General features: G+C 41.3%; 1 protein-coding gene and 1 long non-coding RNA gene across 5 annotated transcripts; one reads left to right on the top strand and one right to left on the bottom strand.

The window, feature by feature from the left end:
* The first annotated feature begins 24,107 nt into the window (after positions 1-24,107).
* On the top strand, positions 24,108-57,032 carry MANEA (mannosidase endo-alpha). Of its 4 annotated transcripts, none has more exons than XM_039529511.1 (6): positions 24,108-24,153; positions 27,635-27,675; positions 30,553-31,139; positions 37,078-37,187; positions 44,800-44,876; positions 49,543-57,032. In XM_039529511.1, the coding sequence occupies exons 3-6, from the start codon at positions 30,590-30,592 to the stop codon at positions 50,177-50,179; spliced, it is 1,374 nt and encodes a 457-aa protein (XP_039385445.1). In that variant the 5' UTR covers positions 24,108-24,153; positions 27,635-27,675; positions 30,553-30,589; the 3' UTR covers positions 50,180-57,032. The 4 variants fall into 4 exon arrangements, with proteins under 4 accessions (XP_039385445.1, XP_039385446.1, XP_039385444.1 ...); XM_039529510.1 differs by lacking the exon at positions 24,108-24,153 and adding an exon at positions 26,179-26,450; XM_039529512.1 differs by lacking the exons at positions 24,108-24,153; positions 27,635-27,675 and adding an exon at positions 24,235-24,279.
* A 120-nt stretch (positions 57,033-57,152) lies between these two features.
* Positions 57,153-85,000, bottom strand: LOC120400652. Its single transcript, XR_005595945.1, has 2 exons — positions 84,909-85,000; positions 57,153-57,607 (listed from the first exon to the last, which is right to left on the bottom strand). It is a non-coding gene; the product is annotated as an uncharacterized LOC120400652 (long non-coding RNA).
* Between the last annotated feature and the right edge of the window lie 59,179 nt (positions 85,001-144,179).

Here is a 144,179-nt window from a genome sequence, read left to right as displayed (position 1 = left end):
AGAAACTGGCAACCGCAAGATGAGGAGCATCAGCATCAGTGTTATGGACATCAACAATGGTCCTTGTGTACTCCATAGCCAACTACTATGCACCGGTATGGACAAGAAGTAATCACACTCGACTTGTTGATGTCCAACTGAACACTGCAATGAGGGGTACAACTGGTGATTAGCAACTTTAATGAGAGCCTTAACCCCAGGTGCCCTCTCTCCCCCAGTGCTGGAAAGGACCCAGGTCCCAGGCTGGCGACACTGCTCTGCCAGGGCTCAGCCCTGCACACAGGTTAGGGAGCATGAACAGTCCCAATGATGCATGGCCAGACAGCAGGTCTGGGGAAGGCAACAACGCCATCCTGTGCTAACTGCCCACACATTCCCTTATGGCACAGATCTGTACAGAGTCTACTAGCACATTTCATGTATGCTCCATCACATAGCACCCTTGTGTACCCCTAACCTCCTAGCACTTATGCTGATGCTAATGTATCCTCTTCTCGCCTAACCCCTGCACTCCCTTTCTGCATCCCTTCTCCTCTCACCTCTTCTGTGCTCTTTTCCACTAACCCCCTGAACTCCTTCACCCCTAATGCCTGCACTCCCTTGTGGCCCTAGCCCCGTGCACCCCCTCCCCATGCCTCCTAGGTACTTGGCCAGTCTTATACCTCCAGCAGCTGCAAGTAACTTGTCAGGAACCAGCTGTGCAGCCTATCCTCCTTCTGCCCTTTTCATCAGCCACTGTCCAGCACCATGATCAGCTCCCCCACCAGGAAGCTGGAGAAGGGATATAGCATCTGGCAGGATGAGCCCAGTATGCTGTACCAATGAGCTAGCCTGCAGGGCGACCATTTAGGGAGGGTGAGGTGCCTACCAGAATCTGAAATGACACCCCTGCTCCACTGTGGTATGAAATTGGGGGGGGGGACAGGTGCCCCCTTGCCCTCCCTAAATGGCACCCCTCACTGCAAACACCTTGAAAAGGTCCAGTTTTAAGAGGATGAGCACTCTATGTTTTCTAAAAATCGGGCCCCTTTCAGGTATCTCAAGTTGAATGCCTAGAACCACTTGTCACTCTGAAAACCTTCGTTTATAAGAGTAAGCAGGAAACAACCATATGCCTGAATTTTACATCTGGTTTGTTTGTGTGTACAGTAAAATTGGCTGATATGTTTAACTAGCCACAAAATAAATATTTCAGATTTGCAATCTGATGCCACTGACACCAGCTTCAATAGGCCATGAATTCTTTTCTCCCACAACCATCTGTCCTTCTACCCTATCCCCTATATATGCAATATCCTTCTGACCTGGTCTGCAAAGCTACTACCCTTTCCTTTTCCGCATTCAAGTCCCTCTGTAAGACCCACTTCTTCTGGAAAGCATACAAGAAGTTACCCAATTAAAAAATATGATTCTTTTTATTAAACTGCATCCCAACATGCTATTCATTAAGTAATGGAAGTATCTTATTGGTATTACCCATTTCCTCCCCCTACCTCTCTCCTTACTCTCTTGTGATCCCTTGTTACATCATAGCTAATTAGTCTGTAAGCTCCTCAGGGCAGGAAATATATGTTTATCTGTTCTGTGCAGCACTTCACACAATTAGATGTTTTAAGAAATGGTTATTGCTATTATGGATACACTGGACAAAGATAAATCACGCTCTGCCAATAATCTAATGACAACAAAAAGTGTTAGTGACTGTTATAATGAAGTGCTTGTCCATTTGCTAGCTCAGTTGAAGACTTCCTCTTCTGTTGGCAATAAATCAGTTGCCAAGTTTGCCCATAGGCTTGAGCATGGAGTTCATCCCCATTTCATCACATAAAACTGTCTGCATCATGAAGGCAGATCTAATTAATTTGAAGTTGTTATTGTTTTAACTGCATAATTAAGGAAATTACTGTGCTCAGCTGGCATTTTCCCAACTACTAATGCTGCTCAGTGGACTATATAATGCATACAGATATTTGAAGAAACCGCTGCACCCTGATACTGTACCTTCCTCTCAGTGATCTTGCTTTGCAGCTGCAAATTCCAATTTAAGATCCCAAAACAAGACCCTAGTTTTAGGGAAAGCATTCTGTAGGTAGAACACCTCTTCAACAACTTCATGTGTTGAAGAGTGGCTAATATAATAGTCTTTTGAACATATAAAGCAAACACTAGATAATGCTCTCTTACATCTACAAATATACATAGAAGGAGACAGTGTAATAAAACAGTGTTTCTCAAACTGGGGTCACCACTTGTGTAGGGAAAGCCCCTGGCGGGCTGGGCCAGTTTGTTTACCTGCCCCATCTGCAGGTCCGGACGATCGCAGCTCCCACTGGCCGTGGTTTGCCGCTGCAGGCCAATGGGAGCTGCTGGAAGTGGCAGCCAGTACATCCCTTGGCCCGTGCCACTTCCAGAAGCTCCCATTTGCCCAGAGCAGCAAACCGCAGCCAGTGGAAGCTGCGATCGGCTGGACCTGCGGCCAGGGCAGGTAAACAAACTGGCCCAGCCCGCCAGGGGCTTTCCCTACACAAGTGGCAACCCCAGTTTGAGAAACACTGGTCTATATGATTATACACATGTGCTTACTCAGAGCTAAGCTTAGGCACAAACAAAGCAAGTAGCCCCTTGGAACCTTATACTGTACCTCTGGTCTTCAGAAGGGTAACTCTGCAATTAGTAGTTCTATTTCCATTTCTGATCTTATTGACAGAATAGAAGAATACCTTCTATCCTACCTATATGACTCTGAAACAAGATCAGGAACACTGTGATGTTTGGTGTTGGGAGCCTTGTGCTATCTTATGGCCCCCCAAACCGGTCAGACTTGCCCTTCTCTGACATATAGTGAGGAAGTTCTATAGATGTCTGTTTGCTTTTTAAAGTTGTGTTACCCTGTATTGTCAATAAAAAATATTACGTATTGCAAAAGTTTGTGTATGTTGGTTGAGTGGTAACTGAAAATGGTTGATGACTTAGAAATGTGATGAAACAACATTTAGCTAATTTAATTCTCTCTGAATGTTAATACTAAATCAATTAGAAAATGATTACCCAGTATTGGAACACTTTAAAACCAAATTGATATGTCTTAAAAATGTGCACATAGACTAAATGCCTCTAGGCAAATCTTAGAAAGACAAGGTGGGTGGGTGGGTAATATCTTTTAGCTGACCAACTTCTGTAAGGAGCACGTGACAACCTTTTGTTTGAGGTGGTTCCTGTTGGAATGACGTACAGTAAGTGGTTTTTCAGTTTTTTGAAGTCCTTCTGCAGAGCTATGCTATATAGAGTGGTCAGAGACTTATGGATGGTTAGACCTCTGGGGATGAGGTTTAGTTTCTTTTGCTTCCCTTTTTCTCCATGGAGTTTCCATTTCAGATGGCAACGTTCAATATCTTCCATTGTTGTCGTCGCAATCCGATACATAGTTATGGCTCTGTATGGCCAATTGTCGGTCCACGGCCATCTTGTCCTGTTAAAAGGACAAGGCAGCCTCCATTTTGGACCAAGTTCATGTTCCACAGGAGAGGGCAGAGACCTAATCCTGCCCAGCAACACTAAAGTGCTGTGTGTACTTTCCTGTTTTTTTTTCTGCTGGGCCATCTAAAGGTCAGGCTAGTTCTGTGTATGAAGGCCTGATTCTGCCCGGCAACCTGTTTTTTTGGGGTCGGTCATCTGGAGGTCAGGCTAGTTCTGCCCAGCAACTCCAGAGTACTGTATACAGAGACCTAATTCTGCCCAGATACTCCAGTGTGCCGTGTGCAAATCCTTCTGACGTGGGGCGGCAACAGCTCGAAGCCTGAAGGGAGGAGGGACCAGGGAGCCAATCAGATGCTGACACGAGTGAGTGAGACCCTTCGAATAAAACTAGGTTTCCCCCCAAAATCTTTGTGGAGCATCCACGTATTAGCTGAAGGACCTGATCACTCGTTCGGCCAGGGTTTCCTCCCGGTAAAGTGCACTCGTGTCGTATCGTTTGGATTCGTTGTCGTTTGGACCCGATCCCTGTCAGCTTGTCATGCTTCTGGTGTCTGTTCTGCTAGTCAGCTGCGCCTGGAGTGCGGTATTTGCTTTTTGATATCTGACAGTTAGCTTATTTAGCCTCTTACTTTTCCCCTCCCTAACTTGGTACCAAATATTTACTCAGGATATCAGGATTGTATTAGTGAGCTCAGAATTGCACAATTGTTTAGCTAGCTTGTATTATTGTTCTATTAGTTATTGAATTGTTAAATGCAAAATTGTTTTTGTGAATGAATCACTGCTCTGTCTTTGTCTAGTGTGTGTTTAAACTTGGGAGCTGCCTCTACTTAGAGAGTAGCTGACCAAGGGGGTCCAGTCCCCGCGGTCTGAGTGAGTGGAATCTGCCCAGCTGCAGCCGCACCACACTCTGGGTTTACCCTCTGTGTGAACGCAAGGGTGGCTGAGGCAGTGGCCCGTGGGTCTCTTCTTCTGTGTTGCACCGGGCATCGCTCTTACGAACCCGATTCCCATCTGTGTGATTGGTGTGTCTGCCTATTTGGTGTGGTGTGGTGAGCAGTATACAGTGTATTGTTACTGTGTTTTGGGGTGTGTTTGTACTTTTGATACCATCCCAGCCAAAGTTGCCTACTCCCCCAGCCCACGTTATAATTATCCCCTAAATAAACGCAGCCAATTGGCTTTTCAGTGTTACCATGGTCCTGCCTGTCTTTTCCTCACTCAATACCAAGCTTGAACGAACCCCAGCTAATTCAGACAGCTGTATGCAGTGTTGCATCTGTGTTGGTCCATGGAGCACAATGTTTTGGTCCTGGGATCAACATGGCTACAATGTCTGGTCAAATCTGTTTTTTGTTTCTTTAAAACCTTTTGGCTGCTTTGGCTCTTCTTCTTGTCAGCACAATCTATCACAAATATTTCTAAGGCATCTATCACCCTGGCATATAAACTCTCAAGCCTTTGCATCATCACACATTTCTTCCCTTGAATTGTCTAGGAACTGTTCCTTCATCTGTCAATATGGAGGAATTTTCAGTTCATGAGGCTACCTATACTGAATTATCTACACTGCCAGTAGATGAAAACATTATTGTCCCATCACAGTTCATTTAATCTGCAAAATAGCACACTTGAGGTTCTTAAAATCTAAAGGATATGGGACTCAAATCAGATACTAAATTATATTCATAGCTTGAAAAATACTCCTGGGGAAAATTCTGTCTTGAAAACAAAATGTAATTTTTCTCTTTAATCTTCTCACTGCCAGCAAAGACTGAAATGCTTTTGTTCCAGAGTATTATATATTATTACTACTAACAGACAACTGTTAAAAATAATTACGGTTGCTTAATAATTAAGGGCAATACCTCTCCACAAATCCTTGAAAGTAAGAACATGTCCAGTCATGGTATCCTTTATTAACATGTTTTAACTCACATATAGTGCATTTCCTGCTTTCATTGCCCTTCTGTGAATAAGCTCCATACACATCCAGCATGCATAGTAACACACCATATTCCTCAGAATCACACAATAATGCAAAACCTTAACTCCAAACTCAGCAACATAAACATACATCTATTATGCATCCAAGCCCAAGCAAAGTGTATAATGTATTATTTTTACATTAGATAGATATTAATAGTACTAGTGATATTCCCCAGTGTCAGTGTAGGGAATATCTGTTCGTACCAATAAATGTATTCCTTAACCATTACAAATTTAAAAGGAAACTTTTAAAGTGAACCCACTGTACTTATTATGGCTATAACACCCACTTTTATTAGACTATGCTCTTTTTGAGGCTTTCGCAACATGTTCAGACAATAGGCAAGACATGAAAGGTATTCTTTTCTAAGAAAAGCATCACCCACGCTTGCTGGACTTTGGTTCAAAATCTGATATCTGGCCATTATATAGGGATATACTGGCAGATTTTGGAAATCCACAATGTAGATCAGTCAGTTTCATACTGACTTTACTATCACTTGTATATATGTACAGTAGTTACACTGCTGTACAGTTGGAACAAATCCATAACAAATACATCTATTTAGTGAGCCACTCAATAAATACCAGGATTAGTTACATAATAAAAAAGGGACTATGGCCCTGCAATAGCATTGGGTTGTATTCAGAGCTTTAAAAATCCAGTCATCCATGGAGTGAAGCAAGATTAATTTGCTGAGTCCCATTCAACTTCTTCATGACCTAAGCTTTCAATTTTTAAATAATGGATATGTAGTCTTTACCACTGCACAACAATCTATCAAACATGTACCAATTGAAAAACCAAAGCAGTGCTGTCTTCCAAAGTCTACAGATGGTTCCAGGACTTCTATTGTGCCCCCAAAGCTTTCCCAAGTTGCAGCAGAATGAAAACTAATCAAACTTGGTAGTTTTCACTGCTGTTGTGTAAATCCATGGTCAATTATCTTCAGCTGCTACATAGGAAAGATATGGGTAGCAGCAGAAGCAGGCCCTGGAGGTAGCCACTGGGAAGGAAGCCTCAAAAGTAGCAGTCAGGGGAGAAGTAGAATCGCAGATGCTCTGGGGTGGAAGCAAGGACCAGACAGGAAATGCTGCTTCTCCTTCTCTGCAGTCAGAAGGATTTTTTAAATTTACCAGACAACTACCAGGCAGAGGCTAGTATGAAAGCTGGAGCATCAGGGCCAGCCCCCTGAAAGGAATCCTGAATCATAGAACCAAAGGACTGGAAGAGACTTTGAAAGGTAATCTAGTCCAGAACCCTTTGCTGAGGCAGGACCAAGTAAACACAAAATATTCCTGACAGGTGTTTGTCTAGCCTGTTCTTAAAACCAGGGATTCCACAACATCCTTTGGAAGACTATTCCAATATTAACTATTCTTATAGTTAGAAAGTTTTTCCTAATAACTAACCTAAACCTTTCTTGCTGCAGCTTAAGCCAATTACTTCTTGTCCTGTCTTCAGTGGACAAGAAAAACAGTTGATCACCGTCCTTAACATATTTGAAGACTGTTATCAGATCCCCTCTCAGTCTTTCATGTTCAGGACTAAATTTGCCCAGTTTTTTTTAACCTTTTCTCATAGATCAGGTTTTCTAAACCTTCCATCAGGTTTGTTGGTCTCCTCTGGACTCTCTCCAGTTTGTCCTCTTCTTTCCTAAAGTGTGGCACCCAGAACTGGTCACAGTACTTCAGCTGAGGCCTCACCAGTGCTGAGTAGAGCAGGACAATTATGTCCCATGTTTTACATATGCTGGTTTCATTAATACGCCCCAGAATATTAGCCTTGTTCGCAACTGCCTTTTAACAAATCCCTCCCTTTTAGCACCCGGAAGCAGGGCCATCCTTATCCATAGTATGCAAAGTACACAGCTGTGTAGGGAACCTGGAAATTTGGCGCACCAAATTGCCCCTAATTTCCAGGTGCCCTACGCAGCTGTGTGCTGCTCCAGCGGCCAGCCCAATCCCCTGGCCAGCTGAGCCACCCAGGAAAACTGCCCCTGCCCCAGCTCCACCTCTTCCCCATTGCCCCCGCCCCTGCTCCACCCCAGCCCCGCCTCTTTCTGCCCCTGCTCTACCCCAGCTCCGCCCTCACTCTACCCCTTCTTAGGGTGCCCAGATGTCCCGATTTTATAGGGACAGTCCTGATTTTTGGTCTTACATAGACTCCTATTACTCTCCCATCCCTGTCCTGATTTTCCACATTTGCTGTCTGGTCACCCTCCCCCTTCCCCATAGCTCCTGCCCCTGCTTCACCCTCACCCTGCCTCTTCCCGCTCCTGCTCCGCCCCAGACCCGCCCCCCACTCCACCCCTTTCCCTGAGCAACATCCCAGGGGCCTGCAGAGGGGTCAGGTGCGCCCTGCACTCATGGGGCGGCGAGAAGTGGAGCAACACGGCTCCAGCCCACTCCGTGCTGCCGGTGAGTGCTGGGAGGCAGTTCCTCCCTGCCCCCCAAGACCCAAGGCTGGGAGCCAGGGGAGCAGAGTGGAGCGGGCTGGGGCCAGGTCACTCCACTTCTCATCGCCCTATGAGTGTGGGGTCGAGCCTACCCTGCACTCATCGGGTGGCAGGAAGTGAATCGACCCGGCCCCAACCTGCTCTGCCGGTTTGTGTTGGGGAGCGGTTTTCCCCTGCCTCCCCAAGTGTGCTCCTGCTCCCCCACCCCCATGGGGGGGGCTGCGTTGGCCACCAAAAAGTCAGGGACGGCCCTGACAGGATGGGTGAAAAGGCATTGGCTTCTCACTGGATTGTTGACCGGGGGACCACACATCTTTCTTCATGGTCTCTGGTCATTAGCTGTCTGGTAAAATTTCCAGGCCTTATGTGTGAAATGTGGTAGAGAAGTGTAGGAAAGAGAAAGGAGGAGCTGATAGGCTTGAATGCAAAAAAGATGTACTGGATGTCCCTAAACCTCTGACTGCCAGAAGCTGAGACTGGACAACAAGGGATGGCTCACTTGTTATTTGCCCTGTTCTGTTCATTCTCTCCGAAGTATCTGGCACTAACCACTGTCGGAGGCAGGAGGACACCGGGCTAGATGGACCATTGGTTTCATCCAGTATGGCTGTTCTTAGTACTGAGGAGTATGCGGGGGGGTGGGGGGAGATGAAAAGAAAGAAGAGGTATTTTTATACCGTCATTTCTTCAGGGTATGGACAGTTTTCTTTTGTTTGTTACTGTAGTTAACACATTCTGGGTGCTATTACAATCATAATAAAGAAAAGAGGAGGGAGGCAGAGGACACAATGCAGACAAAGAGAGAGATATAAGGGGATGGATGGAGGGAGAAGAAAAAGGCAACACAGAGACACTGAAGATAATTTAGGAAAAAACACACTGTGAGAGGAAAGAGGGAGTGAAACCCTGCAGGGAAAGAAGGTATAACAAATGAGAGACAAAGGAAGTTATGCTTTTCAAACAAAATTGACAAAGTTGCAATCATTCCTTTAAACTGTAGAGAGTTTGGTTTTAGGGGGTTAGGTATAGCACAGGTATTGTTTACCCTGGCTTAAAAGTTTAATCTTTTTAGCAATTTTTTCACAACCTCGTTATACTTACTGTGCTTACACTGCTAATATATTTTTCTGGTTAGAGGCAATCATTTTATGTACCTGATTATTTACTTTTGTTTCAACTTCTACTTTTCTGTTGCTCCTAAAGTCACATGTTTAAGGATGTATAGCCTCCCACTCCCCGGCATGCCCTCTGTCTCTGACTTGCAGCCAAGGTGAAGATCCTGTAAACATGTATATGCACGATTAAAGTTAAGCATATGAATAGTCCTATTGACTTCACCTGAACGATCCAAACGCTTAAAATGAAGCATGTTAAGTGGCTGCAGATTTGGGAAGTCAGGTTTTCTTTCCCCACTAAGAAGCTTTCTGTGTGGGAAGAATATATTTTCATATAAACTGCATGAGTCTGAGTCGCAGGTTTCCCATGCTGTATAAAGCCTGAGAAAATTGAAGCTATGCATTCTATAGGTTACAAGAAAATAGGATCATAATATACTTTTACTTTTAATGTAAAATCTTACGACTATGAAGAAATCATGGATCTCAAGTTTTAAGTTTTTGTCTCCAGCCCATTCCCATGCAAACTCATTTATTATTAAAGCCTTACATCCCTGAATCACTTGCTATACATTCCCATTAATGAAAACATTCACACATTCAGCAGGAAATAGCATTGAATACCAGGCATTGTTGTGAATTTTGTTCCCATCAGAGCTCTGAGATGCCGAAGAAAACATCCTGCAACAATTTTGCCTATCAATTTTCTCAGAATTCAAAGAGAACCACAAATGCTGTTGAATTTACTTGTTTATCTTGCTTATGACTGCACAGTTAGATGCTCAGATATGTATGTTATTCTTAGTCTTAAACTACTGAGTGAAATCTTGGCTCCACTGAAGTCAATGGGAGTTTTGATATTGATTTCAATAAAGCTAGGATTTCAGCCACTGTATGTAACACATCTCTTCAGTGTCTCTGAGGCTACTGAAAGGCTCTTACAAAATGCAAACTGCACCATAGGAATCCAACACATTATAGTTACCATTTTATGATAGAAATAGGAAGAAAAAGTTTTGTTCTATTAGAAAGTCATGTTATGCAACTAAAGGACAATTAATATCAGGCTAAATGTGTTGTACATCAACCACTGTTTGTTCTCAGCTTTCAATTTTATTATAAAAGTATTTATGTAATTTTTTCTCTGATTCTGTAAGTAATCTCATTATGACAAAGTGTCAGTTGTCTGCTACACCAATAGCACCTTTTCTCCACTTTGAACAAGAGATACAGTAGAGTACACCTGAAATATTGGTGAATGAGAGATATATGAACCTGAACTTACTCATTGCATTTCTCTTACTTTGTAGGTACAAAATTCCTTTCTTCCAAGGAGTGTCACTGTGGGGCGTACTGCCACTGAGGAGTTACAATGTTACTTAAAAATATTGAGTCCTGACTTAAACTAGCACTCATTTTTCAGTAATAGCCTGTAAAAAAAACAAGTATTTGACTTCTACTCTGTTAATATTTAATAATCCACATTAAGGATGTAACATTTACATTTTGGCTGCCCATCAAACCTTCAAATGTATGTATATAATGTCATTCTAATCCTGAATTGATTCTGCATTCCACAGAACATTGTGTGAGTGCATAGTAGTTAAGATGGGTATTTACCTACTCCCCACTGCATTTATTTTGGAATATGTGACACATTTCCAGGTAGCTCAAGTGATCTAGATAAGAAAGAGTAAAGATAATTTCTTTCATCATAAAATATTTCTCAAATTTCTTGGAAAAAAATAAAGAAAAAACCAACCTTGGAATATGGAACTGCAGTGTAGAATGTATTGCACAACCCCACAGATGCCACATTCTTCTTTGTAGCATATTAAATTGTTCATAGATTTAAGTCACAGGTTCTATTCCACCACGGGATAGATTCTTTTCTGAGTGAATGACATTCAGGAAGGTATTTAAAGGAATATGCAGCCTCTGGATAACAGCTGTTATGAATAAGGGAAGACCCCATTTGAGAATGAATAACCTACTTTGCTGATCAAAGAGGGCCCCCCCCCCATAAAACAGAAGTTGCAGAAGAGGCCTCTGTGACCTGTTGGATCACAGAAATCCCCTTGGGGCTGCCAACTGATGCACTAAGACTACTTTTGTTCCTGCTTTCCTGCCCTGGCAGCTTGGGACTTCAGTGCCCTGCCTGATTTGAGCTAGACCCGCTATCCTGCTGCAAACCCAGACCCAGGTCTGAACCACGTCCCCTAACAGCTGTAGGCTTAATTCAAAGCACCTTAAGAAGTGTTCCTGTCTTTAACACTCAGCTGCCCAACTCCCAATAGGGTCCAAACCCCAAATAAATCGATTTTACCCTGCATAAAGCTTATACAGGGTAAACTCATAAATTGTTCGCCCACTATAACATTGATAGCGAGATATGCACAGCTGTTTGCGCCTCCTCCGATATTAATATATAATCTGGGTGTAACAGGGCGGTACTCACCCCTGCGGCGCCTCCTACTGGTTACTCCGGGAATTAGCTCTTCTTCCAGTCCGGAGCGCCCCCTGCAGGCTGGTGATCCACCTGTTTTGCTCTCGGCCCCGTGTCCCCCCTGGACCCGGTGCCCTTTAACTGTAACTGGGTCTCCTCCCCCCAGGGGAGCCCCCACCCTACTATCCCCGCTTTGCCTCAGTAGTGACCACTGACAGTCATGGTCTAGCTCCACACCCTGGGGCAGACTGCAGCATCAGCCCACTCATCACAGGCAAAAGGGGTTTGGACCTGCTGCTTTACCTACTCCTGGGTTGTCCCTTGCAACCCCCAGTACCTCTTGCCCTTTCCTAGGCCGGAGCTTCCCTAGATCCTCAGCCCTTCCCCAGCCCTGCTTCACCATAGGTACCTTTTCAACCTCTAAGCAGCCAGGCCCCTCTCCCTCTGGAAGCAGAGAGAGACTGACTGCTCCTGGCTTCCCTGCCTTCTTATAAGCCCTGTTCAGTTTGGGGCGTGGCCTCCAGCTGCAGCCACTTCCCCAATCAGCCCAGCCAAAAAGCCCCTTCCCAGGGCTGTTTTAAAGCCCCGAAGGGCAGGAGCAGGTAGCCACCCCGCTACACAGGGTTAATAAGTAAAAAGTGATTTTATGAAATACAGAAAGTAGGATTTAAGTGGTTCCAAGTAGTAACCGACAGAACAAAGTGAATTACCAAGCAAAATAAAATAAAACATTCAAGTCTATGCCTAATACAGTAAGAAAACTGAATACAGATAAAACCTCACCCTCAGAGATGTTCCAATAAGCTTCCTTTTACAGACTAGTCTCCTTCTAGTCTGGGTCCAGCAATCACTCACACTCCCCGTGGTTACTGTCCTTTGTTCCAGTTTCTTTCAGGTATCCTTTGGGGGGTGGAGAGGCTTGAGCCAGCTGAAAACAAAATGGAGGGGTCTCTCAGGGAGTTAAATAGACTTTCCCTTGTGGATGGAGACCCCCTCCTCTCTCCTATGCAAAGTCCAGCTCCAAGATGGAGTTTTGGAGTCACATGGGTAAGTCACATGTCCATGCATGACTCAGTTTTTACAGGCAGAAGCCATTGTCCACATGCTATCTTGAATGTCTCCAGGAATACTTCTTATGTGGACCGAAGCCTTCCAAGATCCATGGTTCATTAAGTGTTTCTTGATTGGGCACTTAATTTGCACATTCCTTTCTCAAGAAGCTGACCAAATGCTTTACTAAGGCTACTTAAAATCAAGCAAGTACACAGCCAACAGTCATAACTTCAAATACAAAAAATGATACATGCATACAAATAGGATGAATAGATTCAGTAGATCATAACCTTTACAGAGATATGTTACACGACATATGTAGCATAAAACATATTCCAGTTATGTCATATTTACATTAATAAGCATATTTCCATAAAGCCTTAGGGGATGCACCATCACAGCCTCATCACCAGTTCTTGAAGGCTGAAGCTCACCCCAATCACCCCTTTCCAGTGGGTGAGAAAGACCCAAACAAATTGCATTAGTTTAAGGACAATAGGCCTACCACCCTTCCAATTCTCCTGTTGACTTGGCAGGAAGGGAGTAAGGGAAGGAGAGAGGTACTCCAGAAGTAGCACTATAGTAAACCCATGGACTGTACAGTATTGTGGGGAGCAGGAGGATGAACAGCAGAGAATTACAGATTTAATTGTCTTCTCACAAGCTTTTTATATGGGGTAACTATCAGCTTCAATGGTATCAGCTCCTGATCTACACTAGGGTAAATGAAAGGAGAAACAAGCCCATAGTGCATAGACAGCTCATGGTGAATAGCCCTAAATATCTTGGCTAATATTAGCAAAGGGATTATTTCTTATTGAAGGCTCTTCAAGCAAACGTGGGACACACGCAGAAAGTGCAATAGGGATATTGGTAATATAAAGACTGGGCCAGGAGTTATGGTGTAGTGTTACAAATGTCACCAGGCACAATTTGCTGGCAGTAGCAGTTACTGATATCTTGGTATTTTTGCTGCCCTGACACAATTTGCTACCAAATTGTGCAAGAATCTCCATCCATCACAATTTGTTACCATTGTGAAATCTCTATTTTAAATTTGGACACACACACAAAAAAAAGATATTATATTATTGTAACAAGGTGTAAAACCAAGAATATCTTAATTTACATTTAAATACTCAACAACAAGTATTCAATGCAAACATTATACTTCTGTATTTTGGCACACATATATGATCACATTGTCCTCTGATCTTGTTTCAGAGACATTTTTCTCAGGCCTTTTCCTTACTGCTAAAACTAAAATACATTGTCCTTGCTGTGTTCTTACCTCAGATTAACTCACACACCTTAATTACCCTGAGGTTAAAAAAAAAACACTTTTTTTTACAGGGAGGAAAAAGATATAATGTGGCAATACACCTCTACCCCGATATAACACGGTCCTCGGGAGCCAAAAAATCTCACCACCTTACAGATGAGACTGCATTATATCGGGTTCAGTCTTGTCCGGTGTACCAGCAAAAGCCAGTACGCCATGCCCGACTGGACCAGTTTCCCCGGTGGTGATTTAAAGGGCCCGGTGCTCCAGCCACTGTGGGCAGCCCTGGGCCCTTTAAATCACCACCGGAGATCCAGCAGCGGGGCTCAGGTGGGGATTTAAAGGGCCTGGGGCTCCCCAAAGTGTCTGGAGCTTCTGGCCCTTTAAATCACCAAGATATAACACGGAAAAGCAGCGGGCTCAGGTGGCACTTTAAAGGGATATCCAAATTTGTGTTATATTGGGTCACGTTCTATCGGGGTAGAGGTGTAATATGTAGTATATATCACTGGGATTCTTTAAATCTTCATATAAATGTCAGCGCTCTCCTTTTCAAAACACTTCTCAGTGTTGTCAGTAAACCCAGTCCTCATAGCAGACACATCTTTCTCTTGCTTTGATCATCCACTGATTTCACAGGGCTATCTTAAGAAGATATAACATTTTCCCCCTTCAAATCTGATTCACTCAGCTTCTTCTTCTTTGATTCACATCCGTCAGCATAGCAGCAACAATGGGGCCAAATGAAATCTTTCCACCATTTTCTATCTTGTACCTGCTTCACGGATTCATTCATCTTTAAAGCTTTATGTTCTATGTCATTCTTCACTGTGTCTATACAATGCATCCTTGGTATTCCTCTGTATCTAGCTCCTTGCACTTTGCATCACCATGCATGGTATCCTTTCTTGGATCTTCTGTAACAGTTATTTCTTGACCAATCTGTTTTCTTATCACTTTTTTTTGTTTGTTTTTATGTCTTACAGTCTTGAAATTCTCAGTATTCCCCTCAGCCAGTTCATTTTTGCAGACAATCATTTATTCATCGGCTTTCCTCATACACCAACATTCTGACCTGTACAGTAATATCAGCTTGCTCAGTTTCTTTGGGATGCCATACAGTCTCAAGAATTGCCATAACCCTTTCTGTCAAGTGCTATTAAAAGCCTGTTTAAAGTCTATAAAGTTGTTATGACAGATTAAGTTGAGTTCTAGACAGTTTTTCAATATCTCTTATCTCAAATAACTGTTCTATTGTACTTCGTCCTGGTCTAAATACGGCCACTTCCTCTGCAAGCACTGATTCCACATACCTTTTAATTTTCCTTTGAAATTTCTTGGTGAATGTTCTTTCCAGCATGGTCAATAAGCTGATTCCTTGCACTCGCTCTTATCCCCTTTTTAATAGATTAATACTATTCGCATTTTTTCCCATTCGTTCAGCACTTGCTCATTTGTAAACCTTGTTGAATAGCTTGTGCATCACCTTTACTGTGCATTCTTCTGCTGCTTGCAGCAGCTCTGCAGTTACATTATCACTTCCCAACTACTTTTCTTTTTCAATCTTTGTATCAAGATCTTTAGAGGGACAAGGTAGGGGTAATATTGATTTTTTATTGGACCAACTTCTGTTGGTGGAAGGTGTGACATTGCACCCCATAATGCTTTATAGAAATATGCTTATGAGTGTAAATATGACATAACTGAAATATGTTTTATGCTAGATATGACATGTAACATATCTTTGCAAAGGTTATGTTCTACTGAACGTATTCATCCTATTCGTATGCATGTATCATTTTTATATCTGAAGTTATGAGCATTGGCTCTATACTTGTATTTAAAGTGTCTGCTGTAGGGAGCACATAAGGCAGATTTGGTCAACATAGTGTGAAGGGGTTATTCAAGTAATTGGGAGTACTTACCTAACAATGGACCTTGATAGACGCCAATCCATATCTGAGCTTTCCTGGAACTGTTCGGGCTAACACGTGGGAAATGGCGTCGGTCTGTAAATAACTAAGTCGTGTATGGTCATGTGACTTGCCCATGTGACTCCAAAACTCCATCTTGTAGCTGTGATTCTGCATAGGAAAACATAAGGGTTTTCCACCCACAAGACAGACTACAGAAGGCCCTGGGAAACCCCTCCATTTTGTCTTCAGTTGGCTCAGAAGATAGCCTCTCCACCCCAAAGAGATGCCTGAAAGAATCTGGAACAAAGGACAATAACTACAGGGGGTGTGAGTGACTGCTGGACCCAGACTAGGAGGAAGACTAGTCTGTAAAAGAAGCTTATTGGAACATCTCTGAGGGTGAGATTTACCTGCATTTAGTTTCTTACTGTATTAGGCTTAGACTTGCATGTTTTATTTTATTTTGCTTAGTAATTTACTTTGTTCTGTCTGTTATTGTTTCAAACCACTTAAATCCTACTTTTTATATTTAATAAAATCACTTTTTACTTATTAATTAACCCAGAGCAAGTATTAATATCTGGGGGAGCAAACAACTGTGCATATCTCTCTATCGGTGTTATAGAGGGCAAACAATTTATGAGTTTACCCTGTACAAGCTTTATACTGAGTAAAATGGATTTATTTGGGGTTTGGATCCCATTGGGAACTGGATATCTGGGTGTTGGAGACAGAAGCATCTCTCAAACTGTTTTCAGTTAAGCCTGCAGCTTTTGGAGGACATGGTTCAGACCTGGGTCTGTGTTTGTAGCAGGCTTGCATGTCTGGCACAAACAGGCAAGATACTGAAGTCCCAAGGTGCCAGGGGAAACCAGCTCAGAGGTAGTCCCAGCACATCAAGTGTCAGTTACCAAGGAGGTTTCTGTGACCCAACCCATCACAGAAAGGACAAACTTTTGAGCTTCACAGAGCTCTTCTTCAGCTCTGGGGAAGGTAATCAGAGTGGGTGAGTTAAATACAAGTTGGGACAGATTGTTATGGATAAGAGGTTCACACATGCTGTAGGGAACCACTTAAAATGAAGTAGGCAATTTAGAGTTAACAGGCAGTAAGGTATGTAACAATTTTTGTAATGAGCCATAAATCCAGGGTCTCTGTTTAGTTCACATTTTTAAAGTCTAGCAGAGTTATGAATTTAAGTTCCCAAGCTGATTTTTGGAAGGCGTTGTGTAGGTTTCCTTTGAAGATTAGGACTGGGAGGTCAGCTGTGGAGTTATTGCTTTGTGAAAAGTGTTTGCCCAGGGGTGATACATTGTCTTTGTCTTATCATTTTTCTGTGTGAGTTCTTTTGAGAGCATAATGATTGTCTGGTTTCACTCACATAGTTATTGTTGAGGCACTTGATACACTGTATGAGGTGTACCATGTGTTGTGATAGGCATGTGTAGGACTTGTGGATCTTCAACTTGTGGGTTGTACTGATCATCATAGAACTGGAGATATATCTGTGTTGTTCTGGCAGGGTCTGGTGCCACTTTGAGATGGTGTGTCCTGGTCTGTGAGGAGCTTGCTTCTGATGATAAGCTTAACAAGGTTGAGGGGTTGTTTGGGAGCCAGAAGAGGGAGTTCAGGAAAGATTTATTCCAGGATGGGGTCCCCATCGAGTATGGATTGTAATTGTTTGATGATACCCCACAGGTCAATGGGTTTCTTTTCTGTATTGAAGCAGGTCTTTCTGAAGTATATGGGTGGCCAGTTCCTAGATGCAATCTCCTCTTGCGTAGTGTCCTTGTTTAGTGAAGATGGTTTTAAGTGTGTTTAGGTGTATAACCTGTTTTTCTCTTTAGAGAAAAATCTTCCTGGCTGTAGATAACAGACTTCTTGATGTGTCTGGGGTGGTTGTTGGATCTGTGTAGGTAAGTGTGGTAATGTATGAGTTTCTTGTATATAGTTGTTTGTAGGATTCCATTGCTGAAGCTGATTGTGGTGTCCAGGAACTTGATGATGGTGTTTGAGTACTCTAGAGAATTTTGATGGATGAATGATTGTTGTTGAAGTTGTGGTAGAAATCTGAGGGAGTTTAGGTTGTGTGTCCAAATGATAAAAATATCATCAATGTATCTCAGTTATATAGTTGGTTCCATAGGTCACTTTTCCAGAAATTCTTCCTCAAGGTGCCTGATGAGGAGGTTGGTATATTGGGGCACCATCCTAGTACCCATAGCTGTTCCCAAGCTTGGACAAAGTGTTTGTTGTTAAATATGAAGTTGTGGGTGAGAATGAAACAGATGAGTTTGGCAGTGTTTTTAGAGTGGATTTCCAAGCAGTGTACATTATCTTGTAGGTATTTGGCAGCAATGCTTTCACAGTGAGGGATGTTAATGTATAAGGACCAGAGGTGCTGGAACAATTTGTATAGTGAGGGGTGCTGAGAGCCATTGAACCAAACTGTAAACTCTGTATATGATGGAAACCACTTCAAGCCAGAGGGTGTGGCAGCAGTCCCAGCACCCCTAATTCAAGCACGTATCATAACGTGACATCCATGGTGACAAGGATGGTGTCCTGGGGGAGACTGTTGACATTGTGGAGTTTCTGGAGGAAGTCAGTAGCATCTTGGGGGGGAGCTGGCCATTTGTGCAGTGAGTGCTTTGAGGATGGTTTCTATGAGTCCTGATATTCCTACAATAAGAGTCCCATGGCCAGATATGACAGTTCTGCCTAGGTTCCCTTTTTTGTGTATCTTGGGAAGCATGCAGAAGGTCCCTGGGGTGGGTTCATAGAGTTTTTCTTGGAGTTGTCAGGGGAAGGATTTGATTGCATCTTTAAGTTCCTGTGAGAATTGTAGTGTTTGATTTTATTTGAGTTTTTAATAGTAGGTGGTGTCAGAGTTGTCTGTTGGCCTTGTTGAAGCAGTCGTCATCATTAAGGACTAAGATGGCACCTCCTATGTCTGTTGATTTGCTCACTAGCTGATGCTTGGATTTCAGGAACTGTATAGCTATCCTCTCAGCAATGTGTATTGGGGATTTCAGTCTTTGACTGCTTCAGGAAAAGAAAGAAGTAATGATCTAGTGTGTTTTATCTAGTGTGTCCAGTCAGATGATTTTTTCTTATGACTGTTGGTGAGGATGTGTAGTTGTGGGTGGTGTTATCTTTGTTGTGAAAGAATTCCTGGAGGTGGAGTTGATGGAAAAATTATTTTAGTTCTCCACATATTAGTATGGCATCAGGTTCTCTGTCTATGCCATCAAGTGTTTTTGTTATTTTTACAGTTGTTTTGGATTTCCTACATGATCTCCAGGTAGGTTTCCTGATATTTTTTCTTCTATTGTGTGGGACCATGTAATGATATCTTGTCTGAGGTGGTCCCTTCTGGAATATGTAAGGTGCAGAAGATGGTTTCTCAGTTTTTCTGAAGGCCTTCTACAGAACTGTTCAGCATATCTGGAGTTATACGTAATGGTCAGAATGTTTATAAATGGTGAGTCCTCAGTGGAAGGGGGAAAAAGAACCACTTGGTGCAGGGCCAGCCTTAGGGAAAATGGTGCCCTGGGCAAACTTGCATTTAAGTGCCCCAGCCCCCATGCTCACACCCCATTACCCCTGGCCCCCCTCCCATCAACTCTGGTTCCAGCTGCCTCCTCCCAGTGCTTAATTTGTATTGAAAGAGGTGCTGGGGCTGGAGAGCACTGCCTGGGCAGCTGGAGGGCAGTGGCTGCGGCCGGGCACCAACTCGGAAGGCAACACCACTGCTAGCAGTGGCGCAGAAGTAAGGGTGACATGATATATAGTGTATTGCCACCCTTACTTCTGCGCTGCTGCTGCAGCCCACGGTGCAGGGCACTCAGCCTGTGGATGAAGGAGGTTTCGCACTGTCACCTGGGGGCTGCATCTTGGCAGAGTCCATGGACATCCTGCAGCCCTCTGGTCATTCCTGGCTTATCAGGGGCACCATTTCAGATTTGTGACATAGCCTGTGTGTGCGCATTTGTGAGAGAGTGTGTTGGGGAGAGACAGAGTGTGTATGTGAAAGACAGTGTGTTGAGGGGAGTGTGTGTGCCTGAGTGATTGTGTCTGCATGCTGTCTCTTTAAGCAAGCACTCAGGATCAGGAACCTAACGGCTTGTTCAGACACCAGCAGCCTCTGCCAGCTCCCACTCCTGACCCAGAGGCAGCAGCACAGACAGGTTCCCCCCGTCCTACCACCTCAGCTGGCCAGCTCAGCAAAGAACTGGTATACAGGAGGGGAGAAGAAGACACCCTCACATGAAGCCACCACCAGTGGTTTCCCCAGGAATTGAAATTAGGGGGGGTGTTCGAATTTACAGGGGGGGTGTCAGGACCAATGAGATATATAAAAGAGATATGAATAAAGTAAATGTTTTGTTAGGATTATGCAAATTTAACATAAGAATAATGCAAGTTACACCAAAACACATAACAGGTCTAGATTTCTAAAAAAATATACATTTAAAAAAATATATTTAATTTAAATTGACTTTTGAAAAGTAAGCCATCATGGGGTAAGAGGAAAGTCCTCTCATGGATCAGTAACTGGTTAAAATGTGGGAAACAAAGGGTAGGAATAAATTATCAGTTTTCAGAATGGAGAGAGATAAATAGTGGTATGGACCAGCACTGTTCAACATATTCATAAATGATCTGGAAAAATGGGTAAACAGTGAGGTGGCAAAATATGCAGATAGTTAAGTCCCAGGCAGACTGCGAAGTATTACAAAGGGATCTCATAAAACTGAGCAACAAAAATGGCAGATGAAATTTAATGTTGATAAATGCAAAGTAATGTACATTGGAAAACAATCTCAACTATACATACAAAATGAAGGAGTCTGAATTAGCTGTTAACACTCAAGAAAGATCTTGCAGTCATTGTGGATAGTTCTCTGAAAACACCCACTCAGTGTGCAGCGGCAGTCAGTGATTCCCAACATTCTGTTTGCTTTTTTAAAAAGAACAGGAGCACTTGTGGCACCTTAGAGACTAACAAATTTATTTGGCTACAGTCCACTTCATCGGATGATGTTCTTTGCAATATAGACTAACACGGCTGCTACTCTGAAACCTTTGCTTTTTTAAGAAGGGGATAGATAATAAGACAGAAAATATCATATTGCCTCTATATAAATCCATGGCATACCTTGAATACTGTGTGCAGAGCTGGTTACCCCATCCCAAAAAAGACATACTGGAAATGCAAAAGGTACAGAGATGGGCAACTAAAATGATTAGGGGTATGAAACAGGAGAAGAAATTAAAATGACTGGGAATTTTCAGCTTAGAAAAGAGACGACTAAGGGGGGATATGCTAGAGGTCTGTAAAATCTTGACTGGTGTGAAGAAAGTGAATAAAGTAAATGTTTTGTTAGGATAATGCAAATTTAACATAAGGAAAATGCAAGTTACACCAAAACACAAAACAGATCTAGATTTCTAAAAAAATATATAATTTAAAAAAAAACGTATTTAAATTAAATTGACTTTTGAAAAGTAAGCCATCATGGGGTAAGAGGGAAGATCCTCTCATGGATCAGTAACTGGTTAAAAGATGGGAAACAAAGGGTAGAAATAAATTATCAGTTTTCAGAATGGAGAGAGATAAATAGTGGTATCCTTGAGGGGTCAGTACTGGGACCAGTCCTATTCAACATATTCATCTGGAAAAATGGGTAAACAGTGAGGTGGCAAAATTTGCAGATGATACAAAACTATTCAAGATAGTTAAGTCCCAGGCAGACTGCGAAGAGCTACAAAGGGATCTCACAAAACTGGGTGACTGGGCAACAAAATGGCAAATTAAATTCAATGTTGATAAATGCAAAGTAATGCACATTGGAAAGCAATCTCAACTATACATACAAAATGATGGCATCTGAATTAGCTGTTAACACTCAAGGAAGCAATCTTGGAGTCATTGTGGATAGATCTCTGAAAACATCCACTCCATGTGCAGCAACAGTCACAAAAGCAAACAATGTTGGGAATCATTAAGAAAGGGATAGCTAATAAGACAGAAAATATCATATTGCTTCTATATAAATCCATGGTACATGCACACCTTGAATACTGTGTGTAGATCTGGTCACCCATCCTAAAAAATATATATTGGAATTGGAAAAGGTACAGAGATGGGCAACTAAAATGATGAGGGGTATGAAACAGGAGGAGAGATTAAAGTGACTGGGAATTTTCAGCTTAGAAAAGAGATGACTAATGGGGATATGATAGAGGTCTACAAAATCTTGACTGGTGCGAAGAAAGTGAATAAGGAAATTTTATTTAATCCTGCATATAACACAAGAACTAGCAGTCACCCAATGAAATTAATAGGCAGCAGGTTTTAAAAAACCAAAAGGAAGTATTTCTTCACACAATATAAAGTCAACCCAGGGAACTCTTTGCCAGGGGATGCTGTGAAGACCAAAACTATAACAGGATTTTAAAAAGAACTAGATAAATTCCTGGAGAACAGGTCCATCTGTGGCTATTAGCCAGGATGAGAGGGATGCAACACCATGCTCTGAGTGTCCCTAACCTGTTTGCCAGAAGCTGGGAATGGGCAACAGGGGATGGATCACTTGATGATTACCTGTTCTGTTCATTCCCTCTGAAGCACCTGGCCTTGACCACTGTTGTAAGACAAGGTACTGGCTATATGGACCATTGGTCATACTGGGTCAGACCATTCTTATGTAAAAATTAATTATAATAAAAATGTTTAGTACAGAAACTCCCCAACATAATGACCTCCCAAGATAGCAACAATGTGAGATAACAACCTTGGCAAATACTGCATTTTAAAAATCTTGGCCTACTGGGAAACATATTTATAGAAGTTTCCATTCCCAGTCACAAATCTAGCATTCTGGAGCAAAGTGACTAAAATATAGTCCAACAAACAAATGTTTAACATGCCCCACACTTTTCCCTCCACTGCACTCCACTTACTGGTGTTGTCCTTGGTCAGTGGAGACTCAGAGTTCAGAGGTGCTTTCACATGAGTACACCTTCCAGGTGGGGGACAAAAAGGCACAGTTCTCTGTTGCCAATGGCCCTGCACAGTCACCTTCTGCTGTCACCTACCACTGTGACCTCTGTTAGTTGGTCTCTTGAGGTTCCACCAGCTCTCAGTGATTTCAGCTGAGCTCTCAGTGCGGGAACCTCGCTGCTAGTGAAGTCTGGGCTGTCTCTTACACAAAAACACTGTACCCACAGGAACACTGTCCCCACAACAGGACTAAGCACTTAGACCTGATTGTCAGTGATTTCAGCTGCAGTGGTCACTTAACAGAACAAAAGACTATCTATGGAGCCTAATCAGCTCTGTCTTTAAACAGTGGAGAGGGACAGGTCCCCACCCTCTCTCTTGATGCCTTCAAATCATCACAGGCTAAGTACAGTTCTACTGCCCTTTACTAATACAATAAGAACAACATTTCATCCCCCCTTCCCCCAACATTCAAGTGGTTTGTAACCCAACCCCAGCCAAAATCTATCACTTGGGCGCTGGGAGCCATGCTCCCAGCACTGGGGCTTTGACCACACTGGCGCTTTGCAGCGCCGCAATTTGCAGCGCTGGAGAGGGTGTGTTTTCAGACCCTGCTGCAGCGCTGCAAATTTGCAAGTGTAGCCATGGCCTTGGACAACACAGCTCTGTTTGCTGGATACCTAGGTAGATTAGGTCTGAATGTAAATATAATCTGGCCCTGAAGCCTTAGCCCCCAGCTCATCACTAGCTGTCAGGGAGAACTCATTTAGACTTTGCTTACAAATCATCATTTGAAATTATTAGGTTGGCCAACATCACCGAAATGAATGCACTGACATCATAAAAAACAGCTGTATAAGGAAGCAAGGAAGCTAGTCTATGTTCATACTTCTCAAATCTATTATACTTTTTCAGATACACATATTTTATCATACACTGTATAAGCTTTTAAAGTGTGTATTAATGTTTCAGTTTAAATTCAGATTTCCAAACAGTTACTAAATTGGTATGTAACTAGCTCACAAAACTGGGGTGTTGGGAAAAAAAAGGGTGTACAAATCACTGGCCACCACCCCGCACTGTGCAGCAGACAGGACTCTCCTGGTCCAGAGCAGACGGGCTGATCCAATTCACTGTGGAACACCCTTGGCAGACACTCTTTCATTTTCTTCACAAATCCAAATCTGCCTATTGCTTCAGTCTATGAATTCCAGTCAGATCCTGCCTCAGCTATTAGGTGAGTAAACAGGGAGTGACCTGCTAGGTCGTTTGGTCACAATGAAAACATCCTATGTAGTTCAGAAACAAATACAGAAATTGCTGCAGTCTACTTCTGGATGTTTCTGAGCCACGTGATCAGCCCTGAACTCTATAAGAGTGCAGAGACACAACAATGCAGTGTTTTAAGTGAGTTTTAAACATTTTCGTTGAAGCCTATTGGACTGCCATGACACTTTTGAGGACATCGCAATCATGAACTAATTAATATTGCCATCATATCATAAGAAAGGTGTAAGAGAAAAGGTGGTGCTAGTAAGTTAAAAGCTTCCTGGGAGCACATATTTAGTAAAAGATAAGGTTTACATCACGTGTGGCTACCAAGCTGATAGAGGCTGTGATCACAGAGGAAATCTTTACAGTTAAAGATTTATCACCAGACAAGAGTGTTGGCAGTTTTTCAAAGAGACATTATTAAGGGCACAAGAGCAAACTATCCCACTGCATAGAAAAGATAGGAAGTAAGGCAAGAGACTACCCGGGTTAACCAGGATCTTTCATGATGTGAAACTCAAAAAAGAGTCCTAAAAATGTGGAAACTAGACAAAATTACAAAGGATTAATATAAACAAATAACAGAAGTATGCAGGGACAAAATTAGAAAGGCCAAGGCACAAAACAAGATTAAACCAGCTAGAGACATAAAGGGTAACAAGAAAACATTCTACAAATACATTAGAAGCAAGAGGAAGACCCAGGACAGGATATGCTTATTCCTCAATGGAGGGAGGCGGGTGGAACGATAACAGAAAATGTGGAAATGGCAGAAGTGCTAAATGACTTTTTTGTTTCGGGTTTCACCAAAAAGGTTAGTAGAGATTAGATGTTTAACATCGTGAATATCAGTGAAAACAAGGTAGGATCCGAGGCTAAAATAGAGAAAGAACAAGTTAAAAATTACTTAGACCATTAGATGTCTTCAAGTCACCAGGGCTGATGAAATACATCCTAGAATACTCAAGGAGCTGACTGAGGAGATATCTGAGCCATTAGCGATTATCTTTGAAAAGTCATGGAAGACGGAAGAGATTCCAGAGGACTGGAAAAGGGCAAATATAGTGCCAAAATACACAAAGGAAAATAAGGACTACCTGGGGAATTACAGCCCAGTCATCTTAACTTCAGTACCCAGAAAGATAATGGAGCAAATAACTAAGCAATCAATTTGCAAACACCTAGAAGAGGGATAGGCAACCTTTGGCCCGCAGCCCGCCAGGGTAAGCACCTTGGCGGGCTGGGCCGGTTTGTTTACCTGCCACGTCCACAGGTTTGGCCAATTGCGGCTCCCACTGGCCGCGGTTCGCTGTTCCAGGCCAATGGGGGCTGCGGGAAGAGACGGCCAGCACATCCCTCAGCCCACACCACTTTCTGCACCCCTGTGCACCCCAATCCCCTTCCCTGAGCCCCCTTATAGACCCCACATCCCTCCTCTGCCCCAATCCCTTGCCCTGAGCCCCTTCATGCACACCACACCCTCCCACACCCTGCACTCCCTTCTGCACCCCAACCCCCTGCCCCAGTCCTGCATACAATTTCCCCACCCAGATGTGGCCCTCAGTCCAAAAAGTTTGCCCACCCCAATCTAGTCTGACCTCCTGTTTAAAATTAAGAATTTTTGAGGATTATAGGGGTTTATAAAATATTTCATGAATCAAGTCTCCTTTACTAGCTTAATACATCATATCAGATCTGCCTTGTTTAGGCATTAGACTATACGGTGCCTTTCCAAACCCAGCCCTGAAAAGCCGCTGCTCAGGCCTAACTGTCCTGCTGGTAGGGAAGAAGCCCCGCTTCCAGCCACACCCTATTTTTGCAAACAGGGCAGCTGGCTCACCCAATTTGGGGTAACTCTTATCCCCTCTGCCCCTGCCTGCTTGCCACTGCCTCTTTACCCCCTCTTTCATCCAGGCTGCAACCCTGTCCCTGATTTTGTCCATTGGCATGAACCTCTCCCCTTCCCCGGGCCGCACGTGTTTGAACAGCCCCTGCATGCAGCTCACCGCCCACTGCACAACTCCGGCAGTTCCCCCCTCCACCCTTCGCAGCAGGGAGCACGTTCGGAATCCCTAGTGAGGGCATAGTGAGGGCAGAGGATTCAGCAGGTATTACCACGCATGCTCAGCAGCTAACTGTGACGCTGCCGGACTCCCTCGTCTCTTCGGGGAACGGGCTTATTTCAAGGCAGAGGTGTCTCCGGTAGCTACTGCGCATGCTGAGAAGTCTGCGCATGCTCAGTAACAGTTTAGGGCGCAAGATCCGAACTGACTTGACTCAGGCCATGGTAACCCCGCACCCGCCAGTGCCCCAGCAGGCCCCGGTGCGGACACCAGCTGCCTCGCGCCCGCGAGTAGCCGCTAGGCGGAGCGCGGCGGCTGCTTCCCCCTCCCCGAGCTGTAGGGCCGCGGCCCCGCCTTCGCCTCCGACGGGTGAGTAAGCGGGGAGCCGCCAAAGCACCCCGGGGCCCCTGCTCGCAGCGCCGCTCCGGCCCGGGGGGAGGGATGGTGCCGCCTGCCGCGGGGCGGCTGCTCCGACCCGGCCCTTGCGCGGGACCTGGCTGGCCTGCGAGTGAGGATGGTGCGCAGCGCCCACACCCACCCACCCACACACACACCACTTTTGGGGCAGACCCGCGCCTGGACATGCCGTGCTGGGACCCGGGGCCTGCCTGTGTGTCTGTAGCGCCCGTCGCCCAGGAGCTCAGTTTTAAGGGGGGTAATGGAGTGGCTGCTCCATCACTGGCAGTTTTTAAAGGAAGGTCGGGTTTTGGACGTCCTGGTTCAAAGAGGCTTTACCGTGGGCCTACCTGGTCCCTTCTGCTGTATAATGGATGAATGTATTGAAGCCTTTGCAGGCCTGGGACACTACCATGTCTAAATACAATAAAATATTTCCCTTGCATCTGAAGAAGTGGGTATTCACCCACGAAAGCTCATGCTGCAAAACGTCTGTTAGTCTATAAGGTGCCACAGGATTCTTTGTTGCTAATAAAATATTTCACATTGATGGATCCTTGGCGTTTCTGCCACAATTTGCTCTGAGAATTCAGGGCAGGTTAATCAAAAATAATGTTTGCATTCTGTCTACAGTATAAAAATACATAACTTTGCTTAATTATGTTTGAACCCAACTATGGTATAGCCTTTTGGCAGGGAAGGGGGGAGGAGAGAGGAACTGGGTGGAAGAGAAAGAACCGTGTTATAATTATAATTATATTATGAATTGTTTTAATTTTTTTGACAGAAATGAAAATGTGGCGCTCTCCTACTCAAACAAACTTCTGTTATTTTTACTCTTTGTGTCATCTAAACCTACTCAGAGGAGCACAAAGATAAAATTGTCAATGGCTGATTTCAGCTGAGGTGCTGAAGTTCAAGTAATCCCAGATACCATGCAAATGAAAATTGGTCTCATGATACTACTAGTTTCACAATCATAGACTTTTCCAGGAAGAACAAATTAGGCAATACCTAAATGAATAAAACAAGCTGAAAAAACTCAGAATTTTCAGGTCTTATTTTTAATGCATTTTTTACCCACATATTTATGAGACAACAAAAAATATTGTGCTTGAGAGTTATTAAAAAGGGGTAAAGTTACATTAACCTTGCAGGAACAAGAACCATGGATTTCCTCTCATGATGAGAAGCAAGAGTGAGTAATATGAAAGCCATATGGAAATTATTATTGCAGGACACAAATGGTGGTAGAGAAAAAAGTGGCTTTTATGTCTGCAGTCTCTGAAAAATTGGTAAAATAGCTTTTTCATATATAGGAGTTTAGAAAGCTGTGAGAAAAGTAGGTATGTAAAAGTTTTGGAGAAAGAAAGACTAGTGAAATATGGATTACACAATCATGCACGTGGAAAATGTCAGATTTTGCCGAGTCCTTACGGAATGTCAGTATCTTTGTCTATAGCAGGAGTAGCTAAAGGAGATTAACTTCGGTAGATTTCAAATATTTTGAGTCCCATATCTAAGCCCTACTCCCCAGACCAGGAGGAAGAAACTGGAACAACTCTCACAAATGTTTGAGACTTCAGGAGTTGAGCCACCAATTTTGTTTCTAGTGAAACTCAGTCACCTACATTAACTTATTTTTTACCTGTTGTCAGTAAAAAATACTGTTGCAGCTGCATTCCAAGGCAAAATGCATTATAATTAGGCTTGGTAGAATTCTATTTTTATTTTATAACTTCAACAGATAATATCAATTGCTTCCTTTTTAAGTATTTTTTAATTTTTTATTTCACATTCTTCAATTGCGCATGTTGGGATGGGTTTTAAGCATTTTTTTGTCAATTTTTAGAGATTTAAAATTTCACAGTTGAGAAATTATGGGCAGGTCAAAAAGTAGGGAGGGCCTGACAATTATTTAATAACAGTGGATGTTGAAATTAAAAAAGTTAAAGCTTTATGACCATTAAAATACAAATTGTCAACATCACGTGTCAGTACACAAAGTAAATATGATTACAACAAACTCAATAACTTAAATGAACTTCAATAAATTGCAAAAGCAGTTTAAATCCCGGGGGTTTACCAATGATGAAGTATCCTCTTGAAACAGTGCAGAAAGGTTCATTTACAAGTTGAACAGCCATTTTCACTGATAAAGTCCTGTGATGGAGTTGTCCATATAACAGTTAATGGTCAGTTGCCAAGTTTATGATATTGCCAAGTTCCAGTTAGGATCCGGGGGCCATTGAGCAAAGTACTGTAAAAATCCATACAATAAGAGGGTCAGTGTCCCAAGTTTACAATGTTTAAAAGGGAACTGGATAAATTTATGGTGGCTAAGTCCATAAATGGCTATTAGCCAGGATGGGTAAGAATGGTGTCCCTAGCCTCTGTTCGTCAGAGGATGGAGATGGATGGCAGGAGGAAGATCACTTGATCATTGCCTGTTAGGTTCACTCCCTCTGGGGCACCTGGCATTGGCCACTGTCGGTAGACAGATACTGGGCTAGATGGACGTTTGGTCTGACCCGGTACGGCCGTTCTTATTAATCCAGAGTCTGAAATTTGTATGTTTACTTCTGTGGGAATTCTGTGCCAAAACCTAAATTCTGTGCACAATGTTTTAAAATTCTGTATATCTTATCTGTCGAAATAATGCAATATAATCATACTGGTTTCAGTTATTTTGGTTTATTTCAAAATACCTGTTAACAAGTATCTCTGTTACAATACAGACAACAAACAAGATTCAGGAAATTTTTTTTGACAAATAGATTTCTTACCAGGCTTATTAATACATAACTTTGCATAATAATTCATCTAAACTACAATACAGAAACTTATTTTCCACACCCTTTATCTGCACCCCTCAGAAGAAGTGCGAAGGCCTTTGCTTGGGGGAGTCAGGGGTAATGGAGGAACTGAGCGAGAGGGAAGTAATTACTGGAAAGGAGCCTGGGAGTGAATCTGGAGGATTGTTGGGTGTGAGTAGGAGAAGTCTGGAACATTTTTTGGGAGGAGGGAAGATTGTTAGGGAGTTGTGGCACCTCCCCCATGCAGACCTTGGCTGACCCCTAGTCTCTCCCATTCAGTCAGGCACATCTGCCCCTGTCCCATGTGTACCTGCGCCTTCCACTCAGCCACCTCCTTATTCCTGTCCCCATGTGTCACTGCACCCTTCTCCCCCCATCCCTATGTGTCCCTGCACTGCCACTCAGCTACCCCCTTGATCCCATGTGACCCTCCACCTCCCACTCCCATTAAGCTCCTGGCTCAGTGCTGTCACCCCAGTAGTTCCTGTGCCCCTGCCCCAGTCTGTCTCCCCAACCCTTATGAGCCCCAGTCAATGTGACCCCCAGCATCTCCAGGTGCCTTGCAGTCTGTGACCCCCCCCAATATCCCATGCCTCTTCCCCTGCCTGTGGGGACAGGTGACTGTGAGTAAAGCATCCTCTCCGGGGCTGACTGCTCTGGCCCTGAGCCCGCTGCTCCCTCTTTTGGTGCTACAGCGGCCACTGGTGGGTGTAGTTGCAGGGCCTCTTCAGCAGAATAGTATTTTGCAAGGGGGAAAAAATCTACAGGAGACATGAATTCTGTGCAGGCACAGTGACATAGAATTCCCCCAGGAGTATCAAGTGCACAAAATAAAAAATCACAGCTCTATTATGGTGTTTCTGTCAGTGACACAGGGTAAGCACAGAGCAGTGGCTTGGAAATAGTGTAATCGGAATTCCCATTTCATAGGGTTTAGTGCCAGTTTAGGAAAACCAGGAAGCCAGTTGAAAAGTAGGATGTTCCTTAAAATGTGTAATCCTTGGATGGTGTGAAGCTTCACCTCATGATTCACTAAAACATGTCTGCATGCTCTTTGAGAATGTATGTGTTGATTTTGTCTTATTTTTCCCAGCAAAGGCAATATGTACAAGAGTATGTAAACATAGTGTATTTTTAGAAATTAGTTATGTTTATTCCTAAATCTCTTATTTAGAAATTTTATGAAGTGTTTAATATCATTGAATTGATAAGTGACAAGAAATCTGATTTTAAAATATTTTTTTCTTGACCAATTGTAGCTGGAAACCTGTTGTTTGGACGCTGAACTATGACATCATGGCAAGATTTCACAGAAGAACGTGCATTATTTTGTTGCTTTTTATTTTATTCATTTGCTCCATGATGATGGCTTTGAAGACTCTGAGACCTGACAGAGCTGGTTTTGGGGATCCATTTGGCCTTGGTCTCCTACCGGAACTTCAGCAACAGACAACACTCTTAGAAAATAAACACAGTCCCCTAACTGCTGCCAAGGGGGATAGTGTAACACACACCAATAATTTGTACAGCATTGCATTGAATAGCATTAAAACATCTATGGCCTCTGTAAGAAAGTTGGAAGAGGAATTGCCTTCCCCTAATTATAACTTTCATGTGTTCTACTACAGCTGGTTTGGGAATCCACAGTATGATGGTAAATATATTCACTGGAACCATCCACTGGTGCCACATTGGGATTCCAAAATTGCAAACAATTACCCGAAGGGAAGACACAATCCTCCAGATGATATTGCGTCCAGTTTTTACCCTGAACTTGGAACTTACAGCTCTAAAGACCCTTCTGTCATAGAAGCCCACATGCAACAAATGCGTTCAGCCTCTGTTGGTAATAAATGTTTGTTTATTTTTGGCATAGTAGTCATTTGTTTGACCTCAGATACTTGAGTAAACAGAACTGTTCACCTCCTTTGTTTTCTCTAGATATTGAAATGTCAGGGAACTTTGGTATTTTCTTTTTCTGTGCACAGATTTGTGTCAATGATAACTTCATGGGAACTTCTGTTTTTAACAAGTGACTTTGTACTTTATGTTCAATACCTAACTTAATCTCTGGTCTTCCAAGCTGCTTCATACAGATACACCTGCTCAGAGCAGATGCAGGATTGGGGGCTATATCTATAGCTGTTTAGATGAAGGAATTTTATATTATTTGTTTACTTGTGTAACAGTACTCTGTGTAGTGTATAAAATAGAAAAATACAGATATAGGCATTTTTATAGTGGATATGATGTTTATCAAGTAGAGAAGATCAGTCCTAGATGTTTCTGTAATGGTTCTCAGGCAATCTAGGATCAAGTGTCACCTTATTACCCCCTACCTCATGAGAGGAAGACTTGCTTGTGTTTACCTGGGTGTCAGCTCCCTCACATCTCCAGCCTATTAGCCACTCAAACAGTCTCTCCAGACTTGGCCTTACTTTTCCTAGTTTAACAAGAGGTGCACCCCAGTCCACCCCTTTGAAGCAGCCCCTTATCCACTGAATACTTACAGAAATCCTAGGTTTGCTGCCTACAAGGGAATAGTGTACACACCAGCTTGTGTGATCCTATTTAGGATTAGTACTTTGGTTAATATCACAGCACTGAGCTACATTTATAATGAAAACAACATAAGTTTATTATCAAATGTTCAAGCGATAATGACTAAAGATAATGGAAACATAAGGTTACATATAAAACAACTATAACCCACTTTCTAAAGACTAAATTTAACATACTAACTTCCAGTCTAAATATGTTTCTCACACCCATAGTCTCTTGCAGAGTCTTTCACCAAGATAGGAAGAGATCCTGGTTTCATAAATGTAACTGTGTTGTTTGTTTACTTCCTACGCGCGAGGTAAAGTGGTGTCTTTTTGCCTTTTCCTTCTGTACCCCAAAGTTCATTGTCTGTCCCCTGACAGACAGTGTACTGCCTCCCTGTTGATTTTTAGATCCCCCATTGCCTTTGTAAATGACTGTCCATTGCGTTAACTTACAGTGCTTAATTTACATGCCAGAGGAACTGGTGAATAGATTTTAAAACATATATATACTCACACACACACTCCTTATATAGAATCTGTCTAGAAGTTTCACAACAATATTATTGACCAACATGATTGATCCTGGCTTTCATTTATGATTTCACACGATGTTCTTTGGTGAACCAGAATTTATGTACCAGGATCAGTGTATTCTTATAATCGCATTGCCAGTTGGCATCGAAGCGTTTCTGAGTCTCAGATCCAGAGGCTGGTTCAAGAAATCTCTTAATAGACAATTATGGAATAATCTGTCCACAGACGAACATTCTAGCCAACCACTATCACCTAATAATTGTTTTATGCCCTGATTTGTGAGGGATTATATCCCTTGTACAATTTTCCTCCTGTACTTTGTAACTATGGATATTCTTACTATCCATATACATGTCCAATGCTCCTTTGAAACTTGTTAAGCTCTTGACAACATTAATGCCTGGTAGAATGGGTTGTACTGTAGATTAATTTTTTTTAACTTATAGACCAGTATTTCCTTTTATCTCTTAAATTTAAAATTTATTAATGAGTTTCATTGTTTGTCCCCAGTTTTTATATTAAATGAGAGGGAGAACATAACTAGGAGCACTCAGCTTAACTTTTCTATGCCATTCTTCATTTTATATACCTCTATTATAGTCCTCCTTATTTATTTTGTCTGTAAACTAGGCAGTCATAATCTTTTCTGTTTTTCCTCTTTTGGATTTCTTTTTATGCTTCTGATTATTTTATCATTTGCATCTGAACCCCCTTCTGTTTCTACAGATATATTATTTGACCAGACCTGACCACAGTATTCAAGGTGAAGACTTACTGTCAATTGGTATAATGCCATTATAATGTTTTCATTAATATTTTCTATCCGAATATCTTCATACTTCCTAATATTGTTAGCTTTTTTGACCACAGCTGCATATTGAACAAAGATTGCTATTTTCATACCAGTGATGTTTTTGTTTTTTAAGAAACTTAAATTTGCTGTTTTTACTAACACTGGGACAGCTCCATTGGTGTTAGCAACAGTGGGAGCACTAGTGTGGGCAGGCTGCTGCTGACATTGTAAGCACAGTGATGTTTTCTCTCACTCTGTCAAAGTGATTAAAACACTGGCAACAATTATCACCTTGTCTACAATTTTATAAGGTATAATCCTTTAAGCTTCAGGCCATAATCTTTACCTCCAGTAAAGCTGAATTGGTGGAGAACATTAGGAAGAAATTTCTGGTGTAGACAAGACGTGGTGCATTCTTCTTTTTGCTGAGTAATTACAGTTGATTTAGGACTCAGCAGTGTGTGTGAATAGTTTAAATTATTTCTTTCAGTGTACATTGCTGATACACCTATATAAGCTTCCTCTGAATTTTCTCTTGGTTCTGTCTAGTCTTGACTATCTCTAATAATTTCATTTTATTTCATTTGCTTTTGTGGATCATTAATTGCTACGATAAACATCAGTCCTAGTATGGATGTTTGGGGTACTGTTCACCTTTTCCTGTGCTGCAGAATTGACCATTATTCCCATTATTTGTCTCTTAGTTTCTAATCCATCACAGTACTTTTCATCTGGCCTTAGTTTTCTTACTAGCCTTTTATGTGAGCCTTTATGCTTTCAAACAGACTTAGTTAAATAAATTGGCTTTAACCAGTTCTGTTATCCGCTATTGTGGTGGTGTGGTAAAGGAATTCCAGAAGATTGGAGAGGCAGAATTTTCCTTTACAGGGTTCATCCTTATCACATGGTTCTGCTAGATATTTTATAACTCTTTATTTCAATTAATTTACATGGTTCTGAAATGTATCTCACTAGTTTATAATTCATGGATATGCCTAATAGGTGCAACTTTTGCTATCCTCTATCAGTGTCTGATTTTAGTGAGATTGAGCTGCTAACAAAAATATTCAATCACTTGAACCTTAAATTCTTTCAGATCTCTGGAATGAGTACCAGGTTCAAGTGGCTTGCTGCGATTTACTTTTTTAGTTTGTTCCTCCCTTTGCCACTTCAGTCTCTAAGAGTGCTTCTCTTTTTTTTACCTGGGAAGAGAAGATCTGTAGTAAGTATCTTCTTAACAACCTCGGGGGTGAAGACTGATACAAAAATATAAATCAGAGCAGCGCAGAGAAGCTGTCTTTTTCCTCAGTTGTTCCCTATGTACCTTAACGTCCAGTGTACCCATTGATTTTTTCCTGTTCCAGGTGTATTTTGAGAATTTATTATTCTTATATGCTTATCTATGTGCTCTCCTCATGTCCTTTTACTTTCCATCTTAAATTTTTCTTTTCATATTTATCCTTTTCTGTTGGCTTCATTTAAGCTGGATTGCTTTTATTTCTGTAACATGGCCATTGAAACATACTGGATTTATTTTGTTTTCCATTTCTTCCTTTCTTTTTTCTTTTTTTTTATTTAGTAGCATGCAAATGTCTTATGACGGAATTACTGTATACTCATTATCCTCCATGATTTTTTCAACATGTCCCAACTTGATATCTGATATGTGCACGTTGTATTATTCCTGTTCTATTAGATTTTGTTGCTGGTTTAATCTCCTAAACGTCATGCACTCAAATATCATTTTCTGAGTTTGGAAGTTGGTAGTATGTTCCTACTGTACTTGTATTTTTATGTTTGGGGGTTAGTTTCCATACACATTCTTCTGTAAAGTCCTCTTCACTCAAAATTTTATCTCATTAGAGTGTATGGAATCTTTTAGGTATGGTACCCACTCTCCCACTTCTGTGAACTAATGTCATTCATGTATAATAACTTTAATCATGGCTGTAAATCCCAACAGTTGTTGTCCCACTGCATTTCAGAAACACAGATTATTTCAAAGTTCTGTTCCAGTGCAAGTCATCTTTAGTTAATGTATTCTGTCTCAGCGTCTCTGACACTTTTTTTTTTTACTTTTGACTATCCATATCAGATGTACTTTTTTTAAGTAACATGGTGGTATTTTTCTCAAATGTACAAATAAGTTTGGGGACAGTATATTTCCGTCCTTTGACTTATTTTCATATTCAGCAGCAACTAGTGTCATATTTCTCTGTTAATTAAAAATTTAGGGCATTTTTCCTGAGCCTTATAACTGAGGAATAATTTCATGAACATTTTTTTTTTTAAAGGATTCTGTGTCATGACTGTTGGTTTTTCACTGAGGAAGCAAGAGCTAGAAAAACCTGAAAGTGTAGTCTTTTAAGTATTTAGTACAGTTGGATGGACAAGACAGGAAAAGGAGATTGCTGTTGCATTGGGGTCTGAGATTGAATTGTTTCAAGATAGTGCTTGCAGTCCTGTTTGTGGACTTGTACAGTGTGCATATGCTATGATTTCCTCCTGGTGAAATCCTGGACTACTGGCAATCTTATTATACTGTCCGCTTCAATTTTACTTATTTCTTAAGGAATCTGTCTAAAGTCTCAAAAAGAACAGGAGTACTTGTGGCACCTTAGAGACTAACACATATATTTGAGCATAAGCTTTTGTGGGCTACAGCCCACTTCTTTGGATGCATAGCTATGCTGTAGCCCATGAAAGTTTATGCTCAAATAAATGTGTTAGTCTCTAAGGTGCCACAAGTACTCCTGTTCTTTTTGCAGATACAGATTAACACCGCTGCTACTCTGAAACCTGTCTAAAGTCTAAATGTTGTTTTTGTTATTGGACCAGAAAACACTCCTGTGCTAGATTCTTGTGGGAATTTTCTAGGTAATTATCTGGTAATTTCTTGATTAACTCATCATAGATTTTCATTTAAACTTTAGCCTGGATACCAGTAGTCAGTGATTTATAAAGAACTATGCATAACCCATGCATTAACTGAGTCTTATAGTAGTGACATAACTTGTCATGAGATAGTGGGTCTGATCTAATCCAGTTAAACTCCGGAAACTTTGCTATTGTCTTTAATGGGAACAGAATGAAATAATCTAGTGATTTTTATGTTAGTGTTAGCGTTTCCAGTGGAATTAAAAATTTACTTGTATTTCCATAAAATATACAATGCTATTCAAAATGTTTTTAAAACATTAAGTACAAGAATAAATGTTATTGAAAAGACTCTTGTGCCAGATCAATTTATGGCTGGTTTTCTGTAAGTAATTATTGTTATTTTCAGATCTTTGTTGTCTATGGACCATATGATGTATGGTCCATTGGCTGTGTCTACAAAGTTAGGCCCATGTGCCATCCTTTACCTTGATTTAAAGGCAACCTGTGACAGTCCATCAATAAGAATATTGTGCAGAGATCATGGGTAGTGTAACCTTTATGTAATAACTAAGGCTTTTAGTTAGTAAATATACTGTTGCATTTAACATCACTCAGAGGAATGGGAGGGAATTGTACAAGGCACTTAAAATTCCACCATGGCTATTTCTGTACCTTGCTTATTTGACTAATGTTTGTGTGCTCATCTGCAGTAATTGCATAGTCAAATTAGGTGTGTAGCTGCATATATCTAAGTTATTTGAAAGCCTTGCCCTTCACTGGTTTCATAAAAAAAAATATATTTTTCAAACCATACTTTTATATTGTTCCTGGTTGTAAGAAGTATTTACATATATTTTGTATCAAATGCCAGTCTTACTTAGAAATGACAGTTACTCAGCTATATAAACTGTTATACATGAACATGATATTTATACCTTTCATGTACACACTTCTGGGTTTTTTTTTTAAACTTTTAGAAGGCATAATGTTGTTTTTGGTGGCATAATTCAAGCTCTTGTTTTATATCTTAGGTGTCATAGCCCTTTCTTGGTACCCACCTGGTATGGCTGACGAAAATGGGGAACCTAGTGAAGATTTGGTGCCTGTTATTTTGGATAATGCACACAAATACAATCTAAAGGTATAGTACTTTTAAAGTGTTCACATTCAGTACATCTGTAGATCAAATGTACAGATATATGTTTGTTCATGAACCACATAATTTGTACTCTTGTAACAGTTGTATATATTTTGGATTTAAATAGACTTAAAGCTTTATTTTTCATGGGGCGTGGCATGTAGAGAATTTCAAAGTGAATTGTTAGTTTGGCTTTCATGAAACTAGACCGTTTTATCTTGATTTTAAGGTACTTTATCTGTGTTCATTCCTTCTTGTGGGTTTTCTTTTCACTTACCTTTTTAACTCATTATATAAATGTTCTAAGAATTTTAAATTCTCTTTTGTGACTATGTGCCACCTATTTTAGAGGTCTGTCATAGAGTTCAATTCATAGGAACTCCTTAAATGACTTACTTATCACTATAGTATTACAATTAAATAATATAATTTAAGATAGAATAAACCATCAGACTTCATTAGTTGTAGTTTCTTTAAAGTAAAAGGTTTTTTTTTTTAAGTTTTTTCTATAGTCAAATAACTTGGTACTTATTTTTTTTTTTTTAATTGATGGAAGCAGCATTGGTTCATTTTTTACAAGAGTAACCCAGAAACTCTAGTTTACATAAAAATTGGCTTTTTAAAAAGAAAACATTCCAGAAAACACTAATTTCTACAAGAAGTATTGTAATAACTTAGTACTATGACTGCAACAACTTTTTAATAACTCTTTAATATTATCCTTTTTAAGAAAACAAACCCTATATGAATGGAATGTGCTTGGATATTCGTGAGTTAAATATGGATCCATTCCCACAAATAGTCTGTAGGCTAGTGGAAGCAGTATGTGTTGAAGCAGGGGTGGGCAAACTTTTTGGCCTGAGGGCCACATCCGGGTATGGAAATTGTATGGCAGGCCATGAACGCTCACAAAATTGGGGGTGAGGGCTCTGGCTAGGGGTGTGGGCTCTGGGGTGGGGGCCAGAAATGAGGAGTTCAGGGTGCAGGAGGGGGCTCTGGGCTAGGGCGGGGGGTGGAGTGCGGGGTGGGGGTTGAGGGCTCAGGCTGGAGGTGCAGACTCTGTGGTTGGACTGGGGATGAGGGGTTTGGGCTGTAGGAGGGTGCTGCAGGCTGGGACCGGTGGGTTCAGAGGGCAGGAGGGGAGGGGGATCAGGGCTGGGGCATGGGGTTGAGGCATGGGGAGGTGCCTCAGGAGTGCAGGCTCTGGGTGGCACTTGCCTCAAGCGGCTCCCAGAAGCAGCGGCATGTCCCCTACTACATGGGGGTGCGGCCAGGCGGCTCTACTGCCTGCTGCCCCATCCTCAGGCACTGCCCCTGCAGCTCCCATTGGCCACGGTTCCCAGCCAGTGGGAGCTGCGGAGGTGGCACTTGAGGCATGCAGAGCCCCCTGGCTGTCCCTATGTGTATGAGCTGGAGGGTTTGACATGCCGCTGCTTCTGGGAGCCGTGCGGAGTGGCCCCCAACCCTGTTTCCCAGCTGGAGCACCAGAAAAGGGCCGAGTCCCAGACCCTGCTCCCCAGCGGGAGCTCGAGGGCCAGATTAAAACAGCTGGCAGGCCAGATCCAGCCCGTGGGCTGTAGTTTGCCCACCCCTGTGTTAAAGTAATGGAAACAAATTGACTTCTGAATGATCAGTATAAACAATATCTCCACCAATAGATGCTGATGTATCTTTATCTTAGTGTTAAGTCATTGTCTTGTGTGTTATGTTGTCGAGGGGTTATGTTATGTTGGGGGTTTGAGTAGTAAGTTAAGTCCTGCCTGTATTGCTGGTGGTATTCCCTGCAGTGTTCCAGAGGTAAGGATCGCATGGTATGGTATTGCCACTCTTACTTCTGCACGGCTGCTGGCTGGGGGCCTGGCCAGTAGCCACCACTCTCCGGCCGCCCAGCTCCGAAGGCAGCGCAGAAGTAAGGTTGGCAATACTGTGATCCCCTTAAAATAACTTGTGGCACCTTAAAGACTAACAAATTTATTGTAGCATGAGCTTTCGTGAGCTACAGCTCACTTCTTCGGATGCATAGAATGGAACACACAGACAGGAGATATTTATACATACAGAGAACATGAAAAGGTGGAAGTATGCATAACAACAGGAAAAGTCTAATCAATTGAGATGAGCTCTTATCAGCAGGAGGGAAAAAAAAAACTTTTTGAAGTGATAATTAAGATGGCCAATAGAAGGTGTGAGGAGAACTTAACATATGGAAATAGATTAAATTAGTGTAATGACCCAACCATTCCCAGTCTTTGTTTAGGCCAGAGTTAATTGTATCTAATTTGCATATTAATTCGAGTTCAGCAATTTCTCTTTGGAGTCTGTTTTTGAAGTTTTTTTGTTGCAAAATTGCCACCTTCAAGTCTGTCACTGAGTGGTTAGAGAGGTTGAAGTGTTCTCCCACTGGTTTTTGAATGTTATGATTCCTGATGTCAGATTTGTGTCCATTTATTCTTTTGCGTAGAGACTGTCCGGTTTGGCCAATGTACATGGCAGAGGGGCATTGCTGGCACATGATGGCATATATCACGTTGGTAGATGTGCAGGGATCCCTCAGACAGAGATAAACACCTACAAGATCTCTATCAAGCATTCTTAAAACTACAATACCCACCTGCTGAAGTGAAAAAACAGATTGACAGAGCCAGAAGAGTACCCAGAAGTCACCTACTACAGGACAGGCCTAAAAAAGAAAATAACAGAACGCCACTAGCCATCACCTACAGCCCTCAACTAAAACCTCTCCAGCGCATCATCAAAGATCTACAACCTATCCTTAAAGATGATTCCTCACTCTCACAGATCTTGGGAGACAGGCCAGTCCTCGCTTACAGACAGCCTCCCAACCTGAAGCAAATACTCACGAGCAACCGCACACCATACAACATAAACACTAACCCAGGAACCTATCCTTGCAACAAAGCCCGATGCCAGCTCTGTCCACATATCCATTCAAGTGACACCATCATAGGACCTAATCACATCAGACACGCCATCAGGGGCTCGTACACCTGCACATCTACCAACGTGATATATGCCATCATGTGCCAGCAATGCCCCTCTGCCATGTACATTGGCCAAACCGGACAGTCTCTGCGCAAAAGAATAAATGGACACAAATCTGACATCAGGAATCATAACATTCAAAAACCAGTGGGAGAACACTTCAACCTCTCTAACCACTCAGTGACAGACTTGAAGGTGGCAATTTTGCAACAAAAAAACTTCAAAAACAGACTCCAAAGAGAAATTGCTGAACTCGAATTAATATGCAAATTAGATACAATTAACTCTGGCCTAAACAAAGACTGGGAATGGTTGGGTCATTACACTAATTGAATCTATTTCCATATGTTAAGTTCTCCTCACACCTTCTATTGGCCATCTTAATTATCACTTCAAAAAGTTTTTTTTTTCCCTCCTGCTGATAAGAGCTCATCTCAATTGATTAGACTTTTCCTGTTGTTATGCATACTTCCACCTTTTCATGTTCTCTGTATGTATAAATATCTCCTGTCTGTGTGTTCCATTCTATGCATCCGAAGAAGTGAGCTGTAGCTCACGAAAGCTCATGCTACAATAAATTTGTTAGTCTTTAAGGTGCCACAAGTACTCCTGTTCTTTTTGCGGATACAGACTAACTCGGCTGCTACTCTGAAACCTTAAAATAACTTGTGACCCTCCTTTTGGGTCAGGACCATCAATTTGAGAAACGCTGGTCTCCCCCATGAAATCTATATAATATAGGGTAAAAGCAGACAAAAGACCATATTTCACAGAGGGAGACCAAATTTCATGGTCTGTGACATATTTTTCATGGCCATGAATTTGGTAAGGCCCTGGTTATTTGCAAGGGAGATTCTGGTTATGTGCATCCTAAAGGTAGGATAAAAGCAGAATTATAACTCATTGAAGCTGGCAAACATGGAGCCCATGCTTTTCTTGCCTAATTAAGGAAAGCTATGTTGTTCTTCCAGTCTAGGTTTTTTTTATTATTATTATTTCAGTTGGGTATTGGATTTTGCATGTTTGGATTTTTTATTCTGAAGCTTGGTTTTTTAGGTGGTGTGGTTATTTATCTTTTTATTTCATTGAAAGTAAATAAACATAATGCCATTTAAGTGGTTAACACATCTTTTGTGTCCTTACACTAGATTTTTAATAAAGTGTGTCACTCTTGCATTGTAGCCAAATGTGTTTTCCATGCTAAAACAATATTACTATTCAAGATAATTTTTTACAAATATCAATTCACATTAAATGTTCATAAGTTATTAAAGTCAGTATTGTTCAGTGGTTAAAGGGGATGTGGAGCCAGGACTCCCGGGTTCAATTCCTGGGTCTCTCTGGCTGGCTGTAGTATGCTGGTCAACTCATCATTGCTTTTCTGTTTCTGTCTTTCTCTCCCTGGGTCCTCCTATCCATTTTATAGTAGGGTAAAATACATTACATTTTCAACACCTCTGTGATGTAAGTGTGTCGATAAAATACTCGGAGACCCTCTGAAAGATACTGAGAAAAGCAGAGTTATAAGCCTCAAAAAGCTATTGGCACCTCTTCAGATGCCATGTGCCATCAATTCCCTTGTGAAATTAAAACCAATTCCTATGAGTTACGCTTCCAGAAACTGTTTTTAATCCACTTCTTTTAACTGTGTGCCTTGAATGATTCATAGCAGTAATTATCAACAAAAAAAACCCCTCTGTGTTCAGTATTAGTTAAATGATAGATTGGATTAACTGAAATAAGTAGTTTTAGTGCAATTTTAGGGTTGAGAAATAGTTGTTCAAAAGTCAGAGAACATTGGTTTGGCCACATTGGATATTCTGACTATTTTACTGTGTAGATTAAATAATCTAAACAAAAAAGTTTACCTCTCATTAGGAAGACTAGAACTGAGAATACAATTTCTCTAAAAATATCATCTATTCAAGATTCTCAGTTGTCAAATCTTGACTCCTTAGTCCAAGGCAGGCAGGCAGACATTCCTAGTTCTAAAGGTTTCTTGGCCCCTTCGGTCAGTGGTAGTGCTATTGCACTGTGAACTTTGAAAATACTTACTTGTGCATTTCTCATACTTGGGAAGTATGCTGCCAGTTTTGTGTCTTGACTTTTGAGCCAACTGACTCCACATGTTGTTAGTAAATATTTGATGTTGGTTATGGCCTGCTTATAGAGGCTGGGAGTACATGTGCTTGGACAACTGGCTGCTCAAATATGCCACTTTGGAGTGTGTCAGAGGGCAATATATGACCCATTTGTGTGGTGGTGATTCATCATGACTAAGGCTACATTTTAGTCACCAGTATTTTTAGTAAAAGTCATGGACAGTTCACGAACAAAATTCACAGCCCGTGACCTGTCCATGACTTTTACTACAAATACCAGTGAATAAAACTTGAGGGGGGAGGGCTGCCTGGGGGCCCCATGGGTGCTGGGGGTGGGTGGCCCAGCCCTTGGGGGCGGGGGGGGCACTGGTGCTGGGGGGACCTGGGTCGCAGCACACGGCCAGGGACCCCCATTGGTGCCTGGGCGTGGGGGGGGGGTTGGTGGTGCCAGGATTGTACCTGGGATAAGAGACATCACCAAACTTACTCTTGTGCCGCTCTGTCCCCTTCGCAGCCTCCCACCTATTGTCCATAAAGTGGTTGAAGGTCTCTTCCGTCCTAGCACACTACATCATGATGAACCATAGATTAATGTAGCTATAGGGAGCAACTATCTCTTACTGATACATAACGCTGGTATTATATCTATACTTTTAAGTACCCCGTATAGGCCAGTGTTGGTATTACATATATGCTCATAACCCAGAATGTTAACATCCCTTTATCCATTTCCAGTTCTCTGACTAAGGGTTTTTCTCTGTTATCTATGAGACTGCCCCAGTAGTTCATACCATGAAATAAAGTGAGGGATAGGAGATACTATATTAGTATAAGAACTAGTTAAATAATGGAAAAGACCTAATAATAAAAAGCCCAAATTAGAGTTGCTGCTATTTGTTGTTCATGAATATGCAGATGAATGTTCACAAATTCTGGTTTCATATTCATACCTTAAGTACATTATTCATCTGTTAACTATTTGTCATGTGTATGTTTATAATTAGAGAGAAGAAACAAAACCATATGAGCTTTCACTTGAATAGTGAATACTCAAAGTGAGCAACTTACAGACAACCAGTAGTCTAAAAATTGCTCACCCAAAATATTTGGTGACAACTTAGGAAATCTTAAATATGTTCTCAACTATCAGGAGTAGTTCACAAATGATGTGCGAGAAGACCCCAAAATTCAGCTTATTTTTTTTATTCAGTTAATATGCGGTTCTCTTCAGCATTAGGAAATATAAAGATTGTAATGTATTTTTCCCTAAAGTGTTAATGGATTAAAATTAAAATCAAGAAGTTAGCAGGAAAGAGATTTGCAGTAACATTGGAATAATTTTTTCTCAGTACCTATACTCAATGTCTATTCTTAGCACAGTGATTTTCATCTTCAATATTATATTTTGCAAGCATCCTTGTAATTTGAATGAGAAAATGATTAGAGTTAAAGATCATAGACTTGTCAATAAACTCAGAATCATTATGGAAAAGAAATTATTTTCAATCTAAAGAGATAAAAACAAAGTCATATAACAGTGTGTAACTAGAAGTACCCTTGTCAAGTATGATTTGCTTCTTTATTGGACTGAAGTAAAAAGAAATAATACAACAATTGAGGGAAAGCTTAACAATCCTAACAATTTAGTCCAACAGTGTGTTTCACTTTAGTTTGTGAAAAAATCTTTGTAATACTATCAAATTTCACTTGAGACTAGCTGAATATTGGTTTTATTATATGCACTCTAACTTAAAAACTGCTTCTGAAAAACTGCCAGCATTGATTAATGTAAAAACATTCTTCATTTTAATTGGGTAGTTGAAAACAATGGAGTTTAATTTGAAGTGAGCTGAAGTTTATGGTATAAATAATTTCATAAGCCCCAAGCCTGAAATTCAGAAATAGCAATGGTAATATATTAGATTTAGTGCCTAGGTATTTATTGCTGTTGATGAACCTATAAAACTGTAAATAAAAGGTAAACTTCTCACATTCTACATTTTAAAATCTAATTTCTCACTGAATGCTCTCCTTGGAGAAATATTATCTGTAACAACTGGAATATATTATTGTTATTTAGAAATAGAATATAAAAAACTTTGATCAGCTGTAATCAGTTTTTGAACTGTAAATAGATAATCTTTTAGTTAACTAGCTTAGGATATGTATTTTAGTAGTTTTTTCCTAACATGCTTATTACTTACAGTAGCTTAGAAAAGCAATCTTACATAAAACTAGCAATAGAGTAGGTATATAGTTTTTCTATTTTTTCATCGAATCTGTGTTGTTAATCTTGGCAGTCCAAAAATAGTGAGTCTTATTGAGTTAGTCTTCAGGAATAGTGGTCTTGAATAAATTACACACATAGCATTGTGGAGACTTTTCAAAATCCCTCTTTCTAGAGCTCTATTGGTGTGCCTGATACTACTTAGACAAATAACACCAAATGGCTTTTATGTTCTGTAATGTTTTATAATCCATATTGCATTTATTGCATTTTCATTTTACAGGTCACTTTTCATATTGAGCCATATAAAGATCGAGATGATCGCAGTATGTACAGCAATGTGAAGTACATTGTAGACAAGTAAGTGCTTTCTAAAATGTATGTTTTTGGCATTATCACGTGCTCTGATAGATATTTTTCAGCTATTGTGTGAACTCTTAAACTATATATGGTATGACCTGATCTTGAGAGAAATGAAAGGGCTGCTTTGCTCATAACTGACTGACCTAGAACTCAGACACAAGGTATGCACATTTTCAAGTATTGGGACATGTCTATTGCAGCTCCACATAACATGCAACTACATTTAAAATTTCTTCTTTTAGTAGTTGCACATGTGCAGCCAACTCTTGGTGTTGGAGCACCAGTACATGGCCAGCAGAAACGTTTTCCCTCAATGATACCCGTTGGGTGGCTTGAGTTCCCCCTGCTGCTGCATGTGTAACCACCCCTAAGCCCCCTCAGTTTCTTCATACCTCCTGCAACAGTCATTGGAATTATGATCTATACCAGAACAGTTGTTTCTCTCGGCCTTTGCGAACATAGCATGTATGTATATAGTTAAGTCTAGTCTTTAGTAGTGTTAGGATAGATGGTAAGTTTTAGCTGTGTTATATAACAAAAATGAAGTTTTTTGGACTTGTTTGTTTTTCCCATTTTGGGTTTTTTCTGTTCACGCTACCAAGGTATTCCCCGATCACTGGGTTTCAAGCTTTGTGCTTCTTGCTCCAGGCCTAGGCCAGTGAGTGACCTACAAAATAGCTGCCTGATGTGCTTTCGGGGAAGCACAAGTGAAGGACCCGTGCCAGATTTGCAGGGAGTTCAAGCCGAGGACTAAGGATAGCGTGTGAAGGCTGAAATTCCTGCTGATGTATGCGGTGCTCACCATTCCAGTCTGACTCTATGCCAAGTGCTACAGCTTCAGTGAGAAGTGCACCTTCCACTTTATCGGAATCCCGGCACTGTTCTTCCTTGCCCATGCCGAGGAAGAAATACAAAGCTTCCAGAGAGGCACCAGCCAGGAGATGGTCCCCACCCTTTAAGTCTGGTAAGAGGATCAAGAAGGCATCGAATAGTGTGCACCTGAAACCTAAGCACTTCTCCTCCAAATCAGAGCCTAAGTCAGCACAGTCGGCTTGGGTTCTGCAAGGAACACTGTTATCTTCTTTGGCCCTGCAGCAGGAGACCACCTCAGTGCCAAGTACTCTGGAGATGTTTGCAGCAGCAAAAACCTGCTCTTCTTCTTGGTGTCAATGTCTCCTTTCTTGCAGGTGTCTAGTCCTTCGGCGCCGCTACCACTTCTGCCACTGATTCAATCTCCAGTAGTTCAGTTGCCTGCTTCCCGGACAGGTGAACCCTTGAACTCTGTTATGATGGCATCACTGCTTTCATCGCCAGGCTCTCAACACTGGTCTCTGGCACTGACTGGATTGGCCCTGCCATCGTCAGAAGAAAGGGAATCCTCATTGGATTCAGCGGTGGGATCTTGCTTATCACAATCCTGAAGCAGGACCCGTCAGTCTCCGTACAGATTCTCTCTTTCCAGGTACCCCCAGAACCCTTCAATGGGACCTGCCATGGGAATGTGGCCAAGACAATGGGACCCTGCCCTATATCAGTGGCTGTTTTGGAACCCTTGCAGATTTCCCCCAGCTTCCAGGTATTCTCACCATACATACTCAGGACTTGTCTACGCTTACAGTGTTGTTGTGCCGCTGTAGCGCTTAGTGAAGATGCTACCTATGCTGACAGGAGAAGGCCTCCCATCCACATAGCACTGTCTACACTGAGAGTTCGGCACACCCCTGAACAACGTAGTTATACCAGCATAAGTTTGTAGCATAGACCAGGGCTCAGTTCCCTCATCTAGAAAGGCTGAGTCTATGCACCAAGCAGCTCCGTTCCCAGAGTCCAGCACTGGGCTCAGTACCGAGCATCAACAGGATGTTCTAGCATGGGAAGACAGGCAGTAGAAGAGGTTCTACCCTCTCAAGTCTTGGCTTCCTCTTTGCCCTCTCCAGATGAGGCCATTTCATCCAGCACAACTTCACCTCCTCTTGATGATTTGAGGTTTATCAGGAGTTATTAAAGAGAGTAGATATATAGAGCCGATAAAGACTTTATGACAGACTCCATCCTTTTTACCTCCCACCTCTTAAAGGGCAGAAAGAAAGTAATACATACCCTCCCAAGGGTTTACCTTTATACTCGCCCACCTCTGGGGTCATTAGTTGTTGCAGAGGCTAATGAGAGAGAATGACAGCCTTCCAGTCCGAAATCAAATGATGCTAAGAGCTAGACTTGTTCAGCAGAAAGATTTATTCAGCGGAGGTTTGCAGTTGCATATCACTAACCAACTGGCTCTGTTGAGACAATATGATTTTAATTTGTCAGGTTCCATGGAAAAGTTCAAGGAGCTGCTTCTGGAGAATGCTAGGCAGGAGCTCTCTTCCCTGGTCAATGAGGGCATAGTGGTCGTGAGAACTTCGATGCAGGCGGGATTGGACTCAGCAGCTAGAACCATGGCCTCCACAGTGGTCGTACATAGATCATCCTGGCTGCAGTCTTCTGGTCTTTCTGCTGAAGTTCAGAGTGCTATCCGGGATTTGCTATTCAGTGGTTCTTCTCTAGCCTCAGACCAGAGAAATAGCAAAGTCCATGGAGTTAGGGCCTCTAGAGCACCCTGAAGTCCTTTGGTTGTGCACATCTGCCCCGGTCAGGAAGCATGGTTGGCCATAGCAGACACACTGCTCCTCTCCTTGACAGGACGTATCAAAAAGAGTTTCAAGAGTTATATGTGTAGGTCTCCCCCTCCTGCTGCGTTGGCTCCAGCTCTGGGCTCCTCAAGACACATAGGAACCACTAAGCAGGCATTTTAATGGGCCAGTCAAGGTTGACATACTAGTCTCTATCTCTCCAGACCTGAGCCTCCTTTGCAAACCATCTTTTCCACTTTGGCTGTGCTTTGTCCCAGATTACTTCGGAGCAGTGAGTCTTGAGCACTGTGGAAGTGTGATATACTCTCTATGCGCTGACAGACCAAGTGCCAGCTCTTGCCAAGGCTGTAAGCGTCAGCTGAGCACTAACAAATTCTGGAAACTAGACCGGCTCACCTGTATGTTAGCATTGTTCAAGATAGGTATTAGACTTATAAGTATGTGTTTAGTGTCTACTTATAAGTTGCTGCATGCATTAATTTCACTTGTAGGTTCCATAACAGATGCCCTTTTACTGACATGGGCAGGCAGGCTCTTCTGTGCTTTCCCACCGTCCCACTCATTCATAGAGTATTGCAAAAGATAAGAGAGGATCAGGCCGGAGTCATGCTTACTGCCCCAGCATGGATCCATCAGTACTGGTTCGCCACTCTCCTGGCGCTGTCAATGAAACCTCCAGTTTCACTTTCATTATCCTCGGATCTAATTTCCTAGGATCACGGGTGCCTACTCCACCTGAGCCTACAGTCCCTTCACTTAACTGCATGGATGCTCCATAAGGTAAATGCTAGAGAGCAAGCTTGCTTGAAAGATGGTCAGGTAGTCCTGCTAAATAGTAGAAAGTCTTCTATAAGAGCTGTTTACCTTGCTAAATTGCAGGGTTTCTCTATCTGGTCTCACCAGTATGGGGTATCACTGACCAGCTTCAGTTCACCATATTCTGAACAACTTACACCAAGATTTGACAGTTCCATCAAAGTACATCTGGCTGTTATTTCACCGTTCCCGAAGTGGACAATTGCTCTATTTTCTCAAGTGACCTGGCCTTAAATTTTTTAAGACTAGATCAAATTATATCCTCAAGTGCAAGACCGTGTTCCCCCAGAGGATCTAAACATATGCGCGCCCCTCCCCCCATCTGAATCATTGGCTGCCTCCTCGCTGCTGCATCTGTCAATGAAGGTAGCATCTTTGGTGGCCATTATCTTGGCTAGAAGAGTAGAGGAGCTGCGGGCAGTAATATCAAGGCCTTTTATATACAATCTTGTTTAAGGAGAAGGTTTACTTGCATCCTCATCCATCCAAAGTTCATCCCACAGGTGGTTTCCTCTTTCCACATCAACTGGCCAATTATTTTGCTTGTGTTCTATCCAAAAACATATACAACCAGGGAGGGAAGAGTGTTTGCATACCTTGGCTGTTAGAAAAGGCTTTGCCCTTTATACCTGCACGCAGTGGTGTGTAGCAGCAGGTGGAGCTTGAGCCATCCCAACGGGTGCCGCAGAGGGGAAAAGTTTCTGATTGCTGTGCGCTGGGCACACCAATGCCAAGAGTGGAATGGACGTGTGCAACACATCTCAAAGACCAACAGTTATGGAACCGGGTTAGTAACCAATTTTTATCACTTCTAATGGGCTAACCATAATATCCTTAAATTCAATCCAGCCTGATAATCAGAGAAGATATGAACAGCTACTAGTTTTTGTTTTATTGCTGCCACTGAAGAGTATCTTCCATAATGATTCAACGAATTAATGTTTTGCCTTTGAGAAGAAAGTGATAGCTATCTGTAGGACTTGACACTAATAATTAAATTATGCAGTAGATTATTATCTCCTTGCTGTAATAGTACATAAATTTCCAGCATATGTATGGTTAAAATATATATTTGAATGGCCACATTACTGAATCAAATTCATCTTGAACATAAAGTTTTAAAATTCATAAAAAATTACTCAGTTCAGTATGTGGAAGATTCTCTCCCAACTGGCATATTATTATGAATATTTACCATATTGTTTGCTTTATAGATATGGAGGCCATCCAGCTTTTTACAGGCATAAGACCAGCACAGGCAGAACACTCCCCATGTTTTATGTTTATGATTCTTATGTAACAATCCCTGAAATATGGGCAAATCTATTAACTGTTTCTGGATCCCAGAGCATTCGCAATACTCCGTATGATGGATTATTCATTGCACTTCTAGTGGAAGAAAAACATAAACATGAAATCCACAGAAGTGGTTTTGATGGAATTTATACATACTTTGCCACCAATGGTTTTTCTTATGGCTCATCTCATCACAATTGGCCAAGTCTAAAAGCCTTTTGTGACAGCAGCAACTTAATGTTTGTTCCAAGTGTGGGACCAGGATACATTGACACCAGCATCCGACCATGGAATAACCACAACACCCGCAACCGTGTTAATGGGAAGTATTATGAGACTGCCTTCAGTGCAGCACTTTTGGTGCGACCAGAAATTATTTCCATCACCTCTTTCAATGAATGGCATGAAGGGACTCAGATTGAAAAAGCTGTTCCTAAGAAAACTGGACAGGTAACTTACCTGGATTACAAGCCTCATAAACCAACTATGTATCTGGAGCTCACTCGCAAGTGGTCTGAGAAATACAATAAGGAAAAAGAACAATGGCTTATGTGAGGTGCCATTGCTCCTGTTTGTAAATACATTCAGTCCATCTCAGAGGTGGAAATGACACTGGGAATTCTAATTCAGCCAGTCAAGATGGCTTTTATCATAAATATACTTTAAAAAAAACAAAACCTTTGAATGTAGTATGCGCTATTACTGTACCTGTTAGAATTAATTTTGACTCCTTTTAGGGGCCAAAATAATAGTGAGCAATATTGCATCTCTAGGCTATTTTAATTGGAGAATATTTTGTGATATGTTAAATGCTTTTTATTCATAATCTGTATGTAAAGCTTACAGAAACTCTATCTGGAATAATTCAGAGGTGACTCAAGTAGAGTGAGACAGAATTTAGCATATTTACATTTATTACCTTTAGCTATATAGCCGTGTTTCAGAGTTGAATACTCCTGTGATTAGAATTTTGTCTCGATAGTTCCTCAGAGGATAAATATTGTGGTGCATGAAATAACGTAGCAGTTGTTATTATCATTTGTACACCTTGTAGCAGGTGGAGAGTTTACTTTAACATTTGACTTGTGGTACAAACACTAAGACTGGTGTGAAATTGTTTTGAAATTTACAACTTTTGGTTTCCAAAATTGATGAAAGGTTGTTAAACTCCAGATTAGTGTTCTATTTAGATTTTGCATTCTGTATTTTTTTTGTAACTATGGAGTGTCAACAAAATGCATTGAGATCTTCTAACTAGATTAAAATTAAAGAAGGAATAACAGTAACTAAAATGAGGGGGGAAAGTATCTGAGTGATGAAATTGCTCAAAATAAGAAAAATCGGTTTCTTAAACAAGATTTTCTTTAATGTTTACCAGGGATAGACTTTTTTTATTACTTATTGCAGACCTAGATCCAGTGTTTGGAGGGAAAAAAATGAAACGATTACAAGTCATATAAGTATTTACTAGTCCTACAATTGATTCATTTTCTAGAGCAGTCTTTGTTACATGATTTTAGCAGCACATAGTCTTTGACCACTAGAATGAATTTGTCTGTTAACTTGAAAGCTAAGATTTCAAATGGTTTCAGACAGTTCATTGATTTCCTGCAGTACTAAAGGTAGCAGCTACCAAAACCATGTCAGAATTCAGGTGAGGAGAAAATACAGCAAGATAGTAATTGAGTGATATTCTTATTGCATTTCATAACGTGCCATTACTAGAAATGAGTGCTTAATACTGTTTGAAAGCTGAGATTCTCAGGTTTCAATTATTATAAATCATTCCTTTCTAGGTCTGGTTGTTTCTGAGACACCACTCAACAATGGTCTATGTCTAGCAATGCTTTTTTGGCACTTACCCTGTTCTGAATAGAGCAAATCCCCAAACTTGGACCACTATGGGTTTCACTATTTGGTTTCATAGTTGTGGTGAATTTGAGAGTACTTTGGCAAGTATTTAATCTGTAGCATAGTATAATTGCTTTTATTTTATTTTATTTTTACTTACTTTAGGCCCTGATCCTGCATTGTGATTCACATGTAAACTGCCCATTGGAGTACCATTGACTTAATAGAATTTTGTGCAGGCATAGTAATCTGGCCATGCAGTTGCAATGCATGATTAAAAAAGTGAAACTTTTTTTTTTCTGAAACATGTTTAAATTTAATCTTAATGACATGATGTTGCTGATATTTGTTAGTGACTTCTTAATGTGAAGGAAGGGAAGGGTTTATCTGAAACTTGTCTCCATAGATTAAAGACAGTTTTTCTTTTCACCAAACTTATGCAGAGAAACTGTCTGAAATTCTTTAACTGTTTTATACATCCAGGCTGGCAAATTGTATGTAAGATTTCTCTTCAAATTATTTAAATAGTTCTATTAGTAAGCCCCCAAACATCATAGGCATGGAAATTCCAACTTATTTTTAACTAAGATTAATATATAGGACCATATTCTCAGCTACAGCCAAGGAGTGTGGGGTGTAGTTTACAAAAGGGGCTGCGGAGGAGCCATTTGTGGTTCCCAGTGGTGGGATCAGTTCTGCTCTTGTTGTGTCCCTAGTGTAGTTTAGAGCAGCCTAGAGAGAGAGAGTGTGTGTGTGTGTGTGTAAATAAAAGGAGGCCGGGGCTGGGGGGAGGAGAGAGAATAGAGCATTACCCTGCATCTTGTGTAATCACTTGTATCAGGGCAGAGTGAGTGTAAAATTCTACTAAATCATAACAAATGCCCTGGTGTGACTACAAAATACAGAATAGAGAGAATCTGACCCGAAGTGTGATAAGCAATAATGTTGGATCCTATCCTGCATTCCATGCATACCCATTGAAGATAAATTTGGGTATGCAAGAAATGCAGGATTGTTTCCCTTTTTTGTATTGAGAAGTGAGGAGTAGCTTGGTGCCTTCAACGTGCCTGAGAAATGCCTATCTTGACTAAGGGCTTGTCTACATTAGAAGCACACTACAGCAATGCAGCTGTGCCACTGCAGCGTGTCTAGTGATGATATTCTGTGCTGACAGGAGAGAGCTCTCCTCTTAGCATAATAAAACCACTTCTGCGAGAAGGTCTCCCACCAACATGGTGCTGTCCACACAGCGCTTATGTCAGTATAACTTATGTCGCTCAGAGTGGTGGCTTATTCACACACCTGAGCGACATAAATTACGCCAACATAACTACCCTAATATGTAGTCTGGGATGTTACAGTGCACCTTCAATATGTTGTATTCTGTTAAATGGTATCTTCTAAATATTTTGCACTGTCAGACTTCATTTCTAAGGATCTCAAAATTCTTTTTCAAAGTAGGTAAGTAGTATTTTTAATTTTCAGATGGATAAACTGAGCTATAGATGATTTAGTGACCTGACCACAGTTACACAGTGAATCAGTGACAGTGTAGGACATAGAGCAGGTATCGATTCTTTGCCCCCCGTTCTAACCACTCTCATACAGCCTCTTAAGGAAATTAATGTATGCACTTTTAGTATCAGTTCCTTAAATAGCTATACCTATTTATTTGTTTAAATTTGTTACTTTTTCTTTAAAGTATTTACAAGCCTCAGAGTGCACAATTACTTCAGTTATTTCCTCACTAGTTTTCTATCTCTCAGCAACTGAAAGAGATGCTCATGCTTCCTCCTACATGAACTGGGAAAGGTTCAGACCATTAGTAGTACTTCTGAAGTAAGAGGTTTTGAAGGGAGAAAGTCTCTTTATTCAAGTTTTTCTCAGCTTTAGGTCCTTTTCATCTCTTGTTTACTGCTTCCTAGCACTTTTTAGACAGTTTACATTCAACTTTTGGTTGTCTGTTTTTCCCCCCACAGACAACATTTACTCTTCAAATTTGACTGGTACAGTCCCTCCAGTTTATGCTGGGTATGGAACCCTTTGCAATTATTGTAACCCCACTAAACAATTGGAGATATCTTTCTCTAGTTTAAAAAAAAATACTGCTTCTTAACCAGTGACTTTGCAGTGGAAGCACATTGTTCTCAAAGGTTCACATAACAGCACCAAAGGGCAGATTTAAAAAAATATTCAGATGCTTGAAGATGCAATTAGGTGTCTACAAGGATTTTCAAAACCACCTAGGTACCCAGCTCCCATTGTAATCAAAATCCCATAACCTTTTAGAAATCTGGACTTACTTTCTACCCAGACAATACATTTATCAAAGTTTAGAATTAATTTCAGATTTGCCTATAGATGAAGCATCCAGAGTCCCTGTTTTTGGAAGCAACAAATATCAGTGCCTGGATATATAGTGAGTGTGTGATAAGGTATTTATGTTTTTGAGGGGTGGAGGAGCTGCCTTTTACTTTCTAGTAGGTGGAGTATAATAGCTCAGAGTAGAGAACATTTTCATAAAATTGGGTTGAGGGGAGAAGACTTCTGCAAACACAGTGAATCTCATTTCTTCGCAACATGTAAGCAATCAACCCAAAAGAGTCAAATGGCCTTGAAAAGGGTTTGGAGTCTTTATATCTTTTTAAGTTTTTAGGAACAGCTGCCCTTGGGGTATGTTCACCTAAAAGTCAGAATTTTGGTTGCAGAGAGCGATCCAGGTAAGTATCTTGATACAGTGAAAAAGTGTATTTGAGGTTAGACTCTGGACTTGGACAGTATCCTCTACCTTTCCCTGAGTGTCAGTCAAAACACATTAAAGATTTTAATGGCAATCATTGCATACTTAGGTGTAGGTAATTGTTTGCCATAGTATTCATAATAGATAATACTGCATTAATGGTAATTAGGCAAAAATAAAAACTATAAATGATTATTAAAGGCAATCACTCGCTAGTATACCTGTGCTCCATAGCAATGCTTAAAATCACTAGTGAAATACCACTGAGCAATCATAACTGGGGAAAGCAGTGATGACAATACTCAGGAAATGCTCTCCAAGGCCAAGTAGCAATGTTTCTAAAGCCAGATAATTCATTTATAAAAGTGTGTGAAGGCCCTACTAATTCACTTGTAGACTTCAGCTTCTGACAGGCCCAAGTAAGTTTTTTATATACTTATTTATTTATTTCCATAGGCTATATCTAAACTGAAGTGTAGTCCATCCCCTGTACTCTCAGAACCCTTGTCTATATTGCACAGATTTGAAAAAGTTGCCTTGCCTTTTTTCCCAAGTAAAAGAGCATGTCCATCTATTTTGCACATACTGTTAACCCCTTATGGCTGTCATCTTGTGAATGCACAGCTTCAATCTTGGATCAGCTTTATTTGTAGAGTTCCTTTTGTCTTGTGGTGCCAATATTATGTCAAAGACTTAACAAGTTTTTGGAACAGAAGCAGCCGTAGTGTCTTTCACCATGAAATTCTGTACACACTGTGTACGTAGTATATACTTGCATATTACTTACCTTTTGATAGTCTTTTGCATGGATTTTTCAGGTACCCTTTATAATGTTTTACAGGAAAATATATTGTATATAGAATTTTTATTGCTGGTGGTAGGAAATAGAGATTAGTTCAAAACATTTTTATGCACTTGGACAAGTACATTATTTTTTGGTGTCTTAGGTTTTTGTAAAACTTATGTACTTAAAGGAGAGACATAATTTGATTTAAAAGAATCCTACATCTATTCTATTTAAGATAAGGTAGCATCTCTGGCAAACTGTTCAAGATACTGTAAGTATTAGTTCTGGTCCTTTTACTTGCAAAGAAGTTCTAATTTTCTGTTATCTATATTAAACAATTCAGTAAACCCTCACAATCTTTTATTCCTTTCTTTTTGTGAACCTCCTCAAAATATTGTCATAGTCTGTTACTTCTGTCCAGATTTAAATCTTAAATCTGTTTTTAAAGTAACTTTATTTCTAAGAATTCCTGTATAGTTCCAATGTAACCAACTTGTTACAATATTTTGTAAAAGAATGTGCTTATTATATGTATTTTATAAACAAAGCATTAATTTTACAAAATGTGTTTTTATGATTTTGTTGTGGATATTAATATTGTGTGCAATGGACATAGTTTAAATCAGTTACATTTTAGGTGTTTTATTTTCCTACCTGACTGTAGAAATGTATTACTAATGTGGCCTAATTCTGTCACCCTTATTCAAGGTCCTACTCAATGTATGAGATTTGTGGCACAATCTAGCTCATAGCGAATCATTTGAGTACACAGTGTTTTCATTTATAATCATGTTTATAAAAGACTAGTTGTTTAAATGTTGATGAACAATATCTGCTGCTCTAATTTGTATATAAAGGAGATTGATTGGCACATGGCAGCTGAATAAGTAGTAAATTTTGGTGAACCAATTTCTGCTTTGTGAGCCAGTGCGATGTCAAGACAGAGAAAGTGAATAGTGATGCAGGACTTCTAATAGTACTAACCCAGGAAACATACTGGGTCTGATCCTTATGTTTTTAAATAGGCAAAACTTCGACTGAAGTTGCATTTAATCCAGTAAAAGGCTCTCTCTATAGTGCACAACTCACAAAAATACCCAGAGGCCTTTGAAAAAATTACATAGGAGGTAGAGCTATGTTTATCCAAAAGATGAAAAATGTAGGATTTAGGTTTGCATTTTAAAGTGGTAAAAGGAGTAGACTCGTGTGTGTGTATGTATGTATGTATGTATATAAAATTCTAGAGAAAAGCATAATAGCAATAATCACCCAGTCTTAATGCAGAAGGGTTTATGCCTGTTTTGCCTGTGGGAGAAAACTGGGATCAGGCCAGAAATCTGGCTGATAGACTCTCAAGATGCATTGTCCTATGCCAGTTAAAAAGCAACCAAAATATAAATGCACCACTTGCATTAGTTATTGAGGGGAAATCTACCTGTAAATAACCCATGGTTGGAAAATACCCCTGCTCAGATATTTATAGTATATTTTACTATTCACTATAGTGAAGTAGATGTATTCTAGTAAGAAACTACTGGGTTATAAATGTAATGTACTCATTCATTACTACATGTTTCTAGATATAGTCTAAAGTATTTTGAAGCCTAGAATAGTTTCATTCTTGTTGCACTTCAATTTGTTGACCACTAAAATTTCAGTGACTTACCACTGCTGTTAATGTAGAATGTTTTGCTATGCACTGTGTTTAATTTACTATAGCCTAAAGAAATGCTATGCATGTCTCAGGAAATCCAAAATGTAATCAAATACAATGTGCTTGAAATTTAAAAATTATTAAGTACCTTGTTATGTAATTGTCACTCTAAAAGGAGACTGTAAATGATTTCTGGCTGTTTTGGTAAATAAAATATCTCTATTACAATGTTTTGTGTAATTTACTGAAAATATGGTATTAAGAACTTATGATAAAATAGAATGAAATTTTAATTGCTCTTTTGTTTGTTTTCCATCAGCCTCTTATACTGAATGCGGGATGCATGTTCAATAAATCTTTTTCCTGTGAAACACAACAATGACAGTTGTCATAATGTAACACGGGTTATTTTTTGTTTTTTTCCCCTCAGCAGGATGTCAAAGGAAAAAGACAGGAGCTTTATAAGAAACAGGTATAGATACAGAATAGCTGCATGTATTCCCAAATTTATCAATATTTATTTAGTGTTATTTTTATTCTCAATTTATAAAAGTGCTTGTAAAAATTAAAAATACAGACCAGAAACTTCCTAGGTCAAAGACCTCCAAAAGAGCCTCCTTCAAGCTCATCTAAATAAATTCTTCCTGGCACCTCCTTTTTCCATACACTAGTATTATGAAATCAGAATAGAAGCTTCAATATAATAGGTGCCATACAGACACATAGGAAGGAACAGTTCAAGTACTTGCTCATGTCAATTCCAAGTAGGGGTGTGTGTGCCATGTGCAGAGTCATCGGAAGGTTTTTCACCCCTTCTTGGCAGTGTATATAGGTCCCTGCCGACCTGCCGCCTCTTCAGCTCCTTCTTACCACCAGTGTTTGTCGTTGGAGCTGAGTGTCTCGCTTGCTTTGTCAAGCGTTTCCCCTAGTGATCTCTCTCTTTTCTGTTAGCTTGTAAAGAGTTAAATAGTTAGTGTTAGTTACAGTAGTTAGAGTTGTGAATCACAACCATTACCAGTTTACTGTCCTCCCCCTCGGCCTGTCATTAGCCCCTCGAGTTTTCACCAAGTGCGTGGCAGTCATTGTCTAAGTTCCCTCTAAGCTGTGAGGCCGTGCAGCAGCCTATTAAGCACCACACAGGGCTGCGGCAGGGAGAGATACCTCTCCCCCCGGCCCAGACCTGCCACTGCGGGGAGAGGCGCCCCGGCCCAGACCTCCGGTGGCCAGGGGAGAAGCACCCTCCCCTGGCCCCAACCCAGCCCCAGCCCACACCTGCTGCAGCTGGGGGAGAGTGCTGGGGTGGGGGGAGTCCTCTCGCTGTACCCTAGCCCTGGGACAGCCTGCACCCCAAACTCCTCATCCCTGGCCCCACCCCAGAGCCTGCACCCCCAGCCGGGGCCCTCACCCCCACCCCCGCACTCCAACTCTCTGCCCCAGCCCTGAGCCCCCTCCCACACTCCGAAGTCCCCAGCTCCACCTCCGCCACATTAATTTTGTTATGTGCACAACGCATCACCTCCATATTGGTGCACTGTAAACGGGTCGACTCACCCCTGCGGAGCCTCCTGCTGGTTGCTCGTTTTTTACTCAGTCCAGCCCTGAGCACCCACCCTCTGCAGAGTGATCCACCCTGTTTGTGGCCCCTGTGTCCCCCCCCCCCCCCCGCCTTTCTACATGGGGTGCTGCCCCCCCCCCAGCGACTCTCTCTCTTCTCTCTCTCTCTCTCCTCTCTCCCCCCCCCCCCCCCCTATCTGCCTTGCTCCTTGCTTTGGCATTTGTCTAGCCATTCAGCCCCACCTCTGGGGGGCAGCAGCAGACAGCAGTCATCACATCACTCATCAAGTTGGGTTTTTTTTGGCTGCCTTTGTCCTCCCCCCCCCCCCCCCCCCCTGCCCCCCCAGTACCTTGGCCCCACTGGCCCTGGCCCCTGGCCCCTGCCCTAGGCCCCTCCCCCCCCTCTCAGCCTCACCCCAGCCCCCCTGCACTCAGGTATCCTAGGCAAGCTCTCAGCAGCCCAGAGAGAGAGACTCCAGAGAGAGAGAGACTGGCTCCTGCCTGGCTGCCTGTGGCTCAGTGTGGGCCTGGCTCTCAGTGTGGGCGTGGCCCCAGCCAGCCAGCAGCAGCCCAGCAGCTCAGCTTTTTGCAGCAGCTCCACTTTTAAAACCCTTTAAACCCCCCCCAACAAAAACCCCACCAGGGAAATGCACATAACAAAATTCATTCAGCACTTGCGTGGGAAAAATTAGAAGGAACACTGGTCATAGCCACCTTCCTGAGAAAAAGGCAGGTGCAGGTATTCCTGTACTTCGGTGACTGGTTATTCAGGGCCTGCTCCAAGGCACAAGTGTAGCAACATGTCAGCATGATAAGGTCTGCCTTTGACATGCTGGGTCTCTTGCTGACTGTCCACCAATCAATTCTATCCCCTATTCAGAGAATAGAGTTTTATAGGGGCAGTGTTGGACTTTGGTAGGAAGGCTCTGACATGACCCGAGTCTTGTTTTCAGACAATGCACAGCATCGTAGAAGGCTTTAGGCAATACCTCACCACTGCAGCAAGGAATTGCTTGAAGTTCCTCGGACATATGGCATCTTGTACTTTTATGTAGTACATCATGCAAGGCTGAGGTTCAGACCTTTCCTGGCCTGGCTGGTGTCAACTTATCACCCAGGCCGCGACAGCCTGGACAAGGTGGTCACACTCCCACTGCAATTTCTCAGATCTCTCCAATGGTGGCTCAATCTGCAGGCAGTGTAGTGTGCACAGGTGTCCCCTTCGCCAAACCGCATCCCTCACTTGCTCTCAGTTGCTCCAAAATCCTGTGTAGACATACCCTGGCAGACCGGTAAAGGAAATGAGCACCAGAAAAGATCACCCTCCATTAAGTATGTACTGCCTCCAGTTTCCTGAAGTTCAAATGCACATCAGCTGATCTCGATGAGCTGTTGTATAGAGAAAGAGGTGGTCTCTTTAGGAGCTATGATTGGATCATATATGGGCAAGTATATAAAAGGTGCATTTTGGTATGAATGAATCTACTTATGAACAAGGACTCTTCTCCTTTATTTTATTCCACTGTTTATGTAGCGTAGGTGTCCTTTTAAGTCATCATAACAATCATTAAAGATTTTTATCCTCTTTTTACATAGAATACCTATTTGTCCAACTGATTATTTGAGGATAGTGAATGTGTTGTTTCCTTACTTTTATTGTCCTACACTTGGGTGGATTGTAAATGTCTGCCAGTTTTGTACTATTATATATTTCAGACAGCTACTTGTTTTTTAATCTATTTTTTGTAAGTGTCTCTGGGCATAATCCAGCAGATGAATCATTATTTATATTTAAGTATCTAGGTTCTAAAATAGTTTTAATGCTATTTAAGCATATCCTGTCTGTGTAAAATAATAAAACAATGTTAAAGCAGGCCAGGTGCCACATCACAGGAAAACCGTATTCTAGGCATTAACAGATTGGGAATCCTGTTAAAGCATAAAACATTTTCTTCAGTGATCTAAACTCCTGACAAATTAAACCTTTTTTTTAACTTTTCAATGGGAATTTTTGTTTCATCCTCAAACATGCCCTCTAAAACTGTTTGTGGACAATTTGAAGAATGGAAAAACTCTCATTTATTTCAGCACAGCCAGGATCTCCCCCTTCCCACCCCCAAGTACATAAATATTTACACAGCCATCAGACAGTTAGGTGCTTTCATAATGAAGGTACTGGATTCTTTTTTGTGTATTATATATTCAACTGCCACTTGTCTCTATTTTTTTTTTTTTTTTTTTTGGAAGTTGATTTTGTGGCTGAAGAAGAATCTCAGTATATATAAGAAACTTTTGTGTGTAATTTGAAAAAAAAAAAAAAAAAAAATTTAGGATGTTTCCGCTTTTTTCCATTTTAATTAATTTTCTTAATTAGTAACAACAAACAAACAAACAGAGACCTGAGTTCATTTGAACTACGCTTGTGCAAATAAAAAAAAAAAAAAAAAAAGTGCTTTGCTTTTGCTTGCTTGCTCTTTCTGCTCAATCTCTTTCATCATGCACATTGAAAAAAAAAAAAAAAAAAAGAAAAGATTGAGGTGACTTGATCATAGTCTACAGGTTCCTACGCGGGGAAAAGATTTCCGATAACAGCTGCTCTTTCGTCTCGTACAAACAACAAAACAAAAGCATAGTGAGATCCAAAGGTGGGAAGCTGAAACCACACATTCAGACTAGAAATAAAAGGCAAGTATTTAGCAGTGAGGGTAATTAAACATTGGAACAGTTTTCCATGGGCTGTGGTGTATTCTCCATTCTTGCAGTCTAAGTCAAGGTAATATCTTTCTAAAAGATCTGTTATAATTCAGGCACGTTATGGGCTTGTTGTAGAAATACTTTGGCCTGTGTTATGGAGGCCAGACTCAGTTATCACAGTGATTCCTTCTGGCCTTAAACTCTATGAATGAAGAAATAGCATCTAAGAAATTTTTTTAATAGTGACATGTTTCTGAACCAGTATCAAGCGTTAGTGAACTTCTCATTAAATACTAAAGGGTTATATCTTACTCTGCAAGAGGTCGTGTGAGTTTCAGTGGAACTACATGAGGAGTACGGTGATAATAGGTGAAAGCAAAGAGGATCTAGCAAGATGCTGCCTTCTCCCTCTATTGAAAACATCTTCACTCCATTTGTCAAGGTATAGTAGTACAAAGACTGGGACTCTTACTGCATATGTCACTAATCGTGGAAACTCATATAGTTTAATCCCAGTGTTTGGCACTTGGCTACAACAGTAATGAGTAGAGCCAGTTAAAAAGTATTTATAATTAAATTGTTAAATGTATTATCAGAAAATGTATAAATATTATTCAACATAATTTCAAAATATTGCTAAATAATAATAGTAACAACAGAGCATAGATTTGGGTAATCAGTCCTAAATTATTGTAGAAAATGTAATTTAAGAAGTTTTTATTCTTTTCTATTTTTGCTACTATATTCAAAACTGATTTTACTGCTTTTGGAAAGTGTTTTAAATCAGATTCTAATCTCTGCTACACAGAGCATAAATCGTTCATCCTGAGTGATCTGTTACTACTGCACTTGCACATCACTAAGACAATAACACTGTTTATGTTCTTAAATACATGGAAATGTGCATTGTGCATCCGAGAATAGGATCTGACCTTCATAATTGTTCTTATAACTTCAAGTTGTTTCTATGGAAACACAGTATGGTATCTCAAATCTCTGATTTCTCAAACTGCAGTGAGATGATTCAGAAAATAAACAAAACTCCAGTTGCTGCAGGGAAAATAGAGAGGAAAATTAGACTGCTGGCCTATTGCAATGTTAATGGCTGTCTATTGGGAAAGTCTCTTGAAAGACTTCCAAGTTCTGTTATAAGGACATAGAGAGAGAGAGAGAAGGGGTGAGAATCCTCATCCAGTGACATCAGATGCCCAGTTTGAACTTTGAGAAGTATGAATTTGTGCATTCAAATTACATTTCAACAAGGCAAATATCTCATGTTTGCATAATCTCTACCATTTAATTACAAATTTCTGTGTGATATCAGTGAAAATTCAGAGAGAGGGGAAAAAACCCACATAACCTATTGGCTTTCTGGAAGTCCCAGAAAGCAATTTAAGTCTATGTATGAATTAAAAATGAAGATTTTTATGAAAGGAAGCCTGCAATTTGCCTTTGTTGAGGGTAGGCACAGCAGCTCTTACAGTGTCTCTCTACTTACTTCTCAGTGCATCAGCCTTGCTTCTGAGGTAAAACCCTGGTGTGAGGGCTACATTTTTGAGAATGCACATAAGTGCATGCTAAGGTGAAAGTTCAGATATGGTAATAGCTTCAATAGACCTCATGATACTGTAAGCACAACTGGAAGGGATTAAGATTTGCCTTATGGTTAAGGAAAGCAAACTGGAATCATTTCCCACTTCTGCCACAGACTTCCTGTGTGACCTTGGGCAAGACACTTAGGGTGGGATCCAGAAGGTATTTAGGTGACTAAACCATGGATTTAGACACCTAATTCACTATTCCGCCACAGATAAATATTTAAATAGTCATTGGGCCAGAGAGAAGAAGTGAAAGAGCAAGCATGCAAATGACTTTGTTATCCAGGGGCTAGGGTGCTCACCTGCGATGTGGGAGACCCAGGATCCAGACTCTGTTCCCACCACTCTTTCATTCTTTATCCATAGTGGAACAGCTCCAACAAGAGAGATTGATGGAGTCCCACATCAGAATATCCTATGGCCCAGTGGTCATGAGACAATTTGAACAGGGGTCTCCCACCTTTCTTTCCCCCCACCCACAGATTGGGGGGAATTGAACCTGAGTCTCCAACATCCCAGATGGGTACTCTAACCACTGGACTTAAAAGTTATAAGTTCAACTCCTCCTTTTTCTCTTTTGATTTTGCATGGAGTGAGACAGGCACCCAAGTCATTCCCTCAAGAAATGCTGTAGGCACCTAAGTCACCTGACTGCAGGGGCCAGGTTCCTGTTCGTGCCTTGTTGGCAGAGCTAGGCACCTCCTTGCAGCCTGGACTTAAGTGCCTATCTCTGAGAGAGGGGCAGAGCTTAGTGCAGACCTCTCTTATCAACATCTCCCCTTGACTAGTCTAGACAGCTCCCTCTTCCCCCGAGAGTGCTGGCTTTTGTACAGGGAGCATAGGTGCCTAACTCACCTTTGTGGTTCGCAGTGGTGTTCCTGTGATTTTCTAGGTGCTTAAAAGTTAGGCACTGCAATGCTGAGCATCACAACACCTAAGTTCCTTTGTGGGTCTCACCCTTAATCTCATTACACCACAGATCCTCTTAGCGGTAGGGGCAATGGTAAAAGTTTTCTCCCGCTCTGTCTTTTTCCCCTTTTTAGATTGTAAACTCTGGTTTAGGGATTGTCTTTTATTACATTTCTGTACAGCAGTTAATACAAAGGGGATTTTTGCAAGTGCAGTTGTGCACATAGGTAAACATGAGATTACTTCATAAACCTTTAAAATAATCTCAGTGGGCAGTACTGCCTGTACCAAAAAGAACTACTTCCGTTCAGGTCCTGAGTCCTTTGGGGCATGAAGACAGCATGGTCTAACTGAAGGCATCCTTTGACCATTCAGGGAGCAGTATTGGGGGGGACTTCAGCAGAAAGACAATATTCTTCCTTTCTTGGTTGAAAGAGTTCAAAGGATCACTAAGGGGCCTTTACAGGTGGTGAAAGTGTTTGTGTGTGAAATGCTTTCCCTATTTAAAATAAAGCCTCAGATGTATGTATACAATCTTGATTTTCATTCATTGCATAGTTAAACTGTATCTAACAGTGCTGTTTTCCTGTCACTTAAAAAAATGGGCTTTGCAATCCAAAATAAAAGCAGTAGCCAGTAAAAGAGACTTGATTGATATGAGCCAGAAATATTGATTGTGTGTGTTGCAGAGGCCAAAATGAACTAAATGGTACAATTCACATGAGTAGAGTTATCCACATGCATAAATGTTTACAGGATTGGGACCTCTATCTGGATGTGTAATCACAAATCAGATGACTAATTCTGTTGCAACAAAGTTTTATTCTTGTGTAAATGACCATTTCCACTTTCTCACATAGCTATATAATGATTTGTTTACAACAAAGCAATTGATGTTGAAGTGCATTTAGGGGCAGGCTTATTCAGATATGCCCATGCCTTTTTATATGAGTAATGCAGGGATATTTTTTCAAAAATTTGAACCACCCAAGCCACAATTGTTCTGGAGGTTCAGTGTTCATGGACAGCACTGGATTGATTTGTCCTAGAATCTGAAGTTATTTATTTTTCCACAAAAGCGGTGCAAGACAGTTAGTTCCCACTCTGCCCCACCATTGTGCTTCAACCCTGAGTTGGAAGGACCCCCCCCCACACACACACACACCTTAAAAAAGAAAAGGCAGGTCTATCTGTTGTCTGACTCAATCAGCCGCTATGCCAGTGGTAATTGTGTCTTTATGCTGGATATGGCGGGCACCTGTTCACAAATGAGATCACTACCCCATTTTACATGGGTCACCCAGTAGCTGTCAGGTAGCAACTGCTTTCAGGCAATACTTATCAAGGCTAGATTTTAACAGTGACATAGAGGTGGAAAAACTATATCCCATTACAAAATTCTTCAGCCATAGTCCTTTTTTAAATATATATATGAATGAATGAATGAATGAAGAACATGCCTAGGAAAACTTTGTAATCTTAGTGTCATGTTGGGGAACACTTCACATGTTTATAAAACCTACAAAATAGACTCCTGTAATGAAATGCTAACTTTAATTTTAGCAGTGTAAATGACAATGCTATAATTAGCAACTAAAGCACATATAAATTAATCATTATTATGTAAAACTCACACTGAAGTTCAGTGAAGAAAGTCAGCATTCATTTAAAAGATAAGATTATTTCAGAATTCTTGGAATAGTCTCAGATAATTCAGCTCTATGGTATCCTTACAGTTTATGAAGTTTTGACATACACATCAGTTTGATTATCAGTAAAAGAAACCACTTCTCATAAAGGCAGCACAAAACATTGATCCATATATGTGTGAATTTTGGAATGCAGAATTGCCAAAAGATACAGGAGAGAAAGGAAGGATGATTTTACTATTGAATGTCTTTTAAATAAAAAGAGCTTAGTTCTTTTTAACCATCTCCCTCTTTTTCATTTTGTCCCTGGGAAAGCAATTAAGTCCAGACTTGAAGGAATTTGAAATCACTAGAATTCTCAGACTGTATGTGGATCATGCACCTAGACTCTCTATACAAGGCATAGGAAGAGCTAGGTCCCTGAGAACGGGATCCACAAAAGTCAGCCCAGTAGGTTCTGACTAATGAGGAAACAGGATTTTCCACTTCTCAAATGAATGCCTGAGATATTCTGAGGTAGGTCTCTCATTCTTTCTTGCTGAATCAGTTTTCCTTTGGATAACTAAGTAAATATTCTTTGGGTAAGAGAGAGAGAGACTGAGAATGACTCTGTAGTCCAGTGGTTTGGGTACTCTTGTGAGAAGTAGGAAATCCCTGTTCAAATCCCTTCTCTTCATCTGGCGGGGGCCAATTGAACTAGGGTCTCTGACATCCTAGATGGCTACCTTAATCACTGGATTAAAGATTATAGGGAAGAATGTGGACATCTCCTTTCTGGTAGTTATGTGTGGAGTTAGGCATGCTCTAAGAACATCTATCTGATCAAGCCCCACAGGCAAGATGTGTCCTTCACCTGGTTAGTGGATCACCCAAGGATTTAAGTATGATGTGGGCACCTGGATGCCTGGCTGAGGCAGCAGTGTGCATTACCAGAGACTGAAACTTAGGCCCCTAGGGCCTCTTTACTACAAAAATGTAGTTGCTGAATGAGTTTAGGCATCTATGAGGTTAGGCAGCCACTGAGTGGGGATTTTGCAGATTGCAGTCGCATCTGAATTTGGGGGGCCTAAATCCATGCTTCTTGCTCATAAATATGGAAGCAACAACCAAAGACATTGCAAATCATTTGGCAAACCAGAAACAAATTAACAAGAATTGGAGTACATATTTTGCTTTGAGCTTACTCCTTTAATACCAGATTGGACATTCTGGTTTCTCTAATGGGTAAGATGCTTCTGTTGTTGGTAATACACATCAGTTAGCTGGCTGTGGTACTTGTGTGCTATGAAGAACCTCTCTTCACCTGAACTCCCATTCCCATCCAGGCACACTATCTGAGGCTTTTTGCTCTTCTGTTTGTTCTCCCATGAAACCAACACCGTGCTTGATTCCTCTTTTCTTTCTTAATCAACTGCTACTGTAAATATTTTAGGGTAATATGTACACATACACAGAGAGAGACTAGTTCTGGGACTGAAAAGGGTTTGAGGAAGTAGATTAGGGATACAAGTGTGGAGTTGAGACATGAACTGGCAGAAAAATCAAAGCCAATACACATACTGAGAGAAGCAATACCATGCTCAAATTTACATCCAGTGTATGGAAACAATCATCATAGAGTAATTTATTTAGTGCACATGCCCAGGAATTGCAGGTCCCTAGGGTTTAGTTAGGTTCATCTGCAGTTTGTCATGGAGAGAAAACAGGTGGCCCAGGTAAAACTAACAGGGACAAATCAAGAAGTGCTAGATTATAGATTTAGACAAAAGTTATGTCTACATTGCAATGTAAGCCCAGGCTCAGACTGAGGCTTGAGCCCAGACCCCTTCCACCTACACACAAATCTTTCACACTCAGGCTTGAGCCTAGGGTCCTAGGAGCTACAGGCAGGGTCGGCTCTACTGTTTTTGCCGCCCCAAGCAGCGCGCCGAATTGCCACGGATGGCGGGAGCAGTCCGTGTGCCTTTAGGGCGGCACGCGCGTTTCCGCGGCGGTGGCAATTCGGACGCAGCTTCTCTCTTCAGCGGGAAGACAGAAGCTGCGCTGCCGCAGACAGCTGAACATAGAAGCTGCCGTGGAATTGCTGCCGCCGCAGAAATGCACATGCCCCCCTAACGGCACATGGACTGCTCCCGCCCTCCGCGGCGGCACGCTGCTTGGGGGCAAAAACACGGGGACTGCTGCCCCTTGCAGATTGCCACCCCAAGCACCTGCTTGGGATGCTGGTGCCTGGAGCTGGCCCTGGCTACAGAGCTGCAGGGTCTGAGCCAGAATCAAGCAATGAGCCAGTGTGCAATCCCAATTGCTTTACAATGTAGATGCAGTCCCCCACAATTTAGCTCCTGTGAGTCTGCCAAAAGTATCCCACAATCCCATCCTTTGCCTTCTCTATCCCAAGAATCTGAAATAGACTCCAGTGAAAACAGAAGCAACCCTCCTTGGCATACAGCAGCAGTTCAGTGAATCAGCATTAACCCTTCCATTGTCTTCTGACCACTGAGCTGCAAACACACCCTCAGAGAACCTTTTGTGTTTGCAATGGAGACTGAATGGAAGAAGCCTTTTGGAAAGCATAATGCTTCACTGTCATGGGAGCACAGCCAGATTTTGTTAAATCTCTGGTGCAAGGCCAGAAAAACAGTGGACTTTAGTAAGAGGGGGAGATGGAGGAGGAGAGGGATACTGCTTTCCGGCCACCCAGCTCTGAAGGCAGCACTGCTGTCAGCAGCAGTGCAGAAATAATACTATATCATGCCACCCTTACTTCTGCACTGCTATTGGTGATGGTGCTCAGGGGCGGCTCTAGATATTTCGCCGCCCCAAGCAGGGCGGCATGCCGCGGGAGGCGCTCTGCCGGTCGCTGGTCCCACGGCTCCAGTTAACCTCCCGCAGCCGTGCCTGCGGAGGGTGCGCTGGTCCCGCGCGGCCACTCCGCAGGCACGCCTGCGGGAGGTCCACCGGAGCTGTCTTCCGCCCTCCCGGCAACCGGCAGAGCGCCCCCCGCGGCATGCTGCCCCAAGCACGCGCTTGGCGTGCTGGGGTCTGGAGCCGCCCCTGATGGTGCTGCCTTCAAAGCTGGATTCCTGGCTACTTTCCAGCTGCCACTTTCTAGCTACTCAGCTCAAAATCACAGACATTTGTTCTTATTTCAGAAATTTGCCTGGACAGAGATTGGAGGACAAAAAAAAAAAGTCATGTCTGGGAAAACCTGGATTTATGGTAACCCTAATTACAACAGGACCCCAACTCTAGTCTAGAGTATAAGAAAAGTTTGCATTTATGGCAAAGATGTTATGCAATTCCTAAAAGGGAGCAATACAATATTTTGTTAAAATTCTAATATTATATATTTTCTACCCCACATTTGATAAAGTTATTCAGTCTAACATGAGTTCCTTTTCTCCTCCCCCCCCCCATCTCTCCCTCCCCCCTGCCTGATATTTTAATCTTTTTGTGACATTGGTAAAACCAGTGCCCACTCTGGCCAAGACCTTAGGCATTAGCTAAACTGACAAACTCATAGCTGGACACCAAACCAGCTCACCTATATGTTAGTTTTGTTCAAAATGGGTATTAGTCTTATAAGAATATGTTTAGTGTTTAGACTCTGTGAAATGCTTGTAAATTGCTGCCTGCGTTAATCTCACTTGTAATGTCTGTGTTCCATGCTATAAGGAAACACATAAGCTTTGCTTTATAATATTCAAAATGTTTGCACTGAACTTGTGAACCCAGACGTGGGAACCCAGGCACCTATCCATGCAGAAGGACTATCAAAAATTAAGTGGGCCACATAAGACAAAAGCTTTGTTAATTGTTCCATCCAGCCATGGAGAAGTATATGCAGAAGGCTTTGTCCCATCGATTTGAACACTGGAAGAGGGAAGTAAAAATAGTCAACATGAAAGTTATCTCATCTCTTTGCTGTTTGAATTCTCACAGGGCCAGAAACATTAAACTAAGGCGGAGATCTCCAGGAGTTATCCCTGGGTCTGCCCTAAAAGACATTTTGAATTGACAGATTACCTCATCTCTGTGATCTTTAGGTCCATCTTTAGATGGTAATTCATTGTGTGTACATGTTTGCTTGCTTTAACTGGAAATAACGTTCTCATTTCTTTTTCCTAGTTAATAAACCTTTAGATCATTTATTACAAGACTGCCTACAGGCATTGTCTTTGGTGTAAGATCTAAGGTACGGATTGATCTGGGATAAGTGACTGGTCTCTTGGGACTGGAAGCAATCTGGATACTTTGTAATATTTGTTACTGGCTTGGTGAACTCTACCTATAGAACATATGACCAGTTTGGAGTGTCTGCCCTACTTTTTGACAGTCTACCCTGAGGTTGGCATTCATGGTCATGAGCCACTCCAAACAGCCTGACAGTTCTCACACAAATAAGATATGTAACAGCTCAGGCAGCCCTCAAAACAAGTGGAAGCAAAATAAAAAACCACCACCACAAGTAGCTGAGATAACATCTCTTATAATAAACATAACTCCCACTACAGACAGCACTTCCAACAGATCCTTGAAAATGATTCCTTCTGGAACCTAACTCCATAATAATAAGCATTCAGGTAGCAGAACCATCATTGCAGATAAATAACATTTGCAAATAGTGAATAAGCAAGTTAATACAAGGATGCTCAGAGAATAAACTTGTTCATTTTTTTGTGTATTTCATTTAGTAACATGGAATTCTCTTGGCTAATCAAATACAGAGGTGGTGTAGAGTTACTGATGCATGACAGTTTCCCATTCCCCCCCTCCCTCCCCAGTTATGCAATTCTCCTGCAGTCTGATTGTGGATGCCTGTTTTGCATAATCAATGCACAATTATAACCAGGCTGTGAACGCTAATTGCTCTACTCTGACTCCTGCACTCAGAATTTTAAGACATTTGCTGGTCTCCTGAGCTTCCCGTTCCCTTTAGCAGAAATTGAAATTCTACATTTGCACAAAAGGAGAAAAAAAGAATAAAATCAAAGGAAATGGTGCTGGCACTGCTGAAACTGAAATTGTTTAAAGAAGGCTGAAAAATAAAAAAACCTGACTCACCCACCTCCTTACTTGCTTGTTTTGGCAGGGCATGCTTGTTTATTTCAGTGGAGAGAGCGCTAACTCTGTAATTCAGAGCTATGGATGGTAGTCCTGTTTCGCAATTGAACTACACAGCATGAGCTTGGGAAAATCATTTCACCGCTCTGTGCCTCAGTTTCCACAGCTATCAAATGAAGATAATGAAACGGACTCTCCTCTGAGAAGCACTGTGAGATCCACAGATGAAGAGCACTATACAAGAGTGAAGTATTTATTTTGTTTTCAACGTTTGTTTCGGTTGGGAAAGTTCAAGCTCTTCCATACTAGCTCAGTTGTGAAACAATGTAAACAAACACATTGCAGTTGATTTGGGGAAGAGGGCTTTGAATGGACCTGAGGAGAGGGAAATGAAAACAGAAGGGTAGAAAATAAAATGCAGAGAAAGTGAAGGGTACAGAAGGAAGAAAATAGGGAAGGTAACAGGAGAAAGAGCCAAAAGTTTTACAATTTAAAAAACAATTTAGCTTTCAGCCTACAATAAATGAGCTATCAAATAAGGGGTTCTTCTGTCATTTAAAATGGAATGTTTAATTAAAATTTCATCCTTAAATGATAGCTTGTGGGTACTTCCAGATAATTGAGAGATAATAACCATATCATGGGCTAATAAACTCTTCACCTTAGGCCTCAGATATCCTGGATATGATATCTAATAAATAGGGAACTCCCTCAAGCCATCCCATTATATTATTTATAATACTTCATGCTGTACTAGTAAATGTTCTGTTCTACTTTGTAAAAGTAAAGACAACGTTGTAATGGGAGACCTTACTACAGACAGCGCTTTGCTATAGAATCTTTGCCGGGAAGTGGAGGCGAATTGCTGGGAGAGCTTGAGAGAATGTTTGGTGTACGGATTAGCAAAATACAAATTAATGAGGGTCTACTGTAGTTTACATTTCCTACGAACTAGAAACTGGCATATGAAAATCCCCACATACTGATGCTGAGACAGAATTAAGGAAGCAAATGAAAAACAAAATGTTATTGTAAGTGACAAGCTGTGGCCCAAATCCTGCTTAGCTTTGTCATGTTTTAATTGGAACAAGGTAAGCAGGATTTTTAGTCTTATATTTGAAAACCCATTGGTAATCCATGAAGAATATCCTGTAAGGGTCTGATCCTGCAAGTCACTCCATGCAGGTGGAGACCCATTCAATGACGTCAGTGCAACTCTGTGTGGGCACAGTGGTCTTCCTGTGTGCACTGTGGTGCAGGATCAGTGCCTTGATACAATACAAGACGAAGTAGTCCCTGGACTCAAAAGCTTGATTTTTTTTTATTCCACCTGTTTCATTCAGTTGTGGTGTAATCCAGTGTTTGAGATACTTCATTGCTTTGGAAGAAGTTGTGATGCCCAAAACTGGCTAAGTCAATCCTTTAGGCCCAGTCCTAGTGTAGAGCATATAACTAGTGCATCCGAGGAGCAACCTTTAGAAGGAATACTCTGTGTCACGGTTCCTGCACAGTTACAGTTTTGCTCTGGGTGCAGCTTACTTCTCCCCTCATGCCTGCCCAGAGAATAAGGGAGAGCAGTCCCAAGGTTGTGCCACTTTTCACCCACTTGTCTCAGTGGCAAATAGTTCCACATCAGACCTGCACCCAAGCTCCAGATAAGGCTGAGCAAATAGATGTGGGAGGGCCTTATTCCCTACTTCCCTGTTCAGGTGGATAAACTAAAGGCACAATCTGATCCTAAATTAATTAGGAAGGAAGGTTCTGCTTAGAAAGAGGCGTTGCTGTTAAACACAAATCTTGATAATTACTGGTGATAGGTAAGAATACCTGAGGAACAGAAATCCTGATAATTTAAAGAGCTCATGCTTCTTTTTCTCTCGTTATATATAATGTTTGCTCAATTGTAACTGTGGTTTTCTAAACACAAGCAAAATAAAATCAAGTAGGCCTTCTTTGCTTTCATATATTGCCTCAATTAAAATAGGTACTGATTTAAAATTCAGAATAAAGATTGAGCTAAAAATAAAAATGACTGATCTGTAAGTATAGATCACAGCTGTCGCTATTTAACAGACGTGATGTGATACACATTATGCCTCTTGGGCAGGAGTGGTCATAAACATATTGCTTCTATACATTTTTAAAAGCATTTTCCAATGGGACTATTTAAAATATATTGTTTCTGATAGTTATACATCAGACTTCCCCATGGAAAGCATGTAGAAAATATGCATCTATTCAAATATCAATAAACACAGGTGTAAGCAATGTTGTTGTAGCTGTGTTGGTCCCAGAATATTAGAGAGACAAGTTGGATGAAGTAATATCTTGTACCAGACCAATCCAATAAAAGATGTTATCTCACCCACCTTGTATCTCTAATAATCAGTGACACACACTATTGCTACTGATGATTGTCTGAAATTGTAGGTCTTTGAAGTTAGTAATTAGCAGATAGACATTTTCTATGTCCCAATCACACACACATGACCCCCTGATGATTGCACTTGTTTTTCCATTGTCACGGACTTGGCTTTGAAGGTCACTCACTGTTACAAACAAAATACTCATTACTTATTTTACCTTCAGCTACAAATTTGTTCTCTCCATTGATTTTTCTGTCTGATGTAATGCTAAAGGAAAACTGTTGAATCTGGATTAGTGTTACATTTCTCAACTGCTAGTAACACAGTCTAATTTTCTCATCTCAGTGAATTATATTTGCATTTGGGCAATCTTTCAGAAATACAGCTATAGTAGAGGGATTTGGTAATTGTCACACTTCTTGTATGCATCCTATTCAGACCCATTGTGTGTATTTGAGACTCAGTCCTGCAAGGTGCTGAGCATAACTGGTGAGGCACTGAGCACTGTCAATTCCCAATGAAGCCAGGGAAGTTAAGGATGCTCAGTGCCTTACTGATAACAGCTTGTGGCTATTTTGGCCTTACTCTGATGATAGGCACTACCAAAGAGGAAAAAAAACCAAATATCTACCACACAGGTAGAAAACAATTAGAGATGTAGGAGAACTTGGCATGTAGCAGTCAAATGATACCATGCTGCACATATTGTCAATTATGAAGAGCTTCTAAAAGAGGAATGCCATTCCAACAATATCTGCACAAAGAGGTTAAAGAGAGAGGGCGTGTGCAGAAGCACAGCTTTTACGGCTAAAAGCAGAGGGATTGCTTCTCCCTCACACTCGACTGGTGCAGTGACAGCTCCTCCTCCTGTATCAGTCTATTTCATCCACTGGTTACATGCACTGGATAGGTTATGAACTGCAGGGGCAATTTAATTTGAAAATATGGTACCAGAAGAAATACGCTCTGCAGATAGAACTCCCATATCTAAAGCTGGAATTTCCTAGCCCTTCATATGCTGTGGTTTGATATTGTTATTAACAAAGTATACTCTGAGCTCATATACAGTATGGCAGAAGTCCTTGCCTTCAAACAGCTACTCACATGAATAGCCCTTATGTATTGTCCCAGTGACCACTATGGGTCAATGGAGGTCAGTATGGGTTTGCAGGATCGAGATTTAAATGGGCTTTTGGCAGTTTCACATGCAGTAAATGTAAAGGTTACATTTTTGCTGTGTTATTTGCATGTTACAGTAATGAAGTCCCAAAGTAGATTTAAATAAAGTATTAGACTGGAGCAGCTCCTCTTGCCAGCAGGAAAGAACAGATTGCATTTAGTTGTATTCCCAGGGCTAAGACAGGAGCAGGGTTTCAGACTGAAAGCAAATAAATAGTATCAAATGTCTAAAAACACAATTGTTCTAAAAGAAGCGTAAAATTTCTCCCCTAGGAAAGACCACAAATTAAGATGAGGGAGTAGCTTTATATACCTGACATGTAATTTACCAGTCACTGTCAACTGTAAAGAGAAGATTGTAAGCAATGGAAACACATCTTTATACTGGGGTTTAGTAAGTGTGTATGGGGAAGAGACTTTTTTTAAGTTGCTATGGAAAATCTTCTCGCTTGTATGCAGCCTATCTGTATCAGGAACATAGGAATTGCCATACAAATTCAGAACAATTAAGTACTTCCTTAGTGCTCCATTTAGGAAGGAACAATCAGTTGCACACATACAAAATGGGAAATGACTTCCTATGAAGGAGTACTGTGGAAAGGGATCTGGGGGTCATAGCGGACCACAAGCTAAATGTGAGTCAACAGTGTAACACTGTTGCAAAAAAAGCAAACATCATTCTGGGATGTATTAGCAGGAGTGTTGTAAACAAGACACGAGAAGTAATTCTGCTCTACTCCACGCTGATTAGGTCTCAACTGGAGTATTGAGTTCACTTCTGGGTGCCACATTTCAGGAAAGATGTGGACAAATTGGAGAGGGTCCAGAGAAGAGCAACAAAATGATTAAAGGTCTAGAAAATGACCTATGAGGAAAGATTGAAAAAATTGTGTTTGTTTAGTCTGGAGAAGAGAAGACTGAGGGGGGCCATAACAATTTTCAACTACATAAAAGGTTGTTACAAGGAGGAGGGAGAAAAATTGTTCTCCTAAACTACTGAGGATAGGACAAGAAGCAGTGGGCTTAAATTGCAACAAGGGTGGTTTAAGTTGCACATTAGGAAAAACTTCCTAACTGTCAGGGTAGTTAAGCACTGGAATAAGTTACCTAGGGAGGTTATGGAATCTCCCATCATAGGAAATTTTTAAGAGCAGGTTAGACAAACACCTGTCAAGGATGATTTAGATCGGGGTGGTGTGCCAAGTCTTCATTTATTCACTCTAATTTAAGGTTTTGCATGCCGATAATACATTTTAATGTTTTTAGAAGGTCTCTCTCTATAAGTCTATATATTATATATATTATATAGCTAAACTAGTGTTGTATTGTAAAATAAAGAAGGTTTTCAAAATGTTTAAGAAGCTTCATTTAAAATTAAATTAAAATGTTGATCTTACGCTGCCGGCCCACTCAGCCCGCTGCTTGTCTGGGGTTCTGTTCACCTAGGCTTGCAGCGGGCGGAGCGGGGCCTGCAGCGGGGATCCTGGCTGGCAAGAATCCGGCAGCCAGAACCCCAGACTGGCAGCGGGCTGTGCAGGGCCGGCGGCCGGGACCCCAGTGGCTCAGCCCACTGCCACTCAGGGGTTCCATCTGCCAGCTCCTGCCAGCCGGGATCCCAGCTGCTGGATCTGCTCAGCCCGCTGCCAGTCTGGGGTCCTGGCCCTGCCCACATACAGTGGGTACCTACCTTCTCCCTGGTTCTGGCCATTCTCTTCCTCTCTCTGCACTGAGCTGAGGATGGGAGTGCACTGAGCACAGGGCTTGGGGTGAAGGGTCTGGCCAGGAGCTAGAATGAGGGAGGGGGCTCAGGGTTGGGGCAGGAGGTTTGGGAGTGAGGCACTTACCTGGGCAGCTCCCATTTGATGTGAGGGGTGCAGGTGGGAATGTGTGTGTGGGGGGGTGCAGGCACTCCTGTTTGGTGCTCAGGGTGGGGGTGGGGATGTGGGGGGTGCCTTGGGTGTGGGGGGGCTGGGGATGTGGAGGGTGCAAGAGTCAGGGCAGAGGGCTGGGGGCATGTGAGGGAGGTGCAGGTGTCAGGGAAGAAGTGGGTCTGGATATGTGTGGGGGTGCCAGAGTCAGGGCTGGGGTCGTGGGGTGTGTGTGAAGGAGTCAAGCACAGGACTGGGTGTGTATGAGGGAGGTATAGGGCTCAGGGCAGAGGGCTGGGTGACTGCCCCCCTCAGAACCTCCAACCCCCCCGCTCCTTGTCCCCTGACTACCCCCTCCTGGGACCCCTGCCCCTAACTGCCCCCCAGGACTCCACCCCCTATCTAAGCTTCCCTGCTCCTTGTCCCCTGACTGCCCCCCTAGGATCCTACCCCCTACCTGACCCCTGACTGCCCCGCCCCTTATCCACACCCTCACCCCCAGACAGACCCCTGGGACTCCCATGCCTATCCAACCGCTCCCCGCCCCCTGACAGGACCCCCAGAACTCCCGACCCATACAACCCCACCCCCGCTCCCTGTCTGCCCCAACCACTCTCCACACCCTACCTCCTGACGGTCCCCCCCAGAACTCCCAACTCATCCAATCCCCCCAGCTCCTTGTCCCCTGACCACCCCCTCCAGAGACCTCACCCACACTAACTGCCCCCCCAGACCCTCCTTGCTCCCTGTCCCCTGACTGCCCTGACCCCTATCCACCCCCGCCCCTGACAGACCCTGGGACTCCCATGCTCCATCCAACCCCCCCTGCTCCCTGGATGCCCCCTCCAGAGACCCCACCCCGCCCCTAACCACCCCACCCGGGATCCCATCCCCTATCCAACCCACCCTGCTCCCTGTCCCCTGACTGCCCCCCCATCCAACCCCTCTGGCCCCGGTCTCCTTACCATGAGGCTCCAAGCAGAGCACACAGTCCCGCCCCTCAGAGCGCTGCGCACATGGCGACAGGACTCCGGTTGAGCAGGGAGCGTGTCTGCCTCCCCATGGAGCCAAACACTGCCCCGCGGGAGCGCGCAGCCCAGGCCCCCAGAGTGCTGCGAGTGCGGCGACAGGGCTCCAGGGGAGGGAGGAAGGCGGGGGAGGGGACGGCGGCTTGCTGCGCTCGGCCGGGCGCTCCGGCCAGAGAGCGCAGACCCCGCGGCTTGCTGCACTGGGAGAGTGGGGCCATTTGCCCACCCCGTGCTCACGCCTATGCTTCTGCTCCTTGCCCCCGTGGGGGGAACAGAGGGCAGAAGAGAGCAGGCCAGGCTGGGCAGGATTTTTAATGGCACACTGGAGTCCCAGCAGGCAGCGGCATTCCATTAAAAATCGGCTGGCGTGCTGTCTTTGGCACGCGTGCCATAGGTTGCCAACCCCAGATTTAGATAATACTTAATCCTCTCCTGAGTGCAGGGGACTGGACTAGCTGACCTCTTGAAGTCCCTTACAGTCTTACGATTCTATGACCAATGGTCCATCCAGTCCAGTGTTGTGTCTCTGACAAACACTATTAACAAATGCTTCAGAGGAAGGCATGAACCCTGGCAATTAGCAACTGATATATATCCTGAAATATAAAAGATTACATTCCTTACAATTTTTGTATCCTAGCTACTGTTATTGTTCACATCTTTATTTTATTATTCCTATAATAGCATTTTGAATCCTACTATGCTCTTTGCCTGAAAAATACCTTGTAGCAGTTCCATAGGTTAATTATGTTGTATAGAACCAAATTCCTTTTACCAGTTTTGAATTTTTGCTTGTCAATATCGAGTGCATCTTTTCCCCTATATACCGTGAAAGGGTAAGAGGAGGTGTTCAGATAATCTTCTTTATATGGTACTATAACATGTCACCTTTTATTAGTCTCAGTCATGTTGCACATACATAGTGTTTTCAGTTCTTGTTTTCTTCATTGCGGCATGCCACAGAATTCAGGCCTGCCGGCAATAGCCAGTATTCAATCATGTAAATGTATGTTTTCCATCTATTCTGAACCTCTGAAGGATTTATGGTTTAACAATTTTCTGCCCCCCAACACATTTTGCATGCACATTTGCAATCAATGCATTTGTAGGAAATGTATTGCATTTGTGCACAACTACCAGGGCTGACACTAGCTGCACTGGCATCCTAGCTGAAGAAAGGATTTAGTTCCTAATTACCACCCCATTTAGCTCCCAAAAATGCCCCTAATGTGCCAAGAATAATCTCAGTCTGCTCTTCGTTTTCTCTGAGATTCTGCTTGCACTTTATTTTCTGAACTCCTGACATATCCTTGAGACCAAGAGACTGATTTCTCTTATTCCATTTGCATTCCACTGACCTGTTGGCTTTTGCTTGCCTGTAGGCAGAATGACCGTGGCAATTCTAGCACTATTCCAGTTTATCCTTACATATGGTGCCCTAGACAATCATCTATATCACCTGCATGTAAAGATAACTAGGGTCTCTCCCCTTGAAGACTAGCCTTCTCATTTATCTGACATTAATATTTCTATAGGGCACATCACCATTGCATCTTTTCATCTCATAGCAATGTGTGCTTCTGATATTGCCTGTGTCCCTTTAATCACCTTAGTCAGAGACTCAAGCAATAGAAGGGGGAATGTGGATGCTTTAAAAAAATACTCTGACAAAGAACAGAAAGGAAGATTTTGTTTGTTATCATTTGATATTATAGTTACAATAGACTCTGGAGGTTATCAGTACTATCTTTCCTGTGCTCCGAGTCAGATGCCGTTCTCAGTAGGGCTTCAAGGTGTTTAGTGCTGCAGGCCTGCTGATATAGATTTCCTATGAATCTTTTTTTGCTATCTATCGCATAACTACAAATCAACCCTGCCTGCTCTATATTAAACATTGTGCAGGGGCCTTGTTCACTCTGCAGTGACAGAGCTGTCAGGAAACTCAGAGGACAGCTATGTCAGGCCTGTGAATGTTTCAAAAAATATAAAAGCAGTCAGCTCCAAGTAGCCTGCAGAAAACCTTGCCTTTGGCTTCAGCTGGTGTTACTATGTCAGCACAAATCACCACAGGGAGCACAGAACAGAAATGTGATTCTATTTCTAACTGCACTGCTTTAGATTATTTTAGTTTAGGGAACAGGGTTATATTTCACATTATATCATTGGCATTTGTTACTTTGAGTATTTAAGTAATAAATATTCTATATTTCTTTACAGATGAGTGTAATGTGTAATGAGGTGTCTCCTCTATTATCAGGGAGAGGCAGAATATATACTGCCTTCTTTCCTGGAGCATATCCGGTTTGCCTGGAAGAGATGAGTGCCTTGCTTCTCCCTAATCTACAAGACTCCTGGTCCCAGGCCCTTAAAGAGGCAATAGCCTAAGTTTTCCCTAACCCTATTTGGGGGACCAATTCCTCTTTCTCAACACCTGCTTCTGCTCTTCCTTAAGGTTTTTGTCCACTCCAGAAGTCCAGGAATCATGCCTGGGGCATGAAAGGGTCATGCCAGGGGACTGAGGTTGACTGATCTCTTGTCCTTACTACTTGTAAAGGGGACAGTCCCCCTCTTACAGGTATCCTCTGAAAATCTGTCTGCACAGTCCCTTTATGGCCCAGTTCTGCCACACTTACCTACCCACCGTGTGTTGTACATTAGTCCATGAAGTACTACGCTCAACAGAGTACTTGCAGTCTGTAGTAAGACAAGGTGAGTAAGAATGGCAGAACCAAGTTCTTAATTAACAATACATTGTTTAGACCATGATACCATTACAGAGCAACTTCTTTCTCAAACTCTTAGTTTCATGGCCACTGTTTATGTGCAAAGCTACAGTACAGATTTACTTATATTAGTTAAAAGCTTATGTTCCCTACATCATTAAATAATTAAAGAGCAAATAGATATTTGCAATCACTATAATAGTGATTTATTGTGATCTATTTTTAATGTTGGTGATGATATAGCAGAGGTCCAAAAAGGTTTAACTCTGCTCTCTTTTCTGGCAACATGGTGAGCATTACATGGTTAATATGTTAGTCCCCATCACTAGAGCAATCTAAGATGAATTTGTCCCACCTTAGCACTTGTCACATAGCACTAGTGACTGTCCCATTTCATTTGCAACATAAGTATACATTTCCCCTGAGGGCCATCCATAACATCTATCTGTATATTCTGCACACTAGGAAATACACTACAATTTACAAACATCCTTATAGTACTATCTCAATAATTGTTTTGTACTTTTGTTATGGAGCGATAAAGATAAAGTTCACAAGTTCAGGTCCTCCCACTGATTTTAATGCATTTATCCACATGCATAGCATAATGCACATGCATAAATGTTTGCAACATCAGGACCAAAGATAGTCTATTTTAAAGGAAATATTTGTAGTTTTAATTATTTTAAACCCCAAAAGTAGATGCATTGCCTCTTGGATTCCACATGTACAAGACACATGGTGTTTGTATGATGTGTGAACATTATGTTTACTTATAGCATTATTTTCAAGCATTCTTGATATTCTGTTAATCCGTTCATGCACAAAATACTAATCAAATTTTGTCATTAGCCCTCTCGGGAATGATACCATATTACTCTATTTTGGGGATTATAAACAAGAAATCCAAGAAGGGATTTACACCACCATTAGTTTATTGCATGATTTAAAAATATTAAATATATTAGGACATGTAAAAGTATTGGGAAATATTTAAAAATCAACTGGGAAAGAACACTGTCATCCAGCAAGAAAATTAAGATGAAAAGAGGAATGAATATAGCATTGCTTTTAAAGCCTTTGGAGTTTCAAGTGAGTGTAGACCATTAGTTTCTGTATAAAGGGCAGAGTTTGCACCTATGAATTATCCTTCCACCAGGATGCCCTATCATCAACTTGTTTGGAGTGCTCATAAAAGGGGTAATTTTGCCTTCATTCAGAGATGCTTGTTTAGAAGTATCCTGATTTATTAAAGAAATATTTTGATGATGCACCATCAAGTCGCAGTAAGAAAGCAAAGTTTAAAAAGAAAAGAAAATGCAAAATCAGGAATAATGTTAAAGCTGCATCACTTGTTATCCAGCCATAGGTTTTTCTTGGTGTCCTTATTTCTCTGTGAGCAAGAGAAGTAAGACTGGCAATCATCCTTAAGTAAAATAATTACATTTTTTTTAAAGCCTTACTGTACTGCACTATTTAAGTACCCTTGAGACATCTAGGAATTAATTCTTTGCTGGCATAACTCCACTGAAGTCCTATGACATTCCAGCATTAGCATAGGATATTGTCAACATGAAAACATACATCATTAAATGATGCAGCATTCTCTGTAGTATGTATGCCAAGTGCCTGCATATTCCAGACACCCCCAGAAAGAATTCAGATCAGCTGCTACTAAACAGCAAGAGGAAAAAGTGAAAGAGCTACTGGAGCTATGTGATCTCTTCCAAGCTTTCACATTTTCATATGAGAAGCAGATTCATGGGCCCTGAAGTTAGACAAGGTATGAACGAACCCAGTCCACTGGTCAAAACTAGTTGAAAATCTAGAGGCAAAAATAAGGGTTTGATGGGTTCATGTCGAACTGCATGGGTGTGGAAATTCAGCAGAAGCTTTTCAAATAATAAGCTATTTAGCAAAGGGTGCTATGATAGGGTGAGAAAGACACAGCCCTGAGTTAGTTTAGCAGGGGAATAAGAGCTGCTGTCCCCCCTCCCCCCCCCACTGCTTGGTCCTGTTTACACTATGACTGACTGGAGTGGGGACAGAGGGAACTTCACACTCAGTACTCCCCCCTGTGAGCAACTAGGAAAACGGAGCACAAGAAGTAGAAGGCGCTCTGGCTCCTTCCTTCTCTCTGGCCAAGGTAGATGGGGAGTGGGCAGATTAAACTGCTCCAGCAGAAGAGTTGTACTTATTTCCTCTCCCGCAAAAAGAACAAAGTAGCTGTAGGGTAGGAATTGTGTTTGAGTCAGTTTGTCCTCTGGTCTGCTCCTGGGGTGGTCCAGTTACGGGCTGTCTTCCTCAGGGCAGATGGTTACTTTCCACTAATAAGCAATGTATTCTGTAATGCCCACTGGATGTTACCCCACTTTGGAACTGAGATCACTCTCTCCTTTATCATTGTACTAAAGGATTCTACAGTACATTCACCAACCAAACAATACACTTTCAAAATTTACTATCAGTCAATAATTAATGCAACGCCATAGAAATAAAGGTCTCCCATTTTGTGTATTCATTCTGTAGGATGGAGAGGCAGCATAGGCCTTCCATAGCTAGGGCCCCAATTCAGACAACATTCATATCTCCATGAAGGGTGCTTAAGCACATGCTTAACTTTATGCACATACTTTAATCCTATAGAAGTCAGTGGTGTTGAAGGATTTGCTTGAAGTTATACATGTGGTAAGTCCTTTGCTGAATTGGGGCCAAAGGTTGCAACCAGCTTCCACTATAAAGTTCTGCTCAGTGCCACTCAAATGTGGGTTTGGAATATTGGACAGGATTTAAAATTCTTGTATTTATAATGGAGGCAAAGAGAAAAGTGTCTACAAAATGGAAGAAAATTTGTCAAACTGCTTTTGAGTTAAAGGTCAGTCTTACCTGATTTGAAATCTTGCACTTTGTGCTAGAAGGAGACAAAATGCTAGATAATCACCTATTATTAGTCTTCAAACTTTTCAGAAAGTTATGTCTAGTGGAAGACTTATACATTAGCTATATTTAGTTGATATTAAGCAAAATTATTTTTCCCTGTTTTTTTTAGGAGTGGTGGTGGATTGTTTTAGGGCAGAATCTAGCTCCCCATAGTTTTAGTGAGAATCCCACTGTCAATTATGTCAATGGCATTTTATTGTCATTAACTTCATTGCAGGCAGGATTAGTCACTGTATAATCTTACCCTTTTGCAACTAACAAATCCATACTAATTTTGTTCCAAGGTTGAGTTGGAGCTTCTTGAGCTAGATCTACAAAGGGACTAAGGTGCCTAACTGCCATTTTAGGTGCCTAAGGGCAAAATTTAGATCCTCAAAACCCTTGCTCAATTGCCACCTAATGCTTCAGATACCTAAAGTCCGTAGGTGCCTATGTTTCTACTGAAGTCTCCATGGCACCTAAATTTCTGTTGTAGGGTATGTGCAAAGCTGTCTAGTTTTAATGCCATGTGTCTAGCTCATGCCTACACTCCAGCAGGATCCTTGCCCTGCCTATCTCACCCTGTAGGGTCCAACCCACTAGGTAAGTTCAGAGCAGCCCTACCAGATTGGACCTCACACAAACTACAGTTGGAAGGGGGGCACTGTTCCCTTTAAGCCAGTGGTTAGAGCCTTCACCCAGGCTATGGGAGATTTGGGTTCAAATCTGCCTTCTACTGAAGTGGTTCAAGCAGTCAAACCAGATTGCCCTGCTGACTACTCTAGCTTCTGGATAATGGAGTAGTCTGAAGTGGTATGCTCTCCAAATCTCATTTTGAAGTTGTTCCACTTTTATAAATAAATTAAATATTCATTGAGCTGGAGAAAGCCTGAGAATGACTTAATAGCCCAGTGGTTAGGGTACTCACCTGGGATTTAGAGTACAAAGTTAAAGTCCCTGTTCCAATGAACATTTATTTGTGGATTCCACTAAGCAGCCAGCTGTCTAAATGTTAGGCATTGCAATTACTGAATTTATGTCCTCTTGGTGGCTCTAGCCCCTTGTGTCATAAATAGCTTCTCTGCTATATTTTGTAATATTTGCCTGAGAGACCTCCATGTACTTATGCTTTTTCTACTCATGAACTGAGCCCCATTCTTTTAAAGGAAAAAAACAAACGGTTGAAACCTTGAGTCTCAAGTACTATTAATTTCCCTTCAATAAAAGTGATGGGTGAGTGGTATGGTAGCAACCCTCCCTGTGATTGTACCTTGCCAGGTTTGTATGTCTCTGCATTTCTGGTAAATTAATAGTATCAGGAGAAACTATGCTGCCTTTCAGATGAAATGGGAAATGACTGCTCTGATTACCCATGTCCATTAATGATTCTGTGGCATTTTTTGTAAAAGTAGGATGGTTAACTAGAGGGCTCTGGTCAAATATTTTATCTGCTTACCTAAAATTCTCCTTGCAACATAAAATAGATAATTTACTTTTCAATTCCCTTTTTAAAGGCTCCTGTGCAGTGTTGCCATAACAGAATGGCTGTTGTATTTTATTCCCAGAGGTAGCTGAACTTCACTTCGGTGGATTCCTTACATGTAGAGCTTTTTACAGCTTGCAGAATGCTTTAGGATCCTTCTGGATGAAAGGCACAATATAAGTTTATTCTGGTTTTGCAAGGTTTCAGAGGGACACACAAAATCTATGTAATGTCTTGATAATAAAATCAAGAGAGCTTGTAGAACTTGCAAGGTCATCATTATTCTGAATTTCTTTAAGTGCAAGAAATATCCTGGTGTAATTCATGGACTTACATGTAAGTTCGCTTACAGTTCATGGACTATCACGTAAAAAAATATATCAAATCAATTAAAATTTAATGAATTAAAATCTAATTACTGATGTACTTTAATACAATTTAGACATGACATTTATGACAGATATTTGCTTCTTTTTATCATGTCTTTACTGTCTTCATTCAGAATTGCTTTAATCACAGCAACAAGCTAACAGGAGTTAGCTGTGTCTCCTAACATTTGACTGTTTCTGAATATGTTGGAATCATTGCAAGAAGTGTCACTTTTTCATTTACGATGTTATTTTCAGGAGCAGGGTCCATGCCACTCAGGGTGTCATTATTTGTCACAGCTGTACAACCTCCAGCATTCTGCATTCATTCCTCCATGTTTTCAGAGTTAAAATTCAGGGTTTTTTTCTTTTTGTACCAACACATCTTTCCATAAGTTCTTGTACAGAAAGAGATGAATTTTCAGAAGTGCTTGGAACCCAGCCACACTCATAGGAGTAGATTGGGAGCTACTATGTACTGAGCATTTTCAATAATCTACAGTTCAGGGCAACTACACCTGTGTTTCCCCTCTGTGGTCTAGCAAGGACACTCCAGGATAGAGGCCCCTCAGCCATCATCATTCTTGGGTAAAGCTTTGCAATTCTCTCCTTCTTTATCAGGATTTTTCCAGGATGCACAGCTCCTTACCAAGGAGCTGACTTCCCCCAGCAAGTCAGACTGCCTAAACAGACCTATCTTTCCTTCTCCTCACAGGCTATGAACAGTTTAATTGCCCATAACTTATACCACACAGCCCTTTCTAAGCAAGCACATTTATTCTTAAGGTGAAAGCATCACAAAAAAAGCCATTAAAATTATAAAAACTTTCATGCATGACAATAAGCTTACCAGCGATCATCCCAACTCCAACAAGGGCTCCTACAGGTGATAAGTCCTTCAGTCAAACACACCAAAGGTTTTTTCCTGTGATCACAAGTTCATAACAGCTGTTAGATCAGAACAAACCCTCCCATGAGTCTGAGAGTCACTCCTTTATACAGTTTGGGCCTTTGATCTACAGGTTGGGTCTTTGCATAACTGGAGGTGGTAATTTGCATTCACCTTCCCCTAAGTATTGCCTAGGAATCCCCCTTAACTTTGTCTGACATATTGTTTAAAATAGCTCATAACACTTCCCAAAGTTTACAGCGGCCACATCCTCCTTCTGGAGAAGTTACCTACAATCCCACTTTAATACATAAACATTTGCTTTTTTAATACAATGAACTCCTATGATATCTAATTCAATAAGGTTTGTCCAGGATATTGCAGGAAAGTGCCATATCTGTCACATCAACCACTTCATCTACGAATAGAACTCTCCTGAAGTCTGACCATGCATGCCTATATGACAATTTGGGGAATCTGTCTTTACACAGCTTCTGAATTCTGATTGGTACTGGGATTTCCTGATGTCTTTGTGTGTGTTAGATTGCAGTTACCATTTTGAATGTAGGGCATCTCATGTCCTTTTACCTCCACATTGGACTGGAATTCTAAAAGGCAGCAGCCCTGGGCTGACAATAGAAGGTTATTAAACCTTGATGGTCTCTGTATCTAAATGTAAATAACCTAAGCAATATGCTGACTTCTGCCCAGGAGAACTGGTTTATCATGGGAGAGGTCACATGACAATGAAGTCACCTGGTAGTGGTTTGATCACCAGTTGAGGCGCATCAGGTGGTCACATGCCAGAGGAAATTGGAAGGTTATAAAAAGGCAGGAGCCTTCAGCCATTTTTATCAGCTCAAGGAGAGGGAAGCTGCTGCAGGATCCTGGTGAAGCAAAGATAACTCTACCTACCTGACCACAGATGGAAGTAAGGGTGAGTGAAAGTGAGGGGCATTGTGTTTGGGGGATGATGACATGTTGTTTTATGAATAATCTGTCCCACCTTGTGCTTTCTCTCTTAAGTAAAAAGAGAGTTGAGAAACCTTTTGCTAACCCTGTGTCTATTTGCTTCTCTGTGATGTGTCCCTTAAGACAAACCTTAAACCAGAAGGGTTCACCTCTTTGGTGGGATTTTGGGGAATGTACTAGAGCTTCTGGAGAGGCTTGAGGGAGACTGTACTAGTTTCAGAGTGTAGGCATTGGATTGGGGGATCCCCATTGCTGAGAGGAGAGTCAAACACAAGGTCTGCACCTGGAGTGCATGCCTAAACACAACGCCAGAGACAGTGCCTAAACTCTGCCCAGCCACAGCACATGGGATTCAGTTTTTGGATCCTCCTCACAGCACTCAACCCATTTCCCTACCAAAATGAGCAATACATCTTCAGTTGTCAGATTTATAATTGATGTCTTTATTGTTAATTTCTTCTCAGGAACTGTTTTATGTTCTTTATTGAACACAGCTGTGAAAAATGTGCTTCTGAACCCTGATTTTAATATTGCCTCAATCCTTTGGTCCACAGGCTGAACTTTTGCAGTTGTGTTGGCATGAAGAGCAGATTGTGCTCATCAACTGTTTAGTGGCCAGATGAATACCTACCTTTCCAAACAATAACACAACTTGGAATAGCAACTTGTGTGATATCACAGTTGTTTTGTCTGTTGGCACTAAACTACCAAAAAACCCTTGAAGAGTATCAGAAATCATCGATGCTCTGGATTGTCCTCTGCGTGAAACAGGCAGGTTATTCATACTGATGTGCTTAAAGCAACATAGCTTCACATATTTGCCAGGCATATAATCACGTGCAAGTGCAGTGAGCCTCTGGCAGTTTCCTGTATCTGAAGCCAGTGTTTTCTCAGGCAACAGCATCCAGAAATAGTCAGTTTCATCAGCATTGTAAATATGGTCTGGCTGCAATTCCTCCTTTTTTCATGACATTAAAACTAGACTTGGCAAAGCATCATAAACATAAAATAAGAAACATTCCTGCCCTGACAGAGAGATGGATTACATCGCTAAACAAGTCATTTCTATCTCTACATTTTATGAATCAGTTTCCACCTGAATGGATCCCCTGATGCAGTAGAAACTGACAATTCTGCCAGCAATAGAGAGCTATTGGGTCTACAATCAAGTTTAAATATTTTCAGACAGTCGGCACTAGCTGAAAGTGGGACAGCTTCATGTTGCTACTCAAATGCTTTTTTGTTGCTACTCAAATGCTTTTTTGTTTCACAGCTATACTTGGACATGCTGTGCCCTCATTTGGTTTTGTCCACTCCAGACAGATTACTTTTTCCAAAGCTTCATAGTGGAAGCTTTCCTTCATTTTCTAAGGATAGGCTATGGATATGGGAACCAAGGGACCAAGGTTCTACTGCCAACTTTGACACTATCTTGTTGTGTGACTGAGTCACTTAACCTCTTTGTGACTTAGTATTTTCATCTATAAAATAGGACTAATGATACTCTTGTTTGTAAAGTGCTTTCAGATCTACAGATGGAAAACCACAGTGTTAGGGCTGATACAATCATTGGCCCACATCATCCCTTCCCACTGAAAAACCCACATGGGGATTCAGAGGATATGTCTATACAGCATCTGGGAGATGTAATTCCCAGCTCAAATAGATGTCCATGCACTAGCTCTGCTTGAGCAAGCAGCCTAGCCACAGCTACGCAGGCACTGGCTCGGGTTAGCTGACCAAGTACACTCCTGTCCAACCCATGACTCAGGTAGCTAGTCTGTGCCACCACAGCCACACTGCTATTTTTACACTCTAGTTTGAGCAGAGCTAGCTATGTATGTCCCCTGAGCTGGGACTCTAACCTCCCAGCTGCTGTGTAGACATACCCTGAGGGGGAAAAATCTCCAAGTATCCATATAGAGACCACCACAGTGGTCTGTTGTGGGGTGGAGTTCTTTTCCAAACTGTGGGTCTACTCCACATGCAGATTTAGGACCCCTCTAATAGTAATATTATTTTCCTCGTTAAGCCATAGAGGAGACAAAGTCGTATATCATTTATTTTGCACTCCTTAGTCTCCAAGTAAGGCACTGTCCACTCCAGACCAATGAGAAATTTAAACAACAATCATCACCATTTTATGACTGTTCTAAAACCCTGAGCTTTCATGAGACGTTTGGTACAGAGACCTTCTTTTCTTGTTATTGATTAAGCACAATTTACACAGAGCTGATTTCCAAAATACATTCAGCAATAAAAAAGAAATGCCCTTGATTAAGTGACAGAGGTATTTAGGTGGTAACTGCACCTATAATGAAATAGAAGATCAAAAATGTTAATCATCTTGGCTGACAACACTGGGTGATTAATAGCACTAATATGCTACCTACAATTTCAGTGAAAAAAATGCCTTCTCAGGCTGTGAGAAAAAGCCATTTTGCATCCATCGAGTTTCATAAATTTGGATGTTCATAAAACTGGGCTTCTATTATACCAGGTTCTTTCATTAGTGAGATGTCTATTAGAATCTTTTTAGTTCCAAGTACAACACCGTAGTTGTGGCAGCCTCAATAACAAGAAAAACTCTCAGCAATTCTATTCTAGGCAGACTGTTAGCTGCAGAGTCCCTGGGTAGGACCCTGCTGGGGTGTACTAAAGGTTCCCTCATCCATGTTAAGGTAGTACCAATTAATGTGTAACATGTTAGTGTGTTAGAAGTCACACCCCTATCATGTGCATTGCTCCATTCTGTAAACAAGCCCTAAGATCCTGATTCTGCAATGAGTTCTTCACATGCATCCATGCAGAATTCCACTGAAATCAATGGGGCTCTGCACAGCAATCCACCCATGTGGAGCTCTTGGCAAAATCAAGACTCAGACAAGTCAGAGAAAGGAGAATAAGGAGAAATATTTGGTGAGGTGAAGGAGTTTGGAAGTATTCCTGAAAGGAATGGATTAATGGGAGGCTCTGAAGAGGGGGATTTATCACCCAAATTACATTAGAACATAAGAATGGCCAATAGTCCATCTAGCCTAATACCCTGTCATCAGACAGTTGCAGGTGCCAGATGCTTTAGAGGGAGTGAACAGAACAGGGAAATTAATAATGATCCATACCATCATCCAGTCCCAGCTTCTGGCAGTCAGAGATTTAGGGATACCCAGCGCATGGGTTTGCATCCCTGACCTCTTGCCTAATAGCCATTGATGAATCTATCATCCGTTAACTTATCTAATTCTTTTTTGAATCCAGTTCCGTTTTTTGACCTTCACAACACCCCCTGACACTGAGTTCCCCAGGTTCATTGTGCATTATATCCTTATGTTGGTTTTAACCCTGATGCTTATTAACTTCATTAGGTGACCTCTGGTTTGTGTGTTATGTGAAGGGGTAAATAACACATCCTTAGTCACTTTCTCCACACTATTCATGATTTTAAAGACCTGTCTCATATCCCACCTTAGTCACCTTTTCTAAGCTGAACAGTCCCAGTCTTTCTAATCTCTTCTCATATGGAAGCTGTTCCATACCCCTCCTCATTTTTTGTTGTGGTTGTCTGTATTTATTCCAATTCTAATACATCCTTTTTTGAGATGGGATAACTAGCACTGCACACAATACTCAAGGTGTTGGTTGTAGTAAGTGCAGGCCCTGATAAAGGCCCAGTATGAGGCCTGAGGCCTGAACTAAAGTAATGGTCAAGACTTTGCTAACATAAAGCAAAGTTAAGCTGTGAGCCAGAGGTAGGCCCTGCTCACAGAAGCTGGCACGGAAAGGGCTGATGCTGCATTCACCTAGCATAAACACAGCACTAGAACACACTATACTGAAACATCCCATAGATAACAGGAGGACAGACCGACCCATCCCAATGACAGGGGCAAAAGGGTAAAATGATGAATAGAGTTGTTTTGTTCGAACCAACATGTACAAGGTAGAAGGCGGTGCCTTAATACGTAGAAGGGTTGTAACTTGCTACGTAGAGAGGTTGTACCTCAATACGTCAGGTGTGATGTGTAACTTGTTTGTATCGGTGTATAAGAATGCATCCTTGGGGCGGTGTCTTTGTCCGGCCGTAGGGGGAGTGGAAAGTCCCGCCACTAAGCCGGGTCCTTGCCAAGAGGCACTTTCTCGTAGTATGCCCTGAATTAGGCTAAGAAACCTACAGGGAACTGCAATTGTGTCCGAGGTCGCAATAAACCTAGCCTGATGTGGCTTTGCATCTTACTGGACTCTGTGGTCATTGGGGATTCTCGGGTCTGCTGTGTCAGCTTCTGCAGAGCTGGGGCAGCACACAGAGGACTCACACACGCCGAGTAATATCAACAAGGAGACAGCAGAGCACCACACCGGTACCGCTCTGACAACACTGGTGACCCCGACCGCTGATCTGGTGAGTAAGCAAGCCTGCCGTGGTAAGAATCGCAATCCAACATGGCAGTAAACCTCGAGCTAGGGAACCCCCTTATCCCCTCCCTTTTAATCCCCACGGAGTTTGATAACTCCTGGACCCGCTGGATTGCCAGTAAAGGGGGTCCTTATGAATTTAAAAAAGAGAGTGGGGAAACATGGACTGGCATATGTAGAGCAACGGTACAGACCGAGACTCTGAGAAATAGTAATAAAAGTAAAAAAGCAGTGAAATGGCTTAAACAGCATGCTGGCATGCTGGCCAAACAAGTAACAGTAACAAAGAAAGAGTTAAAAGAATCCAAAGAAGCTACACAGCCCTGGAATGCTCCCACCCCCCTTGCAGGGTGGCAAGCAGCCCAGAGACAACCAGTACAGGAACAGAGTGAAACACTGGAAACAGCTGTAAGGAACCTACAAAAAATACCTGTGCCGTCCCCTGTTATAAATATAAATATTGGTGGTAAACAGCAGGCTTCAGGTAGCTACTCTCTGCCTGAAGAATGGGGACAGAAATGGAAAAAGGTGACCCTAGTAAAATTAAAACATGAAACAGGGTCCACTGTATTGCAACCATCACCTTATGATAAAAGCCAGGTTCCAGTTAAACTTAAACCGGAACCTAGACGGGTGCCTGTCAGAATGGGACAAGTAAGTGTACAGAAGGAAAGAGTAGGAAACAATACTCTCACTGAATTGGTAAATCAAATGAAGGAAAAAATGGAACAGTTCACAGAGCACATTAGGAGACAGGAGCTGCGACTCGATTGCAGGGGAGTAAATAAAAAAGAATTTCAAAGTAAAAAACTGAAATTAAGCGGGTTAACACCTAGAATTGATGCATTAACACATGGAGCTGCCCAAAACCAGTTAACTGCAGCAAAAAAGGGCACTCCCACTATCCATTTGGCATGCACACAAAAGCAACAAACACTGGGGGAACAAATTCAGGTTTTACAAGAGCAGGTAACTACCCCCAATCTCCTCTCACAGCCAGGATAAAAACCAGGGGCGCAATTCCCAACTGTGCAGGTTCCCAATTGCTTTGACCCATGGAACCACACTCGCGCTCATATCTAAAAATATAACCTTGTTTCTTAAATATTTGTACATACCAATTAAGTTTTGTCCTTTATATGTTAGGACAGTTTGCTAAATTTGTCTCAGTTTGCTAAATTTGCTGCTGCTGCCTGTACTTTCAAATACCTTGATAGAGTTAATCTTTCTTGGCTCAGGTCTCGCTACCTTCCTAGGTTGCTCTTCACAAACTCCCTTCCCCCCCCCCCCCCGCCTCGCCTCACTTCGTCTCTCTCTTTTTGTTTTAAACGTTAAAAGTTATAGTTTTTACAGAAACCTCCAAAAAATAAAGCAATTGAAAACAGAACAAAACAAGAAACAAAAACAAAACAAGGTAAAAACTTTAAATCCAGTAAATTAATTATTTTAACCCTTCAGGAATGCAACAGCTGGAATTATTCCTAACTTTCTTAAAGATATGGTTGCCAAGCAACAAAAATGCACTCTCTGCTTCTAATCCTAAGCACTAATTAATATTTGAAACGTGTGATTTTTTTTTTTATTTCCATATAGCAGAGTTTTAAAATAATGTTAAAAATAAAGTAATGCAAAATTCCTGGTTACCAAATTAATACAATACATTTGGCAAATATTAATATATTTTTATCAAATTTATGCTACAAGTTTTAAATAAGGTAATAACTTTTTATTTTTTATTTTTGGTTGTGTTATTTTGTATAGTTATGAATAGAATTTTGGTGCCATTTGTTTTTAATTGTAAGTTGGTCCTGTATGTCATGTTGTGTCTTGTGTCTATGTTGTGTGTGTCACGTGACTATTTTTAAAAAAAATATTTTTATTTTGTTGCAACAAAAGTCAATTTTATACCCTTTTAAAAATATATATAAAATGTGGTACCACAATATTTTAAGATCATGGTTGGGGTATAATCATATTATTAACACCAATTTTTTGTGCAAAGTTCAAAAAGGTTTCAGTTACAAATATATGTACATATATTTCTGCCTCAACAAATAATGCAATTGCAAACAAAAAGAATTATCTTTATCAATCACAGTTTTGTTTTTTAAGTTTTTTTTTAAATTGTTATTCAAAGAAAAAATGTAAGGGGAAACCTCAACATTAAGGTAAAGATAATATTAACAAAATGTCAATTTCTTGTTTGGGCTTTTTATAAACTTGTTTGCACTTGTAAATATCGTTATAAGAATGTCATAACCAAAATGTCTTAAAATAACAATTTATGCATAAAGCTAACCAAACAATTTCAACAGGTTTTAACATTTTCAACAGGTTTCCACCTTTGGCTCCCAAACATAACAGAGCATCATGAAAGTATACCCTCAAATACTCTCAAAGTATTTGCATGTATCTGTATTTAAAATTTATTTTGGTTTAATTTTATAGTTGGTTTAGTTTTATATGCTTTTCTTTTATGTTATGTTATGTTAATGGGAAGCAATGGTTGTTAAGGTTTGTGCTCCTAAACAGTTAACAAGAATGAAGTTGGTATCACAAGCAAATTAACTCTAAAAAGCTAGTTAAAATTATGTTACTAACTCTTTTGCTGTAACAAAGTGTTCAGCAAGGGAAAGCAATACACCTTCTCATGGAAGATTATGAACATTTATTTTAGCCATTAAGCATTACATTTAGTATTAAATATTAGTAATGCACCCCAAATGAAAATGAATGTCTATACAACAATTGCAAAAGTATAGCTTGTGTTATAAAAGACTCGGTCCCTATTACATTGTTCTTATTACATTGTAAACAAACTAAGTCAAAACTGTGTATTAAGTTTGGGTTACTGAAAAGCAAACAAAAAACTTTACTATGTTAACTAACAAAAGTTGTTTAAGTTGCATCCCACAGACCAAAGACACCAGAAAATATCACACCCTGAAGACACCAGTTCATATTTGTATACAGTGAAGAAACCCCCAAGCATCAAGAAAAGAAAAATGAAGTGTTTTATAAATAAGAGACTGGTCAATTACACCTCTATCTACAATATATGGACAATTAATTTAATAATCAGCTAAAAACCACTAGCTGGACCAGAAAAACTGTCATTTAATTTCAACTTGGTTACTGTGTAAAAACAACTGTATTATCACTGTACTACTGTATTATTACTGTACTGCTGTATTATTATTGTACTGTGTATTATTATTGTATTGTATTACTGCTGTGCAATATGTATAACCCTGCTAAACTGTTTAACCAACACACAGGTACAAATCAACAAACGAATGGCAGCAAACAACATGAAGACAAGGAAAAAACAAATTGGTAAAGAAACTAAGTTACATAGTAACTACAAATTGGGTAAACAAATTGCCTGTTAGTACCAGTCATAATTTGGGTCAGTAACACTGCATCCTAACTGAGGCACATGTTATTCAAAACAATCTTGTTCAGTGTCTGGGTACCAATATTAAATCCAGACACAGCAATATTTTATAAATTGGTTACTGTCCATTCAGTAGGGTATCTGGAATACAGCATCCATAAGAAACAACTGGATCTACATCAACCGATGGAACAGAGAAGATACCCACTTCTGTTTCCTGCCCAGTAAAGCTGACCAGAGGGTGACAACCAGTTTAAGGATAACCTATAATATGAATGGACAGTACTGTGTAGTAACTAATTACAATATATTTATATATAAAGGCCTCAGTGGTAGTGTCACTACTCCAAATTTCTGTTTTACTTCTCATATACACTGTGGGACACACTATCATAATCCCTATCCCAGTATTTTAAAACATTCAGCCTACTACTAATAATGAGAGAGATAGTCACTGAAATTGCCCTAATAGGGGTGTGTGTCTATCTGTATCACCAAAGTAAAAGGGCCAGAGTACACCAGCAAATTGGAAAAACATGGTTATGCTTGGCTATAAGGTGGTGTCATATGTACACATACATACTATACATATATGCCCATACACGCTACAAATATATATGCTATAACTATATAATTTATATATATTAATTATTTGGGAGTGCCTCTAAGGCTCAATCATAATACTACCTTTATATTTTACATTTACATTTACATTTGTATGGTCTCATGAGGCCCTCAATAAAACACTAGAAAGGCTACTTACCCCCTATGAATCTATGGTCCCGGGCCTAACATTCCCAGGCCCAACATAAGGGACTAAAATAATTGAATAATAAAGTCTGTCTAATAGTCGTACGAGGGAATGTGCAGACTAAAAAGACAGATGGGGCATGAGTGTGTGGATGGTAAAATAAGGTAACCACATAACAGTGTTTAGCCCACTGGGTTATCTTTAGTCCATACATTATGCTTTTCCGGGACGATGGGTAAACATCCTCCCCATAAAAAGACAAAAAGCGGGGGAATGTAGTAAGTGCAGGCCCTGATAAAGGCCCAGTATGAGGCCTGAGGCCTGAACTAAAGTAATGGTCAAGACTTTGCTAACATAAAGCAAAGTTAAGCTGTGAGCCAGAGGTAGGCCCTGCTCACAGAAGCTGGCACGGAAAGGGCTGATGCTGCATTCACCTAGCATAAACACAGCACTAGAACACACTATACTGAAACATCCCATAGATAACAGGAGGACAGACCGACCCATCCCAATGACAGGGGCAAAAGGGTAAAATGATGAATAGAGTTGTTTTGTTCGAACCAACATGTACAAGGTAGAAGGCGGTGCCTTAATACGTAGAAGGGTTGTAACTTGCTACGTAGAGAGGTTGTACCTCAATACGTCAGGTGTGATGTGTAACTTGTTTGTATCGGTGTATAAGAATGCATCCTTGGGGCGGTGTCTTTGTCCGGCCGTAGGGGGAGTGGAAAGTCCCGCCACTAAGCCGGGTCCTTGCCAAGAGGCACTTTCTCGTAGTATGCCCTGAATTAGGCTAAGAAACCTACAGGGAACTGCAATTGTGTCCGAGGTCGCAATAAACCTAGCCTGATGTGGCTTTGCATCTTACTGGACTCTGTGGTCATTGGGGATTCTCGTCGGGTCTGCTGTGTCAGCTTCTGCAGAGCTGGGGCAGCACACAGAGGGCCTCACACACGCAGCATAAATTTGATAAAATTAGCAAAGTTAAGCTGTGAGCCAGAGGTAGGCCCTGCTCACAGAAGCTGGCACGGAAAGGGCTGATGCTGCATTCACCTAGCATGGGTTTGCATCCCTGACCTCTTGCCTAATAGCCATTGATGAATCTATCATCCGTTAACTTATCTAATTCTTTTTTGAATCCAGTTCCGTTTTTTGACCTTCACAACACCCCCTGACACTGAGTTCCCCAGGTTCATTGTGCATTATATCCTTATGTTGGTTTTAACCCTGATGCTTATTAACTTCATTAGGTGACCTCTGGTTTGTGTGTTATGTGAAGGGGTAAATAACACATCCTTAGTCACTTTCTCCACACTATTCATGATTTTAAAGACCTGTCTCATATCCCACCTTAGTCACCTTTTCTAAGCTGAACAGTCCCAGTCTTTCTAATCTCTTCTCATATGGAAGCTGTTCCATACCCCTCCTCATTTTTTGTTGTGGTTGTCTGTATTTATTCCAATTCTAATACATCCTTTTTTGAGATGGGATAACTAGCACTGCACACAATACTCAAGGTGTTGGTCACAGATTTATATAGTGACATGATATTTTCTATTTATCTTTCCTGTATGTATATTCTTATAAATGTACATGAAGTGGTGTAAGAATTAGATGGAATGCTAAGCCTATATTTTGCACCACCTTGTCACTTTAAGGGTTGGAACTCTTCTAAAAAGGTCAGATGAACACAGCTCTGGAGATTGGGGTGGGGGGAAGGTTGCGGCAGAGTTTAGTGCTCCTGAAAGACACTAGCAATGAGACTGGTGCTACATATGCATGTTAGAACGGACAAAAACTTTAACACAGTGTTTCTCAAACTGAGGTTGCCGCTTGTGTAGGGAAAGCCCCTGGTGGGACGGGACGGTTTGTTTACCTTCTCTATCCGCAAGTCCGGCTGATCACAGCTCCCACTGGCCACGGTTTGCTGCTCCAGGCCAATGGGAGCTGCTGGAAGTGGTGTGGGCCGAGGGACTTACTGGCCGCCATTTTCAGCAGATCTCATAGGCCTGCAGCGGCGAACCATGGCCAGTGGGAGCCGCGATCAGCCGGACCTGCGGACGGGGCAGGTAAACAAACTGGCATGGCCCACCAGCGGCTTTTCCTACACAAGCGGCAACCCCAGTTTGAGAAACTGCTTTAACACAATGTTCCAGGAGCGTAACATGAATTTGGTAACTGAGAAGTTAGTTTCCAGAACAAGGGATAACTTGATAGATGGTTAAAGCCAAGAGAAAGCAGTAAGATAAGGACATGGGGCTGGGGGGTTTGCTGGTTGGTAATTAATACTACATGTGCCTGGTTATTGGGATAATTATTGGATCACTGGGATGTTCACCCGATGCATATGTTGGTTTATATTAATAGGAGACAATTGGGAAATAAGGAAGGCCACATAAGGGCTACTGATAATACACATCCATGGTTAAGAGACAATGCCTGAGTTATTCACAATGAAGAACCCACTACTTTGGCCAAAGGCAAGTTACACGGTTTGTTTTGCCAAGACTAGGACCCAAAAAATCTAAAGGACAATGAAGAGTTGCACCCTATGATCTCATGTTTCACCCAGCTTTGACTGGAATCTTTTTTAAAGTTTTCTTCTTGCCCTCTCAACATGTGGCAGCATTCACAGCTCCCATTTGTACTGACCCTTTGCAGCATTATCTTTATAACTAGAACACTGCTGAACAGATCTCTGCTTATTGTATTTTTAAATTAGACAATCAAGTATTTCTGAGCTGAGAACCTGAATTCAGAGAAGCAGAGGTGTTAAAGAACTGGTCACAATCAGTACCAACCTACATCACCTGTGATGCTTATCAGGCCAGTGGTGGTCCTTAGAAGGGAGAACTCAGGCCAGTTATGGCAGCATTTGGAAATGAGCAGAGCTAGAATGCTCAGACCTGGGTACTGGGTTGCTTGCTGATGAAGGGCTTGAGAGAACTGATAGTCTGTGCTTTTTGAGGAAAAGAAGAGGGACCAGTTTTAGTTTTGTTTGGATCTCCAAGACTGGCTCTTTTCCTTTCGCCATATGGGAAGGAGGAGCCAAGACTTCTTGCAGGGTCAGAAAAACTGCTTTTCCTCTTTTGTATGAAGGAGTGGGGTCTGTTCCCTTGGAGCTGTGGAACTATTTTCCTTGTTCTTTGGATTGTTTTATAACCTAGGTACCTGGAAGGTGATGGACTTGCTAAGGGATGCCGTTGGAGGGTGATCCCTAGGACTGGATAACAATATTGCTGTTGCTTGGGGAATGATGTGCAAGATAAGTAAGGTGTCTGTCCAAGGAGGTGATCTCAACCTTTGATCTTGCCCCTCATCTTTAGTTGATCTCTGAGGTAGGAACAGATTTTCCAGGCTTCCTCAAAGGAAAATAAACCATGTGCTGAGTCTTGACATTCCACCTCCTCTCTTCTGTGGGCCCCAGATTCAGAGTGCTACTAAGACATGGGGAGAATAAGTCCAGCTTCTTAAAGAACACGGACTTCTCATCCATAAGGCTCTTTTTAAAATCCTATGACTGCTCACTCCATCACAGTCCTTGGAAATACACTCTTCCCACCCCCTTCCCTTTGGCAAGCTGAAGGCTCAACTGCTTTGTTGAGATAGGTTAGCTCTCACTATCCCCTTTCACGGGCATGAGAAAGAGAGCAGAGGCAGCCTGTCTGCAGCTGCAATCTCTTCATGGGGTGGAGTGACTAAGCAGTTTTACTGCCTAATAGTTGCCCTCCACTTTCAGCCCAATTACAATAATTTCTTCCAGTTTGTCCTATGTGTTGAACTAAATCATCTGGGGGAGAAGACAACTATTTTCACTTCTGTCCAGAGAAGGCCAGACTTTCTAGAAATGCCTCTACATTTGCATTCAAAAGTTTTCAATTGCCACTTTGGGCAGCCTTTTTATTTTTATTTTTTCCCAATATCTAGATCCTGTGCATGCCACCGCCTTCATTTGCATGCAGTTTGGGGTTGAGATTCTAGCAGCAGCATGTCTCAGGTCAAGCTGAGGCTGGTCTGAGCCCTTCGGCATCAATGTGGTGCCATGGGGGTAATGCTGAGGGAAAATCTCCAAACACAAACAAATGGTAGGCTTTTTTTAAAGGCTGAGCCTGAGATTTTTGGCCTTTAGCGCTGTACTAAATGATTAAAATATGTACCTTTAAATGTGAAAACGATGGTTTATCTTCAATGCTGCCACTTCAGAACAATATCAATATCAAAAGGCCCAGGGGGAGACAGTCAAAGACATGGGTTCGTACTGGAGTCTTGTGTTCAGGGCCGGCGCAACCCAGGCAACCTAGGCGGTCGTCTAGGGCGCTAACATTTGGGGGGCGGCAACCGCGGCGTCTGGATCTTCGGCCACCCCGGTCATCTTCGGTATTTCGGGGGCGGGACCTTTCGCCGCCTAGGGCGCCAAAAAAGCTGGCGGCGCTCCTGCTTTGTGGGACCCAAAGCAGTGTGTTGGGAGTCAGACTATTTGCCTCTAACCAAGTAGCATAGGATAGGGCAGATTTAGTCAGAAGAGAAGGATAATCGGGTAACAGGCAGCTGCAGGAAGAGTAAGAGAACAAAGTGAACAAAGGAAAAGGTCTGGCCTGAAAGCAGCCCCACCTTTAATGATGAGAACCTTTTCTACCTCTCACTTCCATCAAACAGCAATAGCACTGGAAGTGTTTGGGCTCCTATGAAAAAACAGACAAGTAAGTAAAAGAAGGTATTATTTAAGACACTTTAAAATAGTGTGTAAAACTAAAAGGCCAGTGTCTCTCCCCCATTCAAGCATATTTGTATTGATCCAGTGGCACAAAGGGACAAGAATCTGGACCTATCTAGCCAGCAGAGAATTTCCCCACATAGGAATTTTCTGCTGGTTCTTAGGCCAGCCTTCTCTCTGCAACATTTGATTTATTGTGTATTACAGTAGTGCCTAAAGACCCCAGACACCTCAGGTCTGTTATGCTATGCACTATGCAAACACACAGTAAGGCAGTCCCTAAGAAAAGCTTCTAGTGTAAATAGAGAAGACAAGCTAAGGATGGGATAAAGGGAGTATCATCTGAGATCTCTGCTGAACCAGAAAATTTGGCCCAGGGTATATAAGGATTGTATTTAAATAACATGCATACATATATATTGTAACATTGATTTTCTTTTAAAAAAATATTAAAACTACTAAACCCACGATTTTATAAGAATACCCTCACACTTTGCAGTGCACATGTTTTCAACCATTATATATGCCAAATGGTGTTAAGTTGGTACATTTGTATATTCATGAATAAACATCTTTTCCTGTGTTTTGTTACACCGGGCATGCACAAAATTTTCTTTCATAGATTTTCTGGCAGTTGAATGCCACTATACATTTCCTTACACTGCAGTTATTAGATTAATATACTTAAATGTAAAGCAATCTGCCTGTTTGTGTATCTGTGTATTTGTCTTAGGCTTTTAAAATGCTGCCCTTCACCATAGTATTTGAGTGCCTTCCAAAGAAAATCAATAGCAATAGTGAAGTGGAATTCATGGAGTCGCTGGCATTTGTTGACCTGAATTTATGGGCTAGTTGATTATCGCTTGCCACTGATCTGATCAGAAGATATTTTAGGTTCTTGTCTCAATTCAGGCTACAGGGATAGAGAACACCGATATCATGAGAGGATTCTCGGGGTGTATCGCAAGGACACTTATACTGAGGACAATACCAACCTGTTAAGATCTTTATTAAAATGAATTAAAGAAGAATAAACATCACAGAGAGTCACAAAGAAGTAATACCATTCTATGAATCCGGTGGTAACATCTCTATTCTAAAAGACTACTTAAGCTAGCATACTTACACCCTTTCTTGAAGACCTGGTAGTAGGAGACTCGTTGCTGGCATTCCCGACTAATTGATGGTCCAGGCTTCCCAAAATGGTTGGGATTAGGTTCGAGTGTTGAGTAGCTAGGCTATTGCGAAGCTGAGCTGATAGCTTGATAGAAGACAGGAAAAAGCAATGACCCTCATGCATGGTTGTTTGCCCTCTTATAGGGTCCAGGTACTGCCCACTGCCAGAATCTAGGCCCAACCTACCATGCCCAAATCTTATTTCCTCACCCACATAAATCTTTGGGTACACTTACTCTATAGGTTAAATATTCTGACATATATTCATACATATCAGTATAAATTATCTCATTCCCGAAACAGTTACCCTTGGCCTAACCCATGACTTCCATATTCTGCGGTGTGCCCGGCAGTTACCGGTCTGCTCCAGACCTAAGGTAAATAGATTCAGTTTTGTTCTGTTTCCAATTCAGTTCCCCAAAGTTAAGGGGGGCAACGGTAGGCCATTTATCTATGCCAAAGGTTACAGACACTCATACTAACTTGCTTTAACTAATCATACCGGATACAAGCCTGTAGGTTACTTGCGTTACAGCCAACTATTATGAATAACCATGAATAACTCTTATGAATACCATAAACTGGAATTCAACATAAACAAAACCCAAGAAAATACTAGGATTCGATGATAAGATATAACAAAATATAACTCAAACCAATAGAAAAACATTATGCAATATAGCAAGCTAGCAAATGGGCCTTATGGGCTACACACTTCTCCTTCAATAGAGTCAGAACATTGCTCTGGGTAGTGTTTTGGTTTTCTGTTGCAGGTTTTTATTTTTATTTACATTTATTTTGGGTGTAGTGTGGGTAGATGGGACTTAAATTATTGTCATTCCTACTATGGGGGAACAGCTTAACATATTATGCACCATAACAGGATTTGACAAAATGTGTAATCTAAATAATTCTCCTTTCATTTCACAATTTAAATGTCTAAGGTATTTCTGTTGATAAACTCTGTCTTCTCACGTGTTTGAGCTCTCTGGGTTTTGTGCAAAGGTATTTCACATAAATTCAAAAGTCTTTTGATCTAAACATAATTGACAAAAATCAATAACAGGATTCTGCATGGCGTGGCATTCCTTCAAGATATTTTCCCATCTAAGGCTTAATGACAGCGCATGTAAACAAGTTTCCTACTCTTCAGTTTCCATGGCTTTAATAATGCCCTCCAACTAGCAAGAGATTTCTGAAATCGTTCATGCACAGGGAGAAGGTACATGGCTTGGTAAATAAATAAAATGTTGCGGGGGGGAGGGGTTTCAACCATGTGAAAAGTTCATTGCTGTTCATTTCAAACAGATCAGTCATCATTCTAAAAACCCAGTGTATGCTATGTTATTTCTCTGAGAATAGAGGAGGTGAATGATCAAACATAAAAATATGAATATTTAACAAATGAGTTAGCCCTGATTTCCTCAGAAAGCTGCTGCTCTGAGTGTTGGGTGTTGAAAAGAGCTGTGACTTGGATTTTCAAAAGCACTCAGTGGTGGCATAACTGCTCTTGTTAACATCAGCGGAAACTTACATTGACTTCTATAGGAGCAGAATTAGGCCAATGGTGAGTGCTTCTGAAAATTCCACCCATGGGCTAAGGTTATCTTATGTTTACTATTTTAAATTAGGGCTGTCATTTAATCACAGTTAACTCACATAGTTAACTCAAAAAAAGAATCTTGATTAAAAAAATAATCAAAATGAATCGCAGTTTTAATTGCCCTGTTAAACAATATAATACCAATTGACATTTATTAAATATTTTTGGATGTTTTTCTACATTTTCAAATATGTTGATTTCAATTACAACACAGAAAACAGTGCACAGTGCTCACTTTATATTTCTGATTACAAATCTTTGCACTGTAAAAATCATAAACATGGATGAGTGGATGAGATGTTATAGGTGGGGAAGAGTTTGGTTTGGGAGCTTAATTTTTGGACATTAGCTATTACTCTTATGTGCATGTGCCCAGAGCAGGGAGATCAAAATACTGTCCTCAAATGCAAAGAAAAAAAAAGGAAGCGGGGGAGGGGGTAGAAGCTGCATTTGCCAATAAACTTCTTAAATTATCCATTGAAAAAAAAAATCTCTGTGGGCAAATGCAGCTGCTAGGAATACTCTTCACTTCTAGGTTTAAAAAAAAATCCAAACCTAGAGAGGATGCACTGGTGAATTTTATTACCAAGTACATGTGTTTACCTATGAATGCTCAAATACCCATTTCTGCATGGGGATGTTTTAATGTGATAGTGATACTTCAAGGAGTAAGTGTATCAACTTCTCTGGTAACATAACATGTCTACTGAAAGCATCACCTTCCATAGGCAGTACTTTGGGGTATGTCTACCCTGTAGCTCTTGCTAGTTCTGCTCTAGCTAAAGCGCTAAAAATAGCAGCATAGCTAGGAATAGAATAGGCTGCAGCTCAAGCTATCTGCCCAAGTGCATACCCAGAGCATCCAGGCAGTACAGCTGTTGCCAGGGTGGTCAGGAGTGTTGCTCCAGCTGCGTGGTTACAATGCCACTGAAATTTGATCCAGCTCTGTACTGACAGCACCAGCTTGTACATGGTGTGGGTAAGAGCGGGAAGACTCCCTGTGGGAGGAGGGGGATACTAGTAGGAGCCAGAACAGAGCAGTGTCCCTGGTGGAGGGGGCGGTGGGGATATTTTTCCCCCACCAAAAAATTAAATTGGTACTGGTTATCAGGACAGGGCCAACTGCAGGGAATTAGCTCTTCTCAGCGCACCAGGGGCCAACTGCAGGGAATTAGCTCTTCTCAGCGCACCAGGGGCCTTATCCAATGCCTACTGAAGTCAACAGAAGAGACGTCTAGGGCACTGGCCCCTAAATTAGTTCATCCCTGCTTCTGTCTCCAAATGCCACTGTGGTTGGGGCTTTAATATGGCAGTGAGTGTCAGGAAGAAAGGATCTCTAGAATGAGGGCTGTAACTAAGAGGATAGAAGATGAAAAGTCCCTTTCTTCTATATCTGTGGAATTTGATGGGATGAGCTACATTTTAGACCTCCTGTTTTGAACTTGTCTGAACATACCTCACTTTGCCCATTAGCAGCAGAAGGCCAGAGTCCTATTTGTGTGTTGACATTAAAGTGCAGCATGTTCTATACAGTGGAGCTCAGCACAAATGTATTAACTCTTCCTTATGTGTGTAGACATCTTTTCTTCCTGCAAGTCTCCAATCTCATTCAAACAAATCCCCTGGATCTACATGAAGACAAGGAAAATCAAAACAAAGAAGAGTAACAAATGGTAGAGAATCACTGAGAAGACAGTTCACTTCTTTTCCTGATCCCATTACAATAACCCATCTAAGGGTAGAATTTTTGAAAGCACCCCAGGCCTTGATTTTTAAAGGTGTTTATGCATTGCTTCACTCAGCATTGTAAAGTTTAAGTGACTTAGACTGCAAGTCTTAGGGCTGGTCTACACTAGGAGGGGATCGATCTAAGATACGCAACTTCAGCTACGTGAATAGTGTAGCTGAAATCGAAGTACCTTAGATCGAATTACCTACCGTCCTCATGGCACGGGATCAACGTCCGCGGCTCCCCATGTCGACTCCGCTACCGCCGTTTGCGTTGGTGGAGTTCCAGAGTTGACAGGTGCGCGTTCGGGGATCGATATATCGTGTCTAGATGAGACGCGATATATTGATCCCCGAGAAATCGATTGCTACCCGCCGATACGGCCAGTAGTGAAGACGTACCCTTATTTTCAAAAGTGACTTAGGCTCTTTAGGCTCAAGATTTTGAAAAGCATTGAGGTGCCTAACTCCTGCTGATTTCAATGAGTTAGGCTTCTAAAAAATGGGATTCAACCATCTAAGTCACTGACTTGCATCTCTAAGCAGAACACTGCGTAACTACCTTTAAAATCTTGGCCTAACTGATTTAGGAATACAAGTTGACTTGCAAGCCTAAATCTCTTAGGGATTTTTGAAAATATCACCCTGTTTGTTTTGTAAGAAAAATAAACTGGACTGACCTGAATTAGTCTTGTGGCTCAGAATAGTAAATTTTAGTAGTGAGTTATCACCACTTCTGCTCTCCAGCATAAGAAAAACCCTAACATGAACTAGTTCTTTTCCAGGAAGTTATGGAAGCAGGTGATACTTATTCAGTGAAGGATAGTAATTTAATTTTAGATAAGATCATTTTGAATTTTAATCTTATAATCCAATGCACTTGCAACCCCTCCCAGCTTGGTATTGTCCACAAACTTTACATGTATACTCTCTATGCCATTATCTAAATCATTGAGGAAGATATTGAACAGAAAGCTCTCAGTGGATTCCCCTGTGCTCTGCCATGCAGAAACAGATTCCCCCTGGGTCAGGTCACAACATCTTATCTGTATGGAAGCACTGGAATGGGTTACCTAGGGAGGTGGTGGGATCTCCATCCTTAGAGGTTTTTAAGGTCAGGCTTGACAAAGCCCTGGCTGGGATGATTTAGTTGGTGTTGGTCCTGCTTTGAGCAGGGGGTTGGACTAGATGACCTCCTGAGGTCTCTTCCAACCCTGATATTCTATGATTCTATGGAGGGGCAGCCAGGGCCGGCGCTTCCATTAGGCGCCCCTAGGCGGTCGCCTAGGGTGCCAGGATTTGGGGGGGCGGCATTTTGTGTGCTCCCCACGGGGCGCACGGCAGCTTCCGGTTCCGCTCCCATCGCGCTGCCAAAGAAGGACCTTCTGCCGACGTGCCGCGGAAAACAGCAGCAGGCAATTGAGCAGTTCAATGACTGTCGCTGTCGCCTGCGGCATTTGGCGGAGGATCCTTCGGCAGTGCAATGGAAGCGGAACTGGAAGCTCCCGTGCACCCCATGGGGAGCGCACAAAATGCCGCCCCCCGAATTCTGCCTACGGTGCCAGAAACTCTGGCGCCACTCCTGGGGGCAGCCAGGCCAAACTTCAGTGGTGGTGGTATGACCATGCAGTCAGAGTGATGCCCTGAACCGCTAGCCCAATGGGGTCCTGGTCCACGACTAGAGCTCCTACACATTACCATGATACAAATAATCTCTGTACTGTTTGAACAATAGGAAGAGAAGATAGGCTAGATGGTAGAGATCTCATTTACCGAGGAAAACTTGAATGTAATATAAAGTATATACTAATTAGCAATGACCTTCAGCTGAGATGTTCAGATTTAAATATAGATCTATCATTTTGAAAAGATGAGTGTTTAGATGAATCAGAGGGGCAGCCATGTTAGTCTGGATCTGTAAAAAGCAACAGTCCTGTGGCACCTTATAGACTAACAGACGTATTGGAGCATAAGTTTTCATGGGTGAATACCCACTTCATCAGACACATGTAATGGAAATTTCCAGAGGCAGGTATAAATGTGCAGGCAAGAATCAGTCTAGAGATAACGAGGTTAGTTCAATCAGGGAGGGTGAGGCCCTCTTCTAGCAGTTGAGGTGTGAACACCAAGGGAGGAGAAACTGCTTTTGTAGTTGGCTAGCCGTTCACAGTCTTTGTTTAATCCTGAGCTGAAGGTGTCAAATTTGCAAAGGAACTAGAGTTCAGCAGTTTCTCTTTGGAGTCTGGTCCTGAAGTTTGTTTTTGCTGCAGGATAGCTACCTTTAAATCTGCTAGTGTGTGCCCAGGGAGGTTAAAGTGGTCTCCTACAGGTTTTTGTATATTGCCATTCCTAATATCTGACTTGTGTCCATTTATCCTTTTATGTAGGGATTGTCCAGTTTGTACATAGCAGAGGGGCATTGACAGGCAAATGATGGCATATATTACATGGCGTATATTTTAACATGATTCACTATATAGATACATGCACTACATGCATCTGACAAAGTGGGTATTCACCCACGAAAGCTCATGCTCCAATACATCTGTTAGTCTATAAGGTGCCACAGGACTCTTTGCTGCTTTTACAGATCCAGACTAACACGGCTACCCCTCTGATACATATAGATAGGGTCTATCAGTGATACTCTGATCCACTTCCAGATCTTGATCTTGTAGGGAAATTGGATCTGGGATTTTGGTTTGAGCTCCAAATCTGTTTGTAATGATCACATATAACTATGAAGAGTAAATCATTCAGGAAATTGCCTCAAATGTGATAATAGAAAAATTAAATAACAAGCAAAAAAGTAGCTGCTGCCTTGATAATTTCATAGCGCTAAGTTGGACTGAGAAAATTTCCCATCAGAAAGTGGAACTTTCAACAGTTACTTTAAAGTAAATACTTCTAATTAAAAAAAATTGGTTAACTTAAGAGTTGTAAAATTAACTTTTAAAAAAATAGAACTCACTTTGCAACAGTTTTGAAACTTTTGATACTTTCTGGTGGTTATATTTTGTGTTAATTTGATGGAATAAATGAGCCCCCAGAGCATCAAAAGTTTTAACAAAATTCTGTCACTGTACAACACTATATAGTTAAACACTGTTTGAGGTTTTGAGTATAGAGACCATGAACTGATTAGTCCCACGACGAACACACCATTATCATTTTAATAACCTTTTATCAAAGTTGCAGGGAGAAAAAAACAGTTAAAACCTTTGAATTGTAAAGTATTAAATAAGGCTTTCATTTTAACAATATCCCTTATTCCCTTTCCCTTAGTTATAGAGTTTTAATAGGGAAATCCCCTGGTTATGCAGTTTTTTATAAAGAAGGTAATAAATTTATTTTCTGGGGAAAAGGAAGAAGTTTGTTAAGAAGGGCTGGAGCTGTTTGTGCAATTGTTAAGGTTGATCCTGTTTTCTTGAAGACAAGACAAACACACACACAAAAAAGCAAAAACAGCAAAGATAGAAAATGCAGCTCCTGACTCTGCTCCTGACAGTTAGGTCTGGTCTACACTAAAAAGTTAGGTTGCCTCCAGCTATGTTGCTGAACGACTTAGTTAAGCCAACATAACCCTCTGTGTAGACAGTGTTAGGTTGATGGAAAAAATTCTTCTGCTGACCTAGGTACCACCTTCTGGGGAGGTTGTTTACTTATGCTGATAAGAGAACCCTCCCCACTGATGTAGGTAGTGGTTACACTGAAGCACCATACTGGCTCAGCTGCAACCCTGCAGCTGTGCTGCTGTAGCATTTCAAGTGTAGACGAGCCCTAACTTGCAGCCTCCCTTCTGGAGAAACACAGGCACAGCACATGTTCTTATCAGTCACTCTGAGACCTGACTCACTTATATTATGTTGAGCTGTTTAGGGCATTGCTGTGAGCTGCCTCTTTCTTGTCAAAGGCCCACAGTGGTGTTGCAGAAGATGTATTCTTTGTCTGCTGAACCAGACTCAACTTAAAGAGAAGGCAAAAAGAGTGAGAGAAAAAAAGAGAAGTAGTAAGATCAGGAAGAAAGTGTCAGTCCCCACTTGAGGCAGTCAGCAGTCCTGTCTGCTAAAGGCTATATTGGGCCCTGGCCATACGCAGCAATGCAGGGCAATAAGACCTTTCTGGGTATCTGCAAAGCACTTTCTCAGATCTTGGGTCTAGTGTTGGGGTAGCTTCCAAGACCTTTTCCACTCAGATTTGGTCTTGTCACTCAAATTCCTTTATTTAGCATAAAACTAAGTTGAATTAATCAGACTCAAGTATAGGGGGTGAGTATAGGATGTACCACACATCCAAAGTTACACAGAAAACCTTTTAGATACATTTACACATTACATTGCATTTACTATACATTGCATCACACATTTTGGGATTGGCTTGGTCACTTTGTAGTTGTGTTCTGCCCATGCACTGTCCATGCATTACTTACTCTTTTCCCCCATGTTATGTTCCAGGCTTATCTTATCCAGAGAAGGAGCTGCTGTTATTGCCTGAAGCTTTATCCCTCCTCCAGTGGGAAATTCACTGAGAAGGTGGTAGGGATGGGATAGAAAAAAAAGGCTGAAGGATAGGTGAAGCCATGGCAGACTCCCCTGTCACTGTGCGCTTCCACCTCCATCACCCCCGCCAACACACAAGCTATGAGTTTTCTGGATGTGAGAGGTTGTATGCAACATCTTGGTGAAGACTGTTGCAGCATTCTTCCCTCAGGACACATGAGTGGACTTCTGGGGGAATTGTGCATCAGAAGAATGTCTTGGAGGCATAGTTGTGCACTGACCCATAATAAGGACTGAGCTTAAAGGTTCAATCTAACTCTAAATAAAGACCTGTAATTTTTTCAGTATTTTTAAATGTTATTTTGAATTTTTTCATACATATATTCGCATGTGATATTCGTTGTACAACACAGCCCTTATGTAGTTAAATCAGTAGTCAATGAAGGTCCAAGCTAAAAATCAGTGGCGTGAGATTGCAGTAAGACATTAATGTACAACAATGGGATTTTATGAGCTGTGATGATCTTCAATTCTTGCAGAAAATGCCAAAGGAAATTATTAAAATTAATTTGATATCTGTTTTAACAGAATATATATTAGTAATGCCACCTAGCTTTTAGATAGGGCTTTTCATCCATAAATCTAAGAGCATAATACAGGAAGCTAAAGCATCATTATCCCTGTTTATAGATGAAAAAACTGAGGCACAAAGAAGTGAAATAACTTGGCCAAGGTCACACAGCAGATCAGTAGCAGAGCGTGGGAGAAATACTGGGTCTAGATCCACAAAGGAATTTAAGCTTCTAAGTCCAAAATTTAGATCCCCAAATTCCCTGTTCATCTATTGTGTAACCCTGTAGGTCCCTCACTTTCTGCTTAAAGTCCCTTAGATGATGTTGCTGGGCATATTCACAGCCACATCAGTTCTGACACATAACATCAGACTGGGCAATACGAGTGGTCCATCTAGTATACTGTCTTTTGACTGTGGCTGGTGCAGATGCTACAGAGGGAATGAACAGAACAAAGCAATTTCAAATTATCCATCCTCTGTTTAGTCCTAGCTTCTAGCAGCCAGAGGCTTAGGGACACCCAGGGCATGGGGTTGTGTCCCAATCATGTTGGCTAATAGCCACTGATGGGCCTATCCTCATGAACTTATCTAATTCTTTTTTGAACCCAGTTATACTTTTGTCCTTCACAACATTCCCTGGAAATGAGTTCCACACGTTGACTCTGAGTTCTGTTTGTTTTAAACCTGCTGCCTGTTAATTTCATAGGGTGACCCCTGGTTCTTGTGTTATGTGAAGGGGGTAACACTTCTTTGCTTTCTCCACATCATTCATATGGCTCCTTGGTAATCTCTTCTAAATTGAACAGTCCCAGTCTTTTAAATCTCTCCTCATATGGAAGCTGTTTCAGACCCCTAATCACTTTTATTACCCTCCTCTGCACCTTTTCCAGTTCCAATATATCTTTTTTGAGGTGGGGTGACCAGAACTGCATGAAGTATTCAAGGTGTGGGCATACCATGGATTTATATAGTGATATTAGGATGTCTTATCTATCCCATTTCTATCATTCTGTTAGCTTTTTTGACTGCTGCTGACCATTGAGCAGATGTTTTCAGAGAACTATCCACAATGACTTCAAGATCTTTCTTGACTGATAACAGCTAATTTAGATCCCATCATTCTGTATATATAGTTGGAATTATGGTTTCCAATAGGCATACCTGTGCTTATCAACACTGAATTTCATCTGTCGTATTCATTGGTCCAAAGAAAGAATGAGAATGACTTTACCGTCAGCCTTGGCCTTAATGATGTTGAATAATTTGGTATCATCTGCAAATTTTGCCACCTCACTGTCTACTTCTTTTACCAAATCATTTATGAATATGTTGAACAGCACAGGTCCCGGTACAGATCCTTGGGGACTCAGCTGTTTACCACTCTCCACTGTGAAAACTGGCCATTTCTTCCTACCCTTTGTTTCCTATCTCTTAACCAGTTACTGATCCATTAGAGGACTTTCTCTTATCCCATGACTACTTAGTTTGCATAAGAGCTTTTGGTGAGGGACCTTGTCAAAGGCTTTCTGAAAGACCAAGTACACTATCATTTCACTTTATAAAAGTTGTGCGGGCTCTTCCCCAAAATAGTGTTCATCTGTGTCTGATAAATCTGTTCTTTATTATAGTTTCAACCAATTTGCCTGGCACTAAAGTTAGGTTTAGTGGACTGTAATTGTTAGGATTACCTCTGGAGCCTTTTTTAAAAAAATGATGCTATATAAACTATCCTCCAGGCATCTGGTACAGAGGCTGATTAAAGAGATTAGTTACATACCATGGTTGGTAGTTCTGCAATTTCATACATGTGTTTCTCCAGAACTCTTGGGTGAATACCATCTCGTCCTAGTGACTTATTAAGTTTAATTTATTAGTTTTTTCCAAAACCACCTTTAATAACACCTCAACCTGGGACAGTTTCTCAGATTGGATTTAGACACCTAAGGAGTTAGACACCTAAGCAGTATCTCACACAAGACACTGGTGGTGGCAGCAACAACCATCTTATCAATGGACTTGGCAGAATTTGATCCAACCTTAGGCAGCTTGTCCCAACACTAGTCTTATCTCTGACATTTCTGTTCAGAGGTGTTGCCTTGTGATACAAGTCTATTTCTGACATAGTAAAAACATTTGGTTGCTGTACTTTTTTTAGATTTCTTAAATGTGTTGATAACCCACACTGTAAACTAATCTTAAAACTGTTTTGAGTTTCCAATCTGTACACTACTTCAGTCTTAGTCTGTCATCCATTTTTATGACAATATAAGAATACAAATTATATCAACTCTGGGCTACATTATATGACAATATAAGAATACAAATTATATCAACTCTGCCCTAAGGCACAGCCTGCTGTTCAGTGGCAATGTGGAGCTGCATTGCCTCAGGGAGACTGTGCGTTTTTAGGTAGAATCTCTGAGCTAGCAGGCAAACACAGCTTCACCAAACAATATCCAGCCCTCTGTGTTTGCATTCAGACTGCAGGGAAAACCCCTTAGACTCCATGGCTCAACTCCAACTCCAGCCTTCCCAAGCTGGTCTCTGATTTGACTCATAACTTCTATTACTGAAGTTTTTACTTATCAAAAGGGCATTTAACTGCTCCCTCATTTAGCCTGAATGGAAGGTGCCTGTCATGCCCACCAGCACTACTCGTAAAACAAAGACACACTCCTTGGGAGCAACCCAACCTCCACCATAATAGTTTTTTTCTTATCACAAGAAACTAGAATTCTGTTTTTCTGGTTGTGACTAAAGATGCTTTGCAATGGCCAATCGGTTAATATTTTCTATTCTTGATAAACCACACTAAGAGTATCTTACTCTGGTGTCAAAACAAAGGTGCTTGAAGAAAGCAAAACTTATCTACGGAGCTAAAATGTCTTGCATGACCGTTCAAAGGCTGGGTAGTAACATTCAGCTTTAAAGAAGCATTTGTGTGGCAAGCTGCAGTTTGGCAGTTAGAAGAATTAATTCTGTAGTCAAGATAAAGATGCTAAATTAAATTTAAAAACATGTTATTGAAGTTCTATTTCATTCAACATTCCATCCTCAGAAATAATTGCTAGCAGACACATGAAGCCTATGCCTAATGTTATAGAATTTCTTCTGCTCCTAACCAGTCACATTAAGACCACAGCCCTGATTCAGCAAAGCCCTTAAGTATATGTTTAAATCCCATTGATGTCAATGGGATAGAAACATATGCTTAACTTTAAGTATGTTCTTAAATGTTTTTTCTGAAACAGGGCCCAAATCCTGTTCACTTTAGTCACACTAGTATAGTCTTGTGGAGTTTGAGGCCTACTTTTGCAAGGGACTATCCTATCTGAAAATTGTGAGGTCAGACCTGGCTGGCCCAAATATTTTCACTAGGTATATTAGAAACAGTTTATAAGGTTTGCAATATTAAAGTCACAGCAGTTTTCAGGCAATAAAAATAACACAATCTACCATCCTGGAATTAAGCAATTCATCTGTTCTGCAGGAGGCAGCTTGCCCAGCAGAAGGAATTCCTTTGAATTATACTGAGTTGCTGGCAGGGGAGGAGACAGTCCCTTTTGGAAAGATGTGTGAAATGTTAAAATTCCAGAGGTAAAATCATCACCCCGTGGAAGTCAATGGGACTTTTGCCAATGACTTCAAGAGGGCTAGGATTTTACCCTGGGACTGTAGATGCTTTCCATTCTAATTTCCCTGTGAAGATGAAGCTTTATTTGTATCTTCTTTATTTTGTGTCCTCCTTATATAGAGCATAACTTACCATAAAGGCTATTTTTTCCATTTGCATTTCAAAGATTTTTATATCCGTCAAAACACTACCACCCACCTAGTGGTGCACATACTATATTGTGGGTCTTGGAGCCAGCTTGATAGCTTTGACTCCCTGATCTTCCTCAGTCCTGACTCTCTTTCTCACACATACATTCTCATGCAACAGCATTTTCAAGAGTACATAAATGAAATAGGATTTTAAGTCTCCTTTGTGACTTACAAAGAGATTGAGATTCCTAAGTGCCTAAGTCTAAAGTTATCTAAAGTGACTAATCTCAGCAAAAGCTAATGCATATAATTCAAATAGGAAAAAAAATACAAGTATGGATAAAATAGAGCATACAGGTTGAAAATTAGTCATGGAAAGCATCCCAATCAATCATGCAAGCTAAAGGGAAGGGAAATTCTGTGATAACAGAGAAAAAGCACTTTCTTCCTCTCACTAATTGGCATTAGAAAGCAAGCAGATTCTGTTGGATGATCACCTATTGTAGAATGAATGCTCTTACCCCTTTTTCCAGATGGAGGCTCATTCTGTCTCTCGCAGTGGTGTAGTAAAGTGGGTAATACTCAAAACCATATTGCCCAAATGAAAAGTGGTAAACTCAGTTACGGGTTTTACCCTTGACTACACTACTGCTCTTTCCTTGTAGTGGTCACTCAATATAACTGTGTAGAAATGATAGGTGGCCCCGTTTAGGAATACAATATTTTTATACTCCTTGCTAGTGTTATGAACCGAGGCTGCTAGACTTTTTTTGGCCAAAAACTCCTATCTAAATTAAAGAACATGTCGGCTACATTGACCTTCCCAACTTCCTGCACTTACTCCAAGAATACTTTGCCTGTAAGTAGAGAAAGGCAGATTTGGAAAAATGATGGGGGGAGGGGAGAGATTTTGGGGTGGGATACCATGTGTTAACCAGAGGAGCAAGGAGAATTTCCCCAATTCACAATCATACACTTTTAAGTTACTTCTAGAAGATGCTCAGAGAATATGGTGATGAAAAGGATAAAATAATCTGTATAGAATAGAATAAGAAGGTAGATAGGCCCCAATTCCACAATTAGTCTTTAATAGGCAGACCACCTGTGTTAAGAGACAATTGTGACACTCTGTATTTCAAAGTAACAACCTGGAACCCCCATATTCACCACTGTCATATGATTATTGGAAATCAATTTGCAAACACCTAGAAGATAATGAGGTAATAAGTAACTCTCAGCATGGATTTGTCAAGAACAAATCATGTCAAACCAGCTTAACAACTTTCTTTTATAGGGTAACAAGCCTTGTGGATGGGGAGAAGTGATAGATGTGGTATATCCTGACTTTAGTAAGGCTTTTGATAGTCTCACATAACCTTCTCCTAAACCACCTAGTGAAATAAACCTCGATGGAGATACTATAAGTTGGGTGCATAAGAGAGTAGTTGTCAGTGGTTCACAGTCAAGCTGCAAGGGCATATTGAGTGGGGTCCTGCAGAAATCAGTTCTGGTCCAGTTCTGTTCAATATCCTGATCAATTATTGTTGATTATTCTTAGATAATGGCATAGAGAGTACACTTATAAAGTTTGAGGATCATACCAAGCTGGGAGGAGTTGGAAGTCCTTTGGCGGATAGGATTAAAATTCAAAATGATCTGAACAAACTGGAGAAATGGTCTGAAGTACTTGCATCCATGGGGAGCCCTGTTAAATCCACCTAGGTGGAGCTTATTACAGGATCAGGACCATAAATAGGAATCTGGCAGCACATTAAATTATCTTGGGGGGGGGACCCACTCTGAAATTTAGCACCAAATTTTGAGTCAGATTTATAACTCATGCAAAATTGGCTTAATTCCAATTAAATCAAAGTTGCTATGCCAATTTACAGAAACCAAGAATCTGTCCCTTTGTCTTCAGATGCACACACACTTCCAGTGGATTTCAAAGGGAATTATGTACATGCATCCGTGAACAATGTTCTCCTAAAGAAGACAACCATTTTCAACACCCAGTCAGCAAAAGAGACTATTCCTCTGAGAAATTCCTTGGTCTGTTATCTGGTGAAGTAGATGGGATTACATGAAAGTAAGTCAAGCAGGTATTGCCCTCTCCCATTCTTAGGAGAGTTAAGTTTTCTCCATATTGTTGGGCTCAGCCACTAAAGATACATCTACCCTTTGATAAAAGACCAGCAGCCCAGCTACAGCTGGCCTGGGTCAGTTGACTTGGAGTCAGGGAACTCAGGCTGTGAGGCTATGAAATTGCCCTGTAAATGTTCAGGATTGGGCTGGAACCTGGACTCTGGGATCCTCCCCTGTCTTGGGGTCTCACAATGCAATTTTATAGCCTGGAAGCCCAAGCCTGGTGAACCTGAGTCAGCTGGCCTGGACCAGCTGTGGTTTTACTGCAGCGTAGATGTACCTTGAGAAGTTGAGATTGTGAAGAGATGCTTTGTGTCATTGTTAACATATGATGGTACGTGGCATTAATATGATACATTCTTAACCCTCTTGTCACTCTTAAAATACCTTAATTTCATCATGGTGTTTGGGGGAAAGAATGACAGGTTGAACTATGTGGGTATTTACAGATACTATGATTGCTGTGTATTTAAAAAAAATGTATTGATTCTTTGACATAAATTGAAGAAGAGTGACAGGATGGATGCACCGTAGAATGGCTGTCTAATGCAAGAAAGATATAAATCTGTTTCAGAAAAGATGTCAGGGATCTTGTAGAGCAGCAGGAAATAACTTGTCAGAATGATGAAAAATGTAGTTTGGCACATAACCCAAGGCACAGAGGAAACAGCATCTCTGTCACAAAGAGTGGAACAAACAGGAAGAGGGAATGGCATCCTTTCCCTCCAGACACCAATAGCACTTCTAAAAAGTAGAGCAAGCAACCTGTGAGCTTTGTTTGTTGTGACACCTGAAGAGGGAGATGCTGGATGTTACTTGCTGGGAGAGGTCGATGAGGCAAGGGAGAGGCTGAATGAACTTTGCTGAAAGACAAAAAGTACAAACCATAGCTTGAGTTGGGTTTGTTTGGTGAGGATATGGAATAACTGAATGAATGTCTTGTCACGTGAGTAAGAAAAACGTATGGCGTCAAATGCATCCCAGAAGTAATTCCACTGAAATTAGTGGAGATACACCAGATTTATTGTGTAGGTTTTTTAAATTATTTATGATGCACTTGAGGCTGGGTCCTAAAAATAGATCCATCCTGGGCACATCCAGTTTTTGAAAAAAGAAACCATGTGCTAGGGGTAAAACCACTGTTCCCTCTCCCCCTGCCATTAGGCTTCTAACTAACTACTGTGATGATGAAATCCCTTGTGCTGAAGTCCTACTGCTTAATGCTACACATATTGTATAATCTCCCTTTTTTTCCTGCCCTTTAGTTAACCCAGTCTTCTGATTATCCCTAAGTGAATCATGTCCCACCAACAATTTGCATCAGGGATTGATCCTTTCCACACAACCCCATTTTTGTGAAGGTGTCATGTCTCAAATGCTTCAAAGAAAAATCAGAGTAGGAATATGACCGGTGCAGGGTGATCTTAGATTTAATTGGTGATGATGATTAATTCCTGAAATGTCATTTTTTTTCAGTTTCTTATTCTCTTTCCTCTCTTCTTCCTTGAAATATCTTCCAATGCAACTCATTTTCTTTCTTTAGTTGCTTCATTTCCTTTTCTACACTGGAATTCAGCCAAAAAGCTGATTGGCTCCCAGTAGCTATGGGATGTACGTTGGGGCAGATAAGAATCCTTCCTATCTTTGTAGGATTGGCATGACCAGGAAATTTTCATTTAAAAAGGAAATGTACTTGAGATTAAAAGGCTAAAAGGTTTAAAGTGCTATTAAATGTGTTTACCTGCTCTCAGATCTCATTATAAATTCAAAAAAAAATCCTTCTGCCCTGGAATCCAAAAGGAGAATAATTTAAAATATAGATTTTTAAATTGTCCTTTACTGTGGGTAGACTTGTGGCTTTTTTCAGCCACAGGCCTCTGCAGAGGTGCACTCCCCAAAGAGCAGTTGCTTGAGGAATTCAGCTTGAGTGCTGATTTGTAGGCATAATGTCCCAGATCCTCAAAGATACTGAATGGGAGTTGGATGCCTAAATACTTTTTGAGGAGCTGGGCCAGTGCTTCCAGCCGTGTGGGTGGAGTATATTGCATGGTGGCAAAGATGTGAAGTGTGTCCTCTCCTGGTACTAGGGTGACCAGATGCCCCGATTTCATAGAGACAGTCCCAGTTTTGGGGGCTTTTTCTTATATAGACACCTATTATCCCCCACCCCCGTCCCGATTTTTTACACTTGCTATCTGGTCACCCTACCTGGTGCTGGCCCCTGAAGAGAAGCTATAATTCTCAGCTTTGCCCCCTTTAGGGGTATGTAGCATCTCCAGCACCTCCCACTTATGCCAGCATTCTTGTACCTCATTCTCAAGATGGAGGAAGTGGCTCTGTGCATGTTCACCACCCACATTTTTGCACGCAATTGGATCACCCTGAGGGTATTTGCACTAGTTTTTTCATGCCCAGATTTCCGACTGTTGCGACCAATGGTTCAGTTCCAGTAGTGGCAGCACTTAGTAGATCATTAGTGTATGTACACTGCAAGTTCTACAGCAGCACAGCTGTAGTGGTGCACACCTATAGCTCTAAAGTGCAGACACTTCCTATGTTGTCAGAAAGTGTTTTTCCATCAATGCAGTTAATCCACCTCTCCAAGTGGTGGTAGCTGGGATTTAGCTAGGTCGACCTAGCTGCATGTATACTGGGAGTTAGGTCAAACTAAACACAGCACTGAGAGTGCAAAAATTGTCACAGCTCTGAGCAACATAGCTAGAGCTAGCTAATTCTTAAATGTAGTCCAGGCCTTAGTGTCGATGGGCTGCAGGAGTCTGCTTGTATTTTAACCCTTGTGTCATCTAACCCTGTTCAGAGAAGTCTAAATGAGATGGTGTTAAATTCCAGCAGCCACAGAAATATTGTCTACACAATAAGAATGACCATACTGGGTGAGACCAATGATCCATCTAGCCCACTATCCTGTCATCCAACAGTGGCCTGTGCCAGATGTTTCAGAAGAAATGTACAGAACAGGGCAATTTATCAAGTGATCCATCCCCTGTTGTCCATGCCCAGCTTCTGACAGTCAGAGGTTTAGTGACACCCAGAGCATGGGGTTGCATCCCTGACTATCCTGGCTAATTGCAATTGGTGGATCTAGCCTCCATTGAACTTATCTATTTCTTTCTTGAACCCAGTTATACTTCTACTTTCACAACATCCTCCTGCAAAGAGTTCTACAGATTTGTTTAAAACCTGCTTCTTGTTAATTTCATTGGGTGACCCTCTGGTTCATGTGCTATGTGAAGGGGTAAATAACACTTCTCTATTAATTCCTCCACATCTTTCATGATTTAGACGAATAGACTAATATTCTTGGTCTGCATCCCAGAGAACTGGTCAAATGATGAATACAAATTTTCAAACAGATGGTTCAAATTTGATATGTTGCTGCTATTCATTATGCATGAATGTTTGATTGATCACCAAGTGGTCAAGGAATATACATAAATCCTGAATCTGGCACAGAATTGTATTAGAAAGAAGAATATGGAATAATGCCTATCAAAAATGTCAGACACTCAGTCAGGTACCAGAATCTAAACCATGTAACAGGTGACTAGTTTCTGACCTTGAAAACTGAATAACAGTAATGGATACTTTGCCATTAGAATGCTAAGTGTTCATTTGTGGTAAGTGTAGAATATTTCCTAATTCCACATACAGGGCTCCGAGGTGCTATGATAATATAAATAACAAATATGTTCAAAAAACAGCCACACATCTCTGCAGAGGTGCTCCCCACACAGCAGTTGCTGGAGGAAGGAATTACTTCATAATTCATGAAGTTAAAAACAAACAAAAAGCCAGGCCAAATTAACCAAGTTTAGTTTTCATTAAATACTAATTGACTGGTACCACTGGCCATCTATTTGTAGGGATTGTGTTCTCAATTATTCAGAATTTGTGCCATTGTAGCTTCTTGTACTTCAGTGGAATTATCCCAGTGTAAACAAGGAAGAGTTGGGCTCAGCATCTTCAAGTGACAAATTATGTGAGTTTAAGGATATGTCTACACTGCAGTAAAAAGACCATGGCTGGCTGTGTCAGCTGGCTCAGGCTGTGGGGCTAAAAAATTGCAATGTAGATATCCAAGCTTGGGCTGGAGCATGGACAATGAGACCCCATCACCCTCAAACATCTACATTGCAATTGAGCCTTGCAACCCTGAGTCAGCTGACCTGGGCCAGCCACAGCTGTGCCACAGGTCTCATTACAGTGTAGACATACCCTAAAACTCTACTTTGAATACTCAGAACCTGGAAGACTGTCTTACATTTCCTGGCCCATAAAGAAAAGGGACTATGAAACACATCATTATCAAGAGAAATGAGCATTCCTTGCATAATTTTTAATTACAGAAAATCCCATTACTTTTGAAGACTCTCGCTTGTAATAGATTTTTAGCACTGATGTTTGCAAATCTTTCTTTCTGGCAATATATGAATCCTGTCAACGTTTGGTATAAACTCAAAGGCTTTATATACTAGAGGCGAAGGAAATGAGCCATGACGTTTTATTAACAGTTCCCAAAAGTTTGTCAGTAGAGAAAGGTATTGGCAAGCAGGACAGAAAATAAATACTTTTAAAAAATGAAAAAGTTGTAATGTATTTTTTTCTAGCTATTGATTTGTAAAGAAAAAATCTTGCATTTTTATATAAATGAATCACTTTTATCCAAAGGAGTTCTATATGCAAAATCGCTGTTAAGCAATGTTTAAAACAATAATTAATCACTTCACTAATTATTTATCCCTGTTCCAAATGAGAACATATAAAAGTAGGGAGATGCTAATAAAATTAAGTGTAATAGTGAAGAAACACTGTGCAAAATCCTAGGTTCTCTCAACTTCTATCGACTTCAAAGCAGAATACTGAACTATCACCTTATATTATATATTTAAGACATAGGCTTGTTTTCTGGGTGTATCCATTCATGCCATATTTGGGATGAACATGTATGAATTATTACAACATATTACATAGTAGCAAACAATGTAATTATCTAAGATGAGGTTTTCTAACCCCATTAGCAGGTTTGACACTCATAGCATACCTATTTTCACTTGCAAAAAATGAGTTCAGAAAACCTGGCACCTAGCAGTGATGTTCAGATTCAATATGCTTCAACAAAGAAGCACAGGGCTGCAGTATGGAAATGATGTGCAGAGACAAAGATTTCAGACTGAACCACTTTCATTTTGGATTTATTTTCCTTTTGTTGAGTAGATTCTTTATGACATTTTTATTGATATTGTAAGAAATTATGGCCATCCATGACTTGACAGTTGGCACTATACTGCAATTCATGACCTTTCATGGAAACATCAGAGAGAGAAATCAGATCCAGTTGTTACTAAAGAACAAACCCCTACCACTTGAGCTAGTAGGATAGGACACGAACGAGCAATGCAGATTCCATCCATTAGAGAACAGCAGTGCATATACACAGAGCAAGTTAAGCATAACATCAATAGACTGAATTGTATAATGTATTATACACACCTGGATATTTACTTATCCTTTTATTAGAGTAAAAAACTAAAATGCTCAGTAACAATTCTGTAAATTTGACAAAGAATGACTGAGTGATGTCCTTGGAGAATAACAGCCCCTGGCAGGTTCCAACCTGGTGATAAAGTAGGTGAGGAGACAATTTTAACAGTGTCATGTCCTTGTCAGTTCTTACAGGCAAAACAAGGTGAAATCCAAGCCATAACTTTCAGCATGATGGAGAGGAGGAGGAGGAGTGCTGTGAATAGTGAGAGGAGCTGATAAAAAATGAATGCTGGAATTGCTTAACCTAGTGATTCCATCTACCTCTCTCACTGCATAGCACACTCTGCAGAACTGTATTGCTGTGTTATCACCAGGGTTATTACCCACTGAGTCATAAAAGTAAATTCTGCAATATTTTTGTGCTCCTGACATCTCCTTTTTCTGACCCTCCTATTACATCCTAATATGTCGTCTCATCAGTCTTTGTGAATAAGAATTTCACGAGCCAGATTGATTCACTGTGGGGTGGTTTGTTTTGTTTCTTTGGTTTTATCACTGGAAAACAAAACAAAGAGAGAAAACAAGCAGTGTGATCCCCACAATTTATTCGTCACTGCTCTGGGAGCCAGCCAGTCCTGACACACAAGAGGCTATTGGTGAGATTCATATATCATAATCAACAGAGGGGGAAAAAATCTCTGCAGTCTTCATAATCCAGTGTAAAAACACTGGGAGAAATAAAGAACATCTTAAAAGATCTATTAAATCATTTGTGCCACCAATAAAGAGCAAGGAGCATTTAACCTTCCTCTGACACAGAAAGCTGTTTTTTCTGTTCTGTTTTGCAGATGGTTACAAGGGGTAATCAACCAGGCAAAATGCTGGGCTAGCTGCTTAGAATGCAGTTTTGTAATAGTGTCAATAGCAGAAACTTCTTAGAATGAAAGTTCTTTCCAGGTGGAGGATATAACTCTTGACAGCATCAGAAACCAAATTCTAATTCAAATTTTCATGAGGGTCTTTAATTACTTTTAATCATTATTACACTAGCATCCAGAAGCCCTAACTAATCTTCTCCCCAACCCTGTCCACACCCTCAATAAGAAATGGCTCCTGCCCATAAGAGCTTACAATCAGGCAAAAGACAGGAGACAAGGTGCATGAGGTAATTGTGCATTTTTTTAGAAGGGAAACTGAAGCACAGAGAAAGTAAGTGATATACTGAAGTTCACACAGCTAATATGTGGCAGAGGCAGGACATGGACATCTCCTGATCCATAAACTTAACCACAGTCTGATTCTTCTCACTCTATAGTGGTCAGTTCATTTTTAGCTCAAGATATCAATTATGCTAATGTTGATTTTAAATGCCTAATTACAGAAGGTGTTCTTTGTTTCACTCAGCAGAAACTATTATTGAAATTATATATATTAGTGCAGTAGATTAAAAACACACTGCTGTGCAGTGACAAAAACCAGGAGGCCTTCTCCAAAGAACTTACAGTCTGAAGACATGAGAGAGTGGGGAAAAAGGCCTTTAAAATTCATCTAATTAGATAGTATAAGTTCAAACTTTCAGGTCAGCTTCAGATTTAACAAATGGACCTGAGTTTGCTTCCGTTGACTTCTGCAGTCTGGGTAATTTAGGATGGCTGAGAGGAAGATAAAATAGAGATAATTTACAGCAAAATTCAGAAGCTATTATGTTTTTAAAGGGATAGCATCAATTTCAAATTATTAAAAGGTGAGTTAAACACAACTTTTAGGTACTGCTCTTACCCCAATACCTCCCTGCCAGATTTTTTTGATTTTGCAAGTGCATTTGCCTATATTAAAAGAGAAGTCATCTCCTTGCTGCTGTGTGAAAGACCCCCATAAACAGGAGGAACTGAGTAGGGAAACAGTGGCCTATCTTTTCTCTCTATACACAAAGAAAGGAATTTTCCAATACAACTAAGTGATTTAGCAGGGCAAGTCTCCTTGAAAGTCTGAACACAGAAGGCCAGATTCACTAACAGAAGGGGATGTAAAGCATTCTCTCTGTCCTGCTGTATCCCAGCAGGTTGTATGGCCTTGAGGTTTTTGCCAAGAGATAAGCAATAGGTCATAGCCAAGTCCCCACAAGAGCCCTGCTGATGGAGACTGCTGAGGGAAGGTGCTGAATCATTGTCACCTCTGACCATGTTCCTTTCCCACTCAGAGGCAACCAGTATTTGAGCTTCACAGGTGCCCCAAAGCCCCTACCTTAAGGGAAGTTCCGATTGCTTCCCACCAGCACAACTTTCCCTGCCCCGATGAGCTTTTTCATAGCCTTTCCCCCAGGTTTATGCTGTTTAGAATTCTGAGTGTATTTCTCCTGAAGTATTTCTTCATCAAAGTTATAGAGGAGGAAACTGAGATAAGAGAATTTTTCATTATAAATGTATTTTTTCTTCAGATTATAAAGTAATGATGTTTCAGATTGTACCTGGAAACCTAAATATGAAGCTCAACTAAGTCAGTTTTGCAAACTCCTCAGGGAGAAGAGATTTAATTTGTTATAGAAGGATGCCATCAAGCATATTAAATCTTCTCATGAATGTAGACATGTTCTCTAACCCTTTCCGAGGAGGGCTTTGAGTGCCTGGCAAACTTGACTACCTGGGGAAGGCACTACAAATACTCATTACAGCTGCAGCTGCCCAGTCCCTGAGCAGCCTATGAGCACAGCTTAGGCACAGCAGGGCCACCTGATTGACCACTCTACCTGATTGGCCGAGAAAGTCAGGACGCCTGCTCTGAAGACTAACTGCTCCCTGACATCTCAATGCATTCAGCTGCAGTTGCAATCTCTCCTGTGCCTGCCCTGTACAGATCTGTACTTCAGCCCTAATTCTGCCTGGTTCCCAATCTCACCCCTGTCCTGCCCAGTCCATTCCAGTTCTGTTTCTCCTCTGGCTTTGGTTCCTGACTCCAGCCCTGACCCTCTGGTTACTAGCTTACTGACTCTTTCTCTGATCCTTGTCTCTGGCACCTGACTCTTCCTTGAACCACTAGACTGACTGCCTATGTCCTGGTTTGTGACCATTTGTAACAGTGTAATAAGAGCTGGTTTCATAAAAAGATAATTAAGAGGATTCACCCAAATTTATAATAGACCTCTACCCCAATATAACGTGACCCGATATAACATGAATTCAGATATAACACAGTAAAGCAGCGCTCCGGGGGGCGGAGGGGGGGGGAGGGCTGCGCGCTCCGGCAGATCAAAGCAAGTTTGATATAATACGGTTTCACCTATAACGTGGTAAGTTTTTTTTTGGCTCCCAAGGACAGTGTTATATCCGGGTAGAGGTGTAGTAAATAATAGTAAATCATTTGAGTGCTATACTCCTGAGCTTTCTATTTTCTCCATGATGCCTTTGATTGGTACCTAGAGGTATCCAAACATGCCAGATATGTCAGTGCCTTCTAATGAGACAAGGTGAATGAGGTAATGTCTTTTATTGGACCAGTTTCTGTTGGTGAGAGACAAGCTTTTGAGGTTACACAAAGCTCTTCGAGGGGTTGGGAGTCATCACAGTTGTAAGCACTCTGCCTGCTGATAAGCATTTGTAAGATCAGGCCCTCAAGAGGACTTGATTCTCCAAAGTGCTGACTTCAGTGGGAGTTGAGGACACTTAATATCTTACAGAAGTACTCAGCACTTCACTGACACAGCACTTTGGCCTACTGACATCTGTGGACTTTAGGAGCAAGTCCACTGCTGTAAGCAAAAGGCAAACCAAGTCCTGTATGTTCGGTGGTACATTATTGTCCTTCTTTGTTTAGTCTAGTCCATGTTTTTCTTCTTTCTTCCTGTAAAGTCATTTGAATACATTACATATTTCCAGACAATTCTGAAGCTAAGAAGAAAATAATAAACATTAAAAGTTAAAGAATGTAAGTATGATGACTTCATAGTGTCACTCGTGGTTTCACTGCACCTCCAACAGATGTCTAAATCCTGCTTATGAGCGAGCTGACTGACAACACATGCACACTTAAGATAGGTTTATTGGAACTTCCAGCTGTTCAGTCAGATAGGAAATGGGAAGAGAGTGGATGGGGGAAGTGCCAGATTCTGTTTACGTTGAATTTGAAATACTTTTTCTCAGCCAGTATTTTTAAAAAACAATTTAACTTTCCTCAGAAGAGAGAGAAGGATTGTGTTCTCAGAGGAGTCAATGTGCATAGAATACAATAACCAAAACCCCTTTGTTCAGTGCTACTACATAAGCTTCTAATATTCTCAAAAAAAGAAAAAAACTGAAGTGGATGTTAAAGGATAAGATCTAAGTCCTTCAGAGACTTATGCTTATCCTTTAACTTTGTACACGGTTATCCCTATGTAGCAAAGCACTAAAGCACATGTGCATGTCTCACAATGCATATGCTTAAGTGGTTTGCTGCATAGGAATGACAGTACCTAAAGTTAAAGACCAGATGTAAGTCCTTGCAGGAGCTGCGTGTCTCAGTTCAAGGCAACTGCACTTGTATCCCCCTGCTGTGGTCCAGCAAGGGCACCTAGTTTTAGGCTTCAGGCTCCCCAATCCTCACCTCTCTTGGGTGGAGAGATGTCTTTCTCCTTCATGCCTGGGTTTTTTTGAGACTGCCTAGTTCCCTGACTACATTGTGAATTCCCCACCCAAGTCACTGCCTAAGCAGATCTGCTTTGTTTTTCTCCTCAGAGGCTATGAACAGTGTAACTGCCACAGTTAAGTTACCACACAGCACTTTCTAAGCAAATACGTTTTATTCTTAATGTGAAAGCATTACAGAGAAAACATTAAAAACAATAAAAGAGCCTACATGCATGCTGATAAAATTACCACAGATCATCCCAACTCCAGCAAGGGATTTGGCAGATGAAGAATCCTTCAAACCCCACCAAAGTTTTCTTCTGAGGTTACAAATTCATAACCGCCTGGGCCCAGAAGCAGCACCCCCATGAATCTGAGAGTCATTCCTTTCTCCAGTTTTTTGTCTTTGATCTGCGGAGGTGGTGAATAAGCCAGATAGTAGTTTTTCCTCAAGGCATAGCTTCAAAAGGATGGGTCTGGAGGTGAGTAATTTGAATTGCCCTCCTCCCAAGTATTTTCTAGAAAACCCACTCAAATAAAAATTCAATGTCTGACCCATTGTTGTAAAAGAGTTCTTTTGAAGCTCATAACACTTCCCAAGGTTTACATTATTCCTGTCTCTCCCTTAAAGAAGTTATGGGCAATTCCACATAAATACATAAACAGTTGCATTTTTAATACTGAATTAAGTTTAAGCATCTTATGAAATCATTATAAGGTTTGTCTAGGATTTTGCAGGAAATCACCATATCTGGGACCTGGGTCATATGTTTCAATGCTTTTCTCAATAAGGATGGATTTAAGGATGTACTTATAGATAAGCACATGTGGAGTAGATGTTCAAAGGCACCCATGGCAGTAAGGTAAAAAAATTCAACTGGGGTGTCTAACAGTCATTGGTGCCTTTGAAAATCTTCCCCTCACATGATTTGCTGAATCAGAGCCTATGGATAGTCAATGGGACTACTCACAGTGTATAGTTAAGAGCAGGATTGGGACCTGAGTAACTTTTAAAAAACCACCAAGGTAATGAGAAGTAACGTGTAATGGCTGTTGAAATGAAGGAAGAAAGTCATTGAATAATTTTCATTGCTATCTTGATTACAACAGAAAAAATGCTGAGAAGAAGACAATCATTTCCTCACTACTGCAAAAAAGAAAAGAAAGAAATTAGCTCATTCATTAGTGTTTTTCCCAACTGCTAATAACTATACTTTATCATTAAGTTTTATGAATGAGAAATCCCAACCTTTTAAATGAAATTACACACAAACACATATATTTAAATTCAGCTGTCCCTGTACCTGTCGTCCTAGACAATGGAGACTAGAGCTGCTTCAGAAAATAAAAATTACAAATACTAGGGCTTAGGTTCAGTATGACTGTACTGGAACTCATTGGTATTTGCAAAGCTTCTAAAATCATGTGCTTGGTTTGTTGGAATACAGGCATTCATGCCACTAATGCTGAATCCCAAACTCCCACACTTTAGTTACTGGATATTTTCTTCTGATAGTGTGAGCGTAGGGAAGTTGAGCAAGGACATGTAAGAGTAAAAATCAGTTGTCAGTCATTGAAGCCTTGTCCATGCTAATGACCTGTTATTGACAACAGGTGTCAGCACTGAGTGCTGCTGAACCAGTGCTGAGCAAGGTTTAGCCATAAAGGCAGCAAATGAAAAACTGTGTTCAGCACCATTTCAGAAACCACCTTAAAACTTGCTTCAACAAGATTTGAAGGTGAGAAATTGCTCTATATTTTGTCTTTGAGCTTAGGTAGTCCAATCAGGGATCAGTAAAAACAAACGTTACCAATGAAGAAAGAGATTTTGGAGTCATTGTGGACAGATCCCTGAAAAAAATCAGCTCAGTCTGGCACTGTCTACTGTCAGAAGACAGGATACTAGGCAGGATGGACCATTGGTCTGACCCAGTATGGCCGTTCTTATGTTCTTATGACCAGTTTCAAAGCTTGAATATTGAAGACTACACATACCAATATAAGATGGTGAATAATCTATATACTAGTAATTGTTTGTTTACAATATTTGAATAGTGAAGATATTTGGAAGAAAAAAACAGGTTTGATCTGCTTAGCAAAATAAAAAAAGTGAACTTTGCTGAATTTTGTATTCAACTAGTTCAGTTGAAGACAATCTTGATTTTACTTTTTCCCCTCACTCTGTGATAGTCTTCAGTTGAAACTAGTTAATAGGTTCCACTTTCCCAACCTTTATTGCCACTGTCCTTTTCTACTTCATCTGCTGATGATTTCATTTTCCTCTTTTCCTCTGCATTCTACTTCATGGACTGGTGAGCATTTCATACCATTGCAGGTATTGAAGCCAACATACAATTACAGATGGTTGCCACTGTCTCTTGCCAATTGTTTGTCATGCATGAACATCCTCTTACGTTTGAGATTTTTATCAGCAAAAGCACCTATTTTCCACTCATCATTTATCTTTATCTATAGTGTGCCAGCTCATAAAATCAGGACAGACTATACATTGGTTTTGTGAATTTTAGCTCTGAAGTTGAATATTTGGCTTTCCAAACCCTAGAAAAGTGCCAGCATTGACTAGATTTCTTTGTGTTCCAGCAGGTAATACTCAGCTCCAATTGCAGCTTTTCCTTTTGTACATTTCTACTTCCCAAATATAACAGACTTTTACTTTTTGCAAATGTTTTAGCAGGCAGCACAGCTAGGTCTCTTTTTATCACCCCTGCATGCTCTTGGGTTTATATGAACTTATTTCAGTATCCAAATAATGTTATGAGTAAAACTGATGAAACTTTAAAATGCTTGTAACACTGCTCAAAAGCTATCACATATCATAAGCAATATCCCAAACTGATCAATTATCTTGTTACATTACAGTATTTTCTTTATTGCCCGGTTAATTGCCACTTTTGCTGGCAGCCTCAACAGGGAAGTCATACATTAGTGTGGTGGCTGAACTACCTTGCCTCCTCTATAGATGGTTGCTTCTGAACAGGAATGCTAAGATCAATGTTTGTTCAGTCACAATGGTTTTTCTCTTCATTTTACTTGCTTTGTTTGAATATTATGTAGAGTGTGAGCTCTTTAAGGAAGGGACCTTAGTCTCATTATCCTGTGTCTTGCACCTTGGTTAGCCCTTTACACATATGCAAAGTGGGCATAACGCATAGCAAAATCAGAATAGTAGCACTTTGTAGATCAACTTTGGACTGGTGTAAAAGCTACACAAAGGTCAGGGCAGTGGAGAGTCAGGGTTCTTGTCTTCAAATGTCTTTAAAACCCTTAAGACATTGCTGGCAGTAGACATATAAAGTAATAATAATAAATGGCAGTGAAAATATTATAGCCTCTTTCACTCTCTCTGGTTGGCACAACTTAGCATCCACATCTACAGGTGCAGATCTAAGTAAACAATGCTTCAGAGGGAAGAATGGTGTAATGTGTGGGGTTTTGAAATTTAACTGAATTCACTGCTTGTGGAAGATGTCACAGTGACACCTCTTCATAGTCACAGAACAGGTGCCACATGGGCAGCATTATTTCAGTTTTCCACACATTGCTTTGCCTTTGTTCATCAGCCTTGTCTAATGGGTGAGAGTCTCCCAAACTATGATGGATCAATTGATCATTACCTGTTCTGTTTGTTCCCTCTGAATCACCCGGCATTGGCCACTGTCGGAAGACAGAATACTGAGCTAGATGGACCTTTGGTCTGACCCAGTATGGCCCTTCTTATGTTCTTATTATTCAGCCTCTCTTCTGAGACTGCTAAGAGGTATTCAGATTTGATGCTTTTTTTTTTTTTTTTTTTGCTATTTGGATTATCCATTAAGAAATGAATTGCAGCCGCCAAATTCATTTCATGCAGCCACCACATAGCATTCTGGTGACAATAAAACTTGGGCTCTACTGACCTAGGTCAGATTTAACAAGCAGCCAACAGTGAGAAGGCTTTATATTACTAGTAATCCTTGAGACATCTGGAAGGTGTTCAGGAACTACTGTGATAAGCACAGTATAAGAACCTGAATAGAACAGAATAGAATAGACATCCAGTCTTCTTCACAGCCATGTAGTTGTGGTAGATTAGACATTGCATAAAAGTCCATTCAAGTGGTCAACAGAATAGCTTTTGAAGGAGTTCACCAGGACTAGATCTTTTGAACATTCAGCTATTGAAATTGACATAATCACAGAGAACTTTTGGTTGTGACTTAGGATATGTCTACACTGCATTACAAAACACACAGTACAGAGCCTGAGTCTGGGTCAGCTGACTCAAGGTCACAGGGCTCGGGCTGTGGGGCTAAAAATTGCAGCGTAGACATTCAGGCATGGACCGAAATCTGGGTTCTGATACTCTTCTGCCTCACGGTTGTGTCAGAGCCCAGGCTCTAGTCTGAGCCCAAACATCTATATTGTAATTTTATGGCAGTGTAGACATACCCTTATAGACTTATGTGTGCATAGATGGTTAGAACATTTAGTAATGACGAGAAATGGCTACAGAATTTGATGCAGTAGACCAGAAAGATGAAATGGAGTGTGATTAATGCCACTCTGAAGCAGAGACTACAAGGTGGTTTTAAAAAATGACAAATGTACAGTAAGAATGATAACATCAAAGAACAGAGCTGGGTCAATCAAGGCAGACTGAGAATGTTACTGTAATACATGGAAATATTGACCAGGGAACAAGAGGGAAAAGAGTGTGATGAAAAACAGAAATACAATACGCTTGTTGGAGCATAAAATCTAGAATCTAACTGCTGAAAAGGAACATATACAAATACCTGTTACAAATGTAATGTCCATGCAGCAGTCCCTTACTTGCTAATAAACTTTCTATAACAGTAGTTCTCAACCAGGGGTACGTTTATCCCTGGGGGTATGCAGAGATCATCACACTCTTTTTCCTCTTATTCCCTGGTCGACTCATCTAGATATTTGCCTAGTTTTACAACAGGCTACATAAAAAGCACTAGCACCGTCACTACAAACTAAAATTTCATACAATGACTTTTTTATACTTCTCTATATATACTGAAATGCAAGTACAATATTTATATTCCACTGGATATATTTTATAATTATATGGTAAAAATAAAAAAGTAAGCAAGTTTTCATTACCAGTGTGCTGTGACACTTTTTTGTATTTTTATGTCTGATTTTGTAAGCAAATAGTTTTCAAGTGAGGTGAAACTTGGGGTTATGCAAGACGAATCAGACTCCTGAAAGGGGTACAGTAGTCTGGAAAGATTGTGAGCCACTATGCTATAGCAACCAATTGAAGTGTAATCCAATTGAAGTCAAAGGGGTTACCCAGGTATGATTTGCCTAAGAAAGTATGCAATATGTATACATCTCTGTAATGGACTTTGCGGATTCCATGGTAACCACATCTTTCATATCCCACCCTGCCCATTGATATTTTCCAGTGGTTTAAAGTTCTGCTCAGGATTTGAGGGTTGAATCCTAGCAGTGGTTCTGCACTGGGGGCTATATTCACAAAGTGATGTAGATGTTGCAATGTTCAGCGTTGCAGCACTGAATTTCTAGGCTCCTAGCCAACCCAGCAGAATCCACAAACCTGCAGTAAGGCACCTAGGCTTGGGGAGAAATAGGTACCTCAAAAGCCAGCAAGATGAGCAGGAAGCCACCTCCACTAGCCCAAAGCATATGCCATGGAGAAGGGTGAGTTAAAATCCCCACCTATCTCAGGGAGTTTGGTACCTAAGTCCAGACTAGATGTGATTAGACATGTCTTTCTTGCCAAGAAATGGTTTACATGCCTAATTCCACACAAAATGATAGCCGGGTGGGGGGGGGATTTACCTAGAATGTAGAAAACTCACGTTCAATTCCTAGCTCTGTCTAAAGTGGGGAGAATATGTATCTCCTACCTTACAGGTGAGTGCACTTTACTTACTTTGGGAACCCATCGTTTGTCCAGCCCTTCATTACATGTTGCAGAATTACAATTTCAAAACACATACAGGAGACTGGAGCCAGAGATAAAATGGCCTTTTAAGAGACGCATCAAACCCAACATGTGCTGACAACCTAATGTATTGTGATAATTACAAATGTGCTCTATATGCGTTGTTGATGGGGTCCTTATGTTACTATTGACAAAGTTATTGTAAATGCCTCAATTATATAACACTTATTAAAACCGTAACAGGACTTTTATTGACTAAAAAGGATTCCACATAGCATAATAAGCAATGCAAGGAATGGCTGAAGCATTTCCAAAAGAGGAAGAATTGACCTGAATCTTTACCCAGAATTTGAACTGGATCATCAAGAAGATTTGAAGGAGTTTAATTGACTTCTTTTTCATATTCATTTAACTTCCTAATTTCAACCTAGACTGGAAGCAAAATCATTGAATACTTTGGCTATCCTTATGGTATTTCCAGCCAGCCAGTGACTTGGTATGCAACAAAGCCCAGCCATGTGAGATTTGAAGCCTAAACTCTACATCAAAACCCCTTGGAGGCTTTGAATAAGCTTTAGATAAGCATCTGCATTTTGGACATACAGCTACACTAAAATCTCTAAGGCTGTGGAGGTTTGGCTATCAAATAGAGGGGTTGAGTTTATTGGCAAAAAAAGGTAAATAAATAATAATTTTATAAGTGCAGTACTACTCACAGTACTGTAGAAGCTATGCAGCTATGGCACCATTTACACAACCTTTGAGTAACAGAACAAACAAAGGGCAAAGTCCTGGCTCTGTGATAAATGACAGCAAGGGGCAAGGAAATCTGTAGCTATAACACATCCAGTCTCTATACAGGCCCAGGTGATTCTGAGCAGGCACCTGGAGCTGTGTGTGTGTGTGTGTGTGTGTGTGTGTGAAAGCTCATTTATAAGGGATCCTCAGGAAATCTAAGGTTGATAGTGGAACCCTTAGCTTCTTCCTCCAGTTTGCAAACCATGGCACGCCTTTCTTTACACTGACAGGACAATTCCTATTGCACTCACAACCTTTCCTCACTCATTTGTGTGTTATTTCCAGTTAGGGGAGACTAGGACATTATATATAGTTTGTTAGGTTGGTTGTTTTTAAAAAGAAAAGACAATTTAAAAAGCTTTCAAAAAGGACGAAGGTCCAGTTTTTGTTTTTACCAGTAAAGCTCCTTAAACTCTTTGCCTTTTAGTTTGTTGAGACAAGCTCTTTGCTTCAGAACCATTTAGTTTGCAAGTATTACAGGTGCCACTGGCTTTACCAACAAAGCATTTAAATCCCTTTAACCAACTGCCTGTATATGTAAGTCTCTGACCATGCAAATCCTGATATGCATGATCAAGAGTGTGCAGAATCAGACCTTTAAGCAGCTGAATGCTATACCTACCTTTAAGTAAACAGCTATAAACAATAGTTTGCAGTTGTGCTCAGCCCTGCATTTGCTTATTTCAAATGTAAAACAGCAGATTCTGCCAAGTTTGAAGTTTCAAAGCGCAACCATTTTTTAGTCAAAATCTTTTTGAAGTGGAGCACCATGGAGGTTTTTGACACATTCATATCCAAAAGAACTGAAGAGATTTTGTCCTGCAAAGGGAGCAAATGATGACACCACAGAAATGTCCTGTATACTTTATACATACAGTGGTTATTTTAATGGATTGGTAAATGCGCTCTAGCCCATGTTGTGCCCGTAGTTACAATTATACACACAAGGAGCATGTAGAGACTACATAAAGAAGGGCACAATAGGCCTTTCTCACTGAAGTGTGAATATCCTAATTAATAAATGGTAGAGAAGAGTTATATGTTCTATGCATTGACGTGCCCAAAGAGTGCCAATAATGTATATATTCCATCCATTCTCTTCAGGCCGTGTGCTTTCTTTCCCCCCAATGTCCATGGAATTTTCTTGGTCAGAGAAAAATACAAATCATGTTTATATGCAGTGCTGACATCTGGTGGCTGAAAGGGTTGCCACAACAAATACTAGATCTCAGCTATTGTGAATCAGCACGGCGCCATTGGATTTGATGGAGCACCATTTATTTACCCTAGCTACAAAGCTAGCCCTAAGTTTGCAATGCTAGTAGAAGAGTTGGTGGATTCAGAATTTAGTCCTACCTAAAACTACAAATGCAACCCAGAGAGTTAAGCTCCTGCCTACAGTACAAACTTGAACCATGCTGTAACCCACTCAGGGACTATCATGAAGTAAGTGAGTCCCCTGATTCATTTGGAACTGTAGTGTAGGCAGGGCAGCTGAGAGCAATCTATTTATGTGAAGTAAGAGTCTTTAAAACAATCCATATTAAGCCATTCAAGTTTAAAGTAAAGTTTTGAACTGGATTCTTAAATACTGAGATTTTAATTGAGCCATGCCCTGTCAGCAGGGAGGGTTTACTAATCTGGATAGTCCTATACCTAGACAGATAGACAGACTAGAACTGAAAAAACAAGTGCTTTCAGGGTGTGTAAAACTTTTGTGCTAGCCAGAGAATGGCTATATTGAAAACCAGCCATGCTAAAATGCCAGAGGTATTAATCAATGGGGGCCAGCAAACTGGGACAGGTAAAGTAAAACCTGACCTAGACTTGCATCCAAAACTGTTTCCATCTGAAAATAACCTACATTTTCTCACCTCCCAGGTACCGTTTTTCCCCCCTCCTTCCAGGTTCTTCCTGAAAATAAAAAGTGCCAGAATAGATACAGACAGTTTGTTCTACCAATATTTCCAGCCCAACAGACTGGAACCGGGAAACACCAGAAATCTTGTGCAAGAGACGTTATTGTGAAATTGCCTTACCCACTGTGCAGCCCTAAGAATATATCTTCGCTTGAATAAGCCTCAGGCTTAGGAGAAAGACTTGCTCTGTGAGCAGGTTATTCCATTATGCCATTTCTTTCACTTTCCTTTGAAGCATCAGATACGGGCTAATGTTGGAGGCTATTGGGCTGGATACATCACTAGTGTAATAATTCCTGTGTTCTTAATGTTCATGTTTGGGTGACTACCCTAACCAAAATTTTTTTTTATTAGTTAGCCATAGTTTTTCTGACATTCCTCCAGCTTCTCATGGCATAAAATATGGTGTGGTTTAACAAGAATGTTAGCTAAAACATTTTGATTGTGTTCAGTTCCTCTGCATCCTTAAATGAATAATACAGTGCCAGTGTAATCTTTGCCATTTTATCAGCTACATGCATCAAACAGGGCTCAGAGTTCCACATTTTTTCAGCCCCATTCATTCACACTCTGATTAGAGTAACAAGCTGTCATAAACAGATAATTAAGGGTTAAGGTCTCTTTTACCTGTAACAAGCTCAGTAACCTGACGGACACCTGACCAGAGGACCAATCAAAGGACAAGATAATTTCAAATCTCTGTGGAGGGAAGTCTTTGTTTGTGTTCTTGTTTGGGGGGTGTTCTCTCTTTGGATCTAAGAGGGGCCAGACGTATTTCCAGGTTCTCCAAGTTTCCTGAAGTATTCTCTTCTATTCAGTATAGTGAGTATTAGAAAGGCGGATTAGTCTTCTAATTAATTTCTGTATTTGCAAATGTGTGTTTGCTGGAACCCTATTTTATTTTATTTTTTGGTTGCTGTATTTGTCCTGATGCTAGCTCTCTAGTTTCATAAGTTATACCCTGTAACAATTCCATCCTGGTGTTACAGAGAGAGTGTACTTTCTTTCTTTTAATAAAATCCTTTTCTTTTTAGAACCTGATTGATTTCTTCCCTTGTTTGGATTTTCAGGGGAAGGGGAGGGGTGAAAAGTGAATCCCTCTTTGTTTTGATTCAAGGAGTTTGAATCAAGGTGATCTCTCCAATGACTAGGGGAGCGGGGTAGGAGGTGGGGGAATGGTTTATTTCCCTTTGTGTTAAGATCCAAGGAAGTTTGGGTCTGTGTTCCCCAGGGAAAGGTTTGGGGGAACCTTTCCCTGGGGGAGAGTGTGCCAGATACTGAAACCTGGCAGGTGGCAGCAAGAACCAGATCTAAACCAGGATTTAAGTTTAGAGGAACCCATGCAGGTCCCCATCTTGTGGACGCTAAAGTTCAAAGTGGGGAATAAACCTATGACACAAGCAAATAGTGTGTAATTGGCAATCTGACACTACTATGGAGGTGTTTTCTTTCCTCAGTAAATGGATTCCTTTCCTAACTCCCACCTTTTTTGGGCGGCTTCTCAATTTTTTTCATAGCCTTCTAGATCACATCTTAATATAGAGATTGTCTTGTCAACTGTGACAATTTGGAAGTCTGTCTGTACAATTCATGAAGTTGTGTGAGATTATGAACTCTGCAGTCTGACACAGATGTACAGGTCTGGCTCATCTTAAGCGCATTTAACATGCGTGAATTCAGCTTTGTGCGGTTGGCAAAAACAAAAACAAAAAAAGGAGAAAAATAATAATTTAATACCGTACCTGTAGTGCGGGCGATTCTGCCTGCCATTCCACTCAATGGAATTTTGACTATATGCGATTTTCGCTTTATGCGCTGACTGCGGAACATAACCCCAGTGTAAGATGGGACAGACCTGCAGTTTCTCCATTTTGAGTGTGCAGCATTTTGCCTACTCTATTGCCTCTTTGCCTCCATGTTGGGCAGAAGTCCACATTGAGATACAGGGCTGACAATGGATGGTAGTTGATTAAGTACTCACTTGCTGGAAGTCTGTTCACTCTAGACAAAAGACTGGTCCCTGCCCAGAAGGACTGGTTTAGCAGGGGCGATGAAGTCACTTCACAGAGGCTTTTGCTCACGTGGGGAACCTGGCAAAGGTGTCACCTGACACAGAGGGTCTGAAGGTTTTAAAAGGGCAGAACCTGTTCAACTCGGGCAACCCACAAGCCATGCACTGTAATCAAGGACTCTGGAAAACCCAAGAGACTCTGACCCCAGCCCAAAGAATGCCATGGAGTGATAAGGAAATTGAGGCAAGGATATGTATATAGTGTTTATTGTTTTATATGATCTGTACTCTCCTGTGCTTTACAACTGCTGTGTGCCCCTGGGAGAGTTCAGCTATAACTAGAATCATAGAAGATTTGGGTTGGAAGAGACCTCAGGAGGTCATCTAGTCCAACCCCCTGCTCAAAGCAGGACCAACACCAACTAACTCATCCCACCCAGGGCTTTGTCAAGCTGGGCCTTAAAAACCTCTAAGGATGGAGATTCGACCACCTCCCTAAGTAACCCATTCCAGTGCTTCACCACCCTTCTAGTGAAATAGTGTTTCCTAATATCCTAACAACCGAGACCTCTCGCACTGCAACTTGAGACCATTGCTCCTTGTTCTGTCATCTGCCACCACTGAGAACAGCTGAGCTCCATCTTCTTTGGAACCCCCCTTCAGGTAGTTGAAGGCTGCTATCAAATCCCCCCCTTGCTCTTCTCTTCTGCAGACAAAACAATCCCAGTTCCCTCGCCTCTTCTTGTAAGTCATGTGCCCCAGTCCCCTGATCATTTTCATTGCCCTCCGCTGGACTCTCTCCAATTTGTCCGTATCCCTTCTGTAGTGGGGGGCCCAACACTGGATGCAATACTCCAGATGTGGCCTCACCAGTGTCGAATAAAGGGGAATAATCACTTCCCTTGATCTTTTGGCAATGCTCCTACTAATGCAGCCCAATCTGCTATTAGCCTTCTTGGCAACAAGGGCACACTGCTGACCATATCCAGCTTCTCATCCACTGTAATCCCCAGGTCTTTTTCTGCAGAACTGCTGCTTAGCCAGTTGGTCCCTCTGCACTTGTCCTTGTTGAAACTCCTCAGATTTCTTTTGGCCCAATCCTCCAACTTTTCTAGGTCACTCTGGACCAGGGATCAGCAACCTTTGGCACGCGGGCCGGGGCGGTTTGTTTACCTGCCGCATCCACAGGTTGCACGATCGTGGCTCGCACTGGCCGTGGTTCCCCACTCCAGGCCAATGGGGGGTGGGGGAGGGGCGGGAAGCAGCGTGGGCTGAGGGATGGTAAACAAACCGGCCTGGCCTGCCAAGCTGCTTACCCTGGCAGGCTGCATGCCAAAGGTTGCCAATCCCTGCTCTGGACCCTATCCCTACCCTCCAGCTTCTCTACCTCTCCCCCCAGCTTAGTGTCATCTGCGAACTTGCTGAGAGTGCAATTCATCCCATCATCCAGATCATTAGTAAAGAGGTTGAACAAAACCGGCCCCAGGACCAATCCCTGGGGCACTCCGCTTGATACCGGCTGTAGCAGGGCAGTCACCCTGCTCCAGCTCAGAAGGGGTTAAAAGCCAGCCCTTGGGGAGGGCTGGGGCTGAGGGCCAATCAGAGAAGGCTGGGATCAGACAATTTGGGCCAGGCTGGACCCTGTAAGAGGGCTGCAGGGCCAGAAGCTTGCCAGTCTCTCTCCAGCCTTGGAGAGGGAAAGACTGGCTGCCTGCAAGCAGAAGGGGGACAGAGCAGTGCTGGGAAGAGCGGGAGACGCTGAGGAGCTCCAGCCTAGTGAACTCCCTGGCTGAGGCTTTGCTTCCAAGGCCTGTGCTGGGGTTGTGGGGAAGCAGCCAGGGAAGGAAGAGGCAGACAGTCCAACCCCCTTGCTGATGATGAGTGGCCACTTCAGATTGCAGTTTGCCCCTGAGGGATGGGGCTAAACGAAGACTGGCAGTGGGTCACTGAAGCGAGATGGGTTTAGGGGATTTGGGTTCCCCAAGGAAGGGAAGCCCCCTGAGTGTGGGGGAAGTATTGTGGGGCAGTACCCCAGAGAAGGGGCACCGTGGGCCAGGGAGATGCGGGGCCTACGCTGACACCAATGGTAAGACAAATAGTGACAGCAGGAGAGACACCGGCCAGCAGAAGGCGCTCCGGAGCTGGATGAGCTAATTCCCGAGGTAACCAGAAGGAGGCACCATGGCAGTGAGTGCACACTATGCTACACCGGCTGCCAACTAGACATCAAGCTGCTGATCACTACCCATTGAGCCTGAAAATCTAGCCAGCTTTCTATCCACCCTATAGTCCACTCATCCAATCCATACCTTTTTAACTTGCTGGCAAGAACACTGTGGGAGACCATATCAAAAGCTTTGCTAAAGGCAAGAAATATCACATTCACCACTTTCCCCATATCCACAGAGCCAGTTAACTCATTATAGAAGGCAATCAAGTTGGTCAGGTATGACTTGCCCTTGGTGAATCCATGTTGACTGTTCCTGATCACCTTCCTCTCCTCCAAGTGCTTCAAAATGGATTCCTTCAGTACCTGCTCCATTATTTTGCTGGGGACTGAAGTGTGGCTGACCGGTCTGTAGTTCCCTGGGTTCTCTTTCTTCCCTTTTTTAAATATAGGCACTATATTTGCCTTTTTCCAGTTGTCCAGGACCTCTCCCAATCACCACGAATTTTCAAAGATAATGGCCAATGGTTCGGCAATCACATCAGCCAATTCCCTCAGCACCCTTGATGTATTAGATCTGGACCCATGGACTCGTGCATGTCCAGCTTTTCTAAATAGTCCTTAACCTGCTCTTTCACCACTGAGGTCTGCTCACCACCTCCTTTGCTCCTCTGGGGTGGAGTTCTGGGAGAGGATATGTTTAAGTATCAGAGAGTCCGAAGGGTCACTGCAGTACTCAGAGGTGTTATGCAGCTGGACAGCAAGTTCCAGCACTCAGAAGGGGAGCACCAGATAGGCACACACTCAGGATGCAGACCTAGGGACCCCAGGATTGTAGCTGTGGCTGGACTCTGTTCAGGCTCCAGGGGCTTAAAACACCCAAGGGTTCAAAGGATTGGGTACCCCTCACAGCAAGCCTACTGAGTGGCTAGAAGGGCACCACTTTTTAGGAATCTGTGATGCCAGCCACCTGTCCTCCCATTTGCAACTACACAGACCACCTCCCTGCCCATTTGTAATTATATAACATCGCTGTGGCAAATACAGCAATTGCTTACACAGAAAAGCAATATTAGGAAAGTATGTATTCATGTATTTTTAGCTTCTTTTACTGCAATTTAATAACTGGAAAAAAAGGAAGGTGAGTCAGCACCAGCTGGAGAGCCTGGTCTTTGCAGAGCATCAGCAAGTGCTCCACGGACAACCAGGGATCCATGGCCCACAGTTTGGGGACCCTGGACTGTTACACACTGTGCACACAGGGTTCTGTTCCTTTTATGAATGATGCTTGGCTGTCATGTAGGAAATCCAGGTGCCCCACATTAGGAATGTGCTGCTTAAAGAGATGCTGTTATACTTTTGCTTGCTACTGTAGAGAACACTGGCTTTCCACATCAAACCGTCTGAGTGGGTGCACTTGTTTCATTTAGATTGTTAGACTGAGGACTTTTCTCCCTGGGGATAGTCAGCAAAATTAATCTGAATTAAGTAAATGTGTGAATTTAAACGAGATTAGTTAAATTGCATCAACCCTTGTGTGGACACTAACTCAGAATTAAGGTAGCCTTAACTGGTTAAAATAAACCTAAATTAAGCCCACATTTATTCTGAATTAGACTGTCTGCACAAGGATTCATGCAATCTAACTAATCCACTTCTAATTCACACTGTTAGTTAATTTGGAATAACTCTCTTAAGTGTCCCCATGGAGACAAGCCTTGAGTTTGTGCTAAGGCCAACAAAGGCATGGAAATGACTGCAAATTATTTTTACTTTCCTTGCTTTTTACATTTAAGATATTTTTATATGTAGTTGCACTGGTTGCACTTTAATAGAGTGTATAATGAATGTTGTACATTTTAAGACATAGCTGGATTTTTGGGTGAGTGGTCTTGTGTATTGCATATGATGCTCAAATATTTGAGCTGCACAACATCTAACAAAATGAATTCTGCAACTTTTTAATCTGATATTCTAACTTTGTTATTCCTGAAGTACTGCAAACACTGCTGGGTATGCATCTGACATAGGAGTAGATGGCTAATATTCTTTGTAAAGGCTAGATTTGTGCCTGTCTCTGGGGAAGGGTGGAGTCACACTTCCCAAAAAGGAGTGCCGGGAAGACTGTCTCAGGCATAGTCTCTCCCCAGGCTTCTCAGCCATGGTTTGGGCAATCTGCACCATTCATTGAATAGAGCATGTTGTTCTCCATACTGCACCAAAGCTTCTTCATGGGGTCCAACCTTATTCCAGCCTCCTTTTCAATATCTTCCTCTAGGGCACACCAGCTGAGAGGCTGCAATTGTGGGAGACCCCCACACAGCCATGCAAGCAGCTATAGGAAGAGACTTCTTGCACGTGTGTGCATTGGCCATTCATAAGGTGGCCTGGTATGTATTGCTGACCACTGGAGGCTAATATTTAATATTGCAAAGAATTTGTCATTTAAATGATAATCAGTCAAATTGCTGAGTTACTTCCTCACCAGAAATGTAGTAAGGGTCATATTGTCAGTGTTACTGAACCTCCCCCGCTCTTCATGTGGAATTATGATCACTCATTACTTAGGAAAATTGGTCCTTAATAAATGTCCAACATTAAATCTTTTAAAATAAGATATTGCCTACAATTAATTTTCTGAATTTGTAAGCGGACTATGCAGACAGCTCCACAGAGAAATGAGTGTCCTATCATTTATATTTGACCTCTGCAAATAATTTTGCACATCTATCTCCACTGTCCTCTTGGTAAGTACGTGGACTAAATCAATTTACCGTTTCACTTATGAGTATCTTGCCTACATTTTATATAAAGTAATGCTTAAGACCTCAGTCATGCAAAGTCTTAAGCAGTTGCATAGCTTTACATATATGAGAAGTCTTATTGACTTCAGTGTTAAACTTCATATGCTTAAGTCTTTTCAGGATCAGGACCTAAAAAGATCTCACACAGATTCAGGAACAATGCCAGAGATTAGCTATGCCTCGTAATCAATCATTTATTTAATGAATTTTACCTCTTCTATTCACAGCATATCCACAAGCAGATCATGTTTTCTCAATTGTAGTTATTGTCCAAAAATTATGCAACAATGTTTATAGCAATTTTTAAGCTTTGTTGCCTAGTTGTGATTATGAATCACCTGGCAATTTTGCTGTTCCTTGACTGGATGTGTGTTATTAGTCAGTATTTCATACAGAGGGTTGTAGCAAGTGAATTTGAAATTCACCTTCTCTGAGTATTTGGGCATGTGAACCTAAAAGTTTGTTTTCTGCACACATTCAAACTAGTATAAGTGATTATGTAAATAGTGGCAGAATACAAACAAAAAATTACACAAATAGTTGTGCACAGCAATGCAAACAGGCCTTATGATGCAAGTTTGTGTTTAAATGGTCAGATTTTTTTTATTTAATTTTACATTTTGTATTATTCTATTATTTCTATTTACTAGTTTATATGAGATCCATGTTGAGAACTGTTCATGACAAGGCATAAGGCCTATACCAATTATCATACTTGCTCTGCTGGAAAGAGTGCTTGCTTTCCTTGTTTCAGTGTTCCATTGGGCGGGAGCTTAAGGACTAAGAGCCAGATTTTCAAAGGTACTCAAGTGTCTAAAGATGCCAATAGGTACCTAGTGGGATTTTCAAAAACACCTAGGGCCAGATCCTCAAAGGCATTTACCTGCTTAACCCCCATCCCACGATACATCTATCTGTATCTTTAAGACCTTCAAAAGTCTGGCCCTAGGCAGCAACAGAGGGGCATTAAATTAGTAGTGGATTTGAAAAAATATTGTAGAAAGACGGAGGGATGGAGACACACATGTATTCTTTCCAAAGCAGCGCACTGATAGTAATTCAGGCCTCATCCAAAGCTACCAAATGAAATGTAAAAACTCCTGATGACTGCAGTGGGCTTTGGACCATGCCTTTAAAGTTTGCATGTCCCATGACTGGTAGGTAACAGCAGTGAAAGAATGTGTGTATGGGGGAGGGGGATGTTTTGGTGTCTTAAGACCCAGAAAAAGGATCAGAAGCAACAGTTACCAAAAGGATAAGGGACAGATATCTTTCTAGGCCCTTCCTGCCCAATCCCCACTCTCCCTATCATCTCTGATATGCTAATAAAATATTAACTCCTGCCTCTGCTCTACCAATCATGCCAGCTTTCCTTACTTGTTAAATTTTCAAACAAGCGCTTTCATGCTTTTTCCCATGCTGCCCCTTTATACTTGAGAGGCGCTCCACATAAATGTCCACCAAGCTACCTCATTGTCCTCCTTCCACATCCCTCTCCTCTGCTGTGATGCCTACAAAAAACTTCCTAATGGATAGGTATGTGGTGCACTGAGCCCACTGCCTATCATGCTGACCAATACTGTCTCCCTGTTTCCTTGTACTCCCCCGTTTTGGTGTCCACCTGTTGTCTTTTGTGTTATATGTAGACTCTAAGGACCATTTTTTGTTATTTGTTTGTACTACACCTAGCAAAACAAGGCCCTTGTCTATAAACTGGGGCTCCTAGACACTACCACAATGCAAATTACAATAAAATATATCCATTTTAAAGAAGAAATAGCATTCTTACCATGGATACATTTTCTAGATGTGGTACTGCAGTGCTTTCTCCTTAGTGCCCATTCAGTCATGCTCCTGATTTGTGTGTTCACCCATGAGTAAAAATGTTTTGCCCTTTTAATGCTCTGTCGTTTCTCCATTACACCATGGCAATAGCACTTGAGAGCTATTTCATGTCAATACAGTTTTAGTATGCAAAAGGGTAGATTAAAGATGAGGCAAAACAAAAAGTACATTTCAACATCAAAAAGCACAAATTTTCATAGGTTTGTATTTTTATCCAAGTTATAAGTCTTCCGATGAGCCCAAGCATGACCATTTCTGAGCATCAGACTTATTTCTTGTTCCTGTGTATGCCTTTTTATTTTCACCTCACTGCTAACCCACTTTTCATTTGTACCATCTTAGTTTTCTGATTTCAAATTTAATGCATTCGCTCAGCCAGTTCTTCTTTTCTTGCTTGTGGCTTCCTTGGTCCATTGAAACTGTTTTCCAAGCAAGAATCAGACAAATAATGATGGGTATTGACATTAGCTTAGCTGTAGTATGCTTGCATCTCTGCCACATCTTCTATGCCAAAGTTTTTCAAACATTTCCCATAGTGTGAACCACCTTCCCACCCATTCATGAGCAGACACATCACCTCCTCTCCCCATTTTCTACTGGGTAACATCTCTGTGGCACTTATGCCAGCTGTTTACATGGAAAGGTAATGTAAGGAATATATTTACTGTCACTTTCAGTTCTTCTAATGTGATGTAACAGTTGAAAATGAGGATGGGGAAGCATCACCATATGGCCAGCCAGCTTACCATGGACCATCACGGATCCATGGTCCACAGCTGGAGAACTTCTGTTCTATGCTGCACTATGACTGTGTTCAAAGCATTATGCACTGCAGGAACATGCAGGCATGAGTTTGAAAGTACAAAGAAACTACAAAAGACTTCCACCTAAGGAGCTTGGTTTTCTGTTTATATGACCATTTTAAGACAAATGTGTAAAACTGTGCAGGATTTACACTACCGTATTCTGCAACATGCAAAGACATGGAATCAGAATGTTTATCATTTTATTCTTCAGTTATTTCCCCCTAGTAAATTGCAGAGTGCAGCATTGTCAAATGTCTTAGTATTATAGCAGGTCTTGCAGTTTTCATCATTTTATAAAGTCTTCCATCTTCTCCTACAACAATCTCATGCACCTTTGAAAATGGTCACCAAATCCCTTTACTTTCAGTGAGACTGAAGCCAAGCTGCCCTTACTAAAGGTGGCTTCTTTTTGTTTCGATGGGTGCCAGATGAAAGAGAGACAATGAGTGAACAGAGGAAAGTACATAGAGTGAGGGAAGGATCAGGGGAATGTTGTGGTAGGAATAGGAGCTGCATTGTGAGACTAAGGAAAAATGTGTGGGAAGGAAGGAAGAGAAAATGGGGACAGGTCAAGCTAAGGAAGACAGGAAGAATCTGAGACAGCAGGAGACTAGCGGCTAGGGAATAAAACTGAGCTGTATGTGCAATTCAGCTTGAACTTTCAACCTGGAATGATTAAAGCAATGCATTGGGGGCGGGGTTTTGTTTTTATTTTTTGCATCAATCTCATTATTTTAAAGCCAATCTTATGACTTAGGTGAGGCTCTAACTTCTGATTAGTTTATTTTTTATTTTTATTTTTTTGAATGCCTGTGGTTGGCAGTTCTGAAGGAGTATAAACTCTGTGTACTGTTAAAATTTTGCAGGGCTTAAAGTATCAGGGGGTAAGCCGTGCAGGGCTTAAAGACACCCATTCTTCATTCAACATATCTATGTGCACTTACACCAAATAAAGTCAGCATCAAGGAGATGTGAGCACATTCCATTTTACAATAGATCAGGGAAGAGGCAGAAACAGCCCTTCGCCTTGCTCCTCCAGTTACATAGGTTAGTTCAGGGTGCAAAAGGAAACAGGAGCTGAGCGCCTACTAGGGC

This window comes from Mauremys reevesii, linkage group 3, assembly GCF_016161935.1.
Source record: "Mauremys reevesii isolate NIE-2019 linkage group 3, ASM1616193v1, whole genome shotgun sequence".
Taxonomy (NCBI): Eukaryota; Metazoa; Chordata; order Testudines; family Geoemydidae; genus Mauremys; species Mauremys reevesii.
The sequence above is the reverse complement of the archived record's forward strand: the minus strand, read 5'-3'. Positions and strand labels throughout refer to the sequence as shown.

What these genes read in the sequence shown, in the direction of transcription:
- MANEA (XM_039529511.1), top strand. Translation starts at nt 30,590, where the DNA reads ATGGCAAGATTTCACAGAAGAACGTGCATTATTTTGTTGCTTTTTATT. An exon ending in AATGCGTTCAGCCTCTGTTG is followed by an intron (nt 31,140 to 37,077) that starts GTAATAAATGTT and finishes TTTATATCTTAG; the next exon opens with GTGTCATAGCCCTTTCTTGG. An exon ending in GTGAAGTACATTGTAGACAA is followed by an intron (nt 44,877 to 49,542) that starts GTAAGTGCTTTC and finishes TTTGCTTTATAG; the next exon opens with ATATGGAGGCCATCCAGCTT.